Source organism: Simochromis diagramma, unplaced genomic scaffold, assembly GCF_900408965.1.
Source record: "Simochromis diagramma unplaced genomic scaffold, fSimDia1.1 OVJJ01000545.1, whole genome shotgun sequence".
NCBI lineage: Eukaryota > Metazoa > Chordata > Actinopteri > Cichliformes > Cichlidae > Simochromis > Simochromis diagramma.
This window is the reverse complement of record NW_024387371.1, coordinates 2,284,683-2,428,861: the sequence shown is the minus strand read 5'-3', so window position 1 is coordinate 2,428,861 and position 144,179 is coordinate 2,284,683. Positions and strand designations below refer to the sequence as shown.

Sequence of the window (144,179 nt, the reverse complement as noted above, 5' to 3'; positions counted from 1 at the left end):
ACAATAACTCTTTTTATTTTCTATTTTAAACACATGGCTAAAAGGGATTATTTAGTAAATATTGTCCATATTATCTTACCATACATTTCGGTCTGTGGCATACATGGAATGAGACATTCTATAAATCATACTGTACAATTCAAGATTAAGTAAAAACTATTGAATCAAAGCTATCTGACGATTCACTTATGGCTACTGAGAACATGAATTTGAGTCAATAAGGGACTTACATTCAGTCATAACTAGGGATGGGTATCAAAAACCGGTTCTTGTTGAGAACCGGTTCCCACTGTTTCAATTCCTTGGGATTGTTTGCCATTTTTGCAAACAATTCCCTTATCAATACCAGTCGCCCCGAATGACGTCACCACGTTGCGGAGCGTCATTTACCTGGCAGGAAACACGGCACCTAAGCGGCTCAAACGCTCAAAAGTTTGATTATACTTTACGAGAACGGATGACAACAGGGCAACTTGCAATACTTGCAAAGTAGATATTTCATTTAAGGGAGGAAACACTACGAATATGCCAAAGCATTTGCTCACAAAACACACGATAACCTTAAATGTTGTGATTTTAATTCCGCTCCGGACTCGTGAATCTCAACCCAGCAGCAGTCCTCTCCCGTTAACACGGCAGGTAAATAATCAACTAACAGTGCATATTATGTTAGCGCGATCTGTCTTATTACAAAACCTGCCATTACTGTGCATTTAGGTGACCATGATGAGAGAGACAGACAGAGTCTGGCTGGCGCTCGCTGGCAGTTGTCGCTGCAGTCTACCGGTAGCGTCTCCTTTTAGGCCAGGATAGACGAATGTCACCGAGCAGTGACTAAGTTTGTGGTCAAAGCCTTGCACCCATTTGCCACAGCAGATGCCCCGATTTTCAGTAAGTGAATGTGTTTAATTGTAGGAAGGGACATTACTGGATATTCTTGTGTAATTGCTACTGAATCATTTATGTTATACTTTGTTATTGCTACAGAAGAATATTTATTTTATTATTTTACATTTACAATTTCTTTCCCCGAGGACCCTGTGACACCCCATTGAAGAGCCGTAGGCTGTGGATCTCTTAAGATCTCACTGTTGGGTTTGTAAGGCCATGTTACTCCTAAATTTCTATCTTGTTCAAAGAGAAGATATAAAACAAAGTTCTAAGCTAATTGACCTTAGTGTTCTCCTTTTTAAAAAAAAGAATCGATAAGAGAATCGATAAAGAATCAAATCGTTAAACAGAATCGAAAATGGAATCGGAATCGTAAAAATCTTATCAATACCCATCCCTAGTCATAACTACTCATGCTTATGACCAAGGAGAGTTTTCAGCAGAGCCATTGATTCTCTGCTGACTCAATGCACAACTTACTGTCACAATACTGGAGTAGGAGGGTTACACAGCAAAGATAATCCACTTTCATGGGCCAGAAAAAGCCTATGGATCACAGGATACAATTCAGACAGAAGATTAAGGTAGAATTGAATGGCTGTTTGTGCTGTAACCTAGCATTCACACTGCATCACTACAAGGAATAACTTGCTGAAATAAGCTTCCTTCTCCTAGCCTGACATCAAAACTCCCTACCTTTCCATTCCTGATCTTTTTATTCTATTCACATCTGTCTCCTTCACATATTCCCATGTCCACCTGTTACTTTTAAAGCCACTGACTGATAAACAGCCCTCCCCCAGAGGTACTATGTGTTGTAGTATCATAGAGGGGAAGATGTCAAGCTGCAGACATATTTCTGTGATAATGTTCTTTATCACGACCCCCTGGGTTCTTGTGCTATCATTTTTCCCCTGAAAAAACACAAAGACTCAACCGAAACACAGACACACCCATGCTGTTCAACATACAAATGGATACAGTGCTCTGCAGGCACCCAAACTGGATTCAAATACCGCTAAACAACAGAATGAGGTACAGACGTGAAGTAAAACATATAATACGTCAAGCATGCAGTCTATACTCTACCTTGCTGTGAGTTCTTTATCCATAGATTGAAAATGTAAGTTCTATGAGACTTTATCCTCTGGTGCAAAAAAAAAAAGCTTATGAAAAGGGCTCTTATTCAAGGATGTTGGAAGTGAAGTAAATGGAGGAATGATAGGCTGATGCTGATTTTCTTTCAAAAACTATCCTTGTTTGAACTATACTCTCCCTCTGTCCTATTTCAAATGAGGCAGTTTAACTGCAGTAATTAGATTTTTCCCATAAAATACAATGAAATTCAACAAAAGCAAACCAAAACAAACACACTAAAGTGCATTGCTGTTGCACTGGTTTATATGTTTGTTTTAGAAATCAGAAACAATTACTTTGCACGTAATAACTTTTACAACCAAACATCATATGGTTTGTGTCCATGAATCTCTTTCCATTTAACACAACAGCATGACCTCAGTTGTTTGATTTTGCCACATTCAAGTAAGTAAGTAACTACATAAAACACTTAATGACAGCATGTTGAAAGGATGAGATGGAAGCCACATGGGCACTGTGTGCAGTCTGTTCTGTAATTCCACGTATCTGTTACCATTTTCACAGGATGCCACCATAACAAAAAATGCACAAGAGACTATTAAAAAGGCTCACCAGCCTCCCTCTCTCAACTGTGTCCATAAATGTCGTCTTAAACTGAACAAAGACCCATCTGCAAAGGCTCAACGTTAAACTAATAATTGTAAAAATTTGTCTAAGCATAACTATAAACCTGTATTCAGTTTTCACTCTGGTACCATTTGCTGTTCTGTGAGTGCAATAAAACACCTCTGATTGGTCTCATATGCAGCTTGTGAAGTGCTAACTGTGCTGTGGTTATCACCTCACAACAACAGGGTGCTGGATTTGAAATCAAAGCCTTTCAGTGAGGAGTTTGCATGCTGTCCTTGTGCCAGTCTCCTCTGGGTCATGTATTTCCTCCACCAGACTAAAGACACTCTAACTGCATTGGCACCCTGATAGACTGATGACCTGTCCAGGGTGTAATCTGCCTCTTGCACTATGACAGCTGGGATTAGCTCTGGGTCCCCCCACAACCCTAAATCGAATAAGCAGTTAAGAAAATGGATGGATAGCAACCACAAATCTTTATACATTTTGTACTCCATGAATAATGTGCCTATCACAATTGTTGAAAACAAAAACTTATTTGAATATATTCTCTACACTGCTCTGCCAAAAGGCTGCGGCACATAAAAGTAAAGAGATCAGGGTAATGATTTCTATATGAGAAGTTATGAAACTGTCACCATCTGCATTTCTATTTCTGTATGCTCTCGGGCTTGTCTCCATGACTGTTATAGATTTTCAGTTTCTGAAGGATGTTACTTTAACAAGCAGGTGGGCCAGGTCATCTTAACATGGTTAGATCCAGGGTTGAGAGTAGTCATACGGCAGGGGTAAGCCCAGTGCTACTCCCTGCCAAATCCAGGTATTCTGATCATATCTCTTTGATTACTGCCTACTCTTTTGAGAAAAATAAAAGCGCATCTCCTTCGGCACAAACCTGGTCAGTGCCTCGGTATCACATGGAAATGGGGTCAAAATTCTCAACCAAGAGTTAGGGTGAATTGTTTATCCTTTTTGCTTGCGGTCATTTGTTGTAGCTTGCAACAAGTCGCACACACTTTTCCTGAGTAATTCTTCTTTAGTACATTTCTCATGCTTCTCCAGATTTGATAATCTTATGGGATGTACTTTGGTCATCAGGGAGCAATATATTTTTTTGGTCTTTGTCAAGCTGAAAGACAAAGGGATGACCACAACGCTTGAGGTTTTCTTTCTTGACTCCTTCGACCTTGTCAAGATTCCCACTTCCCACTTAAGCATCCCCACAAGATAATTCTCCCTCCATTGTGCTTCACAGTGGAGACGCTGTAGTTTACGTTGCATGGCCCTCCCTTTCTCCAAACATAAGCATCATCTCTGTGGCCAAAGAGCTCTATGTTTTTCCCAGCGAGCATAATCTTTCTCCAGGTTGTCCTTAGCATACTCCAATTAACGACTTGACTAAGTCATTCACTAGTGTCTTGGCGGTTGTTCTGGGGTCTTTTCGACTAGTTCGCCCACTAGTTTTCTTTCACGAGTCTTTGAATTCTTTTGGTTTTTACCTCTGCCAGGGTTGTTCTACATTGTTTGGTCCTCTTTGAATATCCTGATGATGCTCTTTTCTCCAGTTCTTGACACTTGGAAATGCTCTGATAACTTTTTATATCCTCCTCCTGCTTTGTGAGCATCAAGAATTTTTTTCTCAAATCTAAAATAGTTTTTGGATTGATTCTTTCTCAAGTAACAGCTCAAACAAATACAAAGATACGTTTTTCAGGGCTGGCAAGTTTTTGTTTTTAGTAAATAATTTTGTTATTGTGTGCTAACAGAAATAATTTATGATTGCAAAGAAGACTAGTAAGTTTAAAAATGCTCTGTTAATAATCCAAATAAAAAAGCACTTGGGAAGGGGGGAGGGAATCATCTGGTGAAATAGTGAAATGGTGAAATACTGGCCATTAAAAAAAAGAAGTATATATTAATACATCAGGCATTAGCCAGTAAAAAGGTGGCACCTCTGCCACCTGAGACATCTCTTACAACAGACTGCAAGCTGTCCTTGATGTTGAAGGGTACATATAGACCCACTGAACAGTATTCTGATTCTGATTCGTTCATAACTGCTTCAGTTCTTTGTCTAATAGATCATAGCATCACACAGCTGCTGCAGAAGATTTGTCACCTGTGACGCAAATCTCCAGTTTACTCAAATCCCAGAGATGCTCTATTTAATTGATATCTGGTAACTGTGGAGGCCATTTCAGTACAGTGAACTTGTCATGTTCAAGAAACCCGTTTGAGAAGATTTAAGCTTTGCAACATGGTGTATTGTCCTGCTGGAACAGCCATCACGAGTCAGCAACAATACTCAGGTAAGCTCTTATACACTGTTCTGCATACCTTGCTTATAATGAATGATTATTTGGGTTACTGTTACCTTCCTATCAACTCGAAGCAGTCTGCCAATTCTCCTTTCACCTCTGGCATGAACAGATTACTTTTTTTTGTTAGACCATTCTCTGTAAACCCTAGAGATGGCTGTGCAGGATAAACCCAGCAAATCAGCAGTTTCTGAAATGCTGAACACCAGCCCATCTGGCACATTCAAAGTCATGTAAATCACCTTTTCCTCCCCATTTTAATGGACAGTTAGAAATTCAGTGAGCTGTCTTGACTATGTTTACATGCATAAATGAACCGAGTCACTGCCATGACATTGGGTGACTAGATATTTGCCTTAACAAACAGTTGAACATGTGTACCTAAGTGGCCAGTGAGTGCACAATGTTAAGAAAACCTTTTTCTCAGCATCTCACTATTTGCTTTATTTATGTTGTAGTTATTGTCATCATCATCACTGCAATGCTTTACAGTTTAATTTGAATCCAGATAATTTGAAATGTTTTTCTTTCTTTCTTCCTGGCCACACTTGTGGCCTACACACCTTGCATCTCCCAGTGTAAACTTGAAAAATTTTAACAGTCTGAAATTTCCCCTACCTACCTAACAACAGTAAACTTTATACAATGGAGTATGAGGGTCGCATTAAGAAAATATATATACATTGTTGATCATTTTGAGAAAATAGTCAAAATTTTGAGAATGAAATTGAAAATTCAAAATACTATTTGGAGACAAAGGTCGAAACTGTATTTCAAGAAAAAAGTCAAAATGTGGAGATTTTTGTTGTTTCAACACAAACTGACACGCCTGCTATTCCCTCTACAGAATGTCTTGTTTAGGTGAGTTAATGAAACAAGCTGATCAGTTTTTTGTGACACAACTTACATCCTCTTTATTGCATGAGGGTGTAACCATCGGCAGCCTTGTATCTGTCCATTACAAGCCATTTCATGTTGTACAAATTGTTGCAAATCACTCTTAACCTCTGATCCTTTTGTCACCCAGCTGAAAAGAAACACTCTAAAATCACATAAACTTGCAATGCTTTTATTTAAACCAAACCTCTGCGGAGAGGGAGATCATGCAATGTCACCAGCAGATCTGACGGGGAAAACCTTACATTTATACTCGGTGGCCACACCCCTAATGGTCATTTACAGCATCCAACACAGCTTTCCTAAATGACCATATGTGGATATACGTATGTGTGTCTGTGTGTGACACCAATGCTCAAGCCCCTATCAAACAGGATGTGTGGGGATATGCCGTACCCTCTCTGCACCTCAGGGAGAAGGGTAACAAACTTCCTCTCTCTTTCCTATCTGTTCCATACATTCCTAGCATCCCCCAACTGTGGCTTCCTATTTCCTTTTATGACAGGCAGACCCCCACTGTCAATAAATTCCTCTCTCTCTACACAATTACACACACACTCAGGCCTATAGCTAAACCAACTTAAAACACACACACACATTCACAAATCCTTTCCTATTCCTCTGATCTACAGCTGGACCCCCTCATCTACCGTAAGCAAACTTAAGCACATTTTATTCTAATCATTGTTTTCTTGTGCTCACAAAATACAGTCTTGCAAGTTTGTGTGTTTTTCTGTCTGACCAGATGCAGCATTCTGCACCTTTTCTCCATATTTTCAGCCTCCTTATACATTTGCCATTTGTCGAAATTTAGACTTTATTCTCAAAATAATCAAGATTATTTTTTAACGCGGCCCTAATACTCCATCGTACACAATTTCAGCACATATTGATGTGCTAAAAGAGAAATTATTTCTGTCCTTGTTTTTAAAACCTAATCTGAACTCCGATGGTACAGCAACTGTTTGCCAGGTTGCCTTGAAATAACAACTGTAATCTTCACATTTCGACTTTTTTCTTAAAACAGTATTACGACAAATAATATCGAAATTGTTTTTCTTAATATGGCTCTAACACTAATATTAAAACAGAATTTACATTGATATCCAGCAGATGGCATCAGGACCAGATCCGGGTAACATAGGCTAGCCATTCATTTGTCTAAATTAGGCAGTCATGTGGTCATTTGAAACTTACGGTTCCTCTGAAGACGTTTCGGGAATCCACAAACAGCCTTTTCTTCTAACTACATAGATAAAAATGTTTATGAGCAAAATATCAAAATGTTTTTTTTCATAATAGCATGATAACAGTTATATGGAATGATACATTTAGCCTACAATTAACGATGCACTACTAGACGGGACATGCAGTGACACAAACTAAACACGCCCTGAATGGAGACACGTGACCAACAGCGAGGAATGGATGCTTTTATTCAGAAGAGAAACAAAGCGTGAGTTATCAGTAAATCAAATCAAATCAAATAAATAAGAAAATGTGGAATAGGAATACTCAGCATTGTTATTATTTCCTTAACTGTTGCCAACAAGTATTGAAGAGCAGGCTGGGAAGCAACGAAGTACAAATACTTCCTTACTGTACTTAGGTAGAATTTTCAGGTATAAGTAGCCTACTTTACCTGGTAATTTACTTTTCTGACTAGTGATGGGATTTCCGGCTCTTTTTAGAGAACCGGCTCTTTCAGCTCGGCTCACTAAAAAGAGTCGGCACTTTCGGTTGTTTTGTTGCTTTAATTAATTTATTATTAACAATAATATAAAATTATGCACAAAAGGAATTACTAATGTAAAAAAAAAAAGAAGTGGTTTTATTTATATATGTTTTTATATAAATATATGAGTTGGCCCCTAGAGACAAAGCACGTACAAACTTCAAAACACATTTCTAGCGTTAACTGAACTCCAAAGCAGAGCTACCTAGATCACTTAAATTACACAATTGAAAGCATGTGTGTATTGTTTGTGTATTTATACACAAGCACTCATATATATTCAAATAATTTTAAAAAAATGTTCATTTACCTGTTACTACCACACACCAAATCCGGTCGTTGGTACTTGCTGGCTTGTGTAGCCACTAGGTAACAAAGCTCAACACTGCGCCCTAGCATCCTAAAGCACTTCTGTTGTCTTTTGTACGTGTTTTGAGTTTTTATGTTCTTCTGAGTTTTTACGTATTTTGGAGTTTGTACGTGTTTCGGAGTTTGTACGTGCTTTGGAGTTTGTACGTGTTTTGCAGTTTTTACCTGTTTTGCAGTTTTTACGTGTTTTGTCTCTAGGGGCCACCGTAAATATACTTTTATTTATTCACTCCACATAAAATGTAATAGATAAATCATATAATACAAAAAACAACTATTCACATTTCAACTTTTAACTATTTAAATTTTCAGCTTTTTCCTTTTAAACAAATTTAAAGTGAAACAACACAAAACACTGCAAACCACAACACAATTAAATATAAATTAAAATATGAAAACAAAAAGAACATGCATATTCTCTGTCATTTGGGCCTGCATGAATAAACTTTCTGAATCCTTTATCATCTGCAACTGAAAATAGTTGTGGATGATTACTATACCTTTCTAATGTGATGTTGTTGTCCCTGGCTCTCTTTCCCTCCTGCTCTGTTCCTGTGCTACTGTGAGTGTAACTACCGCCCCTCCCCCCTCTTCCCAGCTCAAAGCACAAGGCTTGCATGTGGAGTGACGAGGAAAAAAAGTGCGAGAGAGAGAGAGAGAGAGAGGGTGAGAGAGAAAAAAAAAACATGGCTCCCAATAAGGAGCCGGCTCGTGTCGTTCACGTCAAAGATTCGGCTCTAAGAGCCATTTCGTTCACAACCGACACATCACTATTTCTGACAGCTTTTTACTTTTACTCCCTACATTTTAACACAAATATCTGTATTTTCTACTCCTTACATTTTTAAAACAGGCTTGTTCAGCACTACATTTATGCCATTTATACTGTGGAGTTAAAGTGGGCAGGGACAAGTGAAGGTGTCCGTGTATTGTAGTCAGCATCTAGCTAGCGCTACAGAAGAGGAATGAGCATAAAGGGAGTAAACGTTTCGCAGCAACATTTCTGTCAGCTCAACAAACATGAGCAAACATTTTTCTCAGAATTCTGAGCAAAACTTGTCTTAATGCATCCATTTCTGCGCAGTGTGTTTGGGTTTTTTTTGTCATATGTAGATCATAACGTCTTAGGATTCTTGATCTCCAGAAGAAGATTTCTCCATTATGCTTGTATTAGACCAATGTGGTCAAAGTAGAAAAGTGCAGCAGGGTTGGCAGAATACATTTGTATGTACTCTGTCAATCTTCGTGGCATAAACTTGAATACATATCTGGGACCTTTCTTAGTGGATTTTACGCATTTCTCTTTTCCTGCATGGGTGTGACATGCTGATACTGATTTATGCCAACTTTGATTTTCTTTCTATGGACGATAACTGACAACATATACAAACAAAAATACAGAAGTTCAGCTGGATTAAGGTGATTTTGTTGCTGAATGGTTTTTGCGCTTGTCCCCCCTTGGTTTACTCTAGTGAACTTTAAGTCACTCACGGTGCATCCATGCTAAAACTGTTACATGTCAATTGTACATGTTACTATAAGTGTGCATGCAATTATTTTCCTGCACCCCTGTACCCACGTTGTGGGTGCATGAAACAGATCAGCTTGTAACCTGAGATGCGTCAGGCTGACTGGCCAAGCACAGAGAAACCAGCCTGGTCAGTTGATGAATTCATCTCTATTGAAATACCTTAAAAAAACATTTAAAAACTGGTAACTGTTGTTTCTACCAGTACTAGATGTAAGAATTGTACAAATGAATTTATTGGACACAATATTAAATTATTATCTCATTTGCCAATATGCCTGTCACAGTCATCAAGATGAAAAATAATTGATAGTCTTTGTATATCATATTAATTAAGGTATATTTCATTTCAAAACTAGAGCTATATTTTTTCCTATGATTGTGGCTTTCACTGAACATTTCTTTTCATGCATATCAGACTCTCTTAATATCAGTTTAGAGAACTTGAAAAACAATTTTAATGGAGCTGAGTAAATGTTTTATTTCGTGCTGGTTGACATCAAAAGACTATGCTACTACTGGCACCCAGGAGGCTGCCACCACAGGGAATGGTTTAAGTGGAGTTAAATGCTTTCAGATAAATTTGTAAAACATGCCTGCTCCAGAGACTTCCTCAAGTGTACAGTATAAAACAAGCATAAACATTTAACACAGGAGGATTTGTCATTTGGGGTTACATTACTTGTACAGTTGCCAAAATTGCTGTTGAGTACGATTCCATTGAATATGTTAAACATTGTAGAGTGCTGTATAATCTAAATGAAAAGATAAACAGATGAAGGAACATGAGGATTGTTTGATTTATCACAGTGCCTCTGCTATGTTCTGCCAAACACTTTTAACCCACGTGGTCCAGACACAATCAGTTGCTCTTTATTTTGTATTTTGAAAGGGACTCATTGAACATGGAACATAACCCCACCGTTAGTGGCACAAAATCAGGCTGTGTTACTGGCAAGAGCTCCTGTTGTGGGTGTCTGGAATATTAAACTGGGCCGCCTGGTACTCTGTAAGACCATGAGCTCAGCAGACATGAGCACACTGTTTGGCCATGATTTGTTAGAGACTTCAGCAGACAGTGAGGAGCTCTGTCTCCTAGATGAACATAGAGCTTTGGAGCGGTGTTGTGCCAGTCGGTTCAAAGACGAGCAACAAACAAAGCTGAAAGTACGGAGATTAAACTGCATAGCAGCAGAGGGTGAATGACAGCTTTACTTAACCACTCTGTGTGTGAGAGTTCCAGCACTTACGCAACTGTGTACTGTATGATCACGTTAGCATTTTGGTTATTTAGTTCTGTTCCAAGCCTCACACGGATTAGTGATCATATTTTTGGCAACATCATTTAAGAGGAATTATCTAATATGGGCTTTGTCATTAAGTGTGCGAGTAGGAAGAGACAGAAGGAGCCCAATTATGTGTTTATATGTGAAGTTGTGAGGATGAGTGGATGTGCACAGCATATTACTTTATGTCTTGTCCAAAAAATAAGCAGGCTTAAAGGTTTCACTAGTAGTTAAACATAATCATGACGGACACTACAAGATGCTGTGCAGGTTTTATACATGACCTCTTTAATCTTACTCACAAACACACCCACATCGAGGCTCTGCAGGCACGTGGCCATTACCTACATGCATCTTGTTAACTGTCCACAATTTTGGAAGATTTTAGACATCCTGGACATTTGTGTGATAATCATGGTTACAGTGTAGGTTGGAAACCTCTGTTCATGAGGATAAAAATATATACTCCCTGACCGGATAACAATTGTTGATAGAGGTTGCTGGGAAAATGATTGCTAAGCCCTCGTCATTTAGGCCTACAGAATGTGCAGTGACCCCTGAGAACTAGAGACAAATGTTTGTCCCTCAGCTGATTGGCAGAAACCTCCTTGTGATTGCTTTGATTGTTAACATATTGTTGTGGTTTGAATGGAAGTGACAGACTTGCCTACAAACACTGTCCAGCTTATCTATGAGCTGTAATAAAACTGTGAAAAGTCTGACACATACAAATGGAGACCTTTTTCCTACAAAGTGAGAGTTGCACCTTTGCAAATATGTTGGCTGCAGTGCTGAGATACTTGTTTTACTTTGACGATGAACCTTCTTCAATTTTGGTTTGTGCAGCACTTTTTCAACTTGTACTACCGCTCGGCTAGTAGTTAGCAAGTGTTTGAAGACAAACATGAAAAACTGCAGGCAACCAGGCCACTCTGTCAGCAAACAAATCAATCACTAGGATGTTTTTGGTGCAGGACCTTCTTTGGAAGTGATTTCATCCAGTTTCATTACAGTCAGCATCCTCCAGGAACCACTGCCAGCCTGTCAGGAAAGTCACAATATTTCCTAGCAACCAGTGGTTTTATCACGTCCAATACTGGGAGAAAACTCTTTGGCAATGTGTGCATTGCATCACACAAGAGACCTCAATAGAGTTGTGAAAAAGATATTTTTCTTTCTTTCTTTCACTGAAGTATTCTCTATAAGAAAATATTCACGACTCCAGAATACTTTGGTAAACAGAGGAGTTCATATGGCTCGATACCAGTTTTTTATGTCCGATACCGATATTGTAAATTTGGATATTTGACGATACCGACATGAATCCGATATATTGTCTAACTCAGTTCAGCAACACTGGTCTTTTTATTTAAATTTTTGGTTCTGAAAAACAAAGGAAGAGCAACATCAGCATGAAATGGTGTTTATATTCAACAACTTAAAAAAAATGTAGACTGGACCCTTATACTTAAAGCTTAATGTAAATAGACATCTACAGTGGAAAGCAGTGCAAATAATTGCAAACATGGCTTGTCATGACAGCAATACGGCTTTTTGCAAAGAAAAACTTGAGTCTATCCATCGTGCACGTTAAGCTTAACGTGGTGATGCTTTACAAGCATTCAGAAATGAACTTACATGCTTGTACTTCTCTGGGATAGCTTGCTTGGAGATGAATTGCCGGTTTGGCAGCACATAGCGAGGTTCCAACTGCTCCATTAAGTGTTGAAAACCAACATTTTCCACAATAGAAAGGGGTTGGTAACCAAGCACAACAAATTCAACAATTATTGCGTAATTGGCTTTGTTTTATTGCTTTCTAGTGGGAGATTCTCACGCTTCTGATGTTTTTTTTTTTATGAAAGCATGTGTTGGTATGGTACACTTTTCTTCATAGCATGGAGGCCTGGATCAATTACATGTAAAAAAAAACACAAAAAAAACACTGCCACCATCATGCAAAAGACTTATATTGCATAAAGGTCAGGATCGTACGTATGTATATTGGATGTATATTGGATTGGTGCATCCCAAGCTCATGGTGGACTCAGTATCTGCAAGGTGCAGCAAGGACCTGTGGATCCACAAGCCCAAAACCTCACCCCTCCACCACCGTGCTTCACACTTGACATGAGGTGTTTGTGTCAAACATGGCACTGTGAATTATTAACAAATATTTCTACTTTGATCTTGTATCCAAAGGAACTTGTTCTTGTGCTTTAATCAACTTAGCAAACCTAAGCTATACTGCTATGTTTTTAATGCATTTCTGGAGCTCATTAGATGGCAGAGTAAAGAGAGAAAGGAAAGCACGGAGCGAGAGTGTGGGGGAAGACGTGCAGCAAAAGATCAGATCAGAATTGAACCTGAGCCACTGCATTCAGCCTTGCGACATATGGTAACCTGCTTGTGAGCTAAATTGTTGCCCCTTCCTTTTTTTTTCTTTCTCTCTCTCTTTTTTTTTGCTCCTGGCAACCTTTTGTGGAAGCTTGTGGAACCTTTTTTTTTTAAAATTGTACTGTCATGAACTTTAATATTTAAAAAGCTAACTGAGGTCTGAGGAGTCTGAGATGTGAAATTGGGTTTTTTGCGACTTCTCTGAGCCTTGCACTGTCTGACCTTGAGGTGAATTTGCTGGTTAGTCCACTCTGGGGAAGACTGGCACTTATCTATATTATCGTTTTTCACCTGTGAATAATCTTTCTCACTGTAGAGTGATGGACTTCAAACTGTTTGGAAACGGCCTCAAAACCCTTCCCAGATTGATAGGATTGCTTCTCTACAATAATTCTCTCTACAATACTTCTTGATGTCTTTCCTCCTTGGGATTGTATCAACACACAACTGAATGCTCACCAGTGGTCACCAGAGGTGGGAACAAAGTAAGGTAACAAAGCACAAATACTTTGTTACTGTACGTAAGTAGAATTTTCAGGTATCTGTACTTTACTTAACTTTCTACTTTTACTCCTTACATTTGTAAACAAATATCTGTACTTTCTACTCCTTACATGTTCAAAACTGGCTCTGCTTTATGTTTAATGGTATGTTTTATAGTATTTATACTCAGGGGTTAAAGTAGTTCAGGTGCCCTTAAGTTATGTTTGCGGTACTTCAGCATCTAGCTATTGCTAAAAAAGAGGAAGAAGAAAGAAGGGAATGATGTTTTTTTTAAGTGTCAGATAATTTCAAATGCAACATTTCTATCAGCTTAAATAATTATCAGCAAAACACACAAACTGTTTGTGTGGAGTTTGTAACACTGTGTGTTGTTAGCTACAGGTCTAACTGTTGTATTTCACAGAGAGAGAAAAGAAAGAGAACTTCACACTGAGACTGAGAAAGATATAGCAAGACAAACAGTACAGGAGAGGAGGAAGAGAGGATATATTTAAAGGCAAGGACTACTCAGTGGTGCTTGACAAACTGAAATTTTAATCACATATTAGATCTGTGTGTAAAGTGTTTTGATAAATTGTGTATTTTCATGTTTTCAAAATATCCTGCAAAACAAACTAAACTATAATAACTTTGTGTTATTCAACTGTTGCATGAAAATACTGGGTGGCTTAGTGCAAGATAAACATTTTAGTTTGCAGTGTTGTGGTGAATTGACAGTAAAGCACTGTGTTGGACTGATGCACAGTGGATGTGGTGCTCATGGTCAGATTTAGATCACATTAAGTGTAGCAGAGATCAATTTGCATTTAAGCTGATGATGCTTAGATTAATTCACTGGATTCCAACTTTATATCAATTGTATAAAGATAGTATAAACTATATAGTGTCGATGTAGGAAATGGAAATAAGCCAAGATGTCTGTAAAACAGCTGCTGACATTTTGTTGAATTCGTTTGTGTAATTCTGTCACTTGATCAGGTCATCTGATCACTGCCCTTATACAAAGAAAACTTGCTGAAGCTCATAATAGAAATTATTGTGAGCTGTGATTCTTTTCCCAATGCGGAGCCACTACACAGATCTTAGGGTTCCCCACCTGCTGCACCCCTGACTGTACTCATTTTACCATTTAGGTGTGGAGGCAACGTCAGCATCTACAATGTAAGCGACAGAAAACAGTTCTTTTCACTGCTTGTGTCCTACATAATGGAGCTGAGTACATTCATTAAAATTACAATTTAGATTTGAATAATATTTATATTCTCGTGTACTAATATTATTTTACTGTTATATTAATATAGTTACTTTTGTACAATATAGTTAGTTACCTTTGTAGAATTGTCCTTCAAGGAGCTACTTTTTACTTTCTTTTTTAAAGTCCAATTCACTGTACTGTTTAAATTTTAGTTGAGTAAAAACATTGCTTCAGTACTTCAACTTTTACTTGAGTTTTTTGTTAACACAGGTATCTGTACTTCTACTTAAGAAAAAAAGTTTGTACTTTTGCCACCTCTGGTGGTCACACTTGCAGATTGAAATAGCACTGACTGCACTTTTTTTTTGGCAGGTTCTGATTTTCTTTCTAATTCAGTAAAAAGGACCAGATGTTACAGTCCCTGATAGTGCGTTGCTTTAAATGGAGAAAATCTTGAGGGATGGCTGTTATGAGGAAAGGTAGCCCAGACACACTACCAGTTTGGGACACATCGTCAGTAGTGGACCTTGGATTCATATGTGTCGGCCAGTATCACTAGACACCCTCATCCAAGGAGGCTCTGCCAGGGTTGATCAGGCCCTGGTGTGTGTCACTGGTTTATGTTAACTTGTTATTTCTCTTCTTCTTTCTTCTGTTTAGTTTCCTACAGTTTAAGAACTATAACATATAGCAAATACAAACAAACATAGAATTGTATTTTCACAAAAAAAAAATTACTAAAGATGATTAAAAAATGTTACAATTTTCCCCAAACTAAAGCAAGTTACATGATTTTCTCTCAATTAGAAAAAAAAAAGCGATCTGCTACTGAAAAGAGGTACAAATACTGAAAATGAGCTGCTATGTGTCTGGTACTTACATCATTTCCCAGCATTTTTATAACTTAACCAGGAAAATACATCAATCCTTTTCTTTTTTCTTTATTCACCTCCATAATGTTTCTTTGTAACTCCTTTGGTTGCTCATACCGAGGCTGCTGGCTACTGGATGGCTCTGAGCTCTGGGTAGCTTTATCTTTATCTTTTTTGCCGTCGTTAGCTTCTTTAAAATGTCTGTGTTCAGTTAAGTGAGGTGATTTTAGTGCCTTATAAGTTTGTTACAAACATTTTCGTGATTCCTGTGGAAGCAGTAAGGATGCACTTAGTTTTTCACATGACTGTACAAAGTCCAGAAAAACATTAAATATGAATCTGATCCCACTTTGTAGTCAGTCAGCACACGTAAATACGTGAAGCATTCTGTAAGCACATTTGTCTTTAGAAGGCAGTCAGAGCGTAGTTTGAAATGAAAACTTCATCCATTCTTGTTAGAAATGATCTTCAAAGGCAGAGAGGATATTTTGAGCACATGTGTGTATGTGTCCATGCAGCTGCTTCCTTTTCATGTTTGAAAATGATTATTATGTGGCTAATCCAGGAAATACACGCCCCTTTTCCGCTTATAGTTTTCAATGCAAACTGCATACTGATTGGTTAACTAAATGTAAATGTCTATTATTTGTTCTCCTTCCATTTCATTATTCTTGATTTTACATTTCACTATGTCCTTTGTCAACAAGCACAAGGATTCAATAATTTAGAAACACTTGCATCGAAGAAGAGTGGCCCATTTGTAGTTACAAATGGCTTTATATTTGATGGAACAAAAAGGATGTTCCACTCTGCATTCAGACAGTAGAAAATGCACAGGGTAACAGAACAGCAGACACATTCACTGAGATATGGCATATACATAATGCAGAAGGCACAGAATACCAGAGAATGTATGATTAATAAGAAACCAGAATACGGGGCAGGAGGTTGGGCAGGAGGAGGCGTAAACAGCAGCAGCTGTGTGTAGCAGGTAGAAGCAAACTGCATAACCAGATCCCGGCCAACAGAAAAAAAGCTAGCACAGTGTGATAATCTTCCTGATAACATGCGTAAGCCCCCAATTTATATGACTGGACAACAAATAATGATTATCATCATGTTTGCGTTAGTTCATTAATCATAAAGTCCTGGAGCTGAAAGTGTTCTTTCTTAATTCCTTATTTTGTGAGGACTCACAGCTGAGGACTCAACGACATTCAGTATTAATTATCTGAAATACTGAAGAAGCTTTAGTTTGATAAATGATCTCAGTAATGAGTCTGTTTTATAACTAAAACTGCATTTATCTTAAGTTGAACACTGGGGATAAATTGTTATTGAGGAACCTAAAATCATAGTTTAAATATCTATACTGAGGCTGTTTTTTAAGGCTGAGCAAGAATTAGTTTGATCATGTGTTTGAGGTTTGGAGCACTGTTGCTTTTCCTCACCTCCATTAGATCACCATGTGGGCGAAGCCACCTGATGGTTTTTTTTTTTTTTGCTTTCTCACAGTCATTTTCCCTGCAGGCCAAATGCTATGCCAATCATCAGACCCCCCCCATGTAATTCAATAAACAGACCTGAGGCCTTCTGGTGCTGCTGCTTCTACGGGGAAGTCTGTCTAACTAGCGCACTTCAATCAACTCTCAGGCTGTAGCCGGAGCTCCTCAAATATAGCTGTCAGAATTTCCAGCCTTTAGAGATCTGCTGGAGTCTTTAGTAACAGTGAGTTAAAACACAAACTCCTCTTGACAAGAAACGCAAGTTTGATCATTTATAGTGTTTCCTCTGGTATTTAGAACAGTGAAATACTTAAAAAAATTCACAGTTACCTAAAGGAAAATACATCCCCAAAACATTAGATCCATAAATCAAGGTACTAGCTACAAGTCATTTTTTGTAGAGGAGTCAACTTCAGTTGCCAAAGAGATGAAGTGCAAAGCTTTTCTAGCCTTTCCCCACAGGGGTCCAATCCATCATCTGCTGATCTGCCTCTGAGTCTCTATTAGTCCCTCCCTCTCATTAGGGAAATAAAAGCCTTAATTGGAAATTGTGTTAATTCTCTGACATGTTTGAAACTGGATCTCCCCTTCTCTTTCTCTAAATTGGAGACACACTTGACAAATTTGGGGAGGCAGCTCCACTGATGCATATCCTGGTTTAAATGTTTTCAGCTTCGCCCACTTTCCCCTGTTCACGTCACATTATGAGCTCAATGATTAATGCCTTCAAAACTCACAAGCATGCTGGTTCACCAAAATTAATCGGCGGCGCATAAAAAGAATTTTGTTTTGAACAAAGAATAATCATGTTGATGACTAGTACAGCATAGGGGCTCATTGCTTTCGTCATGTAGGAAACACTCAGAAATAATAAATATATACTTAAAAAGATGTGGCTCGCAAAGGGCCTAGTTTATAGTTAGTATTGCTGTCAGGATTGGGGATGTTTCATCAGTCTCGAATGTGATCACTTGAAGCAATATTCTTTTTAAAAAAAATGTTCAGGTGAAACTACAGACTCTAGTTTCTATCATATCACCGCAGCCTGATGAAAAACGTGTTTTTATAATGCAGTGAGCAAAGGAGACGGGACCACATTTGAAATGTTGCTGAAATGTTATTCTGTATTGAGACAGTGGGGACGTAATATTGTCTTTTTACGTTCATCAAGAGGTTATTGAGAACATAACGGTGTATGCGTGTAACAAACAAGAGCAATCCTGAAACAACGGAGGCCATTGAGAATTATATATTTATTTATTTCAAAAAGCCGTTGTAAAGCTCTGTTACAAGTTGTTATTGTCATCATTAATTGATCTTGCTGTCTTTTCAGACACTTATGTGTCTGTGGAATGTATGGCTGGTATAATACCAGATATTTAGCAGTCAGTACTACTGAATTTCTGCTACCTATTACTGGATGCTCTTGCTAACAGTAACAGAAGAATTACACGACTCAACAGAATATCCCAGATACTTTATGTAAACTCTTTTATTAAACATTTAAAATCACTGGCTTGGTGGTGGCAGACTATTTATTTAAAACTGAGTGAAATGTTAGGATGGTTGCCAAGTATCCTCATATGTTTTTGTATTATACAGTGTATGTATTATTTATTAATGTAATTTCACTACTCTCTTACTAGCACTACAAAAAGCAACAATTAACATTTTGCTTTCATAATTTGGGTTTCAAAAGGTTTCATGAGAGCTGGTTCTGCTGACATCCTTTGCGGCATTACAATGGTAAAATAAATATGTATGAATGCTTTTCAGGTAAAGCCTTCCTTTCATGTCTGACCTGGACTGGACTGGGTGTCTAAAATACTCGCTTTTGATCAAAAAGTGATTATAATAACACTGAATTGTGTTCAATTTTGCTTAAAAAATTAATTATAAAATCACTTTATCACTGAAACACTGATCTCTTGATTAATTAATCTAATAACTCTTTCAGTTCCATTTATTAGTAGTGTTTGTGTTGCTGCTGGTAATGATATTTGTATTGGCCTCGAAATCCAGTTCTGATGTGGCTACTGTTGCCAGACAAGGTAGGGGAAATTGCATTTAAATGCTGGCACATTTGAGTTGGAAGTGTCACAATTCTGGATATCAATTTTGATATTTGTATTCAGCTGCCAGCTTGGCTTACGCATTAGGGGTGTGTACTTTGGAAAATTTGGACAGAGGAACGTTTTTCATTTGTGTTTGGTTCTGTGATTGCCAATACTGGCTGATTCTGGCGCATTGTTCATGAGTAGTCTGGAATAAGTCCAGCAATCAGGCGTGTTTGATTAAGGTCCCTGTTTGACTACCTGGCGTCATGCGAAGTGCAAACACTAGAAAGATTCACCCATCAACAAAGTGGCCCTTTAACGGTGCACCAAAAGCAAAGGAGGAAAAAAAAAATAATAACAAAAAACAGCACAAGCAGGAATCAATCCTGACCAGGGCGTTTACCTATAGCTGCCACGGTTTAGTTCACAGCTCTAAATTTTGTGCGGCTGTTTAGCATATGAATGATGAGATATGATAAAAGGAGTTTAGAGAGGGCTGATGAATATGTGTGGTTTTGAAGCGGTTCTTGTGTGATCGTGTGCAGATGAGCGCGTGGGAGGTGTCGTGTGTGTGGATGTGTGTGTGTGTGTGTGTCTGGAAGTGTTTGCTGATGAGGGTGACATTTGTGCTCACAGTGAGAGGTTTAACCACAAGCATCTGGGACTCTGAACCCTAAAACGTCAAGCCAGGAGAGGTAAGAACCAAGCTCAGCCTGGTAGTTTAGTCCTTTATCCTCCACATGTATGTGTGTCAAAGTGAAGATGCTGCTCTCCGCACACTCCACACAGGATTTCAGCACTCTGCACATACTCTGTGGATTCATCACCTTAGCAACCGGTCGATTGAAAGATGATGAATCATGCCAAAGACTGCTAATTTCTTTGCAGTTGTCAAACATGAACAATGGGTGGTAAGAAAGAGTCACAGAAACGTCACGGCAGACAGAATGTTGTGTGTGTGTGTGTGTGTGTGTGTGTAAACTTGAAGAACAATCGAAAGAAACAGAAAGGAAGAGTGGCAAAAAATGAGGCTAATCGGAGGATGGTGATAGAAGTATGAGTTGTGGTGGTGCTTACTGTTTATACTTTTCACTAACCAATAGGCACGTGCAGGATTGATAGCTATACACGAATGTAAATATAGATACAAGCCCCTGACAATTTCAGGTGAGAGCAGATGGTGTTGATGCTGTATGATTTGATTTCCTCCCTGGCTCCAGTGAATGAAGCTGCAACAACACCTCTGACCTCATCCTCTCGATGTTTTATTGAGCCTGGATGCTCTTCCTGACAAATAACAGTCTTTGTTGTCAAGAGGGAGGGTCTGAGAGGTTCATCTGAGAAACATTAGTGCCACACAATAATAGCAGTGATGGTATAAAAGACACCGATTGAACACAGACATGTGTCAGCTGCAATACACTAGGATTCTGGGAATAGCATATTAAAAAGAGGCAGCCCTCAGATACTGCCAGCCTGGTATGCTGCTACTAATTCAGCAACAAGATGCAAATGTGGCTTCAGTTGATTCCTGTAGAATCAATAATAATGCAGTGCATGAACAATTTATGTCGTGCAGTATACTGAAGGCAAACAGCTCCCACTGCTGGTAAAGATGCTGGAGGCTTGTGCTGCGACAGAGACTCGGCTGCTTTTTGTAACGCTTTGAGCTTCAGAGTCTGTTTTCCAGTGGGGTTGGAAATGTGCCACGATGGGTGGTTTACTGACCAAGATGCCGTCACTAAACCACTCATTGCCTAGAAGCAAAAGATGCTCAGACTTCTGGTACGCAAAGTAATCAGCCATGATTTTGACAAATAATTACCTCTTTAGGTTGTTCATCTGCTCTCTTTTCTCCTGCAGAAGATAAATAACATTATTTTATCCCGGCAGAGCGCTCATACATCACTGGTTGCAAATGGTCTTATAACGAATTTGTGGAGCAACCTTGAAAAAATGATCTCATGCAACAACCCTTTGTTTATTTCACTGTTCTGTGTATCGTTTACCACATAGATCTCCATGCCAAAAGAAAATGTAAAAATTAAACACTGATCAGGCAGCAGTCTTGGCAGCATTTACTGATTTTCTCTGTTTTATAAAATGTGTTTATGGTCAAAACTGTTACTCGAATAAAGGAGAAATATTATGTTTTATGCATGTTTTGTTTGTTTTCTGGTGATTTATAGATCTAAAGCAGAATTGCACACGAGAAAACAAAAGTCACTCCTCATTTTGTATCATTTGCTAGGGAAAAATAGACTTATATGGAAAGACAGTACAATTCTAACAAGCTTGAAAGTCTGTGATTTGTGTCCAGTTCTCGTGTAATTTGGCATACCTCAAACCCACTGAGACCATTTCTCATGAGATCTTCGTGAAGGGCCGTCTGCGTCTCTCGGGTGCTGCGTCAGGTCTCTGCTGGATGTTTTTAAAATATCTTAAGGGCATGATTTTCAGACACAGTTCATCTGTTGTAAGTAGTTTTACGTCTTTTGTCCTCCATAGCTTACTCAAATCTTTAAGGGATGCACTGCACACAGTGCTTTAAATATTCCAAGTTTTCTTCTAATGGATATTTGGGAATAAAATTGTTGGTTAAATTGTTGAATTCAGCTGAAGAAATGGGAATAAATGATGCATTTTTGTGACAGGACCTTTCCCATTTTTATTTAAAGAAAATACTTAATAATACTTTTTAACTGATTCTTGCAGCTCTGCAAGAGATTAATTAGTATTTAAGATGTTTCATCATTACTAAGTCACTAACTCAAAATGAATCTTGACATGCTTGACACCAGCTGATGTTATTTTTGCCGTTACGGGCCTGATGATGTGTAACCCTGTAGTGTGAATGTTTGTGGGAGCTGGAGGTGTGGAATGTGCCATGTCCTGGTCACAGTGTTCCCTCCTCTCTACCGGTCACTCAGCAAGAGAGTTCCTGTGGGCAGAGTGAGAGAGCATCACACTCAGCCCACACATTTGTCCTCCAAAAACCACAGTCATCTTCATAGGCAAAAAAGAAGCGAAACAAATAAGGCTGTGATGCTTTGGGGCATATAGTCAAAGATTTGTAAAAAGTATGTCAGATAAATGCTACTATCAGATGAGACTATAAATGACACTTGAGGGTGGCTCAACACGTCTAAATGCTTCCTTTCTTGAGTTTTAGCCAAGCTTTTTCTCAAAGAAAAAATACATGAGAAATTCATAAATGGACATGTGCAAGAGAACGAACTGGCTTCGTAAGAAATTATTTAGTAAATACTTGCTTACTAAGTAGTTGCGATGATTTTATTTTTCAATGTTGACCTTGACTTCATCCAAGCCATTTCCACTTTACAAATAAGCACAACCCAATGCAGTACCAGTGCATGCTTCTGTTTCTGGAAGTCATACACTATTTATAAGGAGGCTGATCTTGTGTATTATTCATTAGAGAGGCCCTTGTCTAAGACGTCTGCTGCATAAATTCAAGTTGGATGCTTTTGAATTACCCAATGCTGTCTAGTTGCCCCCTGTCAGTTTAGCAGTTCAGTGAACAAATTGTCCTTTGCCCCTTTTTTTTGTACCTATCAATGTACCCTACAATAATACAACAAATAATGCCAAAAATAACCAAACATTTTAAATTTGGGCCTTTTGCTAATGATTTTCAAGCCAGTTCTTCTTACTTACCTTCGGCATTTTCCCTGTTTCCTTTCTGTAAGAAGCTAGCTGAAAACTTTGGACTACAAAATATGGCTTCTTGACAGGCTGGATAAGAGCCAGAGATTAATAACCAGAGTTGGCAAAAATACAGACATTCTGTTCTTAAGTAGAAGTACAGGTACTACTGTTAAAAACGACTCCAGTAAAAGTTCGACTTCAACAACTTCAAAAAGTACCAGCTCTGAAATGCATTCAAAGTAAGAAAGTTAAAGTAGCTCTTTGGAGGACGTTTCTATTTTTGCGCAAAGCTAACTGAACCTTGTGCAATTTTAACACAATGATAAAATAAGATTAGTAGATGGAAATACAAACTTTAGTTTAACTTTTTTTTATACTAATTATACGCGGCTTGATTCTAAAGAAAAAAGCTCTATTTTCTGTTGCCTACATTGTGGAGGGTGACTTTTCCTCTAAGCAGATGTTTCATGAGTTGTCCTGTCTGATTTTCATCCTCTACACTGACAGTGCACTGTTTATGCTGTCTTTTTTTTTTTTTTTTAATGGTATAAAGTTGGTATGAAGGTGGAATTCAGTCAATGAATCTAAGCATATGAATCTGTGCTACACTTGATGTAACCGAACTCTGAGCATTAAACCGCACATGAAACCTCCACTAAACTACAGAGTATTTTCATGTAACCTTCAAATAGCAGTTAGTCTACTGCAGTTTGTTTTACAGCATATTTCACAATATGAAAAAACATAGTGTTACATGTACAGGCCCACTATCTAATTTAAAAACACGAGGACTTGCATGTAAACTTTAAATTCCCAGTTTATGAAATCCCACTGAGCATCATAACATTTAAATCTAACCTCTCTTCTCCCTCTCCTCTCCTGTCTTTCTTATTTTTCTCCATCTCTGAATGAAGCTAGCTCTCTTTCTTTTCCTCCCTGTGAAATACAGCAGCTGGACCTTTAGCTAGCAACAAACTGTAGACACAAACAGTTTTTGTGTTTGCTGATGTTTGCTGAGCTGATTGAAACATTGCATTTGAAATTACCTGACACTTAAAAAGCGTTACTCCTTTTGCGCTCGCTCTTCTTTTGTAGTGCTAGCTAGATGCTGAAGAACCACAACCGCAACTTATGGACACCTGCAGGAAAAACCCCCAAAACAAAACAACACTGTCACACTTTTAACCCCTACATTTTGGCACATGTCATCTCTTTTTCTGTGACATTCTCTGGTGATTAATAAACTTTCCTTTCATGTGTTACTGTTTAGGTTTAAATTGGTTTGATATTTAGAGGCCCGCAGTGATGAAATCTTCCCAAATGGGTTAAAAAGAAAGTAAAAGGCTGTTTTTAAAATGTAAGGAGTAGAAAGTACAGATATTTGTTTAAAAATATAGGGAGTAAGTAAAAAGAAGTCAGAAACAAAACTACTCAAGTAAAGCCCAACTACGGGAGGGCTCAGGGTGATCCAGCTCTAACTATAAGCTTTATCAAAAATGTCATCCCCTGCTTGTCATTCAAAATAAAAACAGGTTTAAGGCTTCACTTTTCAGACCTGGCATCTGTGTCTGTCATTCATGCTGTCTGTGGTGTTGACCTGAAATACAAAATCCCCGTTGGTTTCCTGTTTAATCTATACCAAAGCCATTGCAGTTCAAGATGAAATATGAATAACTTTGAACCTCTACACTGTAACCCTTCCTGCAAATGTCCTCTATCAAAGTATTCTGTGGGCAATATTACAGCAGTCCAGTAAGTAAATACTCATTATACTCATAATGGTTCTTTTGAAAAAAATATCTCTGATGGGAATAATAAAAATAAATATAAGTTATAGAAAAATAATAATATATTTTCATGTATAATTTGAGTGTGAATAGTAACTAAGGTCTTTAGCTTCCAGATACACCAGGCAAACAAAGAAAGATATACATGTACTAGAAAGTGAAAGTTTCCTACTGAGTAAAAGTAATATTATAAGTACATTAACTGAATGGTTAAAGGCAAATTCAAACAAGAGTCAAACTTGGGGAAAAGAATTGTTGTTGGAAGGTTGAACGAGAGGGTTTGGGTTGTTTATCTGGTTCCCCACTGGCCACTAAGAAGTTAGCAGCCGTTCTTTCTGTTGTCCAGAGAGTTAGTCATTACATTATTACATAAAATGTCTGCATGGATATATGTATAAATACACCATAAGGCATGTCAAACAGGAAGCCTGATTTTGGTGACCATACATTTGTGTGCAATTGCATTTTCTTTGACTTCCTGAGGAGGGCAGCAAAACACCTGCATAGTTTATAACAAGAGACCAGCTCTGCAGCTCTGTCTTGATCTCCTGCAGGATCTGTGAGCCTTGTCGATAAACTCTAGCTTCTTAGCTCTTCAAACACGAATTCTGTGAAATGTTGGAGAAAAGGTCATGACATTTCTCATGTGTGGCACACAGTACAAAGTGTTACCATGAGTTGAGAGAAAATAGAAGCATTACTTCCTCAGGGGGGGACGATTTGAATACTTTTATTTAACAGAAAGTTGGGAGATTTTGAAGCTTTTTCTTTTAAATCTGATTTGAGTAGTGGAAAAAATGTAAATGTATACATTGCTTTTGAATTGCTGCTTTTGGTTGCTCCCTTGTTCACAAGGGATCACCAGTAGGTAGTTCCACTTCCTGATGCCAAAGTCCAAAGTGATTCCCACCTCCTCCAGAGATCAAGTCAGGGGTCTTTTGATTATTAGGCACTAATAGGCCACTATATAACATTTTACAATAACTACTTTAAGTTACTACTGGAAATACTCCATGTGATTTAGGTGATGGAGCTGTCCCTGTAGAGTGTGTAGACACAGGATACTCACTAGCTCAGTTTAGCTGTTTATACAACAATATGTGATTTTTTTTTTTTAGTGTTGCAACTACACTTTTTTACGCAATCATATTTAGATCATGAATATTCATGTCTCAAGTTTGTTTCATTGAGTCATTTCCTGTGGTATTCTCACATTGGCACTAATTGTGCCATCGAAGAGGTGGCAGGTTAAAGATTATTTAAAGTCCGGTACAAATGTGTCATGCATTTCATTCACACAGCACAGTGGGTAATGTGAAAAATTAGGGGCTACAGTGCATGGCAATGGCTTGTGTGGCTTGTTATTGAACAAACAATTCAAAACCAGAAGATGTATTGTTTGTTGTACACAGTGTGTAATGGTCCCTGGTCTTTGACCCAGTTTTGAGTTTATTATGGTTTTGCAGTTTATTTTATCAGTTTATTCTGTGATTGGTACCGTTTAGTTTTGGGTCCAGCTTTCTAGAAAACGTGCTCTGATTTTTATCTAAGTCACAAGTGCTGAAAACATAATGCGCCCCAATGCTAATGAAGCGCAATCACTTACAATCAATCATTACCACCGTTATGGAACAAGGATTCACGGTACTGGGGAAAAGAGAGTGGATCCATTGGGTTGATCAGCTGGTCAAACTCATTTGGTATCATTGCCTTAAAAAAATGGCTTCATATTAAACCTTCTCAACGTTTTGGAGATTCTATTTAATATTATTCCTCATAAACCTGCTTTGTTTAAGACCACTGCACAGCTCTCATACTGTTACTGGTCATGAACACCATGCTTCCATCCTTTAAAACTGAATTGTTGAGCTTAGGAGGTAATTTCCCATGACTAACTCACACTATGGATGTTTGGATGATGTGTTTTATATGGGACAGAACAACACCGTGTTTGTGGTGTAAGATGGATTTGTTTTAAGACACATGCATCATTCAGTAGAAATACTATCAGTTTTCATTTAATCTTGCTTGCCTTGTACGATGATGAATTTCAGCTCATGTTTGTGAACCTCAAACCTGCAAAAATATTTTTGCTTAAACATATATTATACTTAAGTCACTGATTACAGTTTCCACTGTGTCTTTTTGTCATCATCGAATGAAGAATCCACTTTTGTATCCACATAATAATTTCAGTTATCATCCACCAGAGAGCATAGTTTGCTAAGGAAGCAAAAATTTTGCTGACCATCCTTCAAGATTTGAAGATTCAGATGCCATTTTTTTTTACATTTTCCCTCAAACCATACTAGAATAAATATACTAGACTTGTTTTGAATCTTTGCTTAATTGGATAGATGTCCTTGTTATTTGTGTGTGTGTGTTTTGGAAAGATTACACATTTAACTGACTATTATCCACAGTCCTGCAACCCTAAACAGGATAGTAGAGTCTAGAAATAAGTATTTTATTCCAAAGACCAGCTCAGTATGAGAAGATCTGCAATCTTAATAGGCAAGCTCACAAATTTATATTATATAACACATATTTTCTGTTCTTGAATTTTTTTTGTTGAACAAAATAATTTCGTGTTTCTGTGGTAAACGTAATGAAATCGTGTACGATCTGCATGAAATTCAACGCAGCTTAGATTCATTGGTGATTCTAAATTACCTAGAAATGTGAATGTGAGTGCAAATGGTCGACTGTCTCTCTGTGTTAGCCCTGCCATAGACTGGCGACCTGTCCAGGGTGTATGCTGCTTCTCTCACTATGACAGCTGGGATAGGCTCCAATTGGAATACAGTACCAGAATTGCATAAAGCTAAAATAAAGCAATTTAATCACATGGAAATCCTTTTCTTCTTTTTTTAAATTTCCATTCGAGTAGTTAATTTTTTGAGTGTAGTTGTATCTCCCAGGTCCTGCGTCAAGTCTTTGCTGAAGTTCTTCCTTTTTTTAAGGGCATGCTGCTGTAGCTAGTTTTTTTAAGCCTGTAACATGTTTTTTCCTCCTCTTGCCCAGTTTCCTGTTTTGTTTTGTTTTTAGGATGCGCTGCATACCATGTCAAGACATCAAGTTTTGGATTAAGAGTAACTAATAGTTCTTTGGGAATCACTTCACAGTGCAAAAATACAATTTTATGCCTCTCTTGTTACCTTTTATGTAGATTGAGACATTGGAAATGGGACATATTCTTGTTTGAGCCTACTTATTTATTGTTTCAAGTATTCAAGTATTTATATTATTTGTCATTGTCAAAGAACAATGAAATTGCGTTTGGGGCTTCCGTACAACCCGTAAAAAAAAAAAAAAAAAAAAATACCCCTTAAAACCCAAGTGTAAATATTTAACCCAGTGTGACTTCAGTGCAATGAGACAATCCTTAGCAACAACATGAGAACAAGACAGGTAATGTTCATAGGACATTCAGACAAAGACCTGAGAAACATGACAAAATGCAACAATGCAACCCGTTCAATATTATTATACTGTGAGATATGATGGTTGTCTATTTAAGAAAGAGAAAGGGGGGGCGGGGGGGGGAAGAGAATAAAGATATAATGCACCAATGCAAACCAGTTCAGTGCTATTAAGAAGTTGGATATGGTTATTGTCCGTGAGAGGGGGGCAGAGAGGGGAGGGGGGCAGAATTCAGGAGCCTCACAGCCTGTGGATACAGGCTGTTGGCCAGTCTGGATGTTCTGGCCTGTATAGACCTGTACCTTCTCCCTGAGGGCAGCAGGTGGAAAAGGTGATGTTGGTCCCGCAGGATACTGTGCACCCTCCTCAGACAGCGAGTGGGGAAGATATTACTAATCTCTGGCAGAATTGTTCCAATAATTCTGCCAGCTTCTTTCACCACCCGCTGGAGTGCTTGCTGGTCGGCCTTGGTGCAGCTGGGGAACCACACTAGAAATCCATGCGTCAGAACGCTGCTGATGGCACAGTTGTAGAAGTTCAACATCAGAGGTCTGGGAATGTGTGCGCTCCGCAGTCTCCTCAGGTAGTAGAGGCGCTGTTGGGCCTTCCGTGCAACTAAGGTGATATGGTTGCCCCAGGACAGGTCCTCAGTCACAGTTACCCCCAAGAATTTAAAACTGCTCACCCTCTCCACCGCCTCACTACCAATGAAGAGAGGCAGATGGTTGTTATGACCCGTCCTCCGGAAATCTACAATAATCTCCTTGGTCTTTTTGGTGTTTAAGACCAAGTTATTGTCGTGGCACCATGACTCTAGTTGTTGCACCTCTGTCCTGTAGTTTGTCTCATCGTTGTTGGATATAAGTCCGAGCACTGTGGTGTCATCGGCAAACTTAACAATGAGATTGGACGCGCAGGAGGAAATACAGTCATGGGTGAAGAGAGTGTATAGCAGAGGGCTCAGAACACACCCCTGAGGGGCACCGGTGTTAACCACAAGGGTGGAAGAGGTGTTCTTACCCACTCTGACACTCTGTCTGCGGTTAGTGAGGAAGTCCACAATCCAGTTGCACAGAGAGGAGTTGAGTCCCAGTTGGTGGAGTTTGGGACGGAGTTTATATGGCCGGATAGTATTAAAAGCCGAGCTGTAGTCTACAAAGAGGAGCCGTGCATAGGTGTTCCTGTGTTCCAAGTGCTTCAATAATGTGTGCAGCACTATGGCGATCGCATCCTCAGTTGACCGGTTCTCCCTGTATGCAAACTGGTGCGGGTCCAGAGATGGTGGAAAAGCAGCTCTGATGTGTTTAATGACCAGTCTCTCCAGGCATTTGGCGGGAATGGGGGTGAGTGCCACAGGTCTGAAATCGTTCAGACATGTGACATTTGACTGTTTTGGGATGGGAACGATGGTTGCTGCTTTGAAACAGGATGGTACCAGTGAACAGGACAGCGAGGTGTTATATATAGAGGTGAAGACGTCCGCCAGGTCCGCAGCACAGTCTTTTAGCACCCGGCCCAGCACTCCATCTGGCCCGGCCGCCTTCCTGGTGTTAATGCTCCGGAACACACGCCTCAGCTCATGAGTGCTCAGGACCGGAGCAGGGTCGGTTGAGGGGAGAGGGGACAGGACAGGGTCGGTGTTCTCCCTATCAAAGCGGGCATAAAAGAGGTTTAGGTCCTCAGCCAGAGTAGGACTATCGGCTGAGGGTGATGGTGTTCTCCTTTTGTAGTCCGTGATAGCCCTGATGCCCTCCCAGACCTGCCTTGGGTTTGTGATGTTCTCAAACCTGGCCTCGATACGCCTCCTGTGCTGCTGCTTGGCAGTCTTGATGCCTCTTCTCAGGTTAGCCCTGGCAGCACTGTATGCCTCCTGGTCCCCGGAGTTGAAAGCGTTCGTTGTTCCTCGTTCGAATAAGTTGTTGAACTCCGTGTGTCATCCAGGGTGGATTGTTAGGGAACACACGGAGTCGTTTCCAAGTTGTTACATTGTCCACACGGAAACAGATGTAGTCCAAGACAGTGGAGGTGTAACTGTCCAATGCGACACGATTGTCAGTGTCCTGCACCTTGAATACCTCCCAGTCTGTGCAGTGGAAACAGTCCTGAAGCATCGGAATAGCATCCTGCGGCCATGTTTGAATGAATCCTCAGTGTTTTAGAAATAAGCAAACAAAATTAAAAAAGAAAAGATTCCTCTGAAAATGGTCAAATACAAGAATAAACAGAAAATGAGTGTGAAAGCAGCCAATGTCCAAAGAAAAACTTTGAAAGAGCTGCAGAAAGCCTTGAGAACTATTGCCCTGAAGAACTGCTCAACACTTTTGCCCAGTGATTAATTATCTATGGATTATCTATGGGTTCATACATGTTAACTCTAGTTGTAACCAAGTGGATTTTTTTTACACAAAGCACTCTTTGTCTTTGCCTCATGTGCAAATTATTATTTATATCTTCTGACCAAGACAGCAGATGAAGAAAAAGGCTTTTTAATTTTCTCATAACATATCCTTATCTCATATATTACTGTTTTCTAAGTTGTGCTTTTCTGTACTATACTGAATGTAGAGCAGAGGCAGTAATGTTGCTGAGTGGTGGACCATCTTAGCTGTTGGTAAAGAGCTCAGCACTTTCCTAATGGGTGTTGTATTAAAGAGATTTGGGGCTTATGGATGTGTTCCTCTCACAAGCCTGTAATGGATTTAATGTTGCGAGGGTCACTCTCACTCAGTAGGATACTGTGGGACTCAGATGTGATACTTTATTTTTCTTTCCTGGTCTTTTTTTTTGTTTGCTTTGATTTTGGGTAGCACATGAAAATGAAACTGTATGAACTTTGAAGTTACTATTACTACTTTAGTGTAAGTTTTGGCATCATAGTAATGCTCTATTATTTTCTCTCTCCAGTGTTTAGCAGTTGTTGCAGGAAACTATGTTGGAAAAAGAAAAAACTATGGAATAAAACGAAATCAGCATCCAGTATTTAATAAAGAGTCTAAAATTAAGCATTCTGCCATGCCTATATTTGTCAATATTATTCAGGAATTTACTAGATGATGGAATTGAATTTGTAAATGGATGTGATTAATATAGAGAGATGCTATCCATTAGCAGCCCTATGCAAATTAATATTGAATGAAAGTTTAATATTTTGGCTAAACGTAAGCACCTTAAATTAACACAGTTAAAATAGATTTCTCCTAAAACTCACAGGAAAAGATGTCCATATTAGTGAAAATCCCCTAAAACTTCCAATTTAGAGCTTTATAACTTTGAGCCATGTGGAGGAGACTTGCAGAGATATTAAGAGACATCTGAACTGATCACTTTCCCTCAGTTGTAGGTTTAAAGCTGACTGTGCACTAAAAGCTTATTTTCTCGCTAGACACGATGTTGTTAACATGCTTCAAAACATACAGTCACTGGATAGCGCCGTGTTAGACGTGAGCAGGTGTAACCTTAATATCTTGATGAGTGGTCATTAATGTTTGCAGTGGTGGCTGGATTAGTTATTAACTGTGGCCTAAATCAGTTTGTGCTGACAGATTGGGAAAGTGATAATCCAAGGTGTGCCTTTAAAAGCCAGACTGTAGCCACCTGGTTCCATTTGTAGCATTTGTACCATCACTCTCCCAAACAGCCAGAAGAAACACCTCTGAAGGGCTGATCGCAACCACAAGCCGCAACCATGAATGGCACAGAGGGACCCTTTTTCTATGTCCCTATGGTAAACACCAGTGGTATTGTCCGGAGTCCTTATGAATACCCTCAGCACTACCTTGTCAGCCCAGCAGCTTATGCTGCTCTGGGTGCCTACATGTTCTTTCTCATCCTTGTTGGATTTCCCATCAACTTCCTTACTCTCTATGTCACCATTGAACACAAGAAGCTGCGAACCCCACTAAACTACATCCTTCTGAACCTTGCGGTGGCTGACCTCTTCATGGTGTTTGGAGGATTCACCACAACGGTTTACACCTCTATGCATGGCTACTTCGTCCTAGGTCGCCTTGGCTGCAATCTGGAAGGATTCTTTGCTACCCTCGGTGGTGAGATTGGTCTCTGGTCACTGGTTGTCCTTGCTGTTGAAAGGTGGTTAGTCGTCTGCAAGCCTATTAGCAACTTCCGCTTTGGGGAGAACCACGCTATTATGGGCTTGGCCTTCACCTGGCTAGCGGCCCTTGCTTGTGCTGCACCCCCTCTTGTCGGCTGGTCTCGTTACATCCCTGAGGGCATGCAGTGCTCATGTGGAGTCGACTACTACACACGTGCAGAAGGCTTCAACAACGAGTCGTTTGTTATCTACATGTTTATCTGCCACTTCACGATTCCACTGACTGTTGTGTTTTTCTGCTACGGCCGCCTGCTCTGTGCTGTCAAGGAGGCTGCTGCTGCCCAGCAGGAGTCTGAAACCACCCAGAGGGCTGAAAGGGAAGTCACCCGCATGGTTATTATGATGGTTATTTCCTTCCTGGTATGTTGGCTGCCCTATGCCGGAGTGGCCTGGTATATCTTCACACATCAGGGATCTGAATTTGGACCAGTCTTCATGACCCTCCCAGCCTTCTTTGCCAAGAGCTCTTCCATCTACAACCCTATTATTTACATCTGCATGAACAAGCAGTTCCGCCACTGCATGATCACCACCTTGTGCTGCGGGAAAAATCCCTTTGAAGAAGAGGAGGGAGCATCTTCTACTGCCTCCAAGACCGAGGCTTCCTCTGTGTCCTCTAGCTCTGTGTCTCCTGCATAAAAGGGGCGTCAAGCAACGGCTCCGTGATCCGCCATCCAAGACGAAGACTTCTGCTCCCCCAGGGAAACTACTGAAGGCTAATGTCTACAGAAATAATTTCCTTTTTGTATTTTTACAAACGAATTGATTCAACCTAAAGACAGTTGCAGTAAAGGTCAGCCCATTACAGAGTTGTTCCTGTATGTACAGAATATCCAACTTAACAATCGGTGAGATTTTTTTTTCCTGAGAGGAAAAGGAAAAATGCTAATCTTTCACAGTTGGATCCTATATGATACTGGCTTATTTTTGAATGTAGAGGCATGTAATCAAGGCAACGTAAAATAAAACGCACTTTGCAAATGACGCATCCTGTTTATGTTTTACTTACAGTTTGGGTGGCAAAGTTCATATGATTGTAGTATATTTAATCAAATAAATAAATGTGAATGACCTATTCAGAATGCATTTATGTCTTGAGTCAGTTTAGACTTTAGAGCTGTTATTGCAGTTACTACTGCTCATCTACTGTTAAACTTGATGAAACAGTACACAAAAACTTAGTACTTAGTGTTTACAAGTGGCCTCTATAATCTCATTTCAGTCACAGGTCACCTTGGGCTTATAACTTGGCCTAATAAAGAGATTACAACATTATAAGATCTTATTATCGGTGAGTATGCATGACACCAGACACAACTTTATCTGATAATAGATATTAATCACATTATGTAAAGGTTGACAAAGGTTTATTAGATGACCAAATGAGTCTAACCAAGTGACAACTTCATGCAAATTCAATGGAAACATTACAGGTAGTGTGAAAGGAAGAATCAATCAAGACTCTATTACACGTAAACCTAATTAGTATTAATAAGGAGTATTGATATTTAATGGTTTATAAAACTCTCTAATGTTTTAATAGCATAATAGTATATTACATAAACAATAGTATTATACACACACACAGCGTGGTGCTTGTGCAGTGGAACTGCATGAGCACAATATGAGCACAGGTCTTTTTGCATCACAGATACGTTACTGAACAAAATGAATTGTGATGCTTGTGCTCTTGGTAACTTGTAGTTGGAGTCCAGAGCAAATTTCCTTCCTCCTTGGGGAGAATGAAACATAAAATAAAGTAATATTAGTCATTATTATTATTATTAATAATAATAATAAAACTGAATTTACATTTTTAAAGCCAAATTTGAGCTGGCACACTGAACTTCTCTAAGAAATCAGAAATTACTCAAGCATTCAATTACCAACTTTCAATCACTAAAAATATTTTTTCTGTTCACGACTGCAAGTAAATAACTTTTTTTAAAAACATAAATTCATTGATAACAGCAATGATATTTTAGTATTAAAAATAAAATTTCATTTTTTTACAGAAACACCTTTTACTGTTACTGTTGTTAAGGGTAACTAAACTGTACACTACCTTGTGGTGTAATACATTTGCTAAACTGGTACACTCATTCCTATATGGCAATGAGTAATTATCCGTTTCACAGTTCCAAATTGTCCAAATGTATTAAAACAGCACCCATAACAGCATGTTAGCTCCTTGTATCCATGCTGACATGTTATGTTTTTGTTTTGTTTTTTTCCAAGTTACCCATTTGAGTTACAAATTAAAACTAAGACATGAAACCTATGACTGTGGATCTGTTGGACAACTACTTGCCTTTTTCCTGCTTTTCTGCACAGTGTTCAGCATTTACATAAGTAGACAACCTTCAGACACTGACAATCTGTGTAAACTTCAGTTTTTTACCCCTCAGCCATAAAAGGCTCATGTGGTGTTGTTGTCACCCTCCCAGGCAGACAATGTGGACACCCGAGTTTGTTAATGCGATAACTCGAGAACGAAGTGACGTTTGAGATTCAGATTGATACCATCAGTGCCGCTTCTACGTTTGAATCACAGTGATCTTGATCTTAACGCCAGAGGTTAAGTTTTCTGAAAGTCTTGTGAATGGGATAAGTTGAGAAGGAAATCACCTATACTTTTCAAATTTATACTATAGGTGTTTGTACTAGGAGGCTGATGGGTACCACTGGGTACCCCCAGTATTTTTTACACAGATAAAACTGATCAGAAATTACTAGTGTAGTTGATAAAGAAGAATGAACTCTATGAAGCAATATAACTAACGGCCCACATCGATGACTACTATCTTACATGGGTTTTTTTGTGTGTGTGGGAGTCAGTAGACACATTCTCCTCCTCTGAAGAAGGTATTTAAATTTTTTTTAGAGATGTGTGTGATCAACAGATAAGCAGTTTTTAAAACACTCCGACCAACCCATTTGGCACAAACAACCATGCCACGTCACCTTTATTTCCCATTCTGACGTGCAGTTTGAACTTCAGCAGGTTGTTTTGACCATGTGTGCATTCCTAAACCCATTGAGTTGCTCTCATGTGTTCACATAAGCGAGCAGTTGTGCAGCTGCACCTAAAGAAGTGGCCAGTGACTGTACAATCACCATTGTTCTTTCTTCCGGTTGCCAGTCTCTACACTTGCACATCAAAACCACGACCAGCTCACCAGCGACGTGATCAAAAAACCTGAACAAACGCAAAAGCTTATCCTGAGATGTGCAGTCAGGCATTAAAAAAAAGAAATCCTTTTGAATTTGTATGGAAAACTTTATTTGATAATAAAAATAGCATTCACAGACTTCTTTTGATAGCTACATATACATTGTAATCCATCTCAAGGAAAGAAGCTGGATAAGTCCACATCTACTTGTACTTTGACTAATGTTATGTATAGCTTCATGGGTCAAATAAAGCTATGAACAATGTAGTATTTATATATGCATAGTTATATAAAAAAGATTGGCCCATATACATGTACTGCTTTTATCAACACAGAGACAGCATTATGTCTGGAGCACGTTGCAAGAAATAATGCTTGAAGAACACAGACTGCATACAAGTGCTTTATAATACAAAGGCAGGCTAACCATTGAGAGAGATTCAAACCATTAAACAGTTTCTGATTGACCACATACAGTCTTTCATTTTAAAATGTCTTTACATACCTGATCCAGAGTAAATCAACATATTTCCCCACAAATCATCAGGTCCACTTCAGAGATATAAACACAATGTCACATTCCTCACTACTGAGGGTTTTCATAAATTTCTCTTTTGTACAAGAAAAAGGCAACAGTTTATTCCTCCACAGGTTCCTTGTAGTTACATTGGAGAAAAAAAAAAATCTTTACAGGTGATGGCCAACACTTCTCAGATTCACTTCTTTTTTGTTAAATACAGTACCATGGTGACAATGGTGATTAAACAATGCATTTGTTGTGGTTCTCCCCCCTCCTCCCAATATATTTTTAGTTTGTAAATGAAACATAAAACAGAGAATGCACACAAAACAACAGTAAAAAGCAGCAGTCAGATTCCAGTGGCATGACAGCATGGCTCAGCATGGCAGATCAGTTGTCCCCTGTACCGGGAATCTCCATGTTACCGACACACGTAACCACATCGGCTCTGCGCCTCTGAACCCAGGAGGTGGTCGGTGCACAAACGTGCTTGTAATAAACATGAGGACAGGGCTTAAAGTTACTGTGGGATTACAGTGCATGTTCCTTTATCAATTATTCTCACTCAGACCCATCAAATAAAGTGATCACACTACATTTTAATTTACACATGCATCTTGCACAGGGATAATTTACATATTTATTTACTTTTTTTGGCATATCTCAAAAATCATATTTCATGGCAGCTTCGGCTGGTATTATGGCATAATGCAGACTTGTGTAAGGTGAAATTACATTTTTCCACAACAGAGAACATTGTTGCCTGTAGCTGAAAGCAAGTCGAGCTCCTTTCCCATCGCATCAGTACACACAGTTTTTTCCTCAATCCTTCTCCAGGGGGAAATCTAATAATAGCACTGCCAATTTTCACATAATTCGTTAGAGTTTTGGAAGCGTGTATTTAGGCAAAAGAGGTTACACTGCTTCAGCATGCATTTCCAAGTCCATTGTATACTTTTACCTTGGTCCTTAATAAAAGATCGAATGACTCTTACTGGAGATATGTGCCGAATCAAAAATAAATAGTGAGCAAATGCAAAAATGTCATATATTAATTATCTAATTATCATTCTAGTTTCACCATCAAATCTTAACATTTAGATTTTTGCAAAGTCCATTTTCACAGTTCTCATGAACCACCAGTGTCTTGTGCTATAGTTTTTTTTTTTTTAAGCAATTCAGGAATGGATAAAGACATCTAAAAACAAGTTGAAAACAAGCTTAGTAGTTACCACAATTGGAAGCATGTTTCATACCTCTGAGGGAACAAATATTTAGAGTCAGCAATGCCTACAAAAAAGCAATATCACTGATTTCATATGCAGGCACATACAATACCTTTACTATAGTACAACAACCTTTGTTATGCTCAAAATAACCAAAACAATGACAAAAACAGTGTGAACTGATAGGATTGTACTCCTGCTGTTTTATGAATCTCTGGATGGGATCACAAGTAGTAAAGTTAATCAAATCAAACCATTCGACCAAATAAAGCACGAGAGTTAGTATCCTTAGAAGTCCAATTCCAGTGTATGGTACATAGTTTGCACAGATAGAGAGAGTGGTGAGGGGGATCTCTGCTCTGCTCTAGATGCTGAGGTCTTTCGGGCTTTCTTTGTACAGCCTTCTCTTGGGCTCAGGGAGCTGGTTCGGGCTGCGGCCTACTGCGTTATTGTTGTGGCCGGTGTTGTTGAAGGCAGCGTTATTGTGTGCAGCGTTGTTCTTCATCATGCTGTAGTAGTCTTTTAGTCTTGGTGCGGCTGCATAGTTCAGCTCATCCCGGCTGTAGGTGCTATCAGGGGAAGAGTCCCGCTCAACTCTGTACAGTCTCTCCATTTTCCCGTTTGTCCGATGTCTCTCCTCTCTCCTCTCCGATGAAGAGTCTCGCAGAAGGTTGCCGTTCTTTGTGGCTCTGTCGTATGTGCGGCCCCTAGCTTGAGAAAAGGAATCCCCTTTGTTGTTGGTGCGCTCCGGGGTGGTAAACTCCCTGACTTGCCCAGTCATCTGCGAGTCCTTGAGGAGCCTCCGCTCATTGTACTTCCGATCGGGGGTGACTGCGAGGAACCCTCCATCATCGTAATCCCTCTCAGGTGTACGGTCGCGATGTGCTCGCTCTGCCCTGCGGTCCATCGATTTGGCCCGCCGGTGATCAGGGGACGAGGCGCGCTTTCGGGTCGGTGAGCGGTCGAGGGAGCCGCGGCGCTGCAGACGAAATCTCCCGTCCAGAGTAGAACTGCTATTTGAGAGCTCTCGCTCCCTCAGTTTCTCGGCAGCTGCAGCTTTTTTCCCCGAGTTGTCCTTCCTCAGAGTCTTTAGGAGTTTAGAGATGCCGCTCTCCGACTCAGACTTCTTGACTTTGCGGCCCCGGCTCTTCTTGTTGCCATTGCTACTGCTGTTGCTGTTGTCAGGAGACTGCTGTCTGGGGGAACTTTGACTGTGATTGTTATTCCAGGTGTGATGATGATGGGGTTTAAATTGCCAGCCTTGGTAGTCCATCTGATTTGACCCATCCCTGTCCCTGTTCCTGTCCATGTCTCGGCCACGCACAGCCTCCTCCTGGCGTGATGGTTTGTGAAGGTCTGGTGGATAACTGGACTCCAATGAGGTGTGATATCGGCTTTTGGGTGGCAGCGTTCTCACTTCCGGAGTGTTTTGTGCCCCGGGTGCGGAAGGGTGCCCGTCATTGCTGCCGTCTGCAGGAGGGGAGAAAGAACGGGAAATATCTTTTCAACAAGTATCGGAAAGAAACTTTAAAAAAAAAAAAAAAGAAAAGAAAAATCAAAAACGTGAAATTAATTGCGATCAGCAGACATGATTTTCCTTGTTGGCTGATTTGAGCTCTTGCATTGACATGATACAAACAAACAAAACAAAAAAAATCAAAGCAGATACTGATGGAAATCATGCATACTGGTATACTTCCATTTGCTGCATTTATTCTTAGAATAAATCCGGCTAATGTAAGCTGATGTGTAACACTTTAACACATCTGCACACAAAAAATGCATTGAAGTTATACATGATTTCAATATGGTTTCGCTATAAGGGCTGCAGGTTAAAACACAAGGTGACTTCGGCAACAACAGCAGGTGCAACACATCAGCAAGTGTAGGGCAGGGGGTTATCGATAACACAGCAGGCACCTAGGAAATCATTCAAAATAAAATGATGAGTTTAATGTACATTAATTGGAGGAACAAAGCAAAAAAAAACTGTTTGGCTGAAAGTCTGCCAACCCCCCCCCCAAAACAGACAGGTTGCAGGTGGCAGCAGCGTGTGATGACGGGTTGAATTAAATTAGTCCCATTAATAAATGTCTGGTCTGAAGCTGGCACATGGGTAGGGATATCATATGCATACAGAAGTTGAATAACATGGGTTAAATGAGGCTGACAAAGCTTGTATACAATGTCAACAGGTCTTCACGCCAACACGCACACACAGTGGGATGCAGGGTGGTATGGGCTGAAAGAAGGGGTGAATATAACTGAAAGGAAAACGGTGACAGGGAGAGTGGAGTGGGACAGACTTTTGGCTACAAACCGTTGTCTGATTTTGGCCCATTAGGTAGAAACAGGGCTCTCCCATCTTGTCATTTCTCATTGTACCAACAGCGAGATGAGGAGCCATCATCGCTGGAGAGAGGAGGAAGAGCCCAGCAACGAGAGACAATCAGAGAGAGAAAGGAGGAGGAGCAGAGAGGAGAAAACAAATAAAACAGACAAGAGGCTGTTTTACAGTACATCTTAATAAGAGAGAGGAAGTTATTTTTTGTCAAAGACAAAAGAATATTGACACAAACTCTTTATAAAGCATCAAAAGAAAACAATCTGAGGGTAAAAGAAAGTGTCAGAAAATTAAAATCCCAGTTGAACCAGCAAATAACAGTAGATTGACAATGAGAAAAATAATCCTACACAGGAAATCTGTGCAATAGCTCTATAAGATCAAATATATATTTGAAAGATCAGTTTTGTGGATAAACAATAAATGACAGGTTGTTACATATTAATCACACTTTGAACATGTCTTCCTGTTAAACATTTATCAGTTAGGTTAGCAGTGCAGCTGAAGATCATTTTTAAGGAATATAACGTTTTTCTGGTGCACTACAAAGATAAGAAACTTTAGCCTGCGGTTCAGCAGTGACAGTGATGAGTTTCAGCGCCACACCATAATGCATTACCTACCATATTCAGGTACAGATCCATCTCCCCGTTTGAGGACGAGCCGTGCCCTCCGACCACCATTCTTGATCAGTTCGATGGCACGTGAGTGCTTCATGTTCTTTGTGCTCTCACCATTAATCTCCAAAATCTCATCTCCCACCTGAAAACAGAGAGGCCATGTTACTGTGGCAACTGGCTAAAGGTAGGGTTTCATCGACACTGCAAAAAAGAAATTTAGTACATGAAAATGTATTTTGACAGAGAATCAAAATAAAAGAACCCAGATTCTTACCCTTATCTTGCCATTTCTTACAGCAGCCCCGTCCTCTGCTAGTCTTAACACATATAGGTCCATGTTGTACTCCCGGCCGCCTCTCAAGCTAAAGCCAAAACCTTTACTGTCTCGCTCGAGGTCCACAGAGTAGAACTCTGCATCCTAAAAGATAGAAAAGGGTTGACAAAGAGAAAGTCACAGAGACACCAGAGTGACTAATCCATAGTTCAAAGAGTCGAAAGGTGATTTCAAACTTAAGGGCTAATCAAGCCCTGTCCCAGAAAAAACTCAAAGTGTCAATGGCAGTGCAATACCTTCAAATGCATGAATAATTAATGATGCATGAGCCTGTGAGCTGGGTACAGATCACTGAGGGAAGGGCACCGCAAGGGCTGGACCCAAAACTTACCTTACTCATGAAAAAGTTAAGAGTTATGGAATCTTCCAGCGCATGGAAGAATATGGTAGTGTGTGTATGGGGGGGTATCTGTATGTAATAAGGATTATTTGAATATTTGACACAAAAATATTTATGCCATCCACATGTGGTACATATCCCCCCCTGTTTACTTGCGCTTTTCTTCCTCCCTCTTCTGGCCTGAAATGGAATATTGCAGCACATGCTGGCATGTTACTGCCATGTTACTGCCATCTATTGATCAGAAAATAGCGTGGTACCACTGCCTGCTTTTTGTAATGCATCACACATGTGTAGGGGCTCTTCTCATTTTCTTTCTCGTGCAACCTTAAAACCACTATCCACTAATTTTACAGTATGACCTACTTTTCAGCTGACAAGTAGTGGAAATACATTAAGGTGACATTCCACAGAGGAGTGGAAGATTCTATTGCGGCCATAATGATCCTTTTATTTCCCTTTGATAATAACTGTAGCATATCTTACTGCATGTTACTGATAGATTGAAGTAAAATGGTGATGACCTTTAACTATGGATGAAAAATCCTTTCTTACCTGTGTGGTCAGAGATTGTGTGGGAGGAGGAGGTGGAGCTCCTTTTGACTTTGGGTTATTCCTTGGGTTATAAAAAAAAACAACAACAACCTGTTAATACATGTAATGCATAGATATTGTGCTGTATTTATGGCTTCATCATTCGCCACAACAGTGAAACCACTGTCAGGTGCAGTGAAACATTATCTCATCACAGTGCAATATTCTGCCACCTACATACTGTTACTGCACGCGTGACCCAGTAGATAACTTTCTCTTTACTCAGGGTCTAGGCCCTCTTAAGTCTAATTTTTGCTTCTTTTTTTTCTTTGTTTGCTTTGAATTTCATGATTTGGCTGTTTGGCTGTGCAAATGATTGGCTCTCGTTCACAGTCTGCCTTTTGTCCCGTGTCTCTGGCAACCCTGGCCCGAGCCTGAATCTGTCAGAGGTTTCTTCCTGTTAAAAGGTTGTTTTGCTTTTTCCTTCCCACTGTCACCAAGTGCTTGCTGTTTGATTGTTGGGGTTTCTCTCTAATATTTTAGGGTCTTTGCCTTAAGTCAACTGTTGTTGTGATTTGGTGCTATATAAATAAATTAAAATTGAATCAGTAATGAGTTGTTTGCAAAAGTCCACTTATTGACGATGTCATTTTTGCAGTTTAATTGCCACTGTGCAGAAACTACGTCAATCTTTGTGGAAGAACTTCTATTTTTTTTAGCCCCAAATCTACAAGGCTCTGGCTTGACTGTGAATCTAAGTAGTTAATGTGAATTTCTCTGTAATCAGAGCTGCAACAGATGGCAACAGATTTTAAATCTTCAATGATTTATCACAGCTAACTGCTGTATTATCACAAAAGGATTGCTTGTAATTGCCAACTTAACTCCTTTTAACTGCAAACCAGTTAATATTGCTGTCTTTATGCTCCTAAGTCTGAAGACAGCAAGTAGTTGCAGGCCCAGTCTTTCAATCAACCATTTCAAACAAAGCAAGATCACATTTTGCGCACGTTTACATAAACTTTGGACATGCCACAATCTCCATCCACTTTTCTTTAGTTTAACAGTAACATTATAATGCTGTTTTGGTGACATAAGACAAGTCTGATTGGTGTGCACTCTTTAAAGATGATTTTTATTCGTGGAAATTAAAAAACAAAACAAAAACAAACAAAAAAAAAAAAACCAACAAAAAACACACACACCGTCACCTACCGGGAGTCTGCAGACTGAGGTGTGTGTGTGGTGGTGATAGTGGCGATCTTCTCAGCGTTTGTCAGCAGAGAAGCATTGGAAGATTCTGAAAAGAGAAAATACAATAAAGAGATAAACAATTTAAAACAAAGTGACTACTTTTGTTAAATGCATTTGCCTCTAGCTGCGTTTTAAAAAGATACTCTGGAGAACAAAATGTTAGTCTACAAGAGTCCCCTGAACCACCCACAGGCAGTTCTATTCAACCTGATGCTAACTGCCTGTGATGCTGTCATTTGCCATTTACTCATGTACAACACTGGCCCCACTGCACGAAAGAAAAATAGCATTAAAAGGAAAAGAAAAAAAATGACATGCATCATTTTGATTTAGTCGTTGTTCCAGGAGGGCAAAAAAAAAAAAAATTAATAAGAGCAAGAATGACCGTCTTTTCTTGCTTTTCTGTTGTATCACAAACAAGCAGCACATGTATAAGTTACCCGCACCACTGATAGGAGTACAGCTCTGTCTGCAAGAACATCAGCCTGACTCATTTGTCTTAGACTCCTTACTCACTCATGCCTACTTCCCTCATTACTTAAAGAAATACGACTTCCTTGCAGCCACCTCTCACTTTCTCTGAGGCACAGGGTTTTCTAAATCCACACTACCAAACTTTGCCTTGTGATTCTTCATGAGTGAGTTGCTGAACATGTGCGCGTGGGAGTTTGTTCCCACCTCTATCACCTCCCATCTTCATTAAGCTTAATTTTATGTCTCTACGGAGTATGTAGCTGCGTGGCTCTTTGCGATGTCTGCATGAGCTGACCAATGACTCAGTCTTTAACATGCACTTTGTGTCAGCGCTTGACATATTTTTGCCAAAACGTGGAGCTTTGAGTCACAAACTGCTTGTGCTGCAATATTGTGCAGTTCCGTTTCTTTTTCTAGGCTAAGCTGAAGAGCTTAACACCATCAGGAAGCACTTGATTAAATGTGAGCAGTGTTTTTAATCCGTTAAAAGTGACAACAAATCCAGAAAATAAAATAAACCAGAAACTCGGGGGGTGGAACGAAACTCGGGAAGTGTTATGGCAGTTTCTGGGGGCAACTTCACCTTACTCCTACTCAGTGACTCACTTTCAGGAGACGAGGGTTCACACCCTCGTGAAAAGTGCTCTCGCCTGTGAACAGAGTCAGTGCCCTTTGCTTCCCACCACAACCATGAATAAGTCACATCACACTGCATTATGAAACAGCCATCGTGAGGCCGGAAGCCATCGCACGCCTTACCATCACCGGGGATGATCCTGAGCGAGACTGTGTTCCCGGCTTCCTTGATCAGGTTGACGATGTCAGAGTGCGACTTGTTGGTGATGGAGCAGCCGTTAACGGCCAGTATTCGGTCCCCGACTTTCAGCTTCCCGCAGCGGTCCGCCGGGCTGCCCTCAATGATGCGTCCTATTTTGTGGGGCATGGCCACACAAGCATTTCCAGCTTTTGTGTTAATAAACATGTTTGTTTTGTGTGTACATTTTGCACGTCATGATGATTTGTTCGATTGTGTTGATTGGTTGTATCGATTTATAGGTTTGGAAAAAAAAAGAAGAGAGAAAGAAAACAGGGAGAAAGAACGAAGAAAGGTTAATTATGCAAATCATTGCGTCCCAGTTCCCCCACAGAAAACCAATAAAGCTGAGGACCTGTTGAAAAATACATATGCACTGTAAAGTATGAGGAGAACAATATAATTTACAGGCTCTTTGGGACAATGCAGGCGATGTGGTAATCAATGCGCAGTGAAGCAGGTGGAGCACCACTCCTGTTAGATATTCAACTAAGTGAGCTTGACCAGCTCCGAAATCAGATGAATTTGGATATGTAGATGTTCAGACTATACTGCAGTTGGAGTTTAGTCAGTGCAAATGCTGCAAGAAATACTTGCAGCAGCAGATTGACAGTTTTCAACACTGCACGTCTCGTTTACACAGAAGCTTTGAACAGACCCAGGGGATCTCCAGCTCTTCTCACCCTCCCTCCATGTTTTTCCCTTTATCTCCGCTGCTCACGACACTTTTCCCTCCAGTATTTTTTGCGGCATCCATATTTATTACATCACCTTAGTTTACCCTTCTTGTGTCTCGATTAAAAAAAAATGCAGTTGTATTCTGTCAGTCTATTTAAAAAATGAAATATGGGACAGGGTGTGTCAAGGATTTAATACCCAATCTGTTAAGCACAACACTAACCCCCAGGTCATGGGGGTAGGAAATGGGGGGGGCGCAAATGGACTCGTGCAAAGTGATTTATGCATCACTGATGTATGGAAGACAGAATCAGCTGAAATTGCTCTATTTTCTCCACCAGGGCTTTAAAAAAAAAAAAAAAACCCATCTAGCCTCCTGGAAGAATCCTTGCAGCAATGTCATGCCATGTTTTTATTTTTGTTTGGGCTTTTTTTTAGTAATACACATTCCTCTTTCAGATTTCAGCTCGTGTCCCACATGGTTAGAATCCATTAGAGCAGTGAGTGCAGGATGCTACAGCGTGATCCTAGATCAGTGAGTGAAAGCACAAAGTCAATTCATCTCATTCTCCCGAGAGGAATAGTGACAGAGCAGAGAAGGGGGGAGCACAGCGATCAAGCAGCAAAAACAGGCACCTGAAAAGTAGAAGTAGTCTAGACGTGGTTGTTGACTAGCACCGTCACAGGTGTCATTATAAATAACTCATTAATTCTTGCATCGCATTTTGCAGAGCGACGCCCTCAGCCTGTGGGATCAATGAAATATTCCCCAGGCACTCAGCATGGGTAACGTGTCATCCATTCTTGTGTTATGCCTATGACAGACCACAGTACATCATCATAATGGCTACTACACAGGGGACCTTGCTATGACATTCATGTTTGAAATTCATCACTCAGAGGTTAATACCAAATTTGTTCAAGGACGTCTACAATTCCTCATCAGTGCCTGCCTCACGTTAATACATGTGATTCTGCTCTTTTGCTGCGATACATAAATGGTACGGACAGCTATGGACTGTGCCGAGTATATTTCAATTACATGCTGAATGAATTGGTGAGGGCACCTCCGAGGCATCAATGTGTGATGATGGCGTTTGTGATAAAGCTGCAGCCGGTTCGATCCTGACAGAGTGCACTCGCACACGAAGGGTTCCTTTATCCTTAAGCTTATGATAGTCTGTGACCTCAGTCTGTGGCATTAAGCACCCTCCTGTTAAACACCTCCCCCCTGCTGCGTATAAGCACGGGAAACTCAGTGATAAAAATATAAAAAAATATGTTAATTCTGCCAGGAGATAGCGTCAATCATTTAACTTTGTAGTGCTTTCATACTTTGTATGGATGTGTTTTGCTGGAGGCAGTTTCATGTACCACCTGTCAGTTTCTTTGGGATGAACTGTTTTGGCTTTAGTTGTAATAAAGAAAAAAAACAAGAAAAAAAAAAAAACACACACTCTAGAACGTACTAAAGTTTTTTAAAAGTATTGATGTATTTTTTTCTTGCCCTCAAAATGCAGTAATTCTGGGTATACACTGTTTTTGTCTCTGAAGCTGGTGATCGGGGGATAATCTATAAACTAAATTGAGCACAAGATGCTGTTCGGTGCTTTTTTTAATTACAGAAGTTTCCATTTATTCCGTCATTTACTCATTATAATCATTTCAGTACATTCTTAATAGTCACTGGCATACACACGTGTGCGTTTGTATATAATCATGACTGGAATTCTGCTTATTTTTGAATTTTTTGCCCATCCTGCTCACAGCCAGAAAGTGAATTAATGACAGAGACATGAGGATAGAAGAAGATGAAAACATCACTTGCACCAATTCAAATTACAAATGCCCGAACAATCAAACTGTTAAATCTGATTAATGTCTAAATTGAACTGTCTGTAGCTTTGAAGACAAAGCCAGGCTATAGTAAACAAAATAATTTCTCTTGTCAGACTGAATTGAAGTCGCTGTCAATCTCAACTAGCTGCAGCTCAGTCTGCCTCACTTACCAAAGGTGGTTCCAGCATCGGGCCTGGAAACTGATGACACGATGACAAAACCAAATCCTTCGTTCTCTCCTCGTTGGATCTCCACATCGTACGGTTGCAGGGAGGCCGGCACTACTGCGCTACCGCTGCCTCCTCCGCCACCACTGCCGATGCCGCTGGTAGATCCACTTCCAGAACTGACAGTGTTGAGTGAGTTCTGGCTCCCCTGGGGGGTCCGCTTGCCCTCTGTTAGACTCGGTGCCTGGGTGCTGCTGTGGTGGGAGGATGCTGGTGATGGAGGGACATCACCTTCTCCTTTTGAAACTTGGGATGAAGGGGAGTGAGAATAGACTCTTTAGACTACATTTCAAGCAAGAAGCATGTGATATATTTGCATAAAATACATGTGACTGTGCATGAGTCATGCATGAATGCACACGCTTAAGTTTTATCTAAAACTTTCCTCACCTCCGTATCCAGGGCTCTTGCGTCTGACAGTGAGGTTGACATGACCCTGTTTGGCGGCCTGCTGCATCAGCTGCACCACCAGCTGGTGAGACTTGCCCACTACTGCTGTGCCGTCTACACAGATGAGCTCATCGCCCGACCGCAGGCGACCATCCTCATCTGCTGCCCCGTACTTTACTATATGCCCTATGTAGATCTGCCAAAGGGAAAGCACATCAAATGCATTGCTACAGAGTAATTGCATTAGCTTAAAAAACAAAAGATCATTCAAGACACACCGCACTGAATCCGTGTGATTTATACAGCAGCTTTTCAAAGTTTCCCGTTTCAGTACTTCAAAGTATTTGTGGCTGACACAGGAAAAACCAAAAAGGCCGGTGCAGCCTATTGGGGCGGTGGAGAAACTAGTGTGCTCTAGGCATTGTGTGGGAGAGTACACAGGTCTGCCAGAAACAAGTGCACAAATACCATGCAGCATGTTTGGCACAAACAACAAGTACTAACTCCTGTGGGGCAGACCTGAAACCTGCTGCCATTTTATTTCACTATCTGCCTTCCATTCGTCTTCTCGAAACCTTCTTTAAGACAAATATATGGCACACAACCAGAAGGAATGGTGGATAAGGCCTTTGCTGTTCTTAACAAGCTATCTATACAAATCTCCAGAGAGCAACAGCTCCAGTTAAAGAGAGAGAGTGATGCATTAGGTCTTTCTGCTATTTGGTTTAAAGGCAGACTGAAAGAGGTACAGGAAATATAAAACACAGCGGAAACTAATGAAGCAAAGAAACTGTTAGGGAACAGAGCATTTAGTAATGGTTGTTGTGGATGGATGTATATGTAAACATAGTATTCTCATTCACAAGCAATTATAATAAACTGATGAGACTTAAAGTGAAGGAAGACTTACAGGCTCCCCAGGCTCATTTCCTCCCAATATGCGAAAGCCAAAGCCTGTATCCTTCCGCCAAAGGAAAATGTCCTGCTCCTGGCAATCTGGCACTGAAACACAAGAGAAACAGTGAGGACTCCATGGACATCAACAACCAAACCCAAACCAAAGATTTGCAGGTTCTGCTCAATTTTTCCTGCTAGAATCTATTTAGACTGATCACTGGATCCTTTTTTCTCTGATCAAATGTTCGCTTGATTATGGCAAATCTGCTGATCAATAAGGCATTTGCATTTCTAACAGTGTCAGAATGAGAGCAGGCTGGATCAACAGCTGCTTGCTCCTGCCTCGTGCTCATGTTCAGAGCGCAAACTAGGCTGCAAGGTCTCGGGCTGTCACCTCATCACACTTGCAGACCTGAAATCTAGAACTCAACGCAGAGCCCTATTATTAGCTCTCATTTACAGTCAAGTCTTTCTTGCATGCATTAATTTATAGCATCTGCCTCCCATGCACTATTTCTGTACACACACACACACACACACACACACACCTCCCCTCACATTTGCATGCACGGACAGGGCAGACTGTGGAGGAGGACACAGGCAATTTGGTGTCAGTCTGTTCAACCCACAGGGCCAGTATGTACAGAAGGCACAGGCCATTTCTTCCTGCTCTGCCTGCTGCCTACCACGGCTGCCACGCAAGGCCAGCAGTGAACCCATTCGTTTCAGCTTTCTAGGTCCCTCGATAAATTGCCTGGTGTGAATTAAACTGCAGCTGTTGGACTTGTAATTAACCCTCTGCTGACCCGCAACTATAGAGTAGTGATCAAAGCTCGATGTAACTAACAGTGCTGCTTTGTGACGCTTCATCATGCAACAGGTAACATGAATTCCCAAAAGCTCACCTTTCAGCCACACTGCTCTGCCACTGAAACTGTGCTCTTCTGGTGGATGCATGAATGCACCTACTCAAAAATTCAAGTTGGGTTCACTCTTATGTGGCAGCATGCACATGAATAAACATGGAAACAGACAGAATCTGGGCCTCTTTTTCATTCGGCGTCTCCCTCTCTTGTTTCATTGTGTCTCCTCTCCTCCCCCACTCAATGGAAAAAAGGCTACAGCTCCTTCAGGGGTTATCAAACAGATATACCAATCAGCTACAGCTTAAAGCAGACCTCTCCAGGCCCAGTTAATATTTAATCAGCAGCAGTCCTAGATTCTACAGGCAGCCATGATTGTTAATGCACTGCAATACACAGGATGTGGGCAGCTTGCACATCTGGCTGGGAACAGTCACAAATGTGCAACAGACTTGCCAGAGACATCACTCTCTCTATTACAATGCAATCTCTGGCAATACTGAGGTTTATTTCACAGCCCATACAAATCCATCCTCCTCTTAAGTATCACCAGTGCTCCAAGTACAGGAGGCGTGAACGATGTAATTCAGCCAGAACGGGCGAGTGGAGTGCTTCTTTTTGAGGATATCACACACTCCTCTATTTCTTGCAGACTCTTCCATTAGAAACACATAAGTGGTTTGACACCCTTACAGTGTTACCCAATGAATTATGCAAGAGTGGGCCGTGACTGCAAATGATATTGTGGAATTTTATGTGGAGACTGCCCACTTTCTAGTGTTCCAGTTTTGAATTTTCTGTTTTCCCTTCAGTAAACATGGCACAGCACATAACCGTTTGCCTACTAATAACATAAACACTTTCTTTTATAAACTTTAGGGAAAGACGATGGTAGTTGCACATCATCCTTTGGAAAACCAAACCGGGTGCACTCGCATTTCACATCCCAGAGTCTGGGGATAATATCGTGTGTGTGCGACTGACATGCACAAGCGTCACAGCAGCACTCGTCAGCTGCTTTTGTGCGTTTTCAAGGACACTTTTCTCTTGGAGGCACCTTTTGTCACAGGATCAGCTGTGACTGGTAAGCACACAATTGTTGAGCAAACAAACTAAAGGCATTAATGGACACAAATGCGCAGGTAAATGCATTTGCTGATCTACTTTAAACAATCAGAGCCTTGTCCAGGGCGTTTTTTGCTTCATATGGGTCAGCGTAGTGGGAATCTTTTCTCCTACCTACCTTCACACAGTAGAGCTTTTTACATACCACTAAACTGACATTGCTTACTTACCTTCAATTAAATAATGTTAAATATCATACCATAGAATTTATAGAATAGAAGCCCGCACACAAAGGAAGGAAAACATTAAAAAAATATGTAGCGAAAAGCCTCAGATCTTTAAGAAGATTATTTTTTCCTTTTCGTTTTCATCTTGAATCTAAGCCATCGCATCTATACTGACAGGCTGTACTCATTCTTACAGACGGTAAAAAAAGAATAAAGAATAAGTCCTCCTGAATTTTTAAACTCTAAAGTCTGCAACATTTTCATATTCTTCAAAAAATTAAAAATTTAAAAAAATACTCACGTCGACTCTCATACATGCTCCTGGACTGTGCCCAGATCTTAAAGGGGTCTGGCTTCTTCTGGAGGGTGAGGGTGCCATCTGCGGGATCCTGAGGGGGCAGACCTGGCAGGGGCTGGGTGGGGGCAGCAGGAGTGGGAACCACCGCCTCACTGGGCATGACAGAGGGTGGGTGGCTGGGAGAATCAGTGTGGGTGCTGCGATGACTGCACACACTGTGCTGGGAGCTGCTCTGGCTATCTTTTCTTTCTAGCTGGTGCTGGGTGGACAGAACAGAGAGAGGGAGAGGGAGAGAGAGAGATTGAGGTGTGTGTATATAAGCGATGGGGGCGGATATAAACATACATGCAGAAGATGGAGATAGAGGGCAGAGAGACGAGAAGAAAGAAAGAGTAGAAAGTGAGTCAATGTTAAGGGTGACATAGAGGACAAACAAGACTACTTAGAAAAAGAGTTGATGGAGGACAAAAAGAGAGAAAAGTATCCAAGGTCATCTTTTTTAGATGCAGCAGAACATCTCCCACTTTGACAAAAAAAAGAAAAATCTCGCCTTGGTTTCCATGGTTGCGAGACAAAGACAGACAGAAATATGAGGGAATTTTAATGAACAAAGATATTGCCTTTTATAAACCCTGTGATTCTTTGTTCATTGCAGAAGGTTCTCTGCATGAAAACAGAATCAAGGTTGGTCTGAGTTGAAACAGGAATGTGTGCCATCTGCTTTGAAAGCAAACTAAAATCTCAGCTGTAGAGAAAATAACCCACTGAAATTGGTGTACAGAGTCGGTCGTTTTAACGGAATTTTTTTTTTTTCTTTACTTCACGGTCATAAATCACATGACAAAATAAGATGAAACACAGCCATAGTTAATTCTATCTGTTTAAGCATCAATGAAAATAACACCCATAGCACTGAATGCTTTGTTTGAGATAAAGAGCACTACGTTTTTATGGTCTAATAATGCAGTTCTATACCTCAACCTTTTGTTCTGTTCCTGTAAACAGAAAAAGTGCATAGATGTTATCATGTTATTATTTGCTGATGTTCTTTTTTAACAGGTTATAACTTTAAAAATGTTCCTACGGATAAAATTACTAATAATAATTCTAATACTGAAAAAGCACAAATGTGACTACTTAATCACTTTTTCTGATATGAATAACAAAAAAAGAAAAGATATAGAAGTCTCCCAGTCTCTCACTTATCACACTATATGAGATGAAGGGTCAAATTCCAGTAATGCACTGCATTACAGCCATGTGAAATTGACTTCTTGTTTGATCACTGCAGACTTGCTTAATGAGTTGAGACAGCACGGTCTCTCTTGCATATGGAAGTTTACTGTGAGCATCTATTTAGATGCTGAACCGGAGGCAAAGCGGTTGTTCTGGGCTGACATGAAGTCGCATGCAGCGTGACATTTCACTGACATAACACAGAGGGAGGGAAAACTGGCTTTTCCTCAGTGGAAAGCTAATCCAAAGTGACAGTCAGGCTAGGCCACTATTGGTCCCACTCAACCCCCTTACAGTGCCCACCCCCTCCTCCATCCGCCACACCATGTGATCTGAGTAGGTGACACCCACAGCTCTGACGAATGCCATTTTGAAACTAATCCTAATCCCAATATCCAGCAAACTGAGGTGAGGCTTTTAATGTTGATGAAGAGAAACTGGTGCAAGGGTTTCTGCTTCTCAAGTGGGAGGAATTGAACCTGCAACTCAACTTGGTGGCTCTCAGGGGGTAAAACAGGGTGACAGTAATTTGAGATGTACTGATTTGTTATCAGGCTGATGAGTTGTAAAAACAAAGAAACATTTGCTTTTTGGACCCTTGAATACCTGCACTGGCCCACAAAAGACCCCTCACATTGCCCATCCAGTTTTTCTAGTCTCTTTTCTCTTATAAATAACATCTACAAGACACATTACAATCTATCAAAGTCCCCCATCCAGCTTCCCCAGCTCCCTAATTGTTTGATTCCAGTGCACTTTGGAGACATTGCCCCGTTTTCTCTCCGAGTTAGCCTCAGTGCTCCCTTTTTTATCTGTGGGCCATCACAGGCATTCACTGCTGTGGGCCAATCCATTTTTCTCGTTCTCCTCCTTTTTCTCTATCTTTTCTTCATGCTTCTTTCTCCCATTCTCCCTCATCTGAGGCTGTGTGCCCTCCCCAACAGCTGGTCAATGTTACACTGCTCTGCCTAGGCTATGCTTAATCAGTCACAGGATGGCAGCATGGCAGGAGCGGAGGGATGTAAGGAGAAAGCGAGACAAAAAAAACAGATGACAAAAAAGCAGAAAAAAAAAACCCTGAGAGAAGGATGTAGGGAGAGCCAAAGTGTCAGACTGGGAACGAAGTAAAGAGATATGATGGCAGTAGGAACAATGGGAAGAATTTCTGAAACTGTAAAAGCGGGAGTTAGCTATCATATGTCTGTCTTTTGTTCTTTAAATAGCACTCATTTCACTCAGTGGAAAGCGCAAGGAAATGCACAAACACGAAAGAGTTCATAGTACTCACCACCAGCTTTGGACTCCTCTTGGCTGGCACCACTCCTGCAAAACATCGGCAGAGAGACAGAGAGAGCATTAATGACCTGCGGTGCTCTTGACTTGTCCCCTCTCATTAAAAACTCCCCAGGACAAACGGATGAACCCTTGATTCCTGCTGCAGAGCAGAGCGCAACTGGCCCGGTTCTGTCTCCTCTTCCTCCTCCTCTCTGTTGCTTTCTCTCTGAGCAACACACTGCGCTAGGCTGCTCGCTAATCTAAGTGATCTCCGCCCCCCTACGCTCCACTCCGCGCTCTCACCCGTGCTGCTAGAAGAAGAGCTACTGATCTATCCGCATTAGACGGGCTGACCGCCTGCCGCAGCCTTGTACTGCTGGTACAAGCTACAGGTCCTCATAACCAGCCACAGTCCTGCCTCCACAGCCTGCACAGCAGCCGTCTCCGGCACGAGAGTAAGGGCTCAGCAGTTTACGAATCATGTCAAAGGAAAGCCCGAGTTTCTGCCTTACTATGCACATCCTCTTTGTAACTACAGAGCCGTTTTCTCTCTTCTCAACTCCACTGTTTAACTCAGTGCTCACAATGAGAAGGTTTCCCTCTCTGCCCTTCTTCTTGTTCCCTCCCCCGTCTCTTCATATGTGCACCATGACTTGTTGTGCCTCTATCCCTCTCTCTCCCTCTCTCTCTCTCTCATATATGTGCCAGTTAATACAGTGTTAAGAATCACCAAGACGATCAATCTCATTTGTGCTAATGAAATATTAATACATGGAGCCAGCTGTCAGGAGAGATGTTTCACAGCAGACTAATATACATTCCCACATAATAGCCTTTCCCCACATCCATCACAATCAAACAGTTATTCAGTGGGTATGTTCCTTTACCTCTAAGACCAACCTATCGGCTCAGACTCCACCTGACTGCTTTGACCTACACACAGCTTGTGAATCGCTTTCCAAGAACGCTATTTTCCTGTCTTAAATCACCTTTGCCCGTCTCTTACTACGGCACAGTGCGCCGAGACAAAAATAGACAAATGAATGCATGAACGACGTGAGGCGGGATCGGGACAAGGAGTTGCTGTTGCCACGGCAATCAAGTCCTTCCGTATACAACGATGGCAGTCCGTTTTGTTAAGCATAAGAATTGAGCAGCAGTGCAACATATCTATATTAATTGCAGACCTTTGATCTGTTGCAGACAACTCCTCCATCTATGCTGTCAAGACCAATACAAATATAAAGCAGCTAACGGACCGGCACATGCAGGGATTATTAATGGAAACTTCCAGTGACATTAAAACACGCAACAACATGCAAGCATCCTTCTTAGGCTCTTTCTGCTGCATTGGCAAAAAAATCATTAAATGTTAAAACTCTGTTGCTGCAAAGCCCCTCTCTCTAAGTGATTCATAATTTATCCCTATTTTCTCTCTCCCTCTCTCTCATATTATAGGGGGGCAGCTACTGGAGCAAGTAGAACATCTCACAACTGCTGACGTGCAGAGGGATGCTTGTTTTTTGGTTTTTTTCTTGAGCGAGAGAGAGCGTCAGAGTGAATGTGTGGGTGTGTCTAGCCCAGGATGGACATACACAACAAGGTCAGATGTCAATAATAATGGTTTCTTTTTACAGCACTGTGGAGCCAGTGTGGAAGGTTAGTGAAGATCCTTAACTTTTAAACAACCTCTGAAAATCTCCAAGCCGGCAACAACGTCACCATAATCAGCATTAAGGGTATAGAAATTGAACTCAACTATGGCCGTACGGTTGATAAATTTGAGCACGCAACTAAAGGGGAATAGAAATTAGAGGAACAAACTCATATTGACCCCTGCTCTAAATTCACCCACCGAAGTGTGTGTCAGCTAGAACGGTAGCTTTGCATCTTCATGCGTGATGCAGTCTTTAAATCTGCTTAACTTAATCTAGCATTGTGATGTTGATGTGTTGTATACATGGAATTCAAAGTTGATTGGATCTGTTCGAATGTAACATTTATGAGCAGCCGAGGCTCAGCGAAATAAGTATGCAGATTGCATGTTTGTGCACACACGCAGCTCACGAGAAGTATTAATAAATACATAGAGCGATACACGCTATATGTGATGACGGCACACATTCAAGAAGGTGAGCGGTTATTTATGCAGAGAACACACACACACACACACACACACACACACACACTATTTACATTAGGCACCTGTTCCATAATCCTGTTGTATTCCGGTAAAGCCATGCTCAATATTCCATAAATAAACGTAGTTCTCTTTAAAAGACTCTGAAATGATGATTAAGAACAAAAGGCCAACTTAAAAGGTAAGCATTTATTAATACTGAGACGACCTTTAGACTGAAAGACTAAAATAGCATCCATTAGCATTCATATGGGAAAGGATGTAAACAATCTAGAAGTGGCTTTGAGTATCAGTGTCTAGAAGGCAGATTCCTCTCCTTTTACAGTAGAGAAGTATGCTTGTGACATCACACAGCATTACAGATAAAGACGTTAATGGCATAATTACTGAACGACTCTCAAGCTGCACACAAGTTTTTTTTTTTACTCACTTGCTTTGGATTCCCAGACAGTTACCTACTCTATTCTCACACTGGCGTATCTGGGCATCACATGCACGTTGTACTGGGAAGTCGACAGGTTAAAGACTGTTTAGTGTCCAATAGTACTTTTGTATTTTTCAATTTTATATTGTCTATGTATATGCGAGAAAATGTGAAAATGGCTTTTCACATTAGAAAGCTGCAATATTACAACAAACCAGTTGACATTTGTGTTCAGTAGACTGAAAGTATGCATGTAAAAGAAAATCCTCTGTATGATGGAGTAGGTTTGACCTGAGATAAGGTTTGCCCCCCCATTGTCATGTAGGTAGAAAGTATGCATGCAGGGGGGAGCGTTCTTTTATCTTGGAGTGACAAGCAGTGAAACAGCTTGAGGGTTTTTTTAAACTGAATCTGCAGCACTGTGAGTGGCCCACTATTTCAATGTGCAACTGATGCTGTGGCCTTGGTGGGTCTATGCAGAGCCCACACAGAGTGAAGAGTGCGAATGGTCCTTCCTCCAGGTTTTCTATATACATGTACATGGCCAGAGGGTGTACAGCATGAGTAATGCTCTTTAGCTGAGACAAATCTGTAAATATTTGTCCCTTCACTACATATAAGAATTGTCCCATTATCCAATGGGGTTCTCTCCATTCATCTACCCTAAATGATATTGCCTTCACTTCCTCTTCATCTCTTATTGCATTTTCCTTCTAATGCCTTTATTTCCTCTCCATTTTTATTTCTCCTTTCTTCCGGGTTTTCATTTTCTCTCGTCTTTCTCTCTGTCTCTCAGGGGACAGGAGCTCTGTGCACGATTGTCATGGCAACAACGATGGGAAGACAAGATGGAGGAGTCATAGTTGGCCTGGCCTCCTTTACATAGAAGAATCATGCAGTTGAGAACACCAGATGTTATCTTTAAAGTTTTCTAAGGAAAAAATTTTTTTAAAATCTATTAAAATGCTAAAAGGTACATCTTGCAATCCACACTTTGTCATTGCACATTAGTCACATGAGAGTGGATTTATTTGTACAGTGGTTTTAGATCAGGGCAGGTAAAGTGATAAACTAGTAGAAATTAGACTCGATTTTAGGAAAATACCCGCCTGGCTCGAGAACACTATCCACAACTATGTTTTGGATTTTTAATATCTTCTGCTATGCAGGAGTTTAACATGTACTTCCTTCACCTGTACAGGGTACTTTTGCACGTCTAATTTTAATTGCACACACATTCTGCCTTCCTCTAGATCTAGACTCCTCAAAGTGTAGCCCGTAAGGCCAATAGTGCAGCAAGAGTGTAGTGAGGAAAGAACATTTTAATCATCCATAGTTCATGCCATGTTACTATCTAGCAGCACAGGTGGTGACTAAAGGAGGGTTTTTACTTCACATCTGTTTTAATCTTCACAGCAAAGTGAACCTTCCCATCTCAGAAATACAGCAGACGTTAAAACACTGCAACAACCACATCCCTAATGTAAAAAAAAAAAAAACAACAACCCTAAAACCTACAATGTCCAAAATAAACCACCATCCACCTACACCTAAAGTTTTTTTTGTTTTACATGAAGCATTTTTATTCTGTGAAGCCATTCAGAATATGAAGGCTCTCTAAAAATCAGTCACCAGAACTTTGAAATCCTCTGCTCAAGATGTTCGATAACTACACATTTGGAGCAGCAGCGATTGCCAATGTGGCTCTGCTCATTTCACTGTTATGTCACTGCAGGGAGCATTACAGTTATTGCAAATGCACACCCAATGTGTTCTGTCACAGAGCTTCTGAACTCACTGTGCACATTATCTCACATTAACCACCACCAAACTGCCCTGACACAGTTCAGAGCAATGCTGCCTCAGAGCGACAGGAACAAACGAGTGTACGACTCCAGAAGATGTTTTCTCACTTTGTTGTGCATATGCGATAATAGAGACAACTCAATCTGACTCTTAGAAAACAAAAAACAAAAAACAAAACTTAAACTACGTTCGGTTTTGTTTTGCACATTTTCTCAACCTATGAAGATCTATTTCTAGTTTTGCCACAGAATATTTTGTATTAAAAGAAAAGCAGACTAAAAATTGCAGCCGGCGTGGGAAACAGAAAAATAGCTGTCATATTTGAATGGAAAACAATCCTGGTGATAAATCACTGTGATGTTCTGACCTTGTGATTTGCGCCTTCTCCTAAGACCGGACTCTGCTGACTCTGAGTCAGACGACGCAGATTGATGAGTCACAGATGAACCGATTAAACTTCTCTTCTAGCTGAAGTCCACCTTGTTCCTCCTCCTCCTCCTCCTCTCCATCTCAAAAACCAATCCCCTCATATATGCTCCCCTTGCTGAACTTTCAGTGCTGTTCAGCAAATCTCACACTCTCTCCTCTAATCCTCCACCTCCAGTTTCTCAAAACATGATCCCCAGTTCTCATATTTCTCATCCTCTGCTTTTCCTCTTATCTCACTCTTTTTACCTCCTATAACTGTTGTTTGGGAACAATTATGTGCTAGCTACTAGCGATCCTTGAAAGGTCACAGCATAAGTCTTAGAAAACAGAACACAAATGTCGATCAGAACAACAGTTACAACCATAAACTATTTTTCATATTTATTGGTTAATCTGTCACGTACACCTACTCATAATTTACCATAATGGCATTTTAAAATCATTTTTAAAGTGGTCTTGAGCAATGGCTCTCCAGGATTTCCCATCCTTGTACCTGACCATTTTCTGAGGAATTTCCTTTTCTTTGGGTAAGCCACTTAATACTGACCTATGAACTATTAAAGTATAAAAAGGCACCTAATTGAGGATACTGGGATAAACCAGTATTTGTGTCAAACAACTTAGCAAAGAACCAATGTTAAATTGTGTCTTTAGGCGCGTTATTACCATAAACCTTTTTGCAAAAACACATCATTTGTTACCAATCTTTTATCTAAAATCAACAAACAATCCCGAAGTTAACAGGTCTGATTTTTTGCACAAGAAATTGAGCTATTCCCAAAGAGATATTAATGCAAAGCTTGGCACACGTCTTTAAAAAAAATTAAATACAGTTTGAAAAAACAAAACACCTATCTACAGCAGATGAACACAATCAAGTATGTCTCTAAAAAAAAAAAAAAAAAAAAAAAAAAAACAGGGAAAAAAATTCAGCAAAGATGTGACTCATCATCTTTGCTGGATTTATGGCGCCTCACTTGATCCATCTACTGTTTACTCATCAAAAATGGTCTCGGGCTGTCAAGAAGCTTGACTTCTTTAGGAAGGGAAACTGGCTGAGAAGTGCCAAACTACAAATATCTGGACTGAAAAATCAGTGGCAACAGGTATTAATGGCAGGTTTTTTTCCCACTTTGGTTCAAATCATTGTCAGTAATGGAAGGTCAGAAGCCATGTGTGACCATGTGTAGCCTTTATAGCCATCTGTAAAACATAAGGCAGATCGAACCATGGTTAGGGACTGGATTTCAGACAGTGGTGTCAGAATCTATGGAACTATGGATGCAGGAAAGTATCATCAGATCAGTGCTATCTATCTAAATGGCAACGGCTTAAGTTTCAAACATGATAATGATCCCAAACACACTGCTAATGCAGGAAAAGCATATCTGGGTAGAAGAAAAAACTGATAATGGAACACTATCAGTCATGGATTGGCCTCCTCAGAACCCAGACCTCATTATTTAAAGATTGTGGGATCATCTTGATAGAGAACGGAACAAAAGGCAGCCAACTAACTTCCTAAGAAGAGCTTTGAGTGTCCTTCAAGAAGCCTAGAGAACTATTCCTGAAGACTACTTGAAAGAAACATGCAAAGGCAGATTTATATAATGTGTGCTCAATAGTCACTTGAACAGCTACTCTGATAGTATCATAAGATGGTCTTTAGTGAAATTTGCATTAAACATACTTCAAAGATGTTGCATTGGTCAGCGCACACTGCATGCTTGCAGATGTAAGTCACATTGTAACAGTTTTGTCCTTCTCTCTGAATTTTGCTCGAGGTCATCTTTTGTCATCAAAGCTCTGAACTGGCAGTCTTTGTTTAGAGGCTTTTACGAGGTTTATCTCACAGTTATCAATGTTATTCTCAGACAGCAGCCCTGCGCTAGACTGGCAGCCTATTCAGGGTGTACCCCACCTTTCACCCTATGACAGCTGGGATAGGTTCCAGGTACCCCGTGACCTTGAACTGGATGTCAGCTGTTAATAAAAGGTATTATGCAGCAGCCTGTGGTTGTGTACTTTGTCCTTCATCACCTGGTCACTCACCTGATCCAACAGTAATGGCAGGTTGATATCAAACATAATGGAGATGATCTACGTTGCTGTCAGTCACCAGTGACTGCCTATGGCCTCCTCCTTACTTTTGCACCTCTCCCTCTCTGCTCTGTCAGGGGGAAATACTGCTCTGCATCCATATTATTCTCTCTCCCACACTGGTCCATAATGATGCTGACATTTAACACAATACAGTGGTGTTATTCCAGCTGCAGTGCACAAGGTCAGCTCATTAGAGGACATAATTGATGTGGGGTGCAACCTGCCACTAATACAGATCTGGGTCAGCCAACATGAATGACAATTTAACAACAATAAGGACTCAACACAAACGAGGGACCTTGAATGTCATTCAGTAGCCACGTGAATACTCTAAACTCTGTCACGCAAAATGATTTGTTGACATTTCAGCGAGAGAAACGTTTAACTCCAGGGTCATTTCAGGTCAAAAGTGCAACATCTCGGAACAAGATTGGCTAGGGAGCAGATTGAGAAATGAAACGGCCACAATCACGTCAACACAACACCCCCCTCAAAAAAAACAACCATTATAGCTGAAGCCAGAATCGAAATTGTTCAACAATGACTTTTCAGGATGCTTTCAGGACCAAAGTAATTTCCAGGGTAATTTGGAAATAAAACACATCAAAACAGAAGATGAGAAGTCACACCAATCGCTCAACATGTCAAATAACTAACATCAGGTAGTACAAGTGAAGGCCGACTCTGATATACAAGTCCCTGACCTAACGTGCGCCTCCCCCCTCTCATTCATTCATCTCAGCTCTTACCCGTCCTCCCACTCCTTCCCACACTCATCTGCTCGTCCACAGTCATTCTAATTCATCCCATCGTCTCTTTACCTCTTCTCATTTCATCCGCTCTGGTCCGTCCAATTTTCATTCTGCCACCCACTCTCCTCCTCACTTGTCTCTGCTGCTTCCCCCCCCCCCTTATTACTCTTAGTGTGCCAACTGCTCAAGCTGTTGTCTGTTCAGCACTATATTCTTTTGTGTATTTGATCTCATAGCCTTTCATGTCAAAACTTGACTACCTGCATCTGTTTCTCCGCCCCTGTTGATATACATTTATAAGACATGTAATACATACCTCTCTGCACCAGCATAGTGACCTCGCTGCCTCTGGGACATTTGCTCAGCAGGTCCACCACCTGGTTGTGACTCATATTTTGGACATTTCTTTTGTTGACCTCCATCAGAATATCTCCCTCCTTTAGGCCACGGCATCGCGGATAGTCCACTATTTGTTTGACCCGCTGACCCCCCCCTGTCAGGCTGTCAGCAATAGTGAAGCCAAAACCTTTGTCTCCCTTCTCCATGTGGATAGTGATGAGCTCGGGCTGTGTGGCTATGGACGAGGCCAAGGTGACCACATCACTGGTGTAGCCGTGTGAGCCGTTAGACGCCACCTCGGCTGACGGGCTGTGCGGCCGTGGCTCACGCAAGCCGTTAATGGGTCCGGCCTGGTTGGAAGGTGGGTCAAACGTTTCCTGTCCATTGACGATGATAGGCTCTTTGTCCAATATTGCGACCGAGGTCACCAGGCTAGTGTTGGGGTCATCAGGGTCAAAGGGCAGCGGGTACCCACGACATAAAGACAGATCGACCATGGAGCCGATTGGGATGGATTGGAAGATCTTCACAACCTGAGCATGGGTGTAGCCCAGCACAATGGTGTCATTCACACTGACTATGACATCACCTACACAAAGAAAGATCACAATATTGGTAATGTTGCCGTTTACAGTTAAAACCCCTACCAGGCCAGATTCACATTACACTGTTAGTGATATCTGGCATTAATCACAACTGGGTGGCGGTTAGACTCAAAGAATAAAGAGATGGATTCAGGAAACGACAACACAACGTTTTTAAAAAGAAAACAGTGCCCTCTGTGGATGGTGGTCATGTACTGCACCTGTCTCCATCTTGCCATCCAAAGCTGCAGGCCCATCCAGCACTAGACTTTTGATCTGTAGAAACTCATCTGGCTCGTCTCCTCCAACCACAGTAAAACCGAAGCCGCGGCAGCTTTTCTTCAGCTTTGTGTTGATAAAGGTTCCTTTCAGCTCTGCTGGGTTTCTTGTAAAGAAAGGTTTCCCCCCTGCAGAGTGGGGCAGAAACAACTCTTGTATCAATCCGCATAACATACATTACAGAACACAAATAACTTTTAGGTGGCATGTTGGGAATTTTGTCCTTCAGATTCAGAAGTCACATGAATTTACTGCAGTTAAATATGTGATGACTATAAAAATGAAAGAAAAGGCACAGTTGTAATTTTTAGTGGAAATGAAAACAAAAATGAATGTTTTTGAAATGACTTTCCTGTTTTCACTCAAACAACACTACTGGTCAAACCACACCCACTTCTCCAGTTGGTATTGAAATTTACACGATGCATCTTTCATCATTTCTCGGTGTAAAATCATTTTAAAACATGTATTCTGAATGAATATGCCCCTAATGTTACTGCAGGATTTTCCCAAAAGTGTTGCATTTATTAGGTTGCTTTGCTTTCACAGCTCTGTTCAGTTCATCCCAAACCAGCTTGATGGGTTTTAAAACTGGACACTGTTCATCTGGCATCCTTTGAATCCTACTTTCTTATTATTTTCTTTGGTTTGTATTTGTTTGCAATATACAGTATGCCTTTTTGCAGTACTACTTCCCATCTCACAATAATGCATTGATGGTCGAGGTACACATTTTTCTTCAATGCTTTGTATAATAACAGAAGTTGGGAAATTGGCAAGATTTCTTAATCCCCGACAAAGGAGCTGTTTTCTCGGAAACTGACTGTTCTATGAAATGTACCATTTAAGGCTATTAGGTGGACTGCACAGTATTTTGTACAGGATGTAGTTTTGGGACTCTTAAGAACGCATAATGAAAAAAAAAAAGTAGTAAAAGGCTATTTCTCAGCCAAAGCTAAAAATTCCCTCAACAAAGACACGAAATCAGTTCCAGAAGGCTTTCTGGATTGGTTTATGATCATATTTTTTCAGTTTGCACACAATCTTCAGAAAAACAAAGTCCAATTTTGCTCTATTGTAAACTGTATAGAATCCTTCCAAAAATTCCTGGATTCACATCCAGATCCAAATGGACTCCAAAAATTACCTCCTGAGTAACGCCACCCACAAACAGACAAAGAAAAAGCAAGCTGAAACAACTCTTTTGAAAAAACAAATAGTAATAATATATAAAGTCTATAAACATAATGATTTACGTTTGACTCCTGTAGGGACAGGAGGTAGAGCTGGTGGGACCTGTGGGTCCCTGTAGGTCTCCAGATGGTTTGGTGCGTAGTTTGCCAGTGGAGCTGCTGCAGAGGAGTGCTCCTCTATCCACTCTGCACAGACACATTTGTATCCAAACGTTAATCCACACACGCGCGACACAGAGGTGTATTTACATGCCACACATGCACACAGAAACACTTAACAGCAAAATACACACAAACACGGAGCTGAAAGGAAGTACTATTCATACTTATCTGTACTTCTACTAGTGTTTTTTTGTCGTGTATATCATACTGTTGATCTCAGCAAATGTTATGCAGCAAAATTATATCCGTTGTCATATTACAAACACTTTACACAGTCTGAGTGTTAGTACTGTTAAAACAAATGAAAACAATTAATAGAAATGGATGTTGTTACTCTGTTATTCTTTGACTTACATCATGCAAACTGTGAAATGCAGTTATCACATTTTGTGGGTTGTGGAGCGTGTGAAGAGTAATGTTTTCATGCAGTCAGTGGCACTTTTAAAAATATGCTGAGTTACTTATGAGTGAGTCACTTCTGTTCTCCGATGTTCTTATGGACGTACAGGCAGCTTTCAGTGACGCCGACTTTAAATCACGGCAGTTGTGTCTGTGTTGCGTTGCCATTAGACTGTCTGCCACTGTATTGAATTTTTTGCGTACCTTGAACAGCAGTGACTTAAACTGAGTTGATCACATCTGAGTTTGAATGAATAAATAATAGACAAAGTTTACTTCTGAGATGAAAAAAAAGAAGAGATACTGGAACCAATTGAATTTGCTCGTGGATTGGCACGGCTAAGAAATAAGAATAGAGCATATGGCTATAAAGGCAGAATACTGTTGCATTAGTATAGCAAGCAGGCCAGTTAATTTGCTGCTAATATACTGCGTTCCAATGCATTTTATTACGGTTAGTGCATCATCGTGAGCCCTTATCCTCATGCATGTATCTTTGCCTCACCTCTTTCAGTCTTTTCACCCTCGACTGCCAACTCAAAGTTTTTGAATCTCTAAAGCAAACATCATTCTTGCCTTTTCATGGTAATGCAGGATAAATGATCAAATACAAAATGGCACTTATGACTATAAATCACATAAATTAAAACCTAAACATCAAAGACAACCCCTGGCTTGGGCCAGTTCTACTTTTGTGAAACGTCCTTATGAGAATCCATTTTTAATCCTTTGGATTTCAGTAACAATAATATATATTTATATTGCCCCCCCCCCCCGTTAAAGTCGAATTAATTCAGAGACAAGAAGTCTGGCCAAAGCCCTGGATAGCAGTGGACAAACTATAAGGACATGACACTGACAGACATGAAGAAAGAAAGAAATGGTGCCGTGCCAGGGCAGGAAACGAACCTCGAATATACCGCTCACCTTCTGGAGGCTGCGGCTGTTGCTGCTGCTCAAGGATTTTTCGACGCCGCGCCTCCCCCACCGGGTTCTCATATTGAGTCTTCCTGTTTATATGACTGAGACAGAGGGCGAGAGGGAGAGAGAACAAGATAATAACTTGGAGACTGATTAGTCTCAGATTCACTTAAGCAGAGAAGAGATTTGTAAAAGGGTGTTTCATCTGGAGAAACCCCGTTTGTCTTTGCAAGCTGCCAATAAGGAGATTCACTTACTCTACATAGTACACCCCATACACTGGGTCATCTATCCTCTCCCATCCTGGAGGCAGCTCTGAAATAGAGAAGGTACACAGCATTGAAGACAAAAATTACATTTTAGCAGAGCTCAGTGGGATAGTTTGGTTTGGGTAACACAGTCTTTCAGTCCCACAGTTATAGGAGTAAAACTATTTCACTAGAAAGGACACGCTGCCTTTATCCCAACGATGGATTTTAACATACATGCCAAAAGGGGATGAAATTGTAGTTTTGGTTTTGTCCTGCTGAGCACTGAAAAACACTTTTCAGCGTCCATGTTAAAACTTCAGCTTTATTACCAGGGGTGCACATAAGTGGTCGCAGGTGCACATTCGCTGTCAAAATAAAAGACGCGCACCAGATAAGAAGTTGCAACGCGCGTTTGCGTACATAAGATTTTCTGGAGGAGGACAGACATTTGTTTCGAACTCTTAAAGATGTCGAAGAAGCAAGCTCCTTTAAGCAGTTACTTTGGTGTTCCTCCACCTCCAAAGAAATGTCAGAAGGAGTCCGAACAGCAAAAGAAGCACGTATTCTTGGAAAAGTGGTTGCAGAAGGTGAGCTGGCTTCAAACAAATGATGAACGCACAGAGATGTGGTGCAGAATATGCTGTGAAAATCCGCAAACGCGCGTTGCAACTTCTTATCTGGTGCGCGTCTTTTATTTTGACAGCGAATGTGCAGCTGCGGACCACTTATGTGCACCCCTGGTTATTACTTTTAGTAAAACTGTGCTTGGAGCACAAACTCTTCTCTTTTCCCTTTACATCGTAAGGATTTCAATCCATGGGTACCAGTAATAAAGTATTATTAAATAATAAGCTGGATCTCTCTCCAGCTGCCTGTAACCAATTTTAACATCCTCATTATGGCCAAAACACAATAACTGAGAAAATAACACCAAACAGCTTCAAACAAGACCGCAAAGACATGTGGCTACAAATGCAGTCTGACCATTTAATAAATAACTGAAAAGCATGATGCAGTTATTTTGCTAAGTATTACCATACATTACATCACTACCTCTGTGAACACACCCCTACACATTGTACACAGACCTAACCACATTTCATGACCACGCGCCTATTAAACTGACATGTTCCCATTAAGATGTTGGCATCTCAGATCTCCTATCTCGCTGTATTTGATTTCAGACAAAGACATTACCTCCTTGTGTTCCTGTGGGCTTCTCTGAAGTCCAGTAAACACTTTTATAAGAGTCTAGATTTCACAATCAATAATCACAGACCGTCTGCATCTGAGCAGCCTGGAATAATAAAGGCTCGAAGCCAGACATTCAGAGTCTTGTTTAAGACTGAGCTTGCGTTCCATTGCATGGCTGTTTGTGTTACTTGCAAATGGGATGAGAATCAGCAGCTGAGCAATTTGCCTGCTTGCGAGAAAACTCTGAGTGCATATATGTACCTGTGTCCCCAGTGAAACCTCAGTATAACGGATTACAAATGGTACTAGTGCACTTAGGGCTAATAACTCTTCTTGTTCATGCAGTAAAATATCACGTTTTATTGCATCCGATGCAGATTACATGAGTCAGATCTCCTAAAACAAACAAGAATCTTGGAAAAAAATGCAGGTCCAACAATAGCATACAGTATATTTCACTGTAATGCATGTGATGGATAAATACTGTGGTTTCATTACAAGCCGAAAGCCTAGAGAGATATATCTAGATAGAAGAGCAAGATATATAAAACCAACAGCCAAAAATCGACATGTACTAAGATGCAAGTTATGATGGTACACTGGACGGATTTATTTGCTATCCTTGAACTGACGCCATCTTCACTGCACTATTCTCACGTGGGTGAAATCAGACATTACACAGGCTTTGTAGTTTGGAGCGGGCAGATTAAAGATTGAACATCCATTCTGATGTATTCTTACTAATAGCTCTGCTTGATAATGTTGTGAGATATTCGAGGAAAAAAACAAACATATTTTTTTCCACAAAATCCAGTAGAATGTATTAGAGCAGGGGTGTCCAACTCCAGTCCTAGAGAGCTACTGTCCTGCACTTTTAGATGCATCCTTGTTCCGACACACCTGTATCAAATGAATAGCTTGTTATCAGGCCGTTGCCAAACTTGATGGCATGCTGAAGAGGTAATCCAACCATTTGATTTAGCTGTGCTGGAGCAGGGATGCATCTAAAAGCTGCAGGACAGTAGCTCTCGAGGACTGGAGTTGGACACCCCTGCACTAGAGCATCGTGCATGCTTGATTGTTTTTTTAAAAACAACTCATTTAAACCCTTACAGCTACCGTTGCTCTAAACTAAATTAATATATCTTCCTTACAGAATTCAGGGCCTTGGATTTGAAACCGATGCCGAATTAAATTTCCTCTTTGAGATGATCAGTTTTGAATGGCATCTTTGAAATAATATAATTTTAATATAGCAAAACATCCTCCATAAAACCTCCAAAAACCTTACCTAGATCACTCTCCAGGTCTTCTGTATGTATCCCTTCTTCTCCAAGGACAAAGCAGGGTGAAACAAAGAAGAGAAAATGAAGAGAAAAAAAAAAGGGATGATAGCAGATGGAAGGTGGATCAAGGATGCAGGAATCCAAAGCAAATAAGGAATGACGTGACAAGTCAGAGAAAGACAAAGGAACAGGGAAAACCCTTAGAAAAAGACTGACTTGGGCTATAACAACATCTCAAAATGCCCTGAGAAATCTAGTGAGACTTGGGGTGCCATTCTAGATTTCACCACTTGATGGGGTAATTATGCAATTTGTGTTTGGAGTGAGCTGTAAACAAAGTGTCATTTGGAATTGATCAAATGTTTTTTTCCTGTTTATTTGAAAATTATGTCAGGTTTTGATGACAGTAGAGCTAACAACAAGACAAATGTAGCACATTCCAATTTCTAACAAATCTTTCAATCAAAACCAAATGAATGTACTAAAAACAGCACCAGAAATTAACAACAGCATCACAACAATAAACAAGAGGAGCCTCACTTCTGAGACCCCGAGCATCCCCTGCTGTTCCTGAACCACTACACAGGAGTGTGGATGAACGCTTTGATTTAATAAATGAGGAATAGAAGCTTACCATCATCGTCACACTCTTCCAGCGGTCTGGAGGCTCTGTCTCTACACCGAGGATCCAGCCATGATGTGGTCTTTGTATTGTGGCTGAGAGGAAGCAAACAAGAGAACCGAATAATTCAACACAGGCCGTCAGACTGACATATAAAAGCACAGCAGGGGGACACGAACGCATCAATGAGAATTAGGAAAAACACGTCAGCAAGTTTACAGCGGACAGAAGGTGTGCTGCAAACACAAATGAAAAGAACAGAGAGGCACAGCAAGGAAATAAACAGTAAGCGACCTGACTTTTCCCTCAATTGTTAAACAAGAACATTCTGTAATTCAGTGATAGCAGAAATGAACATACAAGCTCTGAAAATACACAGCCATGTCCTGGTGGTGTGCCTTTGCCGTGCTGCAGAGAGGACAGAGAGGTGGAGGTAGTCAGGTGATCAGGATGTGATCTCCTTTTGAGATCGGGACATGCAGGGATTAACAGGAAAGCAGTAGCACCCAGGGGGCTGGGCAGGTTGGCTGGGAAGGCCTAAAAACCAAATCAAGTGGGAAGACAAGCAACTGGACGAACAAAAGGGATAATAGTGCAGGTAAAATGCAGAAAACACCAACTACAGCGTGAGCCATGGCCAAAAAAAATGTATAAACAGGCGGCGTCGAGAGTCTGTTGATACATACTCTATGAAGTAAAGTTCCCCGTTCTCAGTATAAGCCATCTCCCAGTTTTCAGGCAGTGGTCCCAGCGGGTCTTCTGGAGAGACCTGTGGTTCTGCAAGGGTTTGCTGCCCGCTTTCTGCGGTAGAGGTGGCCGCATTGTTCAGACCACAGGATAGAGCATTGTCACGTGCAGGGTACGGCCGGAGAATGCCGCTGCGGCTCTCATCCTGGTCGTTAGGGTTACCTGTGCACAGCAAAGGAGAGGGAAAGAGACTACGTACTAAGGATCCTGGGTGACGTAACAACAACACAGCACAACAACAGAAAACAAACAAAATAATAATCACATTTCATGCATGCAGGAAAGGAAGAAATGAAAAAAAGCAAACATGCTCAGTCTTTATTCTCTTTAGACCACATCAGGCAACTCTAGCCACACTAAAGTGCTAGCACTTCTCCCTTCTTCTGCTTGGTTCCCGCCCATTTCTAGTGTATTGAAAAGGGTCACAGGAATATGCTAATTTCCTCAGCAACTGTCTCTCAAACTCACTTTGACCCCCACCCGTTTTACCTCTCTGCCCACAGGCCTTTTTCTCCTAAAGCTAGTCAATCCCAACCCCCATTCCCATTCCTTCCCCAGTTTTGGCCAAATATCCTCCACCACTTCCGTGGGCTTTTCAGGGTTGATCAAATGCAAATTCAACACTCTGGCAGCCTAGCAGGGGGACACAGAGAGGGCATAGTTTCACAGGATCAAGTTAAAAAAAAAAAAAAAAAAAAAAAAGACACCATGTCTTGCACTCAAAACAGGATAAACCCCCTCAGAAGAAAGAAATCGTGAAAAACTTTGGCTCATTCTTTAGTTTTTTTGTTTAGGAATTAGTTTATAACGGCAGCTAATCTCTTGACATATGCTGAGAATCAGCAGGCATAAACATGATTTCAATCAGCCAAGGGACAAATATTCAGAATTGGTATGTGAGTAAATGTTAGGGGCAATTTAGTGAGAAAGCTTTAAAAAAAAAAATAATGTAGTTATTGAAACCAGAGCAAGGTGGTGGCAAGGAGAAAATTCTGAACACTGAGTGCAGTTTGTAATCTAAACCTTCCCCCACTACACCCCTCCTCACAGGCAGATGGCAGTGTTTGGAGGCTCACAGAAAAGGAATCAGCATCACAAAGACATGATGTAACCGCCAGACACCCATCACCGTACAGCAGAGGAGAGGATAATAAACATACACACATTATCTCTTTCCTTCTGTGTTCCTAATCTTGGGCACATACATGTTTACCGAGACACGCTTAAACAAACATCCAGTGGAGAAGAAGCAAAGCACACGCGGGGAATGCTACACATGCGGAAACCAAGAAAGCTGGATTTCCAAACTTTGGGATCGGCAGCGTTGCCCTCACCTGTAAAACTGTTGTTCATTTCCGTGGCCTGGTCGTCATCGTCGTCGTCAGCAGGCACTACGCGGGCGTTTTGCATGTCATTGTAGGACTTCGTGCGTGTTGGGGTGGACTGATGGGAGCCTGCATCACTGAGAATCACTGTCCCAATGATGGGCTGCCTTGGCGGCTTGGGGGTCCCATAATAGTTACCTAGGCAACAAGGAGGACATTAGTATGCTTGAGAGAGACGCAGAAGGAGGGAGAGCGAGAAACAGAGAAAGGAAGACGGGGATAAAAATGAAAGAGTTGGGGACAGGAAGATAAGCAGGAAGAGCATCTATGAAACCTCCTAATCTTACGCTAGGAGGAAAAGACATAAAGCTGGATCACAATGTGACTAGAAATTGCAGAAATAAGAAGCTGGTTGGAAAGCTAAAAGATTTTAGTTTGGATTTGAGGCTTTAAAGCATAGCGATCAAAACTGTGGACCAGCTCAGCACACAGCTTGTTTTAGCCACTTTTTAGCTCCAAAAAATTGTTTTGGGGAAGTGGGAATCAATATTACATCCTTGAGTATGTTTTTAGTATCGTGTGACAAGCTACTTAGTGTTTGATTGTCAAAGATTAAGCAAAATCTAACACAAACAAAGAAACAGCTTGTTCAGTATAACGCTGGTCTGATCACAAGGTCTGGGTTTTGTGGGAAACTGAGTCCTCAAAGTACTCTTCAAGTTAGTATATAATGTATATGCTGTATAGTGTTATGTACACCACATAATGCCAGTGTGAACTCAATAGCCATACATTCAATCAATTAACTACTCTGCAGTTGAAACTGGCCAGGGGAACCAGTTAGCGCAGCTTTGCATTAGAAAAGAAAAACAACTAAACTAGCTCCGTCCATGGGTTACAAAAAAAATAAAAATAAATCCCCCACCTACAAGCCGATCTGAGATGTAAAAGAAAAAAAAAAGCAACTGACCGTAAACAAGAACCACTTCCAGCTATTACCAGAAGTAGTGAATTATTGCTTGCCTGCCTGATAAAAATATACTCATTGTCTTTCTTGCAAAACTCAATAAATCAATACAGTATGTTACACCCCGCAGCCAGTTTGATGAGCTTTGACTTAAGACTGGAAGCAGGGAGAAAAGGGTAACCTGCCCTATCCAGAGACAAACTGCAATTCTGAATTTATGCTAAGCTGAGCTACCCATGTGGATTCTATAGCTTTACATTTTCATGCATGTGACCCGTATGACTCTATCTTTAAACTTAAAAGGAAGATAAGAACATTTGGCAAATGGTCAAGCCATCATTTAAATTTGGTTATATCCCCTCCCTTCATTTCAACTCTTCCACTAAAATCAAATTTTAAAAAAGTGGCATTTTCTAAAGTTATTTCTATAGTTATTTCTATAGTTATATTTAGAGACATTTGAACATCTCAAACAGATTTTGCTGAGAATCAATCATCCAATCTTCATCTACTAGCGTGGATGGCCACAGCCTCCTGTGGATAGGTATTTGACATTGTCTGCGTGAAAGGAAGAAACGTGCCAACACACAGCAGAGTCGGTGCCAAGCAGATTAATGTCGTAACATTCCCTCCCAACCAAGCCCATGCGCGCGCACACACACACACACACACACACACACACACAAATCTGTGTGCATAACACACTGCCTTGTGAACAAGCACGCACGCGCCCACAACAACGCACACAAACACACAGGTTTGTGTTAGTATGAGACTTAGCGCTGCACAGCACCGTCCTAATCAGAGTGAGAGGGCCAGATGTGGAGTGACCTGCTGTCTCCTGATGCATCTCCTCCCATCATGCACTGTATAATCAGAATCAACTGAATGCATGCTTTTGTAGCCTGCCTACATGTAGGAAACACTGATGGCTGCTACGCTCATTGTATCTGTGGAGAATGAGGACACCTGCGCAATCATGAGTCACATGAAGTGCCAGTTATGATCATTATCATCATCATCACCCTCCTCCTCCTCACCTTCATATGTTCCTATTTCCAGTAGCGTGCCACTCTCCTCAAGTTCTAGGAACTCCTCCACAGACAGGAAATTGTAATCCACCCCTGGGACCTCTCCGTCTCTAGGGGGGCGGGTTGTACCTAGGGGTAGGAAAAAAAAAAACAAAATAAGCTGCTGAAGTCAACCCTTATCTTTAGGATAGAATGACAGTAAAATAAGACTTTTCCTCCCTGCGCAACATGTTCAATATACTTCTCTCTCTCAACTGAAAAATCTGTCATTAATGTTAGAAATGCAGCCAGCGCTGCAAGATTCATTCAGCTTTTTGAGATGATGACCAGCCACAGCAAAGTGTTCTGAAATGAAGAGGGTGTGATTGTAATTCAGAGCCATCACTGGCAGCACAGTGTCTGTTGAGTGGCTGTGAATATTACGTCAGGAAATTAAATCAAGGCTTTGCATCTTGAGCCATCGCTCCGTCTCATGGGAAAGTGCTGCCCGCTAAGATGAAAAAAGGTCACCTTTAGCAATACACTAGTCCTGATAGTGTTATCAATCTCTCAATTTCTTCATGGTGAGTTTGAAATTGTAAAATGGACTGACTTAATACTATTAGAGTCGTTTTGCCATAGGGATCCTAACTAAATTATTATCGATTGTTAAAGCATGCATGCTCACTGCTTGGAAGCTACACTGCATTTTGAGGTGCCGTTCGGTTTAACCGTAGTACAACAAATGCCTTTTAATTTGAGACAAAATAAAGCTGGAGCTTATACCTGAAAGTCAGTATATTTGACATAATTCAGAAAGAAATGCTCATTAGAAGTCTGATCATTGTCTTTCTTGCTGGCCCAACTGCCCTGAGCCTGATCTCCTGTTGGAGTTAATGATTAGCGGTTTGCTGTGTTTTACTTTGTATTGAGAACACTTTATAGGAGGAAGCTGACACCAGACAATGGAGGCAGGGGCCATTGTGTCTTTGACTTTATTGAAGGGAGATGAGATGACGTGCCAGATGGTTGATGGAAGTTGCAACCCATCTGTGATCAGTACAGGAGCATTTACATACACACAGGAGGTACTGCAAAACCCGGCTTAAACAAGAGACTTGAATGTAACACGCAAGCCTTGCACCAGTGTGAAGCACTGCAGGCCACATTCAGTTGAACCTCACTGAATTAAGCAGGAGTTCAAACTTGAAAAGAAATCGCTACCTTATAACACAACTGAAGCTATCAGTATAATCCTTCAGAACTGCTTGTTGGATGGTTGAATAGTTTCAGATTAATTAACACTAAAAACAAACTGAATATTCAATCTGATAATGCACTCACTACTAACATTACTACTTACATTTAATCAAGACTGGACATATAATATAGGTGTATGGGCAAAAATACAAATGTTAATCTCTGTCGTCAGGGGATCACTGAATTGCTTTTGAGTTGACGGGTGCAGTAATTGTGCTTCTCACATAGTTTAAAGTCACCGTTCTAGTCGAGCGAGGAGTACAAAAAGACTCTTTCATGTTTATTTTCCTCAGCCCATGCAGTATGCAAGCACGCATCCTATCCCTCAAGGTGCATCCAGCCCACAAACACCCTGTAATAAACAAGTCTTTACCAAGCACTGTTCAGTCCCACACCTGCCCCGCAAAGGAAACGCCGATTCTTTTTTGCTTTCCTTTCTGCCATTTTGAAAATGATACTCGAGATAAATAGATAAGGGAGGAGGAAATTTTATTACACAAGGCTGTCTAAGATTTAAACCATGAGCAAAAATACTCACATGAAGACAACATGATAAATCATCAAACTGTCTGTATACAGCAGCAATACACGAGCAAAGTAATGCTTTTTATTCCTCTTAGTGGATCACGATAAGATGAAAGTAACCGTCTCTGGGAGTTTGAGTCATACCACTGGGTGGTCCCATGGTGGAAGATGATGTTTCTGAGGCTCGGTGTGCTCTAATGACACTGTCTGCTGAGCTGGGAATGGAGCTGTTATTCAGGGCTATTCCCCACAGTAGAGAGAGCTCTGATAGGCTGACTAATTCTGATGTGCCCGCAGTATAAAATATTAAAGCTTTTGTTACATCAGCACACCATCATATATAAAACAACATTCTCTTAAAATATTTTTGTCTTTTAAACCCCATGAGTGGAACTGCATCAGTAAAGTAAGGACCACTCTTATTGCTTGCGAGCAATCCATTCCCAAAATGCCATCATATTTGGGTGCATTTAATAAAGTCGCAAACATAAATCCCCATGCACCGGATCTCAATCCAAACAAAGTCACCGTGGCTCACTGCTTACTTACACTGTAGTCAATTAAAGCAGAAACTATAAGAAGAATTTTACTGGAAATTTATAGTTTACATTTTTCACACCTAAACTAATTCTGGAATGAAATAAATCAATTAAATAAACAACATCTAACATTTAAAGGATCTTTTGTGACCAGCATCATCACGCTTGGATCTTTTAGTAGCTGAATCACTGGTCAGTGTTATCAGCATTATAAATGAGCAGAATTAACAGGTGGAACGATCTGAGACGGCCGTGTCACAACCAATGTTGCTCCAGGACCATCACTGCAACTGAGGAATCGCAATGATGTGATGTCTTGTTTATAATGGCTCAGGATAAAAAGACTAGTCAAAAACTACAGTACGGATGAAAAGCCTCATCCTTAAACTAGTTGAGTACTATCCCAAATTTTGGGATAAATAAAGTACTTATTACCTTAAAAATAATGTAAAAAGTGTCATGTAGAACGCAATCATTTATATCATGTAGTAGGTGCACTGTAAAGGAATAGGTGTATGCAGATAAACCTATTTTTTGCAGAGAAGAAGGTTGTCTTTAAATGGTTAAAATAGCTTTTTAAAATCAGATTTAACACGTGGTTAACATTGTGAAGAGGGTCCATTTTAATCCAAGCCACGATCTTTTTCTTTTGCAGTAAACGTCTCACACTACTGTATCTTCTTGTTCCCAAGAGTGAGCCCAACTTGATACTCTTGTAGTGGCTGTAGTTGATTTCTCTACACTACTGTGTACTGGACAGTGCACTACAGAGGGCAGCACAGTGGTTAGCACTGTTGCCACACAGCAAGAAGGTCCTGAGTTCAATTCCACCATCAGGCCGGGGTCTTTCTGAGTGGAGTTTGCATGTCATTCCCCGTGCTTGCGTGGGTTCTCCCCGGGTACTCCAGCTTCCTCCCACCGTCCAAAGACATGCAGTTAAGGGGGATAGGTTAATTGATTAATCTAAATTGCCCATAGGTGTGAATCTGTGAGTACGAATGGTTGTCTGTGTCTCTATGTGTTAGCCCTGCGACAGACTGGCGGCCTGTCCAGGGCGTACCCCGCCTCTCGCACTATGACAGCTGGGATAGGCTCCAGCACGCCCTGCGACCCTGGAAAGGATAAGCGGAAGCGAATGGATGGATGGATTATTAATCCAGTGACCAGGGAATGGGAGTCAAGTTAACAATTATCTAATGACACAGCTCCACAGTTATGCCTTACAAACTTACACCAGCTTAAGTTACCAGAAAAACAGTCACTTTGCCATTGTCCTTTAATCCTCTGCTCTGAAATTTATGATGTAGTATTTTTTTATTATTTCCACAGCCATGTGAAAGTCTGTGTCCCTCTCAGTGAATAATAATCAACAAGAAGCAGTCAGTGCTTTGCATGTTTTAATAAAATAAACAAAGGTCGCATTGTTAACGAATACAGTGATGTTTGTTTTGTCAAAATCCAGCAATGAAAAACCTTACAGTACTGTAGTCTACTGTAAAAGTCATATTACAAAGGAAACATTTTATTAATTCCTAAAGGAAAAATGCCAAACATTTCCTGTAAATCCCGTTTCACTATAAAGGAGCTTTACTTATTAATTTCAGTGCCTAATACCTTGATACATTCAGAGATATCTAAATATGACAGTGAAATCCAGTTGACAGTTGACAAATTAATATTGTGTGTTCGTTTACATCGCCATGTTTCCCCTTTGCTATTCCACAGAACAAATTACTTTGCAAAGCTAAGATTTAAAAACTCAGCGTCTGACAGTCTACTTGATGAGGAGATTTGTGCTCTTAAGAATCACTGATGTCTTTCTAGAAAAGTCTATCCCGCCAGATTCATAAACAAAACTAAAGGCATTTTATCAAGTGTAGGAAATAATCCCTGTTGAATAAACAGCAGCACAGACAGCTTCAATGCTTTCACTGTAGTAGGACAGTAGCAGTGATGTCAGACTCAACTCTGAATTATCAGTGTGGTCAGTGTCTATTTTCTCTGTCCAGTTAAACAATGACAGTGCCATGGTGAGTCCTGACCCCAACTCTGATTAACTAACTCTGTCGGCCATCAATGGACTTTGTTGTTTTACTGTGAGAAAACAGCCTGTACAAGCACGGATGGCAAATAAGAAACAAGCACATTTGGAAACGCCTTCACTTTTAACACTAACATATACAAGTTGAGCCACTATTTGCTCAGAGAACATGTGAAAAAGTGCATGTAAATACTCAGTCTTCACCAAGTCTGGTACAGAGGGTGGACATAAACACTAACCCCTTATAAAAAAATAAATAAATCAAGGCAGTACAGCAGCACAATCCAAAGCTTAAAACTAAACAAATGGATGGATGAGCTCTCTCGACAAACATTATAAGCTTCACAAACTCATTGCACTATTGCAAGACTATACAGTGGATTAAATTTTTGACTTCACTACTTTTTCCCGTTATCATCATTATTTGTTAATAGTGATACCATACTGGCAGTGCTTATATACATTTTCTAAGCTTTGCTCTTTGTGCTACATAATTATTGTAATTTGCAGCAATAAGCATTAAAAATGGCTTATGTAAAACCTAAATCTAGCACAATGCGTTTTGTGCTACTCATAAACAACACAGTCGTAGCATTATATAACAGTGACGGGCTGAGACTGTTTTTTAGACAGCTTGTTCCCGATAGAGAGGCTTCATGTCAGGCTTCAAGTGTACACAGGAGCTCCTTCAACAGTAACTCAAACATACTAATCTCACCCAGACTGAAGCTACCACAGGGACTTGCTGCTGACTGTGTGTTCACTACTGTTTGAACATTTGTCTTAAATCCACTCAATGTTAAAAAATATATATGATGACATAGGGTTGGTTTAGTAAATTGCTAACATTGTTAATTCAGTTTTCTTTACATAGCCAATTCATAATAACATTTAAGTCAAGGTGGTTTCTATTGTAAGGTAAAGATCTTACAATATTAGAAAGAAACCCCATCAATCAGTTCTCACTCTTAGCGTAACACAGGCTGCTATTCAGTAGCGAATATTAACTGACTAACAAAGTAAGGATATGCAACAATATTTTTTTTCCTTGCTCAGGTCAGACACACACACACACACACACACACACACACACACACACACACACACACACACACGGGAGTTTTCTGCTGAACACACATTATTTCCCAGTATATAATATTATTTTGAGATAATGTTGAGGGTTTTATGGGTTATGAGACTGTAAATACCTTTGGAATTATGATATATAACATATTTGCATTTCCTCTAATGTCAGTTTTTAATTACAACATTTAACAAAGAAAAAAAACAAAACCTTGATATTTCTATTTTTGCAGGCTGGAGTGTGATAAGCAAGGGATTTTTACCCACTTTGAAATTTTTCACAATTCCTTGATTTTTTTTAAAGAGCAATTCAATGTTAGATTTTTTTTTTTTTTTTAAATAAAACAAAAAGCTTATAATTAATGAGAATATTTTTGATATGTTATTTAGAGCATATATGCATGAAAATCTCCAACGTTATGTGTGGCGTTGTCGACTTTTTCAGAACTGTAATGTCTGTAACAGCGCATATCTTGAGTGATGCAACAGCAAATACAAATATTACTTTACCATACTTAATTATTCATAACTTCTGTATATCCCATGCATATGATATTACTGCAGGTACAACGTTAAATTATAGTACAGGCTCGTGGGACGATTTGAGTAGCATGGTGCAGGCTGCAGTGTCTGTAACAGTAAATGATACACCTCATAGGGCTTATATGCAACACATATGTATAAATGAGATATAATTGGTTAAAACGTATCAAAATGTCTTTTCTATTATCCCCAATTATTGCTGGGTTACTTAATATTCATTCATGTATAAAAACAGAGACATTTTCAAAAACAAAAGAATTTTACATGGGTGAAACGCAACAGTCGTTAATCTTAACCATTCTGTGATTCTTTATTCATCATGAATACTACTTCACAAAATTTTACCCTCTCCTCCCAAAAGGTTTAAATGTCTACCTTGGTCACATATTAGCTGAAGGTGTCTTTGGCTATATCCCAAAGGTACAAAATAGTGAACTGAAGGACTTCAGTTTCAGTTCAGCTCACGGGACAAACCCAAGATTTTAGCGGGAATAACAAACCTTTATCTAAAGCTGCACAGTGAGGGCTGAAATAACAATTATTGGAGGCGTATCCTGTGCAAATAAGCTGGCTATGCCATGTACAACAAACAGGAAATCCATCAATTGTATTCCGTCACAGATCAGCTTTGTGTAATTTCATCTGCGTTTGAGTTCACAACTTCTGCAGCGTTTTTCTATCAACACATATATGGGTTTAAATATGCAAATCTCAGCATGGTAGTAGATGCGAGAATATTGAGGTGTTTGAAAATAAATCAAGAGCGGGATACAGAGGTAGAAATTCATTGTGGATAAAATTTTTTAAAAAACTTCCAGGATGCTTTCCAGATAAGCATTTGCTTTGCTGGCATGTTTGCTCTGCAGTGAGCAGGAAATTGAGAATGTGGTCAATGTACTCAAACCATTGTAATTTTGCATCATCATTGTCTGCGGTTGAGTCATTCTCATTTTAACACCATTGCACTGTGGGGCTCTAGCAAAAATAGTCGTACTTACTTGCTGTGGGCACCCTTTTTTGGTTCTATTGTGCACTCATGGATAAATTTACACATTCAGAATTCAGGCTGCTAAATATAATAGTGCACATTAAATGAAGCAGACTATACATTCAGTAGGAAGTGATTTTGGACAGAGCACTAAGAGACTACTGCCAAGCAAGCAGCTGATGGTTTTTATGTTAACCATTATAGTAGATAAACACAAAAGAGCCAATGGGAATTAGAAATCAATGTTGCCGCTATCTGGTCAAAAACCAAAACAACTAAACCAGCTGGAGATTTGATTTGACGCTGAAGCTGGATAAGAAGTGACAAGATTACCAAGATTCCAGTTCACGCTGATGGAGACTTGTATTTGTCATAAAAAATTAATGCAAGAGTTGTTGAAATATTTCACTAAAACCAGACATTTCATTATCATATCGGTGTCAAAGTAGTAGACCGTGCCATGCTAAACATGCAGGCCTCACTGCTGCTTTCTAAAGAAGATTCTGCACAAAATACAAAAGATCAGCCAGTTCACCAAGAGTCATGTGATGCAATGTGTTGTGGTTAACAAATCACTGTTTGACTTGCTAGAACAAAATCTTTAAAAAAATAAAAAAAATAAAAGTAAAAAAATCCACCACTAGATGTGGGTGGATTACAGATTGCAGTCAACTGAAGTCTGCTTCGCCATCCCTCCCAGTTCAAGTGCATAATCTTAGCTATGGTGGCCACTGTAGGACAAGCAAGTGGCCGCTGTTCATCTGCAGCAACTGTAGGCTGTCATTCTGCTATTTACCTGATGTATTTACTCTGGAGGAGGCTGTAAAACTTTGAAAAAATTCTAATATAAGCGGATGAGTCAGTAAAGGTAATTTCTGTCTGATGATAGTGATACTGAGGCTTGTTGAGGATACTGTGAACTTTTCCACCGTTAGTCAGTGTTAGTTATTTTACTTTAGTATACACTGAAATAAGGTATAGAGCAGAACATTTAAAGCATTAGGTTTCTGTACTGTTTAAAGTGAGGTTTGGATCTTTTTACATCTTTTTTACGTCATATTCATTAGTGATATGGAATAGAATCAAGAAAAATTTGCACCCATGTCACTCACCTATCCCCTTCAGTGCACTTTACATTAGTTTGAAATGAATAATTGTAAATGTCACTCTCCATTTGGAACTGTTTTTAAGAATCTTAGTATCTCACACATTTTTCTAATTCCTTATTTGTTAAATGTTTTTTGTTGCTGTGAATGGTCTGTGCCTAAAGATCAACCCCTCCACTCTTGTCTTGGTTTTTCACTTCACGTAAGGTTAATTTGTCTATTTCGCTTGATACTTTTGAAAAAGTTTCTGGGTTTTAGTGGGCAGGCAATGGCAAATCACTTCTAGCTGAGGTGTCCACCACAAAAAGTGTATCTTTGCTAGCTCTTTGCAGAGTTTACAAACCAAACACATAACATCCAATCAGTACCTAGCTCTCTCTTAATGTCAATCAGCCGCTCCGGTCTGTTCCCAGAGGGAGAGGACGTACAAGGCTGTTATGACAGAGAGCATCTGCCAAATGGTGGAACAGCACAGAAGAGAATGAGAGAGTGAAGGAGGATGAAGGCAGCACAGATACACAGCACACACACACACAACAAAAATAATCACCTAATGGCCACGTGACATCTCTTGCAGAACAAACAACTCACACTTTCTCACTCAAACATACAACCACGCCTCTGGTTTTCCTCACATCTCCACTGTCATGTTGTTTTGGTGTTGTGATGTTGAGTGAATTGCATCTCACTCTCTAAGAAGCTGGATATGTGCATGTTTGAGTGTGTGACACGCAGAGCATTGCTAAAAGGATAAAAGAGTCCAGGCAAGCCTGTCCTCGCCTCTCCCACATCATTAACATCGTCTCTGTGACTGTGCCACTGTAGTGCTGCAACACCTTTCTGTGCAATATCAATGAACTGATTAGATGACTGGCAAAAATGAATTGGTCACTTCGGATAATCAGTTACAGGTCCTTTAACAAGCAAAATCACTTAATGCTCAGTCGTTTCTGCCTTTTTGAAGGGAAAAAAAATGCTTTATTTATATGTTGCTAAATAATATTTTTAATATGCTGTTATATGATGTATTTTTATTAACACAGCTGTCAGTTTTCCAGAGCCAAAGGTGATTTCTTTAATCCCAAACAATTAACAGTCATAAATCGACTGATAGATTTAATTTACAAATATACAAAACGAAAAGTTGCAAACCCACATTTGAGAGACTTAAGCCAGTAGATTGTTTTGACATTTTCGCTTGATTAAATAACATTCTTGTATTTCATTAAAAAATAATTTTAAAAGTAATTTAAATTATCTTAGACTTCAGTTTTATTTCTTTTTAATTTCGTCGATAAAGCACAACAAATTGTTCAGTAACACAAAAGTGGTCAGTTGCAGCACTTGAGCATTTAGGAAAGAGACCCACTGCTCACTTAACTCGAAGCAATCTAATGCAGTAATGCTGGATTTGTAAAGCAGATTTTTCCAGTTTGCAGAGTGATTAAATTATTGTGCAACAGACTGGATGGTATTGTTATGCGTTTGTGTTTTAATGACCTTCCTAAATAGGAAGTGAAGTACAACCATAAGAGTGTTGCGTGTCTGCCTACGTTTATCACTGCTGCACTTTGATCTAAATTTAGCTCCGATCTGTATAGGACACCAAATTAACAACAAGAACGCACATGCAGTTTTGAGCACCCACACTGACATATGCACAGAAGAAGCTGTTCTCACACATGCGCTGCAGCTATGAACTTTTCTTGACATTACCCAAGAGGGGAGCTTGGGAGAACTCAAATCAGTATGAAATGCAATCAGTAAGGACATTAAACAGTCTTTAGCTCCCTACTACAAAGTCTCTGTGAAGTCTGAGTGTGCTGATCTGTGCTGATGTGAGAATAAAGCAGATAATACTCCAATGTATTAACAGCTAGAGTTGTCATCCGGTGCCCATTTTCTGCATGCTGAATCCAGTAGTGACAACCTGGCTGAACAAGTTATCACTTGCTATGAGCAGCTGTGAGCTGTATGTGGCCAGTGTCCCAACCTTTTTCAGCTACATAAGACAAAGATAGAGGGCAGAAGTAGCATGTAAATACATATATATAGTGTATTCAGAGTATGGACTATAAATATCAAGCTAGCAAAGCCAGCTTCTGTCCTCACTGGCAGTTCATAAAAAGCTCTGGAGCAAGGGACATGTGTCCCTGAAGTGGCCTGTTTGAGTGCATGCTGTGACCCACATCCTCACTCCTAATACTGGGCCACTCACTCACTGCTACTGAACATGCACCATAAACTGCAGGAGCATCTGAGCTGTGCTATGAAATTAATTACAGACCTTGAAGTTGCACACCTTAGAGGAATGTCCTCACCTTAGAGTAGATGCTCTGAGTACTGGAATAATTATGTTAAATGGACATCCTCGTGGTGATTCATTCACACGTATAGCAACTGTCTTTGTCTCGGAGCGTATGGGGGTTAAGAGGATGTATGCGATGAAGGCTCAGAAAGACTCAAAAATTGTTCAAAAGAGAAACCTCTTCTCTCAGCTAGGTGCCACAAATAGAAGGAAATTGTATTATCAGCAACTATTGGAGCGAGTGTGCTGGTCTTAGCATCTCCAGGCCTCTTCCTTGACATGTCTTGGCCACAAATATGATGACTGGTTTATTTATATTCCATGATTTCAAGGATTACATTGGCCAAGATTATTATATTTAAGCTTTCTCATGAAGTCATACAGAGAATTGCTTTAGAGAACTTTATTTCTACATTTCACATCAACTTCCACTTCCATTTATCTTAAGTTTGACTTGGATATAATTCAGAGTTTACATTCTCCAGATTTATTTGAACACTTCTGCACGCTGTAAATGAGCTCCCACCCGAGTGATGAGCGGCAAAACATTTAGAGGCCATTTTATCTAGCTTCAGAGAAAAGCAGATTCTAAGGCCATCTGGCTTCTGAATCTTTTACAATGCACAAGGCTTAACTTTCACCGTTTTGGCAGTGAAAAATCCATATTTTTCATCTTATATCGCTCTACATCATCAACACAAATACTGAGCTACCACCAAACCAGTGAGTGTTTGCACAAAGGTCACAGATAAACATAAAAAAGGTTTGACCAGTGTAAACAGTCTTTTTACGTTACACTGTTAAAAAAAAGAGAGAGAGAGAGAAAAAAAAAAAAAGAAGAAACATTTTTTTTGCATGCAATTAAGTTACACAGCAGCCTTTTCTGCTGGCCTGATGAAAGCTATGAGAGTTTGTGCTGCGGGAGAAGCTGTTGTCTGTGGAGGCTGACTAAATATTTCATTCATGTAGATGAGTGAATGTTTGTATTGTATAAAAGTGGTTCAGGCCTACCAGGGATATCCACATTTAACATAATGCACTATACATGAGTAAAAGGAATAAAGGTGAGATCTGGTTCTAATGTTGCACTTACAAGCTAAAAATAAGGGGGAAAGAAAGTAGAGAATATCTGAAATGGACATTTTTCAAATATTTGATTTAAATTACATATTATAATTATAGTGTTTTATGGGTAGACTATGTCAGCAACATGGTAAGGTTCTTGTGACCTGATCATCTTCCTTTGTCCAACCTGAAATATTACAAATATTGGATTTCTGACGATAAAAACTCCAAAGTGATGATCTGCGATTTTTCCATTAGCATCACCATCTACTGCATAAAGAAATAAAGTATGTTCAGGTTTTCAATGAACCCACCTCAGTAATTGTTGAATGGATTTCTATGGCAACTCACTAATTAGCAAATATTAGCATGGAAGGCTAGTGTTTTAGATCAGTAGTTAACCTAGCAAGCATGTCTTTGGACTAAGGAAGGAAGCAAGAGTATCCATGTGCTCACAGGGAGAACATGCTAACCATGCTAACCATTGGATTTAAACCTAGGATCAAAATCTTTTTTTCAGAGGTGTACGAAAACGACTTGATGATGATGAACACTGTAAACACGATCTTGCTTTCACATTAGCACATTAGCGTTTTACTCAAAAAACAGAAACAACCACTTGCATGAACTCTTGCTTATGGTGAATATATATATGCCTTGGGAGGGGCAAGTTTGTGAAAGGCTATCCATCTCATGGACTGAAGAAAGACAGTTACTAAGATCTGCCTAATGAGGCCGAAGGATCGCATCATCACTCTGCTATTTTTTCAGACAACCCAGCTGGAGCCCGAACAAACAACTGAAGAAAGCCACTGGGGAGATAATCACAGCAGCCAACATCAGCTCGAGATGGTTCTGGATGGTCGTAGCTAACCTCGTCAGGTATACAAGGTTAAGGGGTGAAATCCTGCTTACCCCAAGATACCAGGTGAAGATATGGGTGGGTTCCCAATAAAGAGAATAATCTAGTTGCTTCAGCAATTTGTAGGTATAGCAAATAATATTTGAGGTTTACTTCACCTGTATTTTATATATGAACACAAATGCGTAGAAAAACAAAACAAAACACCAGCACAGTTTATAGATTACTGTAAATCTGCACTAAGTCTAGTAATCTATCAGTAGAAGACCCACCCAAACCCTGAATTTGTAGAATATTTTAGCCGTTTCACCTGAGACTTGGTTTGTGGTACATTACTGAAAGGGCTCCTGTGGGCCATTTGAAGAATTTTTCAAAAGCCGAAAAACAACAACATGTTTATTATTATTATTATAACAGTTTAGGATGGGCTGAGGCTGCCAAGCAAAAAAGTGCAGTTTGAAGAGTTTGTTTTCTGCTCATGTGAAGCCATCTGATAAGATTCTGCTTCTCACTGCAAAATCGTTCCTCTTTTGATGTTGTTATTTACATTGAAAGGTGAAATGCAGGATGTCAAGCAAAGTGCGAGAAGCCGACTACGTCCCGTGCTCACGTTGTCCTCGTCTGACCTTTGGGTCAGTATGGTTCAGTTACCTGGGGCCAAGATGACCTCTCTGACTGCAATTACATGACCTCAAACTCTGTTGACTTGCTGAGATCTTTTCTCCCATATATAAAATGTATATATCAGATATCAAAGACAAATGGCCAGTGACAGCGAAATCTTAATGAGTTTGTAAAATGACGCAAAAAAAACATTCCTTGTGTGCGCACGCCACTGCCACCACAACAACAATCGCATCCGAACGCACACAAACACACAAATCCAGGTGAAAACCGTCCTGAGTATTAACAATAGGCCAACGGCACTTTGGTGACATCTGATACCCTCAATCGCCTTCCTGCTGTTGATGGTCTGAGGAGCTTCCACTCATTGTCTAGCAGACATAGGCAAACTTGTAGACACACACGGGGACACACGCACACCGTTTCAGCCAAACATCTGCTGTTTTTAACCCCTGCTGGTTGTGAGCGTGAGCATAGCAGGAGGGAGAACACAAAAGAACAAGCACTGACCTGAGAGCGAGATTAACCTGATGGATGGATTTTAGCAAATTAATGTCAGACAATGCTCTGAGTGTTTCAGTAATGAAAACAGCAGCTGGATTATTTATTTAATTAGAGTCATAATAAAATAAAAGAACAAACTTTATATTCTTAAGAAACCCAATCTTATCATACGTGCTCGTAACAGTCCTGTGTGCAGCATCTAAACCACAGCGAGAGCATATTTTGGGGCATTGTTTCCAGAATAAACACACATCTTTGTGTTGATGGGCAAGGTGTGTGTTATGAAAACAGAGGCTGAGAGGTGACGTTAGAAGAAATTACATGAACATCTCAGAGCAGACCGAGCAGAGGCGGGGCAGAGAAAGCAAACAGTCGCGCAGGGAGTTAGCATGGAACTGTCTTGGGCCTCTAAGCCAATTACTGGAGCTGCATTGATTGAGGGAGCACTTTAAGGCCTCATCCACACAAGTAGTCCCTTAATACACTGGTCAGATGATGGAAGCTTCTCAACCGCAAACTATGGTTAGGTGGCCATTTGCATCCATTATGGTGTGAGCTGGACAAGTCTTTAGCAAAGATAATAGGACAAATACATCATATTATAAGATATTTTTCTATTTTACGTTTTAGGAACATAATTTGAACATAAAATTAATTAAAGGATCCAGCCTCATTCTGATGCTTGAAGGCTAGAAGTCTGCTGCTGTTGCTGAGCTGGACAGGTTCTGGACCTGTTTTTTGTAGCCCTGATCAGGACCAAAATGATTTTTATGTCCCCAGTACCATGGCTACGTTCAATCAGCACTTCTATCCCCCATTAAAGGAAATGCTGGCCCATAATGATTGATGAAGGGGAACAGGGAGAGAATCAATGTAGTGGAGGCCCTCAGATTAATGATTAAGCAAATAGCAATCCCACTCCAGATCCTATCAGGGGCTGAGGAGCTGCTGGGAGCATGCCATGCTGTAGCAGGTTCGGTTAACTACCAGTGTGCTGGGGATGGTTCAGCAAGGTGCTGCAATGCCTCCTCCTGTCTTACACAAGAAAATAGAGGCAAAAAAGGCAGATTTGAAAAACTATCAAAAACAAATGCGTAGAGTATCTGTGTCACCATGTATGTCAGTACTATTTTTGTAGTAAAACTGTGTGAGTGTATGGATGGCTGTCAGCTAATAGGTCTATGAAATGCCAAAAAAACAAAAAAAACAAAACACCCTCAGCAATAATGCAAAAGATTCTTCAGTCTCAGCTTCTCAAATCTGAATATTTCACTCTTCTCTGTTTTACACGACTAAATATGTTTGTGTTCTGGACTGTTTGTCAGACAGAATGCTTACTACAGGGCCTGGAGGACTTGGAAATGACATTTGTTATCTCTAGTTTTTAATATTTTATAAGCTAATATTTATTATGAAAATGGTATTAGGAAAATAACTTGGACAGCCCTGCTATTCAACCTGAACAGTTTCCGATTTATACCTTTGCTTATTTGATTTTTGATCAGATGGTAACATTTTAAATAAAATATGAAACCATCTTCACAACCTATGTGTTTTTCCTTACAACTATTAATGTTTAGATGAGGTTGAACATTTAAGACGTCAAAGACCTTAATGCTGCTTTCATGAAATATAGAAAAATCATGCTCTCACAAGAAAGTATTTTACCAGCACTGTGTGTAGCACTTTTATTTTATTGGGGCTACAATAGAAAGTTTTCAAACAATACCCGGCCCTTTACTTATGAAGAGGCCAGGTTGTGTATCAAAGAGCCTATTTATTTAATTATTATTAAACATAGAAAAGGTTTCTCGCTGTGATTGTTTCAATAAAGGAATGACGGAGTTGCCCATTAAAGAGAAGGAGGCCAGACACACAATGCTGCCCAGCACAACAGGGCATTCTTTCAGCTCGCGCCACAACAGTCCTCACTGCCGAGTCCAGCCACTGCTCTCCTGCTGCTTCCACAGCTCCCTCCTTTTCAATATGGGGACGAAGAATAAGGACTGAAAATGAATAGTGGGCAAGCATATAAAATCTGAAGCGTTATTAGCTATAAATCTAATGAAATAACATTAAGATTTCAGTTTGGGGGTTTTGTGGGTTTTTTCGCCTTCTACTAGAAACCGGTGCAGAAATAAAACCCAAAATGGGAAAGGAAGAAAGGAGCTTTCATTTAAAAGGCAAAGCTGAGAGGAGAACAGATTAGCTAGTGCACAAGAAAGGGTGACTCGAAGAAGGGGAGAAATGGAAAGGTGGATGACAGAAAGAAAAAGATGTAGCTGCAGGAGCCAGGGGCAGGGCAAAATGTCCTCCTACGGTAGTGTGTCAGATCAGTGTTTAAAGTGAGCCGCTAATCAAACATCAGCTCAGACTGACAATAATGCATGTGTGTGCGATTAAGAGAGCCGCCGTCATCAAAGACGCACAGCACAACACATCACAGCTTATCAATATCACACCACAAATCTGCATAAGCACCGGTTCCCACAGTCTGTTAAAAATCCACCTGCCTGCATTTCTGCCTCTGTGTATCCATCTATTCTCCCCACCCACATCTCTTTCAACGTAATCCCGGAAGACACGGCATCATTCCCAGGAGAAGTAGTAAATGTCACAGATTACCTCTACGCCGCTGCTTCTGTGCCCGTTCTCTCTGGTTATTCCACAGAAATATTCAAAAAGATAAATCCAAGCAGGATGAATTCTGCTTTTCTTGCTCCATCCAAACCATCCATGGATCATCCAGCTGTCTGTGAGCAAGTGCTAGCTCCCAGCTTGCAAACTCATTCAGGCAGGCAGCTAGTAGGCAGCTGCCGTTTTTCTTCAAAGCTCCACAAGCAGAGCAAATTAGAGGTCCAGCCCAGCTTAGAGGCTAAGCCAATGTGAGCTATTCACACTCCAGTTCCTGTCTGAGGCCAATGGCTGCAGCCCCACAGCCCCTTGCATACTCCCGCCCACTGCCTCTCTCTCTCTCTCTCTCTCTCTCTCTCTCTCATCTGCCTTTCTGTTCTACCCTTCTCCAGCTATCTTAGTCATAAATATAGACTCTTGGCATTACCTAACACATGGTCCCTCGTGATATACAGCCAGCTTTGTGCAGGTGCCTTGACTGAGAAAACCTCCCTAAGGTTGAACACTGGGTTAAAGAAGGGAATACAGCACAGAAAGATGAGAGGGGAATACAGTAGAAGAACAATACCACATATATTGCCACATATAGTCTACTAAATGCTTATGTACGGCGTTTGCTGGTTGGATCCGTTTACTATCCTTTGACCAGACTAGTCCGGAGAGGCTTGACTTAATTAGTAACTTTCAGGGATTAAGCTCCTAATGGCTGACCAAAGGAAACCTTTGTAAGCACAGGTCTGTACCTGTGCAGACATGGACTGCTGCCCAGGCATCCTGACCACAAAACCCCGGAGCATCCCTGAGGGAAGAGGACTGCAGCTTTTTGTTCGGATTCACTTGGTCTAACTTCAACATAAGCCCTCATTGTACCACAACTAGAAGTAAAAAAGTAACTTATAATAGCACTGCTGCAGTGAAAAATTAGTGAGAGTTAGAGAAGATCAAAAGCACTCTGATATATGCACACTGAAATGAAACTATAGCAAGCAGATTAGCCTATCTTAGCTTAATGACTAGGAGCAGGAAGGCTCATTCTAAACAGAGATTATGTCTAACAGTACCATATACTCAGAATAATAATATATATATATATGATGAATATATTCACATAAATAATATAAATAACTTGTTTATTGTGTACAAAAATCAATGATTTAAAGGATTTCAAGCCAACCTTGAAATGTAATGTTTCTAAAAATAGTTCTAAAAACACAACCAATTTGCCATGTAAAACTGTGCTCATCACTTACACTTTGCAAAATGGACAAATGCACTACTCAATTAACCAGTTACGATATAAAAAAGAAAAGCCCTCAAGGACATTATGAGGTTTGGTCCATTCTTAATATGTCATGTAGTTAATGCACCAGTCGGGCAATAATCTGGGTGCAATTTGACAACAACTATGGCTTTATCATGAGTAAGGGAGTGTTGATCCAAACTCTGATACCGTAATCTGAAGATTGATTTTATCTGATTGTAGAGATTTTGAGCCACAGTCATGGTCACTGCTTGCAGGAACTGGCTAGCTAGAATGTAGACTAGCTGGCCACCACAGCAGATCCAAATCATCACGAGACAGACAGACAGACAGACACAGACTAGTCTTCATGATCACAACAAAGAATCCTTGTTCAGCCAGTTTATTTACACAATTTAGTTCATTGAACTCAAAAAGTTCAAAAGAGGTGTCATTGTCACACACAACACTAACAGCTAACCAGCTAGCTTGACTGCCAGCTAGTCAAAAATATTCTCTAAACACACAAGCTTTTTTTTTCCTTCATGTGAGGCAAAGGGCTCTACTTTTGCTGAAGTACGAGTCTAGTCTGAGCATGCAGGGAGTGCAATCACCCCGAGCTAAACTGAGAGAACTACAGTACATGAATACTTCTACAGTTAAAGAACAAGCTAGTGGTTCAATAATCAGGGCCTGATCACCTTAACTTGACCCGAGTGACTGAGACTAGCCTCTCAACGGTTTTCACATCCTTACTTGAGTATTCACACGATCAAAGCATGGCTGTCTTACATGGATGAGTTTGATGAGGAAAGCAGAATGAGGATTTTAAATAACAATAACATTACTGTGAGCCTCACTTTATATTCATGATCACAGTGGTTCTTCAGCAGTATTGATTAAGTTGATGTAAGACCAGGCTGAGAGTACAGTTTGTTCTTACCTCCAAGTGCAGAAATAGAAAGAGAAACAGAGGTTGTGCTTTGACAATGGTAATTCTGAATAGTGTGCCATAAGAAAAGGGCCTGAAGGAAATTGTCAATAACAAAACAACATAGGACCATAGCCTCCAGGGCTGACTTTCACCCACTTGCCAATCACAGTGACAAACAAGGAAGAAGATCTGCAGTTCTTTTGTAGATTTGAAAATTGGTTCTGTTATTTACTCTAATAGTAGGAAATGATAGTCATTTGTGACTGTATCTGCAAAATGTACTAAAAACAAACACCACATGCATTAAACATAAACCTCACAAAGTCCTTGAACACAGAGGCTGCACCTGTCCTCATGCATCATTACTATGCAAAAACACATATTTGCCCAGCTTCCTCAGTGAGCTTAGAAGCCATCATTTTTCCTTCCTCTGCCTTTTCTAGAGAGAATTGTGTGTTAACGCAGCTGATATTTGGTCACGAAAGAAATATGAACCGTGTGTATGTGAAAAGAAGGCAAACAGAAGCTGGGGCCCACTCATCCGTTACAAGAATGAATGGCCATCATTAGCATGAGGCTCCCCAGCAGCACCCTGCAATGCAGCGACACACACAATGGCGAGTGCCACGCTTCCCCCTGCCGTTCCCCCAGAGAAGCCCTTTTGTTTGAGCAGCATCTGGACCTGACCTCCATGTATTCAAGGCTGATGACCCCCCTCTCCATTCCCTCTCAGCTCCTCATATCTTCTCTTCTCTCCTGTAGTAACCCCTTCTTAAAAACCTGCTCTGCCTCTAGAGCAGCCCCCTCCTCCTTCCTCTCGTATACCTTGTCCGTTCATCACATACAGATGCCCCCCCTCCTTCTTCTAGCTAAAGAGAGCAGCCATCTCTTGCTTCTTGAAGAGAAGGTCTGTGTATTAGTGGGCCTTATACAAAGCCTGCAGGGTGAATTAGAAAACCAAAGAGGAAAAAGCACCAGGGCTACTGGCCATCTGTCCCTCTGGGTTGGACGTGCCTGCTCCAAGTGTGCCTGCCCCCCCTCTTTCCCTCACATAATTCCCACCCCTACCCCCACCTTCCCTGATTCCCTTAGCCTATATACACAGCATCAACCACACACACACTACCACGCATACATCACAGGCTTTGGATTGTGGATGATGGTGAGAGCGAAAAAAAAGAAGGAGCGAATAAGGATAGAATAAGGAGCTGCCACTTGCCTGGATGCAGAGAGAGCCCGGAGCCAACAAATCAACCCGTAATCCCTTTCTTTGTGTGAACGGCAAACAGAGAAATTTGTCTCCCACAATGACTTCCCCAAGATCGGCAGTGGAGTGGAAAACAAGGAAGCGAGGGAGTGAAAGATAGCAAGGAGGGGAGGGAGAAAGAGAGAGAGAGCGCAGGAGATGGTGGGTGAGAGCAGTAGAGGCAGGGACACGGTGGGAGCAGCTAGAGTGTGACAGAGAGAGACTGAGGAAGGCAGCAGCCACCGCCGAGCCACAGGAACGCTGACACTCACAGGAGGATTTGATGTGAAGAGAGGAGAACGACAGAGTGAGGGAGCAGAGAGAGAGCGACGGAGGGAGGGAGAGATCAGGTGGGGGAGGGAAGATTGGTTCACTCTGTTGCTCAAAACGCTGAGATAACCCTCATCCGCAAGCAGCAGCTGTAGATGTGAGAGAGAAATGAATCCCACGAGAGAGCAACTTGTCTATCAATTGTGACATTTGCTGCACATGATAACAATGGCCATCTGTATCAGCGGGGATATGCGGGAGAAGAGGGTGGGTTGAGGCAGAGGTGCTCTTACTATAAACACACAAACACACACACACACACACACACACAAGCCCAAAAGCAAAAAGAAATACCTCAGATAGTGTCAGCGCTAAAGGCACCTGTTCGAGTCAACCAAGTGGAGTGGGAGCAACACATGTACCCAGGAAAGGGGGAGGAGACACGAGAGACACAGACAAAGGAAGCACAGGGCTGAGAAGTGTGTCCTTTATTTGACTGCTTTTGTTATTCTGCCTTGTCATGCTAAGACTATATTTGCATGTGTGTGTCTGTTTGTGGTAGAGACACTATAAAGGAGGTGGCAGGGATAGTAAGTCACTAAAGGGTGAGCAGACGGAACAGGAAAAGGGAGAAAGGGGGTAAACAATATAAACGTTTCAATGTTATACACACACACACACACACACACACACACACACACACACAGTGTTGTGCCCCAAAAAGGGCCACAAGACAATATGTCTGTGTGTCTTTGTGTGTCTTTCCAGCTGCTTACTATATAGCAGCGGGATAGTCTTTGGAACAATAGGTTGGGGTTCGAATCCTGGTCAAACCATGCATCCAGTAAGGACCTTGAGGCTAGAACCCCAACCCTACCTTGGAAGATGATCAAGAGATGCAACTAAAGTCATACTGGTTCAGTTGTTACCCAGCTTAGCAAGGTGTTGGAGAACCATCAAATACTGATGAGAGGTGGGCTAGTGGAACAAGTCACGGACAAGGAGTTAATGGAATGCTACTATCCAAGCCGAGCCAAGCCATATCATGTTACAATGCATGTACTATGGATAAGTGGAAGGCAAACATCCACAGTGACCTGGTAGCTCAATGCTATAACATCAGTGTAAGAAAGCTACTATTGAAGCTGAAGATCCAAAGTACAGAACAATATGAACAGTAGTGAGCAGTGTGGACATAATGAGCTGACCCTGATAGACTGGAGTAGTCTAGCTGAGCTACATAATGCCCACCCAACTGCTGTAACAGTAGCATCTGCTGAGCTGAGAATGAACGATGTGGCCAAGGTAGCCACAAAACCAAGGACACGACTCCCTGAGCTCACTGACAAAGTCCCAACAGACAAGAATGCGTTCAGATGTGAAACCACCTCCAGCCCTACTATCAGAATCACTGAAACCAATGAGCTCATACACAGTACTATCACAGTAGTCCTACAAACACTGGGGTATAAAATCAATGCATGTAGAGAAAGCCACCATCCCCATCTGTGGAGAAGGTGGTTGGAAATAAAAAAAAAAAAAGCTGGTTAACAAAGGAGCAGACGTCACAAGAAAAAGGTCCTGGATGGATAATATATACAAAACTATATACATATCTAAGGATACCAGCCAAAAACTACCAGCCAAAGGCTAACAGGTCTGGACACAGTTTCAATATTTTTCAAACCAAATAAATGAATTGAAAGACCATCCAATATAAGCAGCGACTGATTAGTAGTGGAAAATATTTTTGAGTGTAAGTGTCACATTATAGTATTGTTTTAAAATGACAAATTAATGATATGCCCAGTGAACGAGAAGTAGGGGATTTTAATCTATAGTAAATGTGTGAAGATATTGACGTCATGTGTCAAAAATTAGTCTGTAACATGTACGTTAATACTCAAAAAATTCAGATAAATGGCAGATGTTTATGTCCCCTCAACAACGTACCCAGACAATTCATGAGATATACCTTACCAGTTCTGGGTTTAACCCCCTTTGCTTTCCAAAGTGCCTTCTTTGTGGTATATAACATTCCTTAGAGATTTTAGTCCATATTGACATGACAGCATCAAGTAGTTGCTGCAAACATGTTGGCTGCTCACCCATGATGCAAATTTCCTGTGCAAGATATCTGGTGACAGTGGAGGTCATTTGAGTACAGTGAAATCATTTTCATGTTGAAGAAACCAGTTTGATCTGTCTTGAGCTTTGTGACATTTTCTGCTGGAAGCGACCATTAGAAAATTGGCACACTGTGGCCATAAAGGGTTGGGTCAGTGACAATCGTCATCCAGGCTGTGGTGTTTAAACAATGCTCAGCTGGTACTATGGGGCCCAAAATGTGCCAAGAAAATATCCCAAAGCCATTACACCACTATCATCAGCCTGAATTTTTAATACAAGGCAGGTTGGATCCATACTTTCATGGTTAAATTCTGATCCTACCAGCTAGATGCAGAAGTAGAAGTAGACTCATACCAGGCAACATTTTCCAATTTTACATTTTCTTCTGCATACAGCAAGTGCAACAAGTGATTGTGCTACTGTTTGTTTTCCATCAGCTTAAAGCAGTCTGGCCATTCTCTTCTGAGGACAATACAAAATACTGTCGTCTTCTGGATATTTTTATGTTTTTCCAGTGTTTCTCTGCAAGCTCTATGGATGGTCCTGTGGGAAAATTCCAGTGGAGCGAAATATTCAGTCAAGCCCATCTGGCACCAACAATCTTTCAGAACTTAAAATCACCTTTCTTCCTCATTCAGATCTTTGCTTTGAACTACAACAGGTCATCTTGACCACGTCAAAATGCTTTTATTCAAAGCATTTGTTTTCTAATCTGAGTACATGGTGACCAGTTCTGTCTTAGGCTTTTTTATTTATTTGCTAGTAACATTTACCCTAAGTGTTTCCACCATGCTCCAAAAAACTGACCAGCTGGGTTAGAGAGATTTTTATACAATATGAGCAGGAAATGGAAGAGTCCAACAGTGGACTGAAAACAGGGGATATGAAATTGGGAGGGAGACTTGAAAAAAAAAATCTATATAGATATATATTAGAAATATGACTATATCTGATATAAGTTAATCTTGATTTGTAAAAAATATTAGTTGACTGATGTTATTTTAAAGTTTTCTAAGTTTGTTCATTGTTATTGTTTGGCTATGTGCCCCACCCTTTTCTGTCTAACCTGTGTCTACATTAAATCCGTGTGCCTGAATTGTTAGGTGAAGTTAGATATATAAACCTAATCTCAGCTTGGGTTTTCTTTTGTTGAATTTATTTTGAGTTTTTGGATGTCTTTACACCATTTGGGATTTTGTGGACAGTGTTACAATTTTTCAGTTAATTAAAAATGATTTAAAAAAAATGCTTCTTACATATTTGCCCCATGTGCCTTACTGTTTGGTCCCTGACACTGATATTTAGTCCTGTTAACAGCTAAGTTTAGCTATGTAGAGGTTTGTTCTGTACACATTTGTTAGGAGAGTCTTTAAGGTCAATGACGCATCAGTTAAACACTGTATCACAAGTCATAACAGCAGAGTATAAGAGCTCTAAAAACATTGAGGGTCTTTGAGAGAGAGCATACAAGGCACAGTCCTGCCTACATCTCACTCCTCACTGACCTTAGAGACTTAAACCAACCTTCATGATGACAATTCAGTTGCACTTGTACATTTCCTCTCTTGTGGATTTCATCAGTCAGCTATGATAAAAGTGCAGCCTCTTAATAAAAGCGCTCTTGTAAAAATAAAAAACAGTGTGCAATGACCCAAAGATTAATTTCTTGCAGTTAAAGACATCTTAAAAAGTTTTACTAAATCTGCCGACAGTTATCTCTAAAAAGGAAGTGATTTTTGTATCTCTATTTGTATCCACAATTTCTTAGGGAAAAAAGTAAAAAAAAAAAAAATAGAAACAAATCCTTGCAATCATTTGGGTCTCTCTTACACCACCTTACAGTAGCATTCTTTTGAAAATCTCTTGTTGTTTAGTTTTCGTTTTTGATGTTTATGTCAGCACTGTCCTAGCACACATGGGCCTCTCCATCATACAATGAACTTCGTAAGAGTTCAACATGCTCATCACATAATCGGACAGGAATCTATTTTCAATATATCAGAACATCATAATCCCAGGGAGGGCACCGGGTGAGGCTCAGAGAGGCAGATTTACCAGTCACATGGCTGAGAGTAAGAGAAAGACACCCAGAGATGGGGAGCAAAGAGCGAAAAGGCAAAGAACAAGAGAGTGACCCAGGGAGAGAAAAAAATCCATTAGACTAGAAGCCACATTTTATTAGGAAGCACTGCAATGCAAACACATGCAAACCAACACCAAGTCCCATTTCAGAGAAACAGGAGCGAGTGGTCATGGTGATGCTGATCTCTGTTGTGCCTGTTTAATTAATGTCTGTACATATCATAATCAGATAAAGTTCTCAGGGGGAAACATTAACATACACTTGCAAGCTGAAAACATCTACTGTGCTGCTTTGCTGAAACACTTAAAGCCTCAAGCCTCGTGGCCGACACAATTCAAGCCAAATGCTTTGGAAACACAAACGTGACATGAGTACAGTAGGAAAATGAACTGAGTAAAGCTGGGCTGTGTCACCCAGCCGCACATCCAACTGTTTGTGACGTAAGTGAGCCCAGCTGTGGAGTCTGGCACAGCGCGGAGTGTTTGGCTTGAGCCACGCTTTTTGTATCTTTCACAGTGATGTGAGACAGCTGCAAAAATGGTACTCTGGCGTGGTCAACACAAGTGGCTTTAATGGGCAGTAATAAGAAAAATGACAGCGAGTGTGTTTGAAAAATACATGTTTCCCCTTTCGCTGATTAGAAGCAAAGCTTGTGTGAATTTTAAATGATGACAAGAACATAAAGACTAACAGAATAATTTCTATAAAAAAGGAAAGGATTAAATTAAAAAAGATGGTAAACAAGCCATAAAATAAGTGATGAAGAAATTATGTAAAAAAAAATCAAAACCCAAACAATAAAAAGTAATACTCACAAGGCACAGCATGACGATACAAGTTGGCTCGGATTGTCTTCTGCAGTTCGTGGTCAGGAGAAGACTTCTGAAACCTCAAGCTCAGGTAGTGCTTCAGATCCTTGTTGAGCTTGTGACCTGGAAATCATGGCCAGACAAAAACAGCTCAAGTAAATAAACCTAAAAAAAGGACATCTTTTCACCGCTGACATGCTTTCATTCACCCTCAAGTAATGTCATGAAAGGCCACGACATTTCCACTGTTCAAATAGTGACAGAGGACCAGACCTTTCTCAGACAGTAAATAAACAATAACTTGTTACACATACATCTGATTCATAGTGAAGAATACAGTAAATATGTGATAATATGACATATTATCACAAGAGAATTAGTGGTGCTTACTATGGGGCTAATGTAAAAAAAGAGTTGGGGCCTTATAAACAGTTTGACTACAGCAGGGAAACACACACATTATGTACTAGGATGGTCCGTTTATTTGGGAAAGGAGACTGAGGGAGGTTTGGGTAATTGTTTATAAGGCTGTCTGATTGGCTGGAATATTCATGCACGCTCATCAACCATCCAATCAGGCGTGAGGATGCTGCTGGCTGAGTTTGAACAGAGCTCCGGCGCTCACAATGGGGCCAGATGGTCAGAGCTCGCTCTCACGCCAGGGTCTCATTTAGGACCATTTAATGATCTCCAAATATATCATCCATGTCTGGGAGAGCTGGCACGCAGTTCTTGGGGGAGGTGCCATGGCCTCCTGTCGGGATCAGTTCATAGTAGAGGAGTCTCTCCTTGATCTGTGCTTCCTGATGCCAGGGTCAGTGTCCTTACTGGATGTATTGTTTACTTTACAACTGATGGGACTTGGAGGGAATTTAACATTACAGTAACATAAAAAGGGCCAATTGTTCTGTCAACTGGGATCCAGCTGATCCATGAAGTGACTAACTACTGCTGACCTAAGCGATCAGTGTCAGTAGGGGATCGCTAATCTATGAATAAGATCAGTATGATTGTTTCCTGAATTAGTACACCTCCAAGGAGCAGGTCATACAGCACATTTTTTTAACCTTCGTTTGACAACGATTAAGCAAAATTTAAAAGATAAAAGTTTGTTCAAGTTAATAGAATGGTTAATGGTTTGAGTTCAAATAAGAACATGGTTTTCATAATGGTAGAGAACAGTTAGACCTGGAAATGCCATAGCCGTAGAGTTTCAGTGAAGTACTTTTACTAAAACCCTTTAGTTTCAGTAAAGGCTTTTCAGGGTGGAGAAGTCTAAGCCAGGAAGGAGGCAGGAAGGTTTTCCAGTTTTGGAAAAAATTCTATTCAGAAGTAGGAAAAACATTACAAAAAAAGAGACAAAGCAGAATCATCAGAAGGAAAAAAAACCCCAAAACTACTGGTCATCTATCCTGAGGTTTCGTGTAACGTGACATCATCATCTGCCCCTCGTCACATCCACCCCACCACCCTCTACTTGGACACGACCATAAACACTTGAACACTGAAGTAAAACCAATAATGCAAGGCGCAGAGAATTAACAAAAAACATCTAAATCAAACATGAATAAAGAATGAGATTACAGTTGCAAAACAGTTTGTTTACACAGAAATTTGAAGCTCTGTGAAAACAATATTAAAATAGAAGTTGAGAATAAGTTTACAGCTAAGATTCAGAAACAGTGCTGGGCTAATAATACCACAGTGATTCTGCTCCTGGGTGTTTTCTGCCCTAAAACTGGAGACAGTGGCTAAGATTCTATGTTGTTGTATATTTCAGTTTCTGTGCACACACGTACACACACGCACATGCACGCACATAGCCCACCGTGTAATTCAGTGCAAGCAAAGCACAGTCAGGTAATTGTTACCTAGCAACCAGCCAGTGCTGACGACCATCATTACGGTCCCTGCTAGGCAAGCAGAAGTCAGATTGTAAGAGGAAAAACAGATACAACAGCATACTCTCTCAGACATGCAAGAACACACACACACACACACACACACACACACACACACACACACACACACACACACACACACATCTTTTTGAATCACTGCATCCTTTGCTGTTTTCATGTCTGCAGCGATTTGATTTATACAAACAATGCTTCATCTAAAATAAGATATGTTACACATACATTAGCGGGCGCCTTTACTGTCTTGTCAGTTTTGCTGGCTCAGATGCTTTCCCTGAGATAAGACCGCTGTCGGGAACAACCCCCCGCTCCCATGGGTGTTACAGTTAGCAGAGGGTGGGCCGCCTAGGTATCATGCTCCATCAATGAGAAAGTCATCAAATATTCAATATTTATGAGGATTATAGGCATGTGGATCACAGATTACCACTGCACCACTGTGGCATGCGTATGTGTGTGTACGTGTGTGCATGCACTTTATATGCCGTTTATTTATATTCTACCTGGATTTTTAATTACAAATGCTGTTGTGCAAAGCAAATGAGCAAATGGTTTGGTGGTGAAGATGCAGCCTTCTGCAAGTTAAACTGTAAAATTAAAAAATATTTCTATAAAGATGTTGAACAAATAAGCACTCCTCTCATGGAAAATTCATGGTTTGATTTGATACATATTAGCTGTGTCACAATTTCTGATATATTTTTATTACAGCAAGAAAAAGGGACCTTGGATTTTTTTTTTTTTTCAATTTCTTACCATGTTCAAGGACTTTAACTAAAACACAATTTTTTTCTTGACCTATTTAAAGCGGTTTTCCAGCAGCATGTGACACAAACAAAGGCAAAGCTTTAAAATGCAACAAAAACAACCAGATGTGGTGTAAAAAGTGGAGATAATATCTCAGCGACGACGGCGCTGCAGTGTTCCACAGATTTTTTGAACAATGGACATAGTGAATTGTTCAATTCACCATGAGCTGAATGGAGATCCCTGTATTGTGCATGCTAAGACCGATGTATTGTTACTGGGAATGTACTGGACATTCTCATACAGCTACTGCTAATCCACAACTAATCTCTCCTAAACACAGTCTTTATAATGCTGTTGTTCTTTTTTTGTTTTGTTTTTTAAAAAGGCACATACTACTACTGCACTGAACATATACATTTTTGATTTGATACCTTATAACATGGGAAAATGTTAATATCTGTGATGTGATGTGAAAAATACATTTATAGTGTAAAGTCTACAGAGTCATTAAATTCTGCACAGTAATCTGTCATATCCACTTGCACAAGTTCCACTTTGGTGTTGTTTTGGCTGGTTGTGTACCTCTCAATGATTCATAGATAATACAGAGAGAGATCCTGCAGCAGATTGAACTTTCTGGAAGAAAATTATGTGATTAAAAAAAATGTGCAGCTTCATTGAATCTGTGTTTGGTTTCTTCTCCTCCTGTAATAGTGCTGTTATTGAGGTTTTGTCTGAGTGGTGACACCTATTGTTCAGGAGAATACTGCAGCAAGTACCCACACTGTCAGTACTGATGTAACTGGTACAGAGCTGGTTGTGTTGGTGTTTGTGCATAATGCATCCAGTGTGGTGGGTATGAATGGCCCAGAAGGAATGGGTGTCTCTTAATCAGGTTAAGAAAAGAAGCTATGTAAGCAAGTAAAAACTGCTCTGGTAAAAGAAGAAGTCTAAAAACAAGAACCAAGGGCTTATGGAAATGGAAAGTCAGAAATCTTGAGTTGCAATTGGAATTTTCAAATGGAACTTCCCACTCAGAAAGTTGGAGAAACCCTTCCAACCCTGATTTGTCCACAGATATCGGATTGCAGCAGTGCTAATAAACAGTAGCAAAACTGTGATGCTTGTACTCTTTACTAGGCCTGGTGTGCATTTTCTAAATCTATACATAAGCCACACACAGAGCAGTGACACAGGCTCCATCCATGAATGTGTTGCAGTTGCTACAGGAAAAAAAATAGAGGATCACAAGAAATAGTGCGTTCGTCCTCTAAATGTTTGTACCAAAGGACATATTTACTTTGTAGTAGTTAATGACTGACTGACTAACATTGCTATCCTTACAGCAAAACTGCTTGGATAGTTAGGAATTTGAGGCGAGACAATGAATTAGTTAAAAGACAATGGTTAAATGCTTTTCCTCAAAGATCATATTTACAATAGTCACAGTTTTATTATGTAAAATATGAATATTTTCTGATCTTATCTTCTGTAATATAAAGTTATTATGGCATATTATCAAATTAATTACATATTATGATGCCTGTCTTACTTTAATAATGAATATCAGACCTTAGTTTTGGTAAACTCGGGCAATATAGTAAGTATAAATGTCTTTCACGAACACATGCAGCCCAAAAAATGCCATACCATTTTGTCAGTGAAAATGACAGAGAGTGTGTGTCTAAATGATAAGATAGATTCTTAAGAAGTTGAAGAAGATATTCTTGATTTTCAAAACAATCAAATCACTCCATCAGGGAAAAATCTGAGACACCAGAGACATTAGCGCTTTGAGAGATGGTTCTTGGGAGTTAGGATGTTTGTGAAGCTGGCTGGTAAAAGACTGTGTGTGACAGAGATTGGTGCTTTTCAAGTCTGATGAGGCAGAAGAGAGATGTGTGAATATGTAAGGGCCCCTGTCCTTTTACAGATTGACAGAGAGCGCCGGAGAGAGATGGATTTAACCCAAATAAGAGTGGATTATACACATCCTCCATGCCTCCAGTCAGCATTACATAACCTTAAATCTAGTTATGCATCCCTGTCTCAATTTGGAAATGGAGGTGGAGGCTGGGGGTCGGGGGGCGCAGCATGTGCACTTAAACATCTAAAGAGATAGAGATTTACACATTCTCACATTTATTGACGTGACTGCGAAAGCAGAGATAAATACACACAAAATGCATCCACGTCGTGATCATGTGATGTTAATTGGAGAGGCTATCATAAGAGCTTGTCTTTAGAAGAGACATTTGAAGAGGATAAAAAGAAAATCTCATGCATTAAAACATGCTGGCCAGATGACAAGAGCACACAAACATATGGCCGTGACTGGCTAAAACATCAGCAGAAGACTGTGCAAAGCAGCTGCAGTCTATAGTACCACAGAGCAGCTGTCGTCACTACGAGTCACTGCTACTGCCTGTCAATCAAGCCTGTGGAAATAAACATGCCATTCAAACCACAGGCTTAGGCATCCAAACACCAGTGGTGTTGTGGAGGTGTTTGTGATTGTTTTTTATGTAAAAGTAGTCAGCAGCTTTTGCCATCAGTTTTTAGGAAATATCCACCATATCAGTGTGTTTGCTGTCCGCCTGTGAAGCTCTGCTCAGCTGCTGATTGGGATTCATCTCCCATCCTAAAGCTCAACACTGCCCTCTGTGTCTCCAATCCTCATAGCCTGCAAGCCTGATTCCAGCAGATCCGTTACCATGGCAACACAGAGCCAACCGGCAAATGACATGAGCCATGTGTGGTCATTAGAGGATGCTGCCCTCCAGTGGTGGATCTCAATTATGTGAGTTCTAATAAGAAAACAGAAACAAACAGAAACAAAAAGATGTGGAGATTTTAGACCAGAGTGCTTTCACTTCATTTGTAACTTTGTAATTTTGCTTTACCACATTTCATAGGAAAATATAATTTAAAAAAAAAATCCTTTAAAAATATTATACTGCTACTGCTGCTTTTACTTAGTCACCTTAGTTTTGCTTCCACCTCTGCCACCAAGGTGTTTGTAGTAGTAAAAAAAAAGAGTTGGACAGCACATAAAAACTGTCTGCAACTGAGGTCTGATAAATCATGTGTAACGAAAAAAAAAAATCAACACAACTGTTTAATCCCAAGATAAAGACCACACAAGCAGGCGTAGTTTCATGCTGGCCATAGCAGAAAGAATCCCTAAATTACAGCTGCTCTCTGGGAGAATGCTGCACAGTTTATACTCTGCAAGTGGTAATTACCATAAGAAAAGTGTGTATTGTATGATAAGATGGTAATAATGGAAACTTTAAACACTTGTTTTCCACTTTATTTACATTAAAGTAGACTCAAAACAAACATAAACATCCCCAAAGATAACTCTGTAACACCAGCAAGCCTCTGGAGAAACCTCCCTTCTCCAGAGGAAGTTGCAGCTGGCACCGATTAGATGTTAAACGGTAGGCAAGTTGCCCTTATGTGTAAAGCAGGACAGTCAATCATGCGGACGGACACACACACACACACACACACTTCTGCCTATTATAAAACGGCACCTGTGGTGATGACAGAAGGATTATTGCTTAAGAAAAGGTTTACTTCCAAGCAGAGGGTGTTAGGCACAGGTGACTGTGTTAAGATATTTGGGTATAAAAATTCCAGGTGCCACCAGTCATTCTTTCAAATTACCTCTTTTAAAGAAAGTTTTAATTCCTGTTAATTTCCTTGCTGATAGTTGAATGGCTTTGTTGGCTGGCTGAGCTGCTGAGCATAGTGATTGGAAACAGAGGGAGGCTGGTATGAAACGCAGAGAGCTGCAGAACTGCTAGTGCAAACTTCTGTTGTGTTCAGTCAAAGCCAGCCTAACTGTTTCTAGTCCTAATGGTGCGCTAATGGCCTGCTGCTGCAGGTTAGCAGTGACAGCACAGAGTAGCACTAACCTTCTCATCTCAGCTATAGTACTAACCAACTGTTTAAACAGTAACTTACAGAAGCTAGCAGACAGTTCATCTAGAGCTGTTCCCCATCATAACACCGTCTACATCAGGATGAGATGAACAAAGAGAAACGTCCTGCAAAACTGCGAAGGCCTCAATAGCTTTTTCGATCACAGCTTAACTGAGAAGGCTCCACTCTGGCTGCGTCCTTCTATCTGTGGCACAAAGTCACGCATGGACCGAAATGCTTTCTGTGAATGTTTCAAGCCATCTCAGGTTGATAACCCTGAGCTTAAACAAAGAAATGGTATTTCCTCCAGGTGACAAATAATATTGTATTTCCTCTGCTGATTCCAAATAATAGCCACAGAGAAGGAACTGGAAATGTTGGTTCTTAAACAGTAAATTCCATTGTTTCAGCAGCTTCCTGTGGGTCTCAGCACATCCCGTCAGTCAACATTAGACTCTCCAGTTACAGATGAGAGCATTTAACTCTACATTATCCAGTAATACAAGGAGGGGCTGTCTGAGAGAGGTTAACATCGGGTGGGATGCAAGAGACAAAACTAATCAAATACTCCTGCTCTCAGTGATGTGCTTCACTTGACTCTCTCGGTGTGATAAAGTAGCTGCAATCTCCAGCTATTACACATCCATTACCCTGCCCAGTTAATGACAGCTGATACAGAAGACTTGATAGTAGTGATATTAAACATGGATCTCACATTTTTTTTCTCATGGGAACTGAATGCATACACACGATTTCTGTCGCTCCCTTATAGCCATATGAACATACAGAGACAGAAAGGAAGTGCTTTTAGGGTCATCTGCACATGTTCACCACTAGCAGCCCTGCAATCAGAGTGCCAGGGATGGAGAGGAAAAAACAACAATCACAGATAGGTCTGCCATACAGCTATGGACTGGTCCTCTGCCATCTCCTCCTATAATTACCTCCATAACCAGCCACACCCAGAACTCCTTTTATGTTACTCCCACTGTAACATCCTGCTTTCAATGGGACCATGGAGAACCCGAGTGTCAGCATCATATTCAGCAAAATAACACCATCTGGGCAGTGACACAATGTTAAAGTGAGAAAACTCAGTCTGTCTTCCTTATATCTGTTTTCATATATATTTTTGTTGGCCAATTAAAAAGCAAGAGTCACGACTGCACAAAAGTTAAAAGTTACACTAACTTTGCTAACAACAAAAAGCAAAAACTGTGTTTGTGTTTTGCTGCATATTTTTTGAATAACACATTTCGTAAATGCAAAAAAAAAAAAAGGGGGGGGGGGGGGGGCAGAGCAGCTTACATTAACAGAATGGCAATAAAATCATTGTATTGATTAATCTGACAATTATTTTGTCAAACATGAAAAATGACAAACATTAAAAAATGCCTCTCAGAGGGGACTTGGTGCCTCCACAGTGTAGCGTTTACACATTTTTCAGTTCTGGGAGGAGACACGCAAGGATTGCATCAAGAAGGGCACCCAGCATGAAAATATGCCATAACATGTGGCAGCTCCTCGTGAATAAAGAAGCAGCCGAAAGTATTTATGACTTCTTTTTCCTTTCTCTGCAAAATTTAAAAAAACAAAACAAAAAAAACCTTCTTATTCAAAGAACAATCAATCAGGGCGGTCATCGCAAACAAACTCATCTCTCCTAAACCAAAGAAACTGTCGCATAACTTGGTCACCTTACTTTGGTGTGGTATGGCAGGTCGTCACAGTTTAGTCTTTACGTGATTCATTTTCACAACTTGATGCCTTCTAACTGTATGTTGTCCTTCTGTGTAGTTTCTAAATGCTAGATTGGAGCATTTCAGGAAGCCAGTCAGACCCATCTGGGCTAAATGTTTGACACTTCTCCTCTATGCAGTATTATTTTGTATTTGTATTATATGAAAAAGTCATTTTTTAAAAGTTAGCAGCACATAGTTGATAATAAGCTTTGTTTTTTGTCAAGGTAGTTTAATATGCAGAACCCAGTCCTGACCCAGTTGTCCTGCGTTGTGCTGCTGAGTCAGAGTCAGCAGAGCATGATAGGAGAATGGGTTTGAAGGAAGAGTCACAGTCAAAGACACGCAAAAACACACAAGCGCACACAGCAAAGCGAGCAGAGGCGGTATGTTCCACTCCAGTGCGCTGCATCTGTTCATTGCTAAATATAACCAGAGGAACCCAGGCCTACTCTTCCCTTTGCTCCGTGTTACTAGCTGAGCAGGACAAAGGATGAAGAAAGAATGAAAAAAAAAAATGCACAAGGAGGCGAATCAAAGGTTTATTCAACTATGAAAACTAAAAGAAAGACTAGAAACCTGAGGTTTGAGACAAGGGTCGATCTTAAATGATGTGGGCACGATCCAAGATAAACAGCCAAAAATATTTTAACACAGACTAAACACGGACAGATTTTCCTGTCAAATACTGGAACACCAAACTCAACACACTCCAGATGGCAGGATCTCTATTCTTATCCCTCGAGTTCATTTGTAATGTGAAGGAAAAACATTTCTTTGTGCCATGTTTCTAAAAAAAAAAAAAAAAAAAAAAAAAAATGCACACAAAGCAACTATTTTAATACACCATTGTATCTGTTTTCCTCCCATGGGCAACATATGTTAAAAAAAAATATGCTTTGGGCCAGTTGAATCCTCCCTGATGCTGATAGAGAGCATCAGGCTACAGTTGTCGGTATGCAAGCACAAGCGTGCCATCAGTTCTAACTGGCTGCTTCTGTTAAATGTCATTGCCTGCCTGGTCATGACACACACAAAGGGCCCCTCTGTCATTAATGTCCCCTCTTTCACAGGAGCCAATGACCACGGGCAATGAGACAGGGAAGAGATACGTGTCCCACCTCCTCTTTTAATTCCCCCGCCTGTCGACTGCTGCAGCAGTCTGGAGCACATCACACCAGAGGGATGAACATTTCATCACCAGCCAGTATATGATGAAACACAATAAAACACAAGACAAGAAATTACCACATTAGGCTTGAATTATGGTTTATATGTATTTAGATGAAGGAGTGGAAAATGGGAAGCTTCTCCGCCCAGTGCAATAACCACTAATTTGTACCTTGAGGGCTGTAATTGAAGGGACTGCTTGTGCTGTTGATCCAGCACACAAACAAACCAGTGAAGTTCGCTCGAAGGGGAGAAGAGGAGACGGGACATCCAAAAAACTCTCTGCTATGTTAAACTAAGTAATAATGAATTTACCATATATGAAGCCCTACTTTTACAAAGATAGCCTTCCTAACTTAGGGGTTATCCATCAAATATTCAGGGCTCTGTATAGCTGAAAAACATGAGGACCCACAGGGAGATTCATTAAATTATAACCGTCATGTGAATTTCCTCACTTTGTAATGCAATGGCTACCAGGATTTTGTGCTGAGAGGTGGCAGTATCTCAGAAATGCCAGCTGTGCAAGTTTGTCAGAGGTTTTAGCTAATATACTGAAAAAACAGTACTCCCAACCAGAAAGTGAGCAGGAATTACAGGATATAAAGTGGGTTCAATAAACCTTCTTGCAGACCGATAAGGGACAAAAAAAAAAAGCAAGAATGTTTCACTTACAGATGAACACACAAGCACACATAACACACATCAGACTGATACCTGGGGATCAGCAGCTGAGATAAGATTAAAGCCTGAGTCAGATCTAAAGTCCTTAGATCTGAGCAGCCAGTGTGGTTATTATGATGCTGAAAACCTTCACAGGTGCATTTCAGTCCTGGCTATTCAAAGAGAATCATCCTCAACACACAACACAAGCTCTCTTTCCTTAAAAAGAAGACACAAGAAAACAACGGGAAGACAGACGGGACAGTATGAAAACATTATGTTTAGAGAAAAGAACTCGAAGAGACAATCAGTCAATCAAACGGTGCAGCAGAGCGTGAACAGAAAAAAAATCGGATGATCTGTTGTAGGATGCTGCCTCCCAAACTCATGCACCGCTTCTGGCTTTTGGTGATGCAACGTGATTTATTGGTTGGTTAAATCTAAGCATCCCCATGGGTGACAATTTAACAGATGGTCCAGAGAACAGAAGAGCTTGTCCCGTTTTGTAAGCGCAGTGTAGAAAACATGCAAAAATGGACAGACTTCAACCCAAAAAGATAAAAAAGACTCTTACAAACAAGAGACAAAATAATGAAGACAAAAAGATTGGAAGAGTTACCACATGATGCACACTATGCCATCAAAAAGATGGCATTTTAAGCAACACAAGAACCTACATCAAGTAAGGTTTTCTCTGCACATAAACCATCGGTGCTGAACTGCTTCAGACTAAAAGTGAATATATGTCTGTGTATAATGGTAGACTGCAGTCCTTCATACATCACTGACCATCAAACCATCAATTCCCCGACCTTCAGACTATAAGAAATCACAGATTCTCCTTCACAGCTGGACAGCACAAAAAAGGCTGGATCAGAGGGCCTTTAAAGAAATGAAGAGGCAGCGTTTGCAGGGTTCATCATGCTGCCGTACCAAGCGAGTGGCGATGTGGACCTGTGAGCCTAAAGATGGGAAGTCTTCTGCAATGGAAATTATTAATATAAAACTTAATATTTCAGCTATTTTTAAAGCTATTTGTTGCTTTTTTCATTCATATAAGAGAGCAAATCAGTTTTGGACTCACATTAAATAAAACAAGATCTTAACAACATGTGAAAGCGATTAAAGTTGACTTAAAAGAAGAAAGGGGCGTCAAAAAAGACAATAAAATCATAAGTTTTTCATTTAGAAATTTAACCACATATTACACCAGTCTGTTGAGATCACTACAATGAGATTAAGCACTGCTTCCCAATCACTTCTGCTTCTGTTAAGTTTAACTGCGAATGCTTTAAGTGCTTTAATACGACGTAGTGTTTGATGTGATATAATGTGTCAAGTACTTGTGCTATTGAGCTCTCTTTTAATGAGGCTGCTGGTAATGGGTGACTGCATATCAACACTTATAATATCAACCAAAAGTAGGAGCAGTATTCATGAAGGAATCTGTTTTTTTTTTAAAATAGGTTTTCAGATGCTTTCAGATTATAGTGAAGAACATTCTTGGATGTCTTTTGTCATTACTTCCATTGTGGGTGTATTGTAGTCAAGGCTATTGTCACATGAATGTTTAAACCTAATTTGTAATCCCTTCCTTCCCACATACTTTACGTTAATATGACAAGAAGGGCCATGACAATAAGACTGGACCATTTCCAGTGCTTACTCAGGCATATTCAAGTCAGTGGTGTGTTCAAGATATAATACAAGGAAGGATGTGTTTTAATTGTCGCCAAACATAGTTAAGACCTTGTGGCTTTTTAACAGCTTTTCCTGTTGAAAACATGCACGACAAGCTACATATGGATAATGAAGCTGTCATTTTGTGTGGCGTGTGATTGCACTGTGCGGTTATTGCTGACCAGTTTGTTCAGTGTTTCATTTTGAGTGCTGCTTTCATCATTTGCAATGTTTCCAGTTGCATCTTTGATTGTGCAACTCTTTCCTCTTTTCCATGCTTCTCCAAAGACTTTGAGGTTTCTTTTTATAGACAAAAGTTACAACTATTAACTTTGCTAATGTATCTTATGAAACTATGTTCCCAATTAAATCAAAAGATGAAAAAGCCTTAAAAGGGAATTAAAGAAAGAACCCTCAGAGTTGAACAACCTATCTGGTGGAAATCCTCTATGTAAATTGTTACATTTTATATATGTATTCTTATTTCACCATGACAGCTGTGCAAACTTCATCTGCCGCAAAGTCACGCTAGAGACATAGCCTTTGAGTTTGTCGAATTAAAATAAGAAATGTATATATTAACGTGTCAGACATCTTCAACTTACCTAAGAAAGTCTGTTTGTGTTCAGTTTGATAGCAAAGTTATTTTCTGTTTGACTGTCAGGCGACAGCTTTATCTGAGAAAGTCCAGGTTTCATTTTTGTCATAACTGCAGACAGAGAAGGAGCTTTAATCACCGAAATCATAACTGTGACACAGCCAAGTGCTTCTATTTTTATCGTAGGAATTAAATAAACTCTTCAGTACAGCTTTGCTATTCTCCACTAAAACTGTTACATGGCATTAAAACAAATGTTAAAGGTAGGGCAAAGCTCGATTTAAACAAAAGTAACTTAAAAATCCATTTTAAATCCACCTGTACGACAAACACTTGATCATTTTTTTAAAAGGGTTGCAAAAAAACATCTGTAATAGCAGAAATAGAAAGGCTGAAACCCTGTATTCATTTAGTCATGCATGCAAACTTTATGATTTAATAATCAGCACAGAAAATACTGAGAGCCACAGTATTATACACTTATTAAACCATACATCTAAAAAGGGAAAGACCACGTCTGAATCGTTGGGGGGGGTACATCTTTCGCCATCTTACAATGCTGCGATTGCAGCCATTCCCCAAGTCTCTGTGAATGGTACTCGTGTCCACTGATCAGTGGTCTTTGATCAATGGTCATGACAATTTCCATGTTAATGATCAAGGAACTGACCTCCCAGCCCATTGTTCATTCAGTGGTGCTAGTTTCATTTATAGTGCAAATTGTGTTTATAAGATTGGGGAAACCTGCAGTCAGCTGAAGAAGTCACGTGGATGAGTGACAAAATGTTTCCCCCACTGAAAACGCTACGTCCAGATGAACACAATCAACCTTTTGGGATTTAACCATGCAGTATTATATTATATTATATCATATTATATTATATTGTACTTAATTTAAAGACGTGCCAAACTTCTTTTTCTTCCGCCATTCTGCAAATGTACTAGAATTGCTAACTTCAGGACTGAAGAACTAAATGTTCAGTGTATCAAATGTACAATTGGAGGACAGAAATAGATCTTTCTAATCTAGAAAGCTATATGGATTATGCTTTAATTAGTCCTATCCTCTATGCAACCAGCTCAGAACAAAGTATTTCTACTCTCTGTATGCCCAGCTCCCCCATGGGTACACCTCACCCCTGAGCACAGCCAGATGCTGCCAAATTGTGATGAACAGCTGCAGCCCAAGGTCAGTCCCTCCCTTGTACAGGCAGAAGCATGCAAACAGTCCCAGAAGGTGTCATGGATCTGTTTTATCTTAAAAGAACAGCAGGAACCGATATTTAGCTTTTATCATTGTATAATGTCTTCTGCTGAGAGTTTTAAAAATATCCCCCCTCCGTGTCTGCTCCTTATTTTAAAACAGTTATCTGAGGATATTTTGGTCAGACTGTGGCATTTGCAGTGATGTTCAACTGATTAAACGGACTAAGCTACCATATATAACCTCACACAGAAGATCTATATTGAGAACAGAAGTAAACATAAAAGAGTACAACATTATTTTTCTTCTGCAAACTTAATAAGATTCGAGCCAGCTTCAGGTCAGGTTTATAAAGGCAGTGTAACAAAAGAAGAGACACAGAGTGAGTTACACAAGCTGATGTTCAAAGTAAGTTTAGCTGACAATGACAGCTCGGTAAAAGTGCTTCCATCAATTAACTCACTTTGACAAGGAGTCTAAATTTACAATACAGTGCTTCAGAACAGCTGTAAGAAAAACAACACATGGTCTGATATCTGGACGCATGCGCCAGATTGTAGTAAATTTGTACAATATTCTCCCTCAGTCCTCTCAGGCCAGAGGACTGAGGGAGAATATTGTAGTGATCATGACCCAAAACATGGACCAATGAAACACTGTGCAAACAGAAACAAATAAAGATAGATAAGAAGCAGACTGACTTTGACCACGATGATTGCACATAAAAAGTGTCACAAAGCAGAATATCTGGTTAATATTTTGAAACCAAACAGTAATACCTGGAATTGACTGACCATTAGCAACTCTGAAGCATGTCTATGTCAAGAAAAACACTTGCCTAACTAATGCAGTCGGCCATATTTTTTTCTTTCATTATTTCTCTGTCACTCTTTCGTGAAGCTACCAAAGATGTGTCCCTGCAGCACAAATCAGATTTATTGTTGTGGCCTTCCTTTCTTTCCTACTGTGACTAACTCAGACCACCACAGACGGAACTGTCTTCAAGCATCACAACAGTAATGAGAATATCAGATGGAGGAAGCCAGTTCCTGCAAAGCTTTGATGTAGATAAGGTGTCCTTCCACCCGTTACAAGTCACAAATATATGACTGGGAATAGAGGGGAAAATGTGAACACTGGGACCCACACACAGATGCACAGAGTTCATAAAGGTGTTTGAACCTTCTTCTCCACCTGTTCAAAGCTGTCAGGGCAATGGTCTGACAGGGCAAAAAGTCAGGGAACAAGATCATGGGAAAAGCAGGCTGGGTCTTCTGCACTTCCAAGATCAAAGTCAGCTCTGCTTACTGACTCCAGTCACTGTGTATTAGGTTGGGTTTAGGTGTAACATCGAGAAGAGAAACCTTTCCTTTGAGTTTACATGCCTGTAAGCCACAACACCCGCGTGACTAAAAACAATGATTACGCTTCTGTCTTGTGCTCCAGTGTGCGCTGTAAGCTTCAAATAATGATTAAAACTCAACTGTGTAACACAAAGCAGTATTACAGAGAAAAAAATATTTTTTAATTGAGTTTTGCAGCTGACATCTTGTTTGAATTAGCAGCCCTAGGAATGTAAAAATAAGCACTACTATGTCCCTACTATGACAATATGTTTTATTCAAATATTTCTAAAACTGTATATGCCATGCATATGTGCATTATTTTATTGCAATGTTTTGGATTCAGCGTTATCATACATGAATTTAGCATGAATTTTGTTTATATAAATATGTGTTATTTGAAATGATGCTGTTCAGAAATTATGCAAAAACAACAGCGAATAAGAAAATTCTCCAGAATAAATCCACATGGTGCCAGCGTGCTCACAAAGTCTTTATTTATGATCCAAATAAGGTAATGTCATTAAAAAAAAGATAATGCCATTTTGATTGTCACTTTAAGAGACTGAGGTTAGCACAAATGTTTGCTAAGCCAAACAAAAGCCTGGACTCTGTGTACCAAAGCAGAATTAACAAGCTCAGCTTGCTGATGATGTTCCAGGAAAAGTATTTCATGTCAAAATTACTCACATGTTACCCAGAAATGATATATCATTGTAATAAAAGTTTGTGCACTGGTGTCAATTAACACAAACTTTCTGTTTTAATTTGTTTCAATAAAACAGGTGCTGATTCTGTGATAGAGAAACAGACATTAGAGGGAATTTCCAAATCTGTTTCCAAGGCAAGTTAACCTCTTACAGCATGAACTCACCAACCCTGTAAATCATTACATTTCAACAAGCAGGGCGGCCAGAGGATGAGTTGTAGAACAACAGCTTAATGTGTGTTACATACAGGAACATGTGCCCTTTCAGATTAAATGTGAACATTAAAGCCAGGATATGAGATGATGGTATAACTTGTTTTATATGCTGCAAAAACCTTAAAAGGTTGGGTTAGCCTCTCAAGCACTCACAAGCAATCCGAGTCCCTGGTGACTGACACACTAGAAGTACTGAAAGGATAAGGAGCAGAACAAAAAGCCTCTCCCTCAGTTCACATAATAAAAATAATGGTACATTTGTAGCAGTGTCTTATTTTACAAACAATCAAATGAGCGCTTTACTGAAATATTTTCATCTCAGCATGATGTTCTGCCCCAGCTGATATAGAAACCTAGCTGATGACAGAGGAGCTTGAAGAAAATTAGAATGCTTCACACAGTATATGCAATTTGTTTCTTATAGAAGGTGTAATTACTGTGCCTGAAAAACCACAACAAAACCAAAGAAACATGCTAAAAGTAGAACTGTGATTCACGTGTATAAAAAAAGAGCTCTAATCGCACTTGATTCACTCCAGATGTATGATTGAGGAGCGAAGCTTAAATGTCAATTAATATCCAGTGTGTGAGACTCTTGCGGTGAACATGCAGATGTGTGCTTAATTGACTGTAGAGGATCGTGTATGAGCGCCACTGCATGTGCAGGGACTGCCTGAAAGGGAAAATCTAGTGGAAAGACCTTAAAACTTCATCAGTGTGTTTTTTTTCCCTGGATCACCTGCTTTCAAGCAGCCAATCAGAGCAAAGATAGACTACGTCAGTAGCATTGAGAGGAAAAACCTTTCAGCAGTAATGTACAATAGGTTGTTCTGAGTGGCTACTGCACCAGTTTATTAAAACACACAGTACATAAATCTAAGCACCTCCACTGAAACTGAATCCATCCTGCTCACAGCTTCAGAGCCGTTTGCTGAGTTTGCCGAGTCATAGTCTCGTTCTTAACTCAATGAAGTGATGCCTAACAAGGGACTATTTCATACACATGTGCAGCACATGGTTTATTTACCAGTTGATCAGAGCTTTTCGCCCTAAATGAGTATTTTCTTGTGATACTATTTAAAGTCTAAAAACCTCTTATTTTGCTACTTGTGTCACCAGGCTGAAAAAGTGAATATTTGTGTGCACTATAATGTTTGCAGGCTATGGCAGGACAAATCAAAGACATTCGTGTGCTGAGTTTATTCTTTGGACAGCTCTTCTTCACGAAATTCCCAGAAGACGCACAGCCCTACAGGCAAACGTCAAGGAACAAAAGTTTCTGTAGAAACCAAAAACAATAGATTACTTAAAAGAGCGTATCCATATTACCAAATACCTGCACCACTTCCCTGTTTCAACCCAACTGTACTCAGGAAGAAAAAAGCAATATAAATCCAATCTAGCTAAACAGGTCTTATAACACCCACTCTATTTATCCGTGATGATTCAAATTGCAAAATGTCCAGTGCAAACAAGGCTTATTTGGCTTTTCTTTTTACACATTTAGTGCATCTGGTATCATGTTTAGTGTATATAATACATTGCTTACACCTGAAGGCCTTTCAACCTTACACCGAATCATACTCTGCTTCCATGGAGCTCAAAAAAAATGACTAAGCACTCCAAGATGTTTCTGTGTATCATAAAGAATTGCTGACACTGAAAACACTATTTAAATATTGTAGCTGAACACTACATGTTGATGTTTGCAGGTGCTTATTTAGCCACGTGACCAAAAAGGGCCCGTATTTGCCATTTATCTCTGTTTTTTGATGGTTTCACATACTAGTTATTGTGAAATAAGATTTTATATATATATTCAGATAGATAATAGCATATGAGAGGTACTCCAGAAAACAGCACAGTAACAAAGGAGAAAAAAGACAGCAACACAGAGAAAAATAAATAACCTCAGCTGGGTTCAAACTCCTATACTGATCAAGTATTACTGGTAATGTGCATGTCTGTATGCAGATGAAGGTGAAATAATGATCTCAAAAAAGATAATGTCAGTTTTAGATTAAGTAAAACTATCAGAAGCACAGGCGTGGCCTCTAAATGGGGACAAACCACAAACATAGAGTCTGCAGTTGGTCCTGAAATATAAACCATTTGAAATTATGAAGAAATATGTCATTTCTAAGTAACAATAATAGATAAACCAATTTAAAAATAGATATTCAAAATTTGATTTATTTTTTCTGATTCCAAATTTACTTGCACATTTGCATGTGTTCACACTGGTGTTATCATTCGTGTCCTTTATTTTACGACTGGGTTTCATTTTTTCTTGTCTCGAAACTACTAAGACATTATATGTAAACATTTCTGCAACAAAAAACATTTTTCCTTTTAGTTTGGGCTGAAATTTGTCTCTCTCTTTTTTTTTCATAATTGTGACTAAAAAGCCTATAAAAGATTTGCTTAGAGATCGTGGAGTAACACACTGGTGCAGAGAATTTCCATGTTGAAGCTTCAAGTTCACCATCTTGTTTTTTGAGGTGTGAAAAGACCACATTTTTGAGAAAATGAATTGTTAAGCTATCAGCCAGTGTGCTTGGTTCATGATCTATGGATGTATTGTCTGCTAATCAGTCCTAAGCAGCAAATAAAATAAAATGACCAACACTGGAGACGTTTGCTCTTTGTGCATTTGTCCACACTTCAAACCATTTTTTCTTTAAACTTTTTTTGATCAGATGGATAAATTAAATTAAAAACCCTCCAAAAGTTGCCGATTTCTTCTTTGGAGTTAACCAACCTAACATGTGGTACTACATCTGACTCACTTTTTATAGCCAACCTCAATCGGCCATTTAATTTATTTATTTTATTGGCTTCATTTCTCAGTCTTTGAAGTTTGCTGTTTGAAGAAACAGGAAAGTGATGAGTATTTTTTTTTTTTGTTAGACATTTAGCTGAATGCATTTTGCAAATCTACATACAGTAACACACTGCCTGCAATGCTTTTTCTGTGTGCAATGATAAGCAAGAGTAAATCAGTGAGCACTTTTTACACCCAGAAGGCTCTTCATGCTTGTTACAGCTTTGCTGCGGAGGAGTATCTCTTCATGAACCTAATGACATGAATTTACCCTTCTTTATCACCACGGCATTCCTTTCAAGCTGAGGTCATTGAAAACAAATTAAGCACATTTTTTATGATGAGAACTGCACAGTCTGAAAAGCTGTCACTTTATCAACCATACACTTGGGTGATGTGTTTTTTTCTACACAGCATTTTCTTATGAAAGCTGGTTGTAGATGTCAAAAAGCTCCTGTTATTCCAAGCACTGAAAATAAATTCAGTGATCACAGAAATCACCTAATGGATCTTCACTCAAATTACACTCAAGGTCATATTTGTCATTTTACAAGCACTTTTCAATTTTCAAAGCATAACCTTCATGCACACTACATAATTGTTGCTAATGATTAGCTGAATAGTGTTCCCCTCGAACTTGGAAAGTCATTAACATATAATTCTTGATGCTGATAAATTTTGCATGCTCAAAATGATCCACGAGAAGAACTTCATAAAATATCAAGTGATATGATAACTTCAAATCTCACTTTGCCAAAGACTTTGCATATCACTTGCATCTCGCTAGACGGGGATGATCAGAATCTTATTGGTAATGACCATGGAGCATGAGCCTGTTGGTTGACCCCCCTGTTGGTGGTTAGTACTGTAGGTACCATGCGAGCTTACCAAGCAGGACTGTCAAAATAACTGATACTCAGGCACTAGTTTACATTTTACCACTGAGAAGGTTCACCTTCAAACACAAAAAATTTACTGATATGGTCCTGAGACTTATGAAGTGAAACAACATGGCCATACTTTAATATACTGACAGCAGTTCAGCTTAAAATACATTAAATGATTTTTTAAGAAAATATCTGGTTGATTCATTGATAGTGTGATAAGTATTAGTCCTCATGCCAAAATATAACACTAACATCAGTAAATTGCCTTCTGTAAAGTTAAATATCAAAACACAAGCAAAGAATAAGCAAAGCACAAATTATACATCTGACACTGTATGTCAGGTTTTGTATGGTTTGATATATGCAAAAATAATGTACACCCGACAAGCCACTTTTGCAAGGCTAAAGAGTACAAAGAATGAATGTCTTTGCCTGAGAGAGCCTCACATGCACAGCACTGGTTTTTTCTTGTAACCCTTCTGGCCTGCACTCCATCCTAACCTCATTGTTACAACACCTGAGGCAAAGTCTGTGAATTGCACAGCCATTTGTTCAAGCTTAAATGACACAAGCTGCTTATGTGCTCCTTGTATAGTTCCTTCACTGGTGCGCTGCCTTTATTAACATTCATCAAGTAAAACTGCAGCATATAAACCCTAAAAAAGCATGCGCTCATACAGTATGAGTCACAAGAAAGTACAGCTATATTTACACTTATTTTGAAGACATCCACAGTAACATTTCTAATAATGTCAAAATCTTATTCTGTGCACACAAAAAAAGCATAAGTGTGAAAAGACAGGAACACACAAAACATCTTAGAGGCCTCACTGCTGTCTAAAACAGCTGTCTAAAACAGAGCTCTTAAAGAGAAGGCGCTTAAGGAAAGGAAAGGAAAAAGCAGAAGGAACAGAGCCCCTGACAAGCCTTTCAAGGATATACTTACATGCAGTCGGTTGCTTTTAATCAAGACTGACAAAGTCTTCGTCCTTAAAAAATGCAAGGAACTTGCATTCTGGAATAAGCCTGTAAGGGAAGAGCTCTGCGTCTGCAAACACTGTCATGATGCCTGTAAGCCTTTTTAACCACACATAAAAGATAGTGTAACCTTTAAATCCCAGTCAGTTTTAAACATAGAATTTAAAGGCAAGCTACAATTAAATCCAGTTTTGCTAAGTATACTTTCTATTTGTTTTCCCATATAAACTATTTATAACAGATGGATGCAGCCATATCACACATTTATTTGTGAATACAGTTTTGAAGCCAGTCTTCATTTTTAGAGCTAGAATTAATTATTCGGATAAAAGGGCGGGTTGCTCCATCATAAGCTAATACTAGTGAGGTAAGTTGAATCCATAAACTGTATGGACTGCACAGACACATACATTTGCTTATTAATTAATTATAAATAGAATATTACACTTATTGTACCAGGTAAACCTAGAAACAAACTATTGGTCTGTCTGTGAGGACCATCAACAACACATCAAATGGCACCAACTGCTCTGAAATCATCACATACAAAAGGCAGGACCCATAGGCTTCACACTGTACTATTTTACTGACATTTATCAGCATGCGCCTCAGTATGAGGTCCAGTAAAGGTCAATGGTTGTCCCTCAACATCTGAAATAGAAACGGCAAAAACAGCAAAAATGCTTTTTTTGGGACCGTCATAATCGGTCAATGTCAGAAAAGCTTGTTGCAAATTGGAGTTTTAATGCAGTGTTTGTTTAACATAATGAAGACTAAATCTGACAAGGTAGGTTAGGTTTAGATCAGCAAAGGTATAGTCAAAAATGTAAGTAAGTGACTAAAGAAAACTGTCCCAGCAAGGAGTCAAATTCTTGTCTTCTGTTTGAAGGTCATATGATCGCCTCTCGATGTTGACTTGTAGGTTATTCTTCTTCCCCGTGTTGAAAGGAGGTAACTTAACCGTGGTGAGAAAGGGTTCCTGACTATGCATCAGTTTAAAACTAGTCTGGAGAGAGAATGCGTTGTAACAACACAGTCAAGAGGTCGAGTCCAGTGACTCAACATAGCTGACGTGACATCCAGCAGAACCACGAATCATCCAGAGTGGTCACGCCCATCATCAGGCGACTTTTAACCCTTAGTACAAAAAGTTGTGAATTTTATAGAAACTCACAAACTTATGCACTTGAACAGGGGTCTATTTCTGTACTATTGTGTGGACCCAAACTAAGGTTTGCATTTGAATAACTGCAATTTTCTTTTGAGCATCAAAAATCTGAGTGGAAGTAACAGAAATCTGACCAAAAAAGAATGAACTATATCAAATAAGTTTTCATCACTGTCTGAGTATATAATGTTATGAATAAATAAAGTGAATGTCCTCAACCATGTGATGTTTGACTGGCTTTTATCATTTGGTTGTGCCCACTTCTGCTGCAATGGTTTGAAAAGCACCCAGCTAGAAAAGTTGTGCCTGAAGCTATTTATCTAGATGTGCACAACTTCTAAAATTTGCATAACGCAACACTGGATTGGCTCATATTTCATTACAAAAACATTTAAATAAAGAACTGAACAACATATATCTTTAATAGTGTTTTATTGCCACTGAAGAAAATACGAAAATGGAAACATTATGTGTTTAGCATATAGAAATGAGCAAACTCAATCAAAGCGGCCAGGTGTGCTCCCAAATGGGAATTATGATTAACTGGTGAGTCTGGTGATACTAAATGTACACACAGGTAGCTGTTAGTGACTGTTTGTAAGGACAGATGCTTACTATCACAATTGTTTAAGGACTACACAGATAGTCTTGTTAATAACTATACCACACTGCATCCAAGGACTGAGCAGGGTGATGACAGAAAGCAAGAGAAGGTCTAAAGGATTAACTAAAAAGGTAAAAAACTTAAAATTTTATGTGTAAGTCTAGCCAGTGTCATCAGAGTGTTCCATTAAGAGCTCATCTCCACCTCCCAGGAATGCCTGGCATCTAGCAGACTGGCCTGATTCCCCTCTGTCTGGCTAAGGTTCAACACAAGATCTAAGGGGAGTAAGGGCTACTTGAGATCAGACAGCCTGACACCTGGCCCAGACCCTCTCATGATCATAAACCCCCAGACTCTTGGCTGCTGGAGGGCATCGTGGTTCTCTTAAAAGATAAATAATTCAACTGTTGAGAAGACTGTTCACACCCAAACAGTTTCATTCACTAGCATTCTTGTTAGTCTAGTATTACTAAATGACCTGATATAGAACTTTTACAGACACTAAAAGATGTCAGGCTATTATAATTGCCTCTATTTAACCAGGAAGTCACATTGAGAGCAAATCTCCTTTACAAGGGAGACCTGGCCAAGGTAGCAGCCATTCAAGCTCAAAACACAGTGACAACAAAACCTTTCATCACTGAGCTGGATTCAACCGATGATAACAGAGAAGAGCTGCGTAAGTAGGTCACAGTCATAAGATGTCTCAAAGAACTCCTTCTTTGGACTTTAACCTGAAAGTTATGCCACATCAGAAAACTATTTTATTCGCCTGACCTTTGTAAGTATCACTGTTGTTAAAACATCTGAAGTAACCACAGTCCTCTGGAAGGGCTAAAAAGGAAAGTATGGGCCAATTGCCTCGGAGTGTTTTCCTTTATGGTTTACTTTGTTTTTATTTCGGGTTGAATGAGCTGGAGGTTTTCAGAGGGGAGAGGTGCGGAGCAAACATTCAACATGAGGTGAAATAGGCAGATGGATACAGTTGTTGTAAATACAAAAGGAGTTAAGTGATTGTGATCTGGCAGAGTTAGCAGCTGTAGCTGTGATACTAGACACTTTGCAGTTTGGTTACTTTGAAGCCTGTTGTACTTATAAGCCACAATTTACATTTACTGGGCAAACCCTCTCTACCTTATAACCATAAAAAGAATTATCAATCCAAAGATAAAGTTTACAGTTATTTACTGTCAATAGTCATTAGACACATATGATAACTAGCTTATTTTCCTTTTTTATAAAAATTTTTTTTACCACTTTGTTCTGGGTAAATAAAGTAAGTAAAAAACAAAGTAACTAAAGAAAACCAAAACAAATCACTTTCTGACCTCTATTGAACAGGTTTTTTAACATGTTATTTGCTGAGTATTCTACAGCTTTTTTTTTAAAGCGTCAGGCATCAAGATCTCACAAGTTTAATATTCCACACTCTCTGCAGGAATGCTCAGGTTTATTTCAGGTGTTTTTTTTGTGCATTCCTCTGAGGGAGCGACACACCTGTGGGCACCGTCTACTTGCACATGCTGATTGTGTTTCCACCTACAGTACCGAGGTGATGTGGTCTCGTGTAATACGACCCACAGCTTTCTGGAATGAAAAGCAGAGAGATCTGATCTGTCTCAACGGCCTGTCATCTGGTCTGGGACAACTTGGATCGCTATCCCTTACCGGTTCTGCATGGGAGCCCAGTGGACTGCCAGGCACAATGAAAGCCTTGTGAGCTACTCGGATAATCAAAGAATATCCCCCTCCTTTAATTAAGAGACAAGGAGAATCTGCTGACTAATGTAAGAAACTAATGACAGATGGGCCAAGATATCCTTTATGTCTATGCGTTGAGTGTTTCCATAGGAGTTAAGAATAATTAGAAAACTATTGGATCACTGTGGATATTAAAAATGCCCCATGATGCAAACATGCTCTGATTATGTGTCAAACAAATGCCAGTTCTGCAAACACAGAGCGGCATTAGTGCTGAGCTCTTGTCCCTGAGGTCGAGACTTCAGTTTCAGAGGTGAAACATTCACTGTGGAGCCACTAATGGACATACAGTACAAAGATGCTACACTGACACTACCCACAGTTATATAACACAGTTAATGATTTCCCCAGAGAGGAGGCACTGCAAGCTTTGTTAAACAGTGAATGTTTGGAAAGAGACGCTCGGAATAAAAATATCACAATAAAATCTGATTTCTAAATATTTTTTTTTTTTTTTTTTTTTTGGGGGGGGGGGGGTGTTCCGAATATTGCAGCTTCCAAAATAACCTTATCCAATAACAAACAAAGAAACAAGTTCAAGTTTAACTTTGAGGCCTCAGGACTGTCTCACATGTTCTACTCCTTAGAAAATCTAAAATAAATAAACAAATAAAAAGACAAGATTTAGAATTAGTGGCAGCCCTAGAAACAGGAACATTTTAAAGTGTTGGAGTATTATAGGTGGTCTAATCTGTGACGCTCCAAGTCTGACCCAGAGTGGCTTTAGCAATATTAGACAAATGGGGGCAGGATGACTGTCAGGGCAGTTTCATGTCAAATCCAGTGAAGACTCCAGGCTGCTGAGGAGGGATGAGCAGCAGGAGCAGCAGCAGCAGCAGCAGCAGCAGCAGCTCTCCTCTGCCCTAATTCACTCACATCCCCATTTTGTTACTGTATATGAGCTTTTTGCACCACAGCTGTACAACAGCCACCACTGGCTTTCATCAGCTGCTTTGTATGTGTGCATTAGTCTCCCACACACCTGCCATACGCACGCGCGTGCATGCATGTATGCAAACATGCATCACTTTTTTTAAATGGCTGACTTACCTTGGCGCACAGTTTTCAATCTTACGGGACCTTTGCAGCAACTGATCACAGTAAAAATGTCATACAGAGGTAATCCAGACACAGACAGCCCCTCGACTTCCAAGAGCAGTTCTCCTTCGCTAAGTTTGCCGTCCTGATAAAGCACAGCATCCTCTTTAACTTGCCCGATGTATGGAAACTCTCCATTCTCAGCTCCGCCGCGCAGCTCTACATTCAGCTCCCCGTACGCGTCCCGGATGACCGCGCACTCGTTTACTTTGGTGATCCAGTGGTTCTTCCTCTGAATGACTTTTGACATGGTGATTCAGGTCCAAACCAAACCCGTTAGATCCGAGGAACGGTGCAAAAATCATCCGATTCACAGCCCTGAAACTGTCCCAGAAAGAAAACTTTAGTGTGTTTGCGTCCAATCTGGAGAATTTTCACTCTTCTCCTGAGCCAAGACATCCTCCTGCCAGTGCATGTAAATATCACAGTGTCTCAAAATCCAGATTGTTGTTGCTTCTGATGTTGTTTCCGCATCTTTCACAACAGCACACGCTCTGATTCCTCGCAGTGGGATCTAATCCGCTCTCAGATTGTCAGCTTTACATTCAAAGACTCTTCTCCTCATTCATCGTTTAATTCTGCCCCCTTCCTTTAACTATTTGGCACTTTTTAAACTTTCTACTAAGAATAAAAATGTTTATGTTCACCTATCCCGTGAGCAGGTTGAGCTTTTCACACAAACCAGCGGCGCCTTTAAGCAGGTATAACACGACAATTCATCTCATTTGCTCCTGGGGCTGGGGATCGACAACTAGTGGAAGGGGGGGCGCATGCGTCCAGCTGCTACTCCACGAGGAAAAATCCTACCCGGCCCACACCTACCGGGTCCTAAGCTCCTCCCCGCCTGCCGGCCCGCAAACGGATTACAACGATCTCTGCGTCTAATCCCCCGCGAGATCCAGCCTGTTGTCTTTATTCACAAATAAAGGAAACACACAGCGGGGGCCGATTCTCTCTGAACACGAAAGAGCTGCATGTTTATTAGCGCTCTTGGTTCAAAGTCCAAAACCGGAAGTTATGTAACACATCATGAACCATAAACGGGTAAATTCAGTCACACCTTGGCTGTTAACTGGTGTTTCAATAAAGTACAAACTCAAGTTAAAACTGTACTTTACATTCAGTGGTGTCGCCTTAAGTTGTTAAAGAGTTCTGAAACACGAAAGATCCGCGTATAGTTAAATAAAATCGCCACAGGAAACCACAACAAAACACAACAAAACGAAACAACAAAAAGATTAATAAACGCTAAGTAAATGCCTTGACTTAAAAAAAAAACTACTTGAGTATAATATTATAGAACAATTATAGTTGGCATAGACTGACATTAACGAGTCACAGAAAAGAAAACTGGAAAAATGTATGATCAGCACAATTCAGTAAAACTTTATACATAGTAAAGAATTTAATGTGTTTTAGCATGCAATATTTAATGTGTTAACCAAACATATAAATCACAATCTGTAAAGTTAAACTAGATTATTAGTGGAGAAAACCAAATCCAGTGTTATTCTACATTTTTTACTCTACTAAAAAAATACATACAAAATATATCATTTTCAGCACTTATGATCTCAGAGGTAGATACATGTATTACTTTATGTCCCAGACAGCAAGCAGTTGCTGCTTATTAAGAATGTTACCCTTTTGTTGAGTTGGTGGTATAAGCACTGTGGCTTGCAGGAATGTGCGAACCTGTGGAGGATGCTGCTTGGTCACCATTTCCAAGAACAATTCATAACATGCATTTTGAAACAGATTCACAAGAGAGTACCAGAGCAACTTCCACCATGTTCCTGTCAACTTCAAAGAGAGGAAGTCACTCAAAAGAATCAAAGAGAGTTAGGATCTCGCCACCAAACTCAGGCAGACATAACTGTCTCACAAGCTTGTTGCCTAATCTTTGCAAGTGAAACAAGATATTTAAGTTAATGAGTCTTTTTTTTTTTACTAACCTCACAAATAATTTTGTCTTTACTGTTGGGGGAAAAGTTTTTTTTTTTTTTCATTTTCTGCTTCCTTTGACCAAACAAAATGTGATTTTTGACATTTAAACAGAGTCCCAGTCAATGGACTGCAGTGTCCAAATTCACATTACCTAGAGCAATGCTGTGGTTTCTGCAGTTTGGAAAAAGAGAGGAGGGATCAGGTGAGAAACACATGGCACAGCAAGGGAAAAACAGGCTCTCTGTGTTTCCTGCCTCTTCAGATAAAGTACAGTAACTGGCACTCTACCACTGTGAGGGCAGTGGCCTGGATAGCAGTGCATGAAAGGCAGCTTTCCATCCCATTTCATCTCACTGGTGAGTGCTAGTAGTCTTCATGGTGAGGCAACAGTGACACTTTTTACCTCTCCTGTTTATCTCATAAAGTGTTCGTTTCAAATGACCAGGAAATGGCATCAATCCTTTTCTTTTAAGATCTAAATTTACTTGATTTATAAATGTTTTTGCGTGTTTTACTATCATTTCCTCTGTGTGTTGCAAAGTGGGCTCATTTGTGATGGTCACACATCACATGACGTTCTCAAAACAGGTGGGCGTGTGGTGGTGAAGTCAGCATAAATAGCTGCAAGTCATGGTGCATGGCACACATCCCTGGCACTGCTGTATTCTGAGTGGAGAGGTGAACTATTTCCAAGATGAAGAACTTCAGTTACATCACCATCTGAAACCTCCACTGCATATATATGTTTGTGGGCTTTGTCTGGAATGAAACAATGTACTGTACATGGTTCATTTGCTGTTTGATCACTTACAAGGTGAAAGAAAAATCAAAGAAATGCTGATTCAAGTTGCCAGTTTTCAAAAAATAAAATAAAGCTTAATGTTTCAGACACTTTTCATACACCCTCAAACCAGCAATCAAACCACATTTTACTGCATTTGTAAAATTTAAATGCCCTGAACACACACACACGCAGATATTTTGAGTTATTTTAACTATTTCAACCTGTTCTGGGGGTAAAGTGGAGATTAGATTTAATGAGAGGTGTCAATAATTCATTTTCACACCAGACAATTTGACAGGCCAAAGATAATCAATTTAAAAAAAATGTAAAGGGATTTTTTGGGACCATACCATTTTTTGTGTATACCATGATATACACACATATACCAGTCAAGTAAGTCAAATGGGAAACTCATTAAAATATATTGAGGTAGAATATGAAGTCAGGTGACAATGCCAAACCACTCCTGTCTTCCATGTAATGGCAGCTGTGGACATTAACCTTTTTGTTAAATGAAATATGCCAACATTTCAATTCTGGAGTTTTATTAAGGATATTACAAAACTTTATTTACTCTGTTGATTTCTCCCCACACGATTTATTGTTTATGTTGCAGATAAAGTTACCACATATCGTTCCTCACTCAATACGTTTGTGACTGCATGTTGCAATATTATGCTGATTTATGTCCAGCAAATGCATCCAGTGTGACTGCATCTGCCTCTGTCACTCCAATCCTCTGCGTGTTCTCCTTCACTACATCCATGAACTCCATCTCTGTGCTCTTTCTCTTTTTCTCCTGCCTGGCAGTTCCATGTTCAAGATCCTCTGTCCAGTGTATCTTCTATTCTTCTATCCTCTCAAACTTTGCCTTAAAAATGCAAAACATGAGCTGTTCCTGTTCTATACTCATTTCTAACCCTGTCCATCCCGGTCATTCCCAATGAAACTCTGCCACCTCCAGCTCTTCCTCCTGTCTATTGAACAGTGTCACTGTCTCCCAACCATAAATCGCACTGCAGCAGGTCTCACTACCTTCTTGTAAACATTTGCTTTCACTGCTTCTGTCACAAATCACCCCAGCCACTGTGCCCTGAATGCACTTGCTTCTTCACCTCTCTTGTGCACTATCTGCTGTTTGGATGGTTAAGTCCAGGTATTTAAACATGTCCATCTTCACTGCCTCTACTCCTCACATCTTTCCTGTTATACCCACCAACAGAACACGCTAACACTTACACAGTTTACATCTCCAACTGCGTAACTATTTCGCCTTGAATCCTTAGTAGAGGGTAGCTTCAGGTCTCTGAATAACATAATCTGGTTACAAAGTACACAATACATTATTAAAGTCTGACTGATTGCTAACATAACAGGGTGCTTTTGAGGCAAATAGACTTTCAAATTCTGAAGAGGATCAAGTGTGTGCATGTGTGCGTGCATGTGTGCGTGCGTGTGTGCGTGCATGTGTGCGTGCGTGTGTGCGTGCATGTGTGTGTGTGTGTTTGTGTGTGCATGCATGTGTGTGTGTGTGTGTGTGAGCATACTTTGAATTTGATTAAACTCTATAAAATCTTTGAACCCAAATTAAATAATGTACTTTTTGTAAGGCTTAAATCTGAAATAACGAGTAGTGTTACATAACTTTGCTGGGTTAAAGAATTCCAGCGCTACTGAGAGAGAACATTTATCTTTCTTTTTACTGGTGTACTTATTTTATATAATTGTCAGAGACCAAAACATACAACAAAGAAGAGGTAAGAAACCCTTGACATGTGTGCTTTTTTTTTTTTACCAGTTGTACTCGTGAACATTATATGACATGTTAAAAGATGTTAATGTCAAATGAAAGCAAAAGGAAGAAGTATGCATGCCCTAAAGACAGCAATGCATAAAACAAACTCTTCCACACACTCTTGGCAGATAATTAAATAACTCAACTCAAAACATTAAAAAATTTGAACAAACAGTTTCTTTTATATGAAAAGAAAGTAAAGTAAATCTCTTTGTTAATGACAAAAGCTTGACTGTGAGTGGTACATAAAGTTCACAATCAATACACAGCTGCTAAATATTAACCAGCAAGTCAAAGATTGTACAGATTTCTTGTGGCCGTCAGGGAGAAAAATCTATCGTGTCAAAGAGAGTGCGGTGTGCTAATACGAGGTGTTTCATTGAACCCCCCCATTGTTCGCTTTGTAAAGAATTCTCTTTCTTTAGGTGATCTGTTCAAAGTGCTTTTATGCATTGCGCCATAAAAACAAGTCCTTCTGCAAGTACATCCTTATTGTGCGAGTGCATTCTTTTACACATTGAATTAAATGTCATTACTTTGAAACTTTACCAATAAAAATATAATATATGAGAGGTAAAAAACTTTTATAGCCAGAAAACACGAGACAAAAGTTTATCTTTAAGTCTTTGTGCAACTTTGTAGGGGGTTATAGCCTACACCAGGAAAGAGGTGGCATACACTGATCCAGCACAGAGACAAAGACAATCATTCACACCTACACCCAAGGTCAACTCAGATTTAGCTCTTAACCCTTTCACGCATGTGGACAGCTATTCAAAGGCTGTTTGCTTGTATTTGTCTCAGTGTTGATGGTATACTTGCACATAAACCACTACACTGGACACTGATGTGTCACTCCATACCCTGCCACCCATTTAATGTTACTATAGATGTATGATGTGTTTCATTGTAATTATTGTTATTTAACCCTGTCACGCATGAATTATGACTACCTCAATCAGGATTTTTTAGTATTTTTAAAGAAGTATTTTATTTTATTCATCTCTTCATGCCTAAAGATGAATAAAATGCTCAAGAAAAAAAAATCCTGATTGAGGTAGTCATAATGCATGAGAGTGTTAAGATAAAAGGCATGTCTTTGGTGTGTGTGGGAGGAAGCATTGTTATAGTTTTTTAAATTTGAGTTTATCAGTTTTATTTGAGTTCACTTAGTTTTCAAAGCGGACTTTCTGCTTTCAATGTAGTTTTTGGTATTATTATGAAATGTGTGGTATGGTAAGGCAAAATTTGATAAGATCAGAACAATTATTACAAAACAAAGACCTTAAATTATGTAGAAATCTCACTCTCAATAAACAAAAACGTCCTTGTACTGACAAACTAACAAAGACTCAAGTGAAAACCTTATTTACCACTTTACAAACACTTTTTAAATGACTGTAACTTCATTAGAGTTTGTGCTAGAAACAAAATTCAAACAGTTTTGGAAAGAACAGAACAGGAGGTTTAAGGTGACTCAGTGTATTGTGCTAGCATAAGCCCTTCACAAGGTACTGCTGTCTAAACACAGATAAGAAAAAATCACATCGACATAGATTTTACAAGTTGGGAGAGAGAAAGAGAGGAAAAAAATCAAATAGGCAGTGGAACTTTTAATGATAATAATAATAATAATGGATTGGATTTATATAGCGCTTTTCAAGGCACCCAAAGCGCTTTACAATGCCACTATTCATTCACTCTCACATTCACACACTGGTGGAGGCAAGCTACAGTTGTAGCCACAGCTGCCCTGGGGCAGACTGACAGAAGCGAGGCTGCCATATTTTCAAACATTTATATTTTAATCCTATCAGAATATTTTTTCTGTGTTAATTTTTAATTTTAGTTTAATTTGAGCTAACCTTGGTAGATGGAAATGGACATAGACACTAGCTAAACTGAGCAAGTGAAGGTTTAGGTGTTTAAATATCTACTGAAAAATGCTGAAAAACACTGACATACAGTACACAAATTTTAGCTGATAGCATGCAGTTATCAATGAGTTGCCATTAAACAGTTTGGTTACTTTGCTTATAAGGTTGTTTTTGGCAACAAATCTTGTTTTACTCTTTTACTAACTGTCTTTTGTTGCGTAGTGATCTGGAACTCTTCCTAGGTGTCCAAACAATGACCCTTGGGTTTTCATTTCTCTTTGAAAAGGAGGGCAACGCTTTTGATGTAGCTCTTGGAGCTGAATCTGGTAAGTGTGGTAGGTGTGTAGTTGTAATTATACTGCAGTTTAAAAAATGTAACATTTTCAAATTATAGTAAGCAAGCATTCAAACCAACACCACAACACCGTTTGTGCTAAAAGTTCATAACAGAATAAGCTCATCTCTTGAAACTTACTTGACATGGTTTGTTTCTCCCAGAGGACAGTGAACTCTTTCAGAATGAAAACTGCTCATTCTGAACCTGTTAACAAAAATCCTTGCAAGCTTCAACATGGTGCGCAAAAAAGGTCACAAAAAGGTCACTGCCGTTATCATCTGCATGTGCGTGACAGTGCAGTGCCATTGAAGTGGAACAGGATTAGTCTTGGAACTTTTTAACAGCAACATCCAGCAATTTGAAACACAGGAAAACTGGTGATTGGTCAAATATTCACTTTTTTCTTTTTAAACAAGGGAAATATCTGTCATGTTAGTTGCAAAACAAAAATCCAACTGATTCAAATGTAGTCTCCAACTGTTTGCCGCAGTTACTAGGCAGTGTTAACTTTTCTTCCCTTGCTTTTTTAAAGTAATAATTTCCTCTATGTAAATATACAGAGTTGTATTCATGTGTGTTATAAAGATACCAATTATAGCTGCTTTACATGTTGCTGTGGAGGACAGCAGTGTGAAATGTGGGCAAACTGATGCCTTCTTGTGCATGTGAAAGAGATTAGAGCACAGATGAACAGCTGGTCATTGGACTTTGGTGAGATTTATTTCTGCTGCTCATGAAAAAAATGCCCACATGCCCTGGCTGTGCAATGCACACACTGTGCTTCATTTGTGTTGAGCTATATTGCTCTACATTTATGAGTATCTGAGAGCAAATGCATTTAAAAGCTGTATTTTAATGTTACGAAAGTATTTTAAACAGACAACCTCTGAAAAATAACTTGAAGTTTGAGCAAAGTCTTTGCTGAAAAGATGAAGTCTATGGTTATTTGAATTTCAAGGTTATATTTGAGGGGCATACTGTTTGTGAAGTGGGAGATCATGGGAAACAGACTCAGGTATACCTGAAAAAGATCAGAGGACCAGAGGGTTTGTTAAATAATGCAAATACCAATTGAATTCTCACATCACAGATGTCTCAGAGGAGACAAGGTTCAAGGTTCTTCCCTTTTAGAGAAGTTGGAGAAGTACATTCAATGTGTCACAGTTACATTTAAAACAAAAGTCTATATCTTATTTTAACATAGCAAAATTGCATGATCAGAACATAGAACACTGTTATTAAAATGCAATTTTCCTCGAGAAGTCTAAAATGGTTTTCATGTCCTGTCAGAACTCCTGCCTGTTTCACTCACTACAAGGTGGGGGTGGGGCCAGCGATGAAAGATGAAGAACTGAGGGCAGAACAACTTAGAATTTGTGATGAAAATGTTGACCTAACATTAAAAAGGTAGAGCATTACTAGGGTTGTACTATAGAAATTGAGAGTAGGGCTGGAAAAAGACATGATGACAAAGCGACATGAATTTTTATGCTGTGGATGTTGTACTTTGGCCATCCAACCCCCTCCCTTACATAAGATGCACGCTTGGCTGCGGGCGTAGAAAACAAGGCCTGTCCCCATGCATTGAGCCTTCCCCTTCACTGGCTCTTAACCATGCAGTACACAACAGCAGCAGACAGTGAGCAATATTGAATTATTCAGGCACAGAGAACATTGCAGCAGCGGAGGGAAGAAGCTCGTGTTGCCTTTAGTCTGGGAAACAGAGCAAAGAGATTTTAAAAAGACAAAGTTGGTTATTTATGCAAATTCTAATCTAGTGCACTGTTTGTTGTGAAATTGTTTATTCTGCACGTGTGGACACCTGTGACACAAGGTAAATGAATGTTGAATGTTAGAAAGCACTTAGGCATAGAAAAAAGCGCATGTATGAAAGTGTGTGTTTATTGGTGAATGAGTATAAAGCATTTTGAGTCCTCAAGCAGAGTACAAAAGCTCTGTATAGGAATCAGTTCAGTCCTTTTGTCCTGTAGCAGGCTGTCTTCAAGGGTCTTTTGTGTCATGAAATACAGTATATACCAGTTTGACTGTAAGGATAAAATGTTAGCTTCCAGGCAAAACAAATGTTTAAATCTAATATTTCCCAATCTCCTCATCTTGTTCCCTAGAAAGTATGTGGAAAGTAAGTCCACTGTGGAGTGCACAGTCAGTGGAAATATTAGATTTAAACTGGAGTTTCTCTCAGCAAAACATGTTATCCTTGTAGGAAAAGAGCAGACATCTGTGTGATCACAGAAAATATCTTTAATAGTAGAATCTGCTGCAGGATAAAAGATTGAAAAGTGAACTTTCAAATGTTGAAAGAAAAACAGAGAATGGATTGACAAAATTATATGAATATTTTGTATTGTTTCTGCCCACATTGGTCTGAAAAAGTATCTTTTAATAATGCAAGTGTTAATGCATCAATTTTAATAATGACTTTTTTTTTAATGTGATTTTAACTGTAGTAACATGTCAAATGCAGGTGCTTTAGCTTGTTTATGCACATAAAACATGACTTCACAAAAATAGCAAATCCACATAAGACAGGCAATCATTTTATTGAATCTAATTCTAACATTTTATAACAACGTCAGATACTGGATAAGTAAATATTGGATTTTTTTTTGCTTGACCCACATACAGTTTTCATAGAGCTGTTAACTCTTTTTTCCCACTTTATTCATTTTTCTATTCTTACCAGCCTCTAAATACTGTAGAGCCATGCTACGTCCGTTTGCAGCTTCGGTGTCGTCGCTTATTTTTGTGATTTGCACTTCATGTCAAACAAACAAATGATGGATGCGTAACATGAAGGGAGATTTTTTTGTGCACAGAAAGGTTAGATCCTGGTGTATTTGTGTATTTATTTTTTCAAAACAACAGCTAAACATTTTACCTTTCTTGGAAAAGTTAATACATCTGAGTAATCATTAAAATATAGCTATTGGCAAAATCTGATGCAGGAAAATAAAAATATGTATTTTGCACATTACCATAAAAACTGTGTAAGGACCATCAGTGTGTATGTGAGCAAACCATGGAGCTACATACAGCCTGCAAAGGTTACTCAATACAACATGTCAAAGCTGAGCAAATTCAGTAAATAGTGACCCTAATGTAGAAATAATATTTGCTAATAAGGTTGTCATAAAAGAAAACATACAGTTTCTGCTGCAGACAAAGGAAAAAAACAAACTCCACACTTTTTAAGATCTTTTAAGGCTGTTTATCTGCCAGTGCGTCATTGTGTAATGATAATCTACTTTTATTGTTAACTTCAGCAAGATTCTGAATACAGACGATGAGGTTTCCAAAAATAAGTTAACTTACATCACTGGCATGCTCACAGACACATTTCCTGCCTCCAGACTAACACGTAACCACATATCCCAGTCTAATGCACTTTATTACCAACCACGAGATTCTCATCCCCCTCAGATCTCATGCTTGACTTAAAAATATTTCACCAAACAAGATAATATGACTTTCTTCCACCTCTACTCACAGATCAAAATAGGCTGCAGACAATCCGACTCAGCTGCTGGCAAAGACCACAAATTATGATGTATTTTTCAAGAACAGTGAGCAGTTTAGACCTGATATTCTTTCATAGAAGAATTCCAGTGTTTCACTTTGTCGGCTATTTTTATGGTGGCTAAGCTAATCGGGTATTAACTTGAGGTTGTTCTCCTTTGAAAAGAAAAGCAAGCTCTGGAGTTCTGGAAGGAGGAAGTTAGTGAAGCTGTTTAGGCAAAATCAGATTTACTGTTTGATCAGCTGTGTGACTGCCTGTCTCAAAGGAGTGTGACACAATCTTTGAAAGAGAGGAGGCCATGTTCAGCTCATGGCATACAATGAAGAATCAGTCGGTATGGATGTGTCTTTTTTATGTTAAATAACATTAGCTGTCTAGCTTGCTCTGTTTACGATGCATCTGTTAATCCTCCAAAGAATTTAAGCATCAGCTTTGTTTTAGGTATCGTAATCAAAGTTATGATTAAACAACAGTTTGTCTGATTTAAATAATATGGTAAGCTTCAGAGAAACCATAACATTTCATACTATGTTTTAATTTCCTGTGATTAATTATGTTGTGTGAAATATAAGTTAATAATATTCTTTACTTTTATGGCACTGATAATCTACGTAATGAGAACTGATAGCATTTTTTTTAAAGTAAAAGTCTTCCCAGGAGTTAACATCCAAGCAAATTCACTCCAAAGCCAGACTGTGCAGAGAAACTGCAAAAACTCAAGAGCAATAGACACCACAGGTGTTAGTTAGAGTGTTAAATTTAAAGGTTCACTGCAGTACAGTTAGAAAAAGACTGAACAAGCATGTCTTGTTTGGAAGAGGTGCCAGGAGAAAGCCTCTTCTCAATAAAAAGAACATGGCAGCACAGCTTGGATTTGCAAAGTTGCATCTGAATAAACTGCAAAACATCCGGAACAATGTCTCTGGGACAGACAGGACCAAAGTGGAGATATCTGGAAAAACCACACACTGTCATGATTTCTTCTCCCTTCTCCCTGCGTCTCTTTCTCTCTCACTCATTTTTTCTCCATAGCTTCTCTCTCTAGCCCCCTTTCTTTCGCTGCTTCTCTTTTTTTTACACTGAGGTTGTGGGCTGGCTCTCCTCGATGGACAGCCTACAGGGAGAAGATCCTTTCTTCCTGGGCTCTCAGCTTCACGCCTGTTCTGTAGTCGTTCATCATGGTATTTAGGACCGGCTTATGCAGGTACTCCCCACCGGATCGTTAGCACCTTTGTGGATGGTAATTGTGTTTCACTGTGTCTTCATCTAGCCCTTGTTTTATGGACTTTTCAACCCTGTTTTCTTGTCTGTTCCATAGTAACCTGTCTGAAGTCCAAATTACTGCAGAGGTTCCATGAATTCCATGAAAACCCACTCATCAAAATAAAAACATAATAAACAATAAAATATAATACAATTGGAGCACCAGATAGAAATTTGAAAAAAACAGAAAAGAAAGAAAGTACAGAGATGAGCCACAATTTATGGACTGATTATATGAAAATTAATTTAAATCCACTCATCTGAACTTTCCAGTTTGCCTCCTTACCTGTAAGGAAAAATACTTACCTGTAACTCATCTGCATGCCTACCCTTGAATCCCTCTTCATCTTCATGGAGCCTGCCAGCTGCTCTTCTGAGTCACCTACTTTCCAACTTAGTCTTTATAGAACTGTAGTCTTTTAAGCCAATATATTCTATAAAATCATAAAAACCAAAAGTTGTTTCTGCATATAAAGAAATGTAATGTGAGCATTCTATAGTGAGTGTTGGTAGGCTGGGTTTATTACATTTGGGCAGAGCTAGGCCCTTGTCTTTGCTCCCAGTCTCTTTGCAAAGCTGAGCTGGCAGCTAGCTCCTAAGCCACCCCTCCCTTCTTTTTATTTTGCTCCCAAGAAGCCAGACTTTCTTCTAATACAATGAAGTGGCCTTGAGCAATAGTTCTCCTGTTTCTCCAGTTTTCTGAAGTGCTTTCAAAGTTTTTATTTGGATATTGACTGCTTTTTCACTCATTTTCAGTCCAGTGTTTGTGTCTATAAAGTTTCATAAATGAGAGTAGTTACAATAATGGGTACAAAGCATTTGTTCCAACAAAGTGATTCCCAAATAGATAATTAGCTTAGGTTAGCTTAACTTATATCATATATCAGGATGCCGTGCCTAACTTCCATGTATTTTACAGAAAAAGAGACGCTACTTTTATGTAGACTCGCTACTTACAATGTAATTGTTTCTTCTTTTCTCTAAAATATATTAAGTTATGCAGTACTAAAAATTATTTACAGAATAAATTTACTTACAGTATAAGTATTTATTTGCTTCCTGTAAAAACCAATGTAATTATATTTAATTAAAGGGAATTATGCCCTTAGTCACGGGCTGTATTAAAGGGAGTTACCAAATAAACTCTTGAACATAGTTGAAGGCATGTCAAAATGAACATATTAGTTTAGCCCAACTGATTGTTAAAAATGGAGCAAAGACTTAAGGCAGTCTGAGAGTGCTTTACTCTGGTCTGATGTCACAGTTTTATCTATCCAGCACTGTGTTTCTGGATGAGTAATGACAGTCACAGTAGCAGCAGAGGAAAAAAACAAAAAACAGGCACACAAGACAGATAACAACAATCAGACTGATACAATAAGAGATTTCCATTGTTCTCCTTCAGAGATGAGTCAGCCCATTATTGTTAACGCCACACAGAGGATGTTTGGTGAGTGCAAGGATATGTGTGCTTGTTGTCCAGGAAGTCACAAAGCTAAGCAATTAGAGGAGGATGTCTTTTTTAAATGAGGATATCCTGTACACACAATCCTGCTGTGATTGCAGTAGCCACAACATCTTTCAGGTTGCTATTCTGTAAAAATGTAATGGATTTGACAGATACTGCATTTGAGGCTTGTTATTATATTAAGAATTAAAAATGGCACTTATTTAAAAAGAGTGAAAGAGCATAAGAATTGGGGAACTTGTTAAACGTTTGTTTATGAGGTTTGTGCTCTGTCATTTACGATTTTGTTTTGAGTCTTTCAAGATTGTCTTTGTGTGGTCTGTATACTTTTACCTTTACATTTTTTGTATCCATGTTGCCATTTGTGGGTTTGTTTTCTACTTGATTACATGTTACTACTACTGATTGATGTAGAATGTAAGCCATACTATACAACCTATTAGTCAATCAGTGTATTTCCGGTGTGGTGGTTTAATAAAATATGTTTATCTGTTATGCCTCTATTTTACATCAAGCATATAATGTCTAAATGAAAACCTTTTTTATGGTGTTGAATGAGGATTTATTTGTTGAACCAGTTTTAGCATCCAGGCCTGCAGAGGGCCCTAGCAATACAAAATGTGACATCATAAAGCATCACCGTGTGAAATCACACGTAGAAGACCAGTGAATTAAACATGTTGGATGAGTAATTTCTCACTAGTAGTAAGAGTTTCAGTGGGAGATGTATTAGCAGTAGCTGTAGTGGTAGGAGTAGAGTGGTAGCAGTGGTGAGGAAGTACTCTCCAGTGGCAAACCAGTATAGTCCCCGGCGATGTGCAAATTCCCCACCTAAAATGATACAGAGGTGTAATTTGCGAGGCTCAACTGTGAGAGACAAAATGTGAAAAAAAAATCCATGAATCCACATGGTAGGATTTGTAAAGAATTTATTCGTAAATCAGGGTGGAAAATAAGTATTTGGTCAATAACAAAAATACAACTCAATACTTTGTAACATAACCTTTGTTGGCAATAACAGAGGTCAAACATTTACTATAGGTCTTTACCAGGTTTGCACACACAGTAGCTGGTATTTTGGCCCATTCCTCCATGCAGATCTTCTCGAGAGCAGTGATGTTTTGGGGCTGTCGCCGAGCAACACGGACTTTCAACTCCCGCCACAGATTTTCTATGGGGTTGAGGTCTGGAGACTGGCTAGGCCACTCCAGGACTTTCAAATGCTTCTTACGGAGCCACTCCTTTGTTGCCCGGGCGGTGTGTTTTGGATCATTGTCATGTTGGAAGACCCAGCCTCGTTTCATCTCCAAAGTTCTCACTGATGGAAGGAGGTTTTGGCTCAAAATCTCACGATACATGGCCCCATTCATTCTGTCCTTAACACGGATCAGTCGTCCTGTCCCCTTGGCAGAAAAACAGCCCCATAGCATGATGTTTCCACCCCCATGCTTCACAGTAGGTATGGTGTTCTTGGGATGCAACTCTGTATTCTTCTTCCTCCGAACACGACGAGTTGAGTTTATACCAAAAAGTTCTACTTTGGTTTCATCTGACCACATGACATTCTCCCAATCCTCTGCTGTATCATCCATGTGCTCTCTGGCAAACGTCAGACGGGCCTGGACATGCACTGGCTTCAGCAGCGGAACACGTCTGGCACTGCGGGATTTGATTCCCTGCCGTTGTAGTGTGTTACTGATGGTGACCTTTGTTACTTTGGTCCCAGCTCTCTGCAGGTCATTCACCAGGTCCCCCCGTGTGGTTCTGGGATCTTTGCTCACCGTTCTCATGATCATTTTGACCCCACGGGATGAGATCTTGCGTGGAGCCCCAGATCGAGGGGGATCATCAGTGGTCTTGTATGTCTTCCATTTTCTGATGATTGCTCCCACAGTTGATTTTTTCACACCAAGCTGCTTGCCTATTGTAGATTCACTCTTCCCAGTCTGGTGCAGGTCTACAATACTTTTCCTGGTGTCCTTCGAAAGCTCTTTGGTCTTGGCCATGGCGGAGTTTGGAGTCTGACTGTTTGAGGCTGTGGACAGGTGTCTTTTATACAGATGATGAGTTCAAACAGGTGCCATTCATACAGGTAACGAGTGGGGGACAGAAACGCTTCTTACAGAAGACGTTACAGGTCTGTGAGAGCCAGAGATTTTCCTTGTTTGAGGTGACCAAATACTTATTTTCCACCCTAATTTACGAATAAATTCTTTACAAATCCTACCATGTCAATTCATGGATTTTTTTTTCACATTCTGTCTCTCACAGTTGAAGTGTACCTCTGGTGCAAATTACTGACCTCTGTCATCATTTTAAGTGGGGGAACTTGCACAATCGGTGGCTGACTAAATACTTTTTTGCCCCACTGTATCTATGCACTCCACTACCACCAATTAACATACGTTGGAGTAATTCAGATGTACAGTATGAGCCAAGCAAGTACCAACCAGAGCTGTTTAACTATAATTAAGGTACTGTGTGACTGCTGTTATTAAATATTAATTGATCCAGGTGGATGGGCACACTGTGTTGAGTCGCAAACAATTGCAGTTGCCATGGTTTCTGGTGTGTTCTCCAGCTGTTTTGTCCTAACAGTGCACCTGCTTCCTAATAGAGCTCTCTGGGAATTGCAGTTAATGTTGATAGAGCGCAAAACTTTTTTTTTCACAATATCTTTTCATATCTCGTCATCTAACTCCAGTGAGCTTGAAAATAACCTTTTTAGGCAAGCCTTCTTTTAATTTATTTAAGTAGTATTCGGGATTATTTTTCCCATTTACTGATGTACATTGTTAAGTTTGTTATGTTCTTCTCTTTGGGTTTCAGTTGTGATGATTTTCCTTTCCTGCTTTACTTTGATAGTCATTTGTCTCTAGTCTCATGTTTAGTTTTGCTTCTTCCCTCCTGTCTTGATCGTCATCACCAGCTGTTTCCAGCTGTTTCCGCTTCCCTTGTTAGTGGGCACTGTCTTCCTGTGTATATGTTGTCCTCTACTTCTCCCTTGTTGTGTTGTACTTTTCCTGTGTTTTCCCTGGGCTCCTTGTACTTTGGATGTTATACCTCAGTTTTGTTTTTGTTTTTGTCTTTTGGGTTTTTTGTTTGTTTGTTTGTTTGTTTATTTTACTTTTCCAGACAAATAAATGTCTCACTTGTTGTTTTTTAACCTTGTTTTGCTGTATCTTGCATTCAAGTCCAAGCATTCTGCACTCCACAAACATGACACATACTCTTATAATTTCTATTTTCATTGATTTTCAGTCTTAAGAATGGCTTCTTCACAGGTACCCTTCCACTGATGCCATTTATGATGAGGCTTTGGTCAACTGGCAACTGGCTTTGGTACCTTGTTGGAGCAAAAATACTATTTTACGTCTGTCAAACTATGCTATCTTTGGCATTTCTCATAGATTTAAATAACAAAATGGGAAAATTTGTTTCTTGGGACAGGCTGCTAGTAATACTAGTTGTTTTTTTCTAATAAGTCGTCTGTTAACACTGTGCATCCCTTGAGTTATACCATTCTATGCTTAAATTATAAATGTATTATAAATATTTTAGAATGGAAAAGCTTGAATATAAAGAACAGGGATTTTCAGACATCATGTCAATTCTTTTGGAGGTAGCTTGTCCCAGTGCAGCTTAAAGATGAGTCTGGACAGTCTTTATCTTGAAGTGTAAGGATGAAGACACACGTGCATATCCTACAAACAGACTCACGGAGATTAATAAGTAATGTTTTTCTTCTGAGTTGCATGTGATCAAAGAACAGAAAGAACTCCTGAGAGTTGTCCTAGTGGATCTTTCAGTCAAATGCTGCCCTCTGCTGGTCGGAAATCAAGCAGCAAAAAGGTCTCAACAAAAAACCTGCTTCTTAGTAAAAATTCAAACACCAATTCAGGACGATAACTCCAACTATCAATATATAAAATAAAAACAAAATGTGTAAGATCAAATGTAATCATACACTCAAGCTTTTGAGGATGGCTATCAATCTGTTGTACATAAAACGTGATTTTACTGCCACCTTTGATCTCAATTTCGACATTTTTTACCTCCTGATGTGAAGACTGCCCCACATATTTTCATACATATTGTCTCCAGATGGAATCACAGACTCATCATTCCTAATTTGAAGTTCATGGATTTCAAATGATGGAAACATAACTGGGTATAAAATCTGTGAAACCAAATTGTTGTTCGTTGCTCTTTTTGTAGCTAATTATATGAACTAACTAATCAGAAAAAGTGACATGTTGCATTTATATGCATGCCAGATGGGCAGAATGTTGCATTTTTGTGGCTTTGGGAGTCAGGCTTATTTGTTTGAGTGATAACTTCCTTGAGTCTCGTTTCCTGCTAACAACCACTGCTCTGCTTCTTATCATTTTTATTATGAGAGATAACACAGTCCCTACGCAACCCTGCAATAGCTTCTCGCACGAATTCTGCCTCTGATATGCATCTGTCAGCAGGAACACATTTGAGGTTTGCTCAGTTGCACCTTTTTCAACAGCTTTTATTATATGGTTCTGAGTAGTTCTGCATGACCAAAGTCTAAATTTTGGCTTGAAGTGAAGGCCTACAAGGAAATATTAATGATATAAAAAAAACAAATATAAAACTGATATAAATTGTTATGCAGGAGATAATCTTACATTTCCCATGTGCACCAGTGGAGTAGACTAAGTGGAGAGGTGGGAGGCCATGCAGCAGTGACGCATGGGTCTCCCTAGGCAGTGTGGGAAAGAAACTTATGGGTATCCATTTAACCTAGCAGGTCAAGAGTCAGGTGTCTGTGAGATTGCCAAAGTGCACTATCAAAACCTGCTTGTAAGGCCTAATGGTATTAAAGAATAAACAGGCACGGGCCTCCTAAGTAACATGTGTCTTAAAAATGTAAAAACTGATATTCGTTACAAGGTAATACTTGTCCATATCCTCCTCTTTATTCATTTTTATTTTTTTAAAACAAGCCTCTGGTAAAACTGGTAAATGGATAATAGTTTGGTAATACTTTCACCACAGCAGCTTTATTAGACAATAATAATGTGTTTATGGCTTTTTGCACATGTGCCAAGACGCCAAAAAAATCAATCATTAAAGCTTTGAACCTGCAATAAATTATTTTATTGGCCACTTGAAACAGTTGTAAACACAACAAGATGCATATAAGCCTGACACACTCCCCTTTCTCTTGCTTCTATTTGCTCTGATTTTGATCTCTATAGCAGCTGAATGCTGCTTTGTGTGGAATTGCTGGCGTCTAAATGTATCTGCATTTGCAGTAAGAGTGAACCAAAGCAGTAATGCTCGGCCGGATGTATAAACGATGGGCTTAAACTCCCCATAAAGCCCCGTTAAGCTGAGGAGAGCTGCAGATTCAGCTGAAAAGTCTTTTTATGTTTTTATTATTGTAAATCAGCCCTTTGTCACTTGTCATCACTATGAAAAAAAGCATTTATTTAGAAAGTATGCTGGTAATAGTGGCGGTAGAATCTTCCAGTGTTTATTAAGCGAACATAGTGCAATATAACTCTGCTGTAAATCATCTCTGCCTCTATAATCTGTATGAAAACATGGCATCATTCCCTGGAAGATCTGTCAACAGGGAGTATCTCAGCTGCTGACCTCTGGCCTCTGTTACGGTTGTCTGAGCTTGCGCCAGACATGGACCTCCACATATCTCCTGGCTTGACTTGGTGGTCAGCACAGTACCAACTCACCACACAGCTGTGACAGGCAAGATACCGTGGGAATCCTCCCTGTGGTAAAACCCAGTAAGCACTACCACAAATTACTAAGTGTTTAGTCTTGTTGAGTCTAAGCAGAGCAGCAAAGGGTACAATAAGAAAACACAGTACGCTGCAAATTGCTTGGATTGTGTAATGGACTCAGCATGGGCTCTGTCTCCTGCCAGCACTCTCTAAGACCTTGAACTGAACTTACAGATATGCATTGTCCTTCCCTTCTCTGAATTTGCATCAGAAGAAGACTGCAGATGTGTAAAACCTGACTGTTTCACATAGAAGAAATTCAAAGGTGTGTTAAATGCAGACAAGCATCTTGTTTCTTTTATCATTATTATTATCATTGTTTTTGTTATTTTCAAGAACAAAACCCCATCTAATGTTGACACAGCTGGCTTGCCAAAGGGTCATTCATCACTTGCCAGAAAATTAATATTAATATTATTTAATATTATTTTTTTAGCATTTGCCTTTATTAGATAGTGACAGTAGAGACAAACAGAAAAGCAGAGAGAGAGAGGAAGACATGCAGCAAAAAGCCACGGGTCAGACTCGAACCCAGGCCACTACTTTTGGGCCACGTGGCATATCAGTACCTGCTCACTCACTGAGTTACACAGGTGCTCAATTTCTCAATTTTGTCTTGACTGTCATGTGTTTTGACAAAGACATCACCTATGACCTATGTAAATGGTTGGTTCAATAAATGTGAACATTTTTCAAAAATGGACTTCTTTATTAGGGTTATTACGGATTAGATTTTCTGGTCTGGCCTGCTTCAGATCACACTGGGCCGGCTACCCATGATCTAAAACTAATTTTACACCCCTGATCTAATTAAATGAAATCATCAGCAGATTAGAGAAATCATGTAAAAGTGCACAGCGAGATCTGGATTTAACGTGACTTTAGTAAACAAGCTAATCTGTCCTGACAACTCAAAGCATCATTTGGTTGCTTCGAATTTTCTCACAGCCCTTCACACAGGGTCTCCAGGTTACCTACGTCACTAATCTGCAGACCTCTTCACCCCTGCTTTCTGTCATCAGTGTTTTTTAAGGGGTCAGAGTTCACATCTTTCACTGGGACCTGTTTATCACAGAAGAGGTTGTGTGATCAAGGCAGAGGGGTAGAGTGCAAGGTGGGGGGAGGGAAGAAGGGCTTGTTTTCCAGTGGTCACCTCCAGGAAAGCTCCCAACCAGAGCCAGGCCCATGGGTGAGAGCACTTAAAAGAGGGCATGGTATAAAAAGAGTTGAGGTGCACGACATCGGAGAGAGCGAGAGAGAAGAAGAGCCAGCTTTCACAAAACCAGGAAAACCAACTTTTATATACGGAACCGACATCAGTGAAGTCCGAGAAGTCGCCATGGCACTACTGATGAATCAGTGGATATATTTGGTTGCTCTATCACTGACAGTGACCACGAGCCATGCTTTGAGAAGGTAAAAAAAATAAAAGAATCATTTACATGCCTACCTGATTTGCTTAAAGGATCTAACTCGCTGGATTTCTGCACTAGCATTATAGATAACATTCTGGAGAAACGTAATGACAGTAAACCATAAATTATATAAGGACATGAAAACAAATGTGTTTTATTGATTCATTACAAAAGCTAATGATTTCAGCATTTGGGTTCACATGTGTTTTTGTTCACCTGATTGGCTAGGTGCTGAGAGCAAAGCGGTCTGTACTTTGTTAAAGGTTCATACTGAGATTATCCCCAGACATATGTAATAGATACATAGCACAGAAAATAAACTCCATGTACCTCTTTAACATGACCTTAGCTATCGAGTTTCCTCTTTGCATTCATTCAGAATGTTTCCTCTTTCTCGCTCTGGTTCCAGAATTGCCCTGAAAAAGATGCCATCTATCAGAGAGACTCTGCAGGAGCTGGGAGTTTCTGTAGAGCAGGTGATGACTGAGCTGGCCCAGAAGAGCATAGCTGACACCAACAACGGAACTGTTCCCACGCCGCTAACCAACTATTTGGATGTGAGAAACCTTAATGTGATCCATTGATTAGAGCTACAGATGATACATGTGATAGAAAATGTAGCACTGAAACCATCTGCGTTTGCTATTTCAGTTCTGAAGATAGATACAGACTTTAACCTCTATGATTAAAGGTTTCATCTCTGCTCTTGGATGAGCATTGAGATGTCTTCACGACAACAGCAGATGAACTTGCTTTTGAATTAGCCTCTTGAAATATTCTCTTTTTATGAGCCAGACTTTCCACGTTTCTCTGTCATTGGCCTTAGAAGTGACATTTAACATGTGGGAAAACCTTTGAAAAACTATTCAAACAACAATGACGTGGGACATTTTTCCACTTCCAATAGACGCAGTACTTTGGAGAAATCAGTATTGGCTCTCCAGCCCAGATGTTCAATGTGGTGTTTGACACAGGCTCAGCCAACCTGTGGGTGCCCTCGCAAAGCTGCTCACCGTTCTCCACTGCCTGTTGTAAGTGTGCATATTCAAACATTTTTTTTCTGAACTTAGTGAACTTAATGAACTGACAATATGTCAACATTAGTTTATGCTCACTGGCCAAATAAAAAAAAAAATAGATGCAATCTTTTAGGGAACATTGTTCATTAAAACTTCCCAGGTAAACATTCGCTGTTGGACTTAAATGCTTAAATACTTTCAGTTACTCACAACAGGTATGATGCTTCCAAATCCCGGACTTACATTGAGAATGGAACAGGATTTTCCATCCAGTATGCCTCTGGAAATGTCAGGGGATTCCTGAGCGAGGATGTGGTTGTGGTGAGTTTCAAGTCTGAAACCTACAAATTAAATGGGTTTTGTTTCTTTTTTAAACTTCCTCTTGCACACTACACTTTAAACTTTTGATTAGCAGTGTTTTATTGCTGCAGGTTGGTGGCATCCCAGTAGTGCAAGTGTTTGCTGAAGCCACGGCTCTGTCTGCCATGCCCTTCATCTTTGCCAAGTTTGATGGAGTGCTGGGGATGGGATACCCCAATGCGGCCATTGATGGCATAACCCCAGTGTTCGATCGTATCATGTCTCAACACGTCCTCAAAGAAGAAGTTTTCTCCATCTACTACAGCAGGTGGGTATAAGTAAATCAACTGAACTGACATTTTATATGAAAGGCTTTTGCATGAGGAAAAAATAATAATGACAATAATTTAGATGCTGAAGAAAATATATCAAGCTGTCAATGATATTTATGCTGCAGTGAAAAAATGAACTTGCTGCCAAGTGTTGAATTGATCAATCAGAGAGAAAAACACTATAACTATAAATAATGTCTCGTCAGGACATCTGTTAGATTTTAGGATCACGTTTTTTCAATTTCTACTTGTTGAGCTGAAAAAGTTAGAATTAGAAGAAAAACCCAAACTTGAAGAAGATCATACGAAATGGATTTGGATCTGTGTGAGACACAAGGGTGTTGTGAGAAAATAGAGAAAAAAATTTATGTGTATTTTCTCATAGTTCGTTGTCATTTATTATACTTGGTTATATCCAGAATAAACCAGTTGAAAAAATATTATGATGTTTTCTTTTAC

General features: G+C 39.9%; 3 protein-coding genes and 1 long non-coding RNA gene across 15 annotated transcripts in view; 2 read left to right on the top strand and 2 right to left on the bottom strand.

The window, feature by feature from the left end:
• Window positions 1–31,764: 31,764 nt before the first annotated feature.
• Window positions 31,765–33,045, top strand: LOC120718958 (rhodopsin). Its single transcript, XM_040007748.1, has one exon. The coding sequence runs from the start codon at window positions 31,847–31,849 to the stop codon at window positions 32,909–32,911; it is 1,065 nt and encodes a 354-aa protein (XP_039863682.1). The 5' UTR covers window positions 31,765–31,846; the 3' UTR covers window positions 32,912–33,045.
• A 2,486-nt stretch (window positions 33,046–35,531) lies between these two features.
• Window positions 35,532–122,730, bottom strand: LOC120718957 (membrane-associated guanylate kinase, WW and PDZ domain-containing protein 1-like). Of its 12 annotated transcripts, XM_040007747.1 has the most exons (25): window positions 121,821–122,730; window positions 96,634–96,750; window positions 71,864–71,983; window positions 69,866–70,054; window positions 68,471–68,693; window positions 68,145–68,192; window positions 67,797–67,879; window positions 67,168–67,215; window positions 64,689–64,746; window positions 64,420–64,532; window positions 63,013–63,135; window positions 61,699–61,884; window positions 60,871–61,482; window positions 52,914–52,948; window positions 50,393–50,648; window positions 47,950–48,041; window positions 47,040–47,235; window positions 46,593–46,895; window positions 43,851–44,054; window positions 42,579–42,663; window positions 41,385–41,445; window positions 40,430–40,573; window positions 40,159–40,297; window positions 39,512–39,603; window positions 38,482–38,661 (listed from the first exon to the last, which is right to left on the bottom strand). In XM_040007747.1, exons 1-25 carry the CDS (start codon window positions 122,116–122,118, stop codon window positions 38,605–38,607), a joined length of 3,882 nt encoding a protein of 1,293 aa, XP_039863681.1. In that variant the 5' UTR covers window positions 122,119–122,730; the 3' UTR covers window positions 38,482–38,604. The 12 variants fall into 12 exon arrangements, with proteins under 12 accessions (XP_039863673.1, XP_039863668.1, XP_039863672.1 ...); XM_040007739.1 differs by lacking the exon at window positions 39,512–39,603 and having other exon boundaries at window positions 35,532–38,661; window positions 43,851–44,018; window positions 121,821–122,729; XM_040007734.1 differs by lacking the exon at window positions 39,512–39,603 and having other exon boundaries at window positions 35,532–38,661; window positions 121,821–122,728.
• On the bottom strand, window positions 80,102–87,900 carry LOC120718959. Its single transcript, XR_005692601.1, has 2 exons — window positions 84,471–87,900; window positions 80,102–84,406 (listed from the first exon to the last, which is right to left on the bottom strand). It is a non-coding gene; the product is annotated as an uncharacterized LOC120718959 (long non-coding RNA).
• Window positions 122,731–141,459: 18,729 nt separating the features above from the next.
• ren (renin) overlaps window positions 141,460–144,179 on the top strand; it is a 7,809-nt gene continuing 5,089 nt past the window's right edge. The window contains exons 1-5 of the mRNA XM_040007699.1: window positions 141,460–142,070; window positions 142,479–142,626; window positions 142,977–143,100; window positions 143,291–143,409; window positions 143,520–143,716. Of these exons, the coding sequence (XP_039863633.1) occupies window positions 141,994–142,070; window positions 142,479–142,626; window positions 142,977–143,100; window positions 143,291–143,409; window positions 143,520–143,716 (665 nt within the window). The 5' untranslated portion in view covers window positions 141,460–141,993. The remainder of the gene's footprint in view (window positions 142,071–142,478; window positions 142,627–142,976; window positions 143,101–143,290; window positions 143,410–143,519; window positions 143,717–144,179) is intronic.

Bases quoted from the DNA above. Each gene is read 5' to 3' on its own strand.
- LOC120718958 (XM_040007748.1), top strand. From the start codon at position 31,847: ATGAATGGCACAGAGGGACCCTTTTTCTATGTCCCTATGGTAAACACC.
- LOC120718957 (XM_040007734.1), bottom strand. From the start codon at position 122,118: ATGTCAAAAGTCATTCAGAGGAAGAACCACTGGATCACCAAAGTAAAC. The intron at 64,747-67,167 runs GTAAGGTTTTTG...TCTCTATTTCAG, and splicing joins AGACCTGGAGAGTGATCTAG to AGCTGCCTCCAGGATGGGAG. The intron at 50,649-52,913 runs GTGAGTACTATG...CTGTCCACCCAG, and splicing joins AGAGGAGTCCAAAGCTGGTG to CACCAGCTAGAAAGAAAAGA.